At 38.7% G+C, this 133,288-nt stretch overlaps 6 protein-coding genes across 9 annotated transcripts; 1 reads left to right on the forward strand and 5 right to left on the reverse strand.

The window, feature by feature from the left end:
- Positions 1–1,651: 1,651 nt before the first annotated feature.
- Positions 1,652–12,777, forward strand: LOC129266377 (histone-lysine N-methyltransferase PRDM9-like). 2 transcript variants are annotated; one of them, XM_064103488.1, is made up of 5 exons: positions 1,652–1,897; positions 4,677–4,999; positions 5,281–5,927; positions 7,283–7,535; positions 8,586–12,777. In XM_064103488.1, exons 2-5 carry the CDS (start codon positions 4,705–4,707, stop codon positions 10,091–10,093), a joined length of 2,703 nt encoding a protein of 900 aa, XP_063959558.1. In that variant the 5' UTR covers positions 1,652–1,897; positions 4,677–4,704; the 3' UTR covers positions 10,094–12,777. The 2 variants fall into 2 exon arrangements, with proteins under 2 accessions (XP_063959558.1, XP_063959557.1); XM_064103487.1 differs by lacking the exon at positions 1,652–1,897 and adding an exon at positions 2,692–2,792.
- A 5,690-nt stretch (positions 12,778–18,467) lies between these two features.
- On the reverse strand, positions 18,468–31,892 carry LOC129266376 (histone-lysine N-methyltransferase PRDM9-like). Its single transcript, XM_054904222.2, has 5 exons — positions 31,811–31,892; positions 27,487–27,804; positions 25,972–26,672; positions 25,076–25,328; positions 18,468–24,457 (listed from the first exon to the last, which is right to left on the reverse strand). Exons 2-5 carry the CDS (start codon positions 27,788–27,790, stop codon positions 23,001–23,003), a joined length of 2,715 nt encoding a protein of 904 aa, XP_054760197.2. The 5' UTR covers positions 27,791–27,804; positions 31,811–31,892; the 3' UTR covers positions 18,468–23,000.
- Positions 31,893–33,978: 2,086 nt separating this feature from the next.
- LOC129266375 (zinc finger protein 431-like) lies at positions 33,979–59,910 on the reverse strand. 2 transcript variants are annotated; one of them, XR_010294384.1, is made up of 7 exons: positions 59,502–59,846; positions 49,700–49,955; positions 48,870–49,037; positions 48,129–48,463; positions 39,218–39,458; positions 35,434–37,977; positions 33,979–34,600 (listed from the first exon to the last, which is right to left on the reverse strand). XR_010294384.1 is itself a non-coding variant. In XM_064103489.1 (6 exons), the coding sequence occupies exons 2-6, from the start codon at positions 49,938–49,940 to the stop codon at positions 36,614–36,616; spliced, it is 2,349 nt and encodes a 782-aa protein (XP_063959559.1). In that variant the 5' UTR covers positions 49,941–49,955; positions 59,502–59,910; the 3' UTR covers positions 33,979–36,613. The 2 variants fall into 2 exon arrangements, 1 of the variants encoding a protein (XP_063959559.1); XM_064103489.1 differs by having other exon boundaries at positions 33,979–37,977; positions 59,502–59,910.
- Positions 59,911–85,269: 25,359 nt separating this feature from the next.
- Positions 85,270–101,330, reverse strand: LOC129266374 (histone-lysine N-methyltransferase MECOM-like). Of its 2 annotated transcripts, XR_010294385.1 has the most exons (7): positions 101,204–101,330; positions 96,709–96,980; positions 95,370–95,780; positions 94,700–95,025; positions 93,701–93,941; positions 88,882–93,358; positions 85,270–85,565 (listed from the first exon to the last, which is right to left on the reverse strand). XR_010294385.1 is itself a non-coding variant. In XM_064103490.1 (6 exons), the coding sequence occupies exons 2-6, from the start codon at positions 96,947–96,949 to the stop codon at positions 92,052–92,054; spliced, it is 2,526 nt and encodes an 841-aa protein (XP_063959560.1). In that variant the 5' UTR covers positions 96,950–96,980; positions 101,204–101,317; the 3' UTR covers positions 86,640–92,051. The 2 variants fall into 2 exon arrangements, 1 of the variants encoding a protein (XP_063959560.1); XM_064103490.1 differs by lacking the exon at positions 85,270–85,565 and having other exon boundaries at positions 86,640–93,358; positions 101,204–101,317.
- A 788-nt stretch (positions 101,331–102,118) lies between these two features.
- Positions 102,119–116,788, reverse strand: LOC129266373 (histone-lysine N-methyltransferase PRDM9-like). The gene is made up of 6 exons (XM_064103491.1): positions 116,615–116,788; positions 111,001–111,263; positions 109,941–110,195; positions 108,944–109,386; positions 108,212–108,455; positions 102,119–107,732 (listed from the first exon to the last, which is right to left on the reverse strand). The coding sequence occupies exons 2-6, from the start codon at positions 111,248–111,250 to the stop codon at positions 106,429–106,431; spliced, it is 2,496 nt and encodes an 831-aa protein (XP_063959561.1). The 5' UTR covers positions 111,251–111,263; positions 116,615–116,788; the 3' UTR covers positions 102,119–106,428.
- A 2,577-nt stretch (positions 116,789–119,365) lies between these two features.
- Positions 119,366–132,994, reverse strand: LOC129266370 (zinc finger protein 658B-like). The gene is made up of 7 exons (XM_054904216.2): positions 132,881–132,994; positions 129,269–129,558; positions 128,061–128,366; positions 127,224–127,382; positions 126,153–126,451; positions 125,393–125,633; positions 119,366–123,739 (listed from the first exon to the last, which is right to left on the reverse strand). Exons 2-7 carry the CDS (start codon positions 129,522–129,524, stop codon positions 122,424–122,426), a joined length of 2,577 nt encoding a protein of 858 aa, XP_054760191.2. The 5' UTR covers positions 129,525–129,558; positions 132,881–132,994; the 3' UTR covers positions 119,366–122,423.
- Positions 132,995–133,288: the final 294 nt, after the last annotated feature.

A 133,288-nucleotide genomic window follows, 5' to 3' on the forward strand; every position in this document is an offset into this window, starting at 1 on the left:
CAGGTACCAATTATTTTCGTGTAATCCATAAAGTTTTCAAAATATCCCTTTTCAGGTCTGCTGATTGTCAAACGTCAAAACGTTTCAGCTATTCAGTGTATAAAAAAATTATAAGGCTCGCAATTTGCGCTCGCATTAATAGTTAAAAACATATTAACTGATGCACCTTATTTATAATTACAAAATTGCTTGAAATGTTCAGTTTTCAGGCCATTATATTATCAGATTTCGCGCCCTCATTAAGCATTAATGAATAAGATATCAATTTAATAATTGAATTGTCCCCTTTGTTTCATCTCGCGCTTAATAAGAGGAATAGGAAGACAGTCATCATTTTCATATGATGACATGTCCTAAGGATGTCCTATGTCAAAACTGAAAGTAATTATAATGAAAAATATCAGCTCTTTATTAAGTGCGATCCATATCCACCTCACAATTTTGAGTGCTTGAAATATAGAGCTGTAATTGACTCTTTTTTTCATATCGAAATATCAAATAGTTTAAGCTCGCGCTTCGCGCTCGCTTTGATTTTCATGATAAAGATCATTTATAATGCCTATATAGATTCTAGGTCTAAATATGAAACACGAAACAAAGCGCGCATGTTTATTCAGATACTTAATTAAGTTAACTTGTTCTCTATTTCAATCATTAATATCCAGTTTCAGATCACAATATCAAAAAATTTCTGCTCGCGCTTTGCGCTCGCATTATAAATGTAAGGAAGATCCCCAGAGTTCTTTTCATGCATTTACAAAACATGAATAGAGTGTCTAGCTCGTTCAGTAGGTCGAAATTTTCCATTGTTTAGTTATATACCTATTCTGTTTAAGTCACAAAACATGCTTAGAATTTCCATTCTTTAGGTAAAAATGCCAAAAATTTTTAGCTCGCGCTTGACACTCGCATTATTTGATTTTTTTAGATATGGAACGTCTTCATGGCTAACTGCATGAAATCTTTAACAGGTACATATCCATCAGTTCATTTCTGCTCGCGCTTCGCGTTCGTAGTAATTATTTAGTTGCATACACACTTTTTTAGGATAACAAACATTGCCCGGAATGTTCAAATTTTAGGAAAATATACATAAGATTTTCAAAAAAAATTAGATCGCGCTTCGCGCTCGCATTATATAAATAAGGATTACATTATATATTTATGTTGATTTGTAAGAATAAAACTAAAAGTGACTATTAGGACTACCCCTTCAAAGAAACCCAAAATCATCTTCGAGCGGCCGATCTGGGGAAAAAAATGGCTAAAAAAAATTTCGGCCCCCCCTATTGGCGAAGGCTGGATCCGCCCCTGCCCTCCCCCAAAATTTCCCCGGGATTTCAATTACCTTGTAAAATTTCTAAACATATTTGCCAAAAAACTGCTACCAGATCACCCCCCCCCCCCCCCCCCCACAACCCTTATCAACATTCAACATCGTAATGTTACCCCCCAATAATAATACACCAACCTGGTGGACTGTACTTTAACGGATGATGATGATGATGAATAAAGCCATGGTCACATTTGTTCTACGGCGGCCGTACGGCGAGTCGAAAACAGCCGTTTTAACATTTTTTGTCAAACTACATATAGGTGGTTTGAATCAAAACTGATAAAACGGCTGTTTTCGACTCGCCGTACGGCCGCCGTAGAACAAATGTGACCATGGCATAAAGCTTCTTTTTTTTGGCGCAGCTCGCGCCCCTGATATACGTGTGTGTGTTCACTCACTTCACAAGTTTAACGACCTTGTGCTATCGGAGCTCAAACGATATAATACAAAGACGACATAGAATTTGATCGACAGCTATCGTTTCACAAGTCTCCATTTTGGAAAGTGAACAAGGGTGTGGGCGACTTCTTCTCCGGCGCAGCCTCAACTTGACTAAATACGGTAAGGACTAAAAGTTAAGGCTACGGATTTATCAAAATTCCAAGCAGTGTGTATTTCGATTTTCTCGGTTTTTATTTCTTAATATGTATATTAGAGGTCTAGTGTTGATTTTGTGTTTTTGTGTCTCACGATTCCACGAATGTATGCATATCTCTTGCGAAGTTGTACCTGAATGGCGACACTTTGCTGTGTTCCCACCTGTATGTTTTTGTGTGTGTGAATATGTCAATGTGGATGAGTGATCATGGCAATGGCAATGCCATTAAAAGGCATGGGATTTTTTTTTAACAGACGTAGACTGTCTTCATAGTCTAAATATTGTTTACTTAAATTTAAGGGGTAGGCCTGCTCCAAGCTAAAAATAATTTGATTGGAACAGATAAACAAAACAAACACAACAGTCGACACTCGCTGAAAATTTGATCAAAATCGAACAAAATAACAACTATGTTGGCATTGATAATGAATTAAACCAACAAAAATAAAGAGATGGTCCAGACTGGATATATTTTTATTTCAATAAATAGAGTAAAATTCACAAAGCAAAATGCTGAAAATTTGATCAAATTCGGATAAATACTAGCGCTAGCAAAGTTATTGATTGAATTAAATTAAAGATTTGCATTATTTCGGTGAAACAGTTCTGAGTATAGGCATGTCTTTATGAATATTTATTAGGTGGGCTGATGATGCCACATCCCCACATGTTCTTTTTAATTTTATTATATGTAATTAGGTTTTTTCAATTTTATTATATGTAATTAGGTTTTTTCAATTTTTTCTACCAAGAACTAAAACAATTGGACTGACAAGTGACAACTGATTAAAAGCATTGCCATTAGTTATTTATTGCTGCAACTTATTTCATCATAATGGATACACATCATTTATACAGGTATGAAAAAATGAAGCATTTGTGATTTCATGTAATAACATAAGAAAAGGGAAAGTGGGGATGTGACATCATCAGCCTACCTAATCATGATGATGCACATGTAACTGTTTTCACATAATATTGTTTAACTTTAAAATTCTTCATTATTTGTTATCCAATTTTGATGAAATTTTCAGCTTTTTGCTCTGTAAATTTTACTCTATTTATTTAGATATAAATATTTTCAGCCCGGACCATCCCTTTAAGTCTAGATCTATATAGACTTGCATCATGATCATATGGTCATTTTGGACTGTCTTGGTGAAAAAGTTGTGTCATTCAATTCTGTGCATAACTTTATGAATATTCAATGGGCAAATTGATGATGTCATACTTGTATTTTATTACATGAAATTATGTTAAGACTCTATTCGAGTTTTGTTTTCCCCAAAATTGTATTGAAAACTGATAATGAATGATAAATTCTCGCCAGCATTTATTCCCCATTCTTCAAATCATGTTCTTGCTCTCACAAGAAAACACATGTACCGTAATATATTAAAAATTACATGTATCAACCAAAACTAATAAATTGGTAAAATTTACTATAGTACCAAGCTAATGCTTTGTCTTGCCTGCATATCAGAGCGAGACTATAGGCGCTGCTTATCCGACAGCAACGGCGGCTGCGTCATCAACATTGATTTAAAACTTTAATCAAGGTCAAGTTTTTGAAATGTCATCATGACTTGGAAAATAATATGTGGACCTATGTCATGAAACTTGGACATAAACGTAATCAAGTATCATTGATAATTTTGCATGAGTTTGAGGTCAAAAGTCAATTAATTAGGGTCAATGAATTTTGACCCTGTTGGGAGTATCAATCAACATTGAAATCTTAACCAAGGTTAAGTTTTTGAATGTTCTCATAATTTTGAAAGTATATGAACCTATTTCATTAAACTTAGACACAAGGGTAATCAAGTATTAACAATTGTCTTGGAGGGGGTTCAGGTCACATGATTAAAGGGGTACTCCAGGCTGATAATAATATGATTTGGACAGATAAAGAAAAATCAGACAAACAAAACACTGAAAATTTGATCAAAACCAGACAAGGAATAACATAAAAAGTATGGCATTTAAAGATTTGCATTATTCCTGTGAAATAATTCTAGGCACATCATCATGAATATTCAATGAGCAAATTGATGATGTCTATCCCCACTTGTTCATTGAATTTTGTTATATGAAATCGTATTTATTTCTTTTTTCCTTTAAGAACTACAAAAATGTGTTAACGAATGATTTAGTGCATTACATATTCATTGCTGCAACTTCTTTCATTGTAAGGATGACCTATCCTTCCAACATGTATGAAACAATTACGATTTCATGTAAAAACATATTAAAGAAAAAGGAAAGTGGGAATGTGACGTTATCAGCCAACCTAATGAAAATTCATGACAGCAAAATATTGCTAAACTTTAAGATTTGATAACTTCGTTATTTGATATCAGATTTTGATGAAACTTTCAGAAATTTGCTCTCTGAACTTAAATATTTTCAGCCAGGAGTACCCCTTTGAGGTCAAATGTCATTTAGGGTCAATGAACATTGACTATGTTGGGATATTCTTTGAAATGTCCTCTGAACTTTGAATATTTATGGATCTAGTTTATGAAACCAAGTATCACTGATCATCTTGCATGAGTTTCAGGTCACATGATTAAGGTCGAAGGCAATTTATAGTCAATGAACTTAATAGTAGGTTGACATATAAAAAAAAATTGTGAATCATCTTAGTTGATTTCAAAGCCGACACTGTTGCTATATCAAATTGCGTAATGCAGGCGAGACTGCCAGAGGTGTTTCATTTGTTATGTTTATCCCTTGCTGCAGATTTTGCAAATGGTCCTCGACTGAAGTCATGGATCCAGGATACAGAGAGAGACAGGGCTACTATGGGAGGGATCAGGACCCACAACAGGATATCCGGCACCACCAACAGCATCAGTTGCAACAGCAACAGCCACAACTCCTACCGCATTATGCCCACCAGTTGCCCCACCACCAGTCCCTGTTGCAGCCACACCTGCCACCGCAGCATCAGTTGCATCACACACAGCCAGCCTTCGTTCTTGACCAGGGTGATCAGGTCAGAGGTCGTGAAGACTTTGCGGGCAGGCTGACAGGATCGGCTGTCTTACAACAAATGTTGCCCAGTGAGTATAGATTTGGTGTAATTCATAATTTGTCCATCCTCTATGATATTTACTGATTGTAGAATCATATCATTTGAACATTTGTAATGTAGACTGGCTCGATAAATTACACACTAACATTAGACTCATATGCTAGCCTTGGGTCAGGAGCTGTCCAATGGGCTGACCGTACCAAAAAAACCTTGTTACATCACCCCAGATTTATAACAAATACATGTCGTTGGTGACCCTGACTAGATAGGAAATTGCCCTTCTGTTCATGGTGTATTTCTTTCTTGCAGGTAGTGGACAGGTGCTTGCAAGTAGTATGCATCGCGGTCATCCCCACTTCTCCGAACACAGTCATGCTCAGCTATCCCATCTAACCAGCCAGGCAAGCTATGTCCCACCAACCACATCAACTCAGTTGATTGTAGATGCTTCGGCCAGTGGCAGCCAGGCTTTCATGTCCCCTCAATCCCCCACACAGCAGGATTCGTCAGACGAACATGATGTGGAAGAAGAAGTGGTGGAGGAACCAGTTGGTAGCATGGTCATTAACGAGAATGTCCGCGTTGTCACCGTCTCTGAACCACAGAATGCCCGCGTTGTCACACTCCCAGAACCCCAGTGTGAGCCAGTCTTGACTTCGGCAAGCAGTGCAGACATGGACACTCCCAAGAAACGGGCAGTGCGCCTAGCCCTCGCAGAGACGCAACAGAACGTTCTGACTGCTCCACAGAACTTGTTAAGGCGGGATCTGCAAGTTGTGGACCAGGATATATGGAAACCTGATATCCCGATTGGTCTGTCTCTGCAGTTCTCTCTGGATGGGAAGATTAGTGGGCTACGTTCAGAGCGGTCTTTGGAGAAGGGTGCCAGATTTGGACCTTTCAATGGCAAGCTGGTCGATGAGGCAGTCGGTTTCCAAAAGGACTCCTCTTGGGAGGTTTGTAACTCGATACTTTTTTGGGATTGTGGCAGAATCACAATTTGTCAGAACCTTACCCACCATATCAGCCGTTTTATTTTCAGAGATTACATTACAAATAATCAACAATTTTCAGTGGATGACATATATATACACAGTCAGTCGGCAAGCCCTGAAAAAGTAGCTCTTTTATCCAAGTGATATTTATGACTAGAGGGTTTTTGCATAGTTAATGAGCATGGTGCGAACCAAAACACCTCTTTTTATTCGGCCATTGCTGCTCTAAATATTGACCAAATTTCATGTTTTTGGTATCTTTGTAAAGAAGAAGAATAATTCTTTTAGGTCATGTGTTTGGATTTTTAAAAGGATGTTGTAATATAGGGAAAACTTTCGATCTAAAACATGAAACAAAATAATTTTTTCATGCAAGAAAAGTTGTTGTTTTCACACTTAATTTCTGTTTGAGCACAAATGATTTTTAGATCATGATACAGCTGAATATTTAAGCTTTGATATGATATAATTTTTATAAGAAGCTGTATTTTAGATGGGTCAGCAGCCAGCTTTTCATAGGCCAAGTACATTTAGCAGCTCAAAAAATAGAATACTGTGCTCTGATTGGTCATAGAGACCACACACCCACGCAAATTCCAATGTTCCCCTCACTGGGCATCTGCGAGGTCACACTCACCATGTGGTAATCTCTTCAAATTACCCGCGCCTGTTGTGTTGAAAACATTATTCAGCCAATCAGAACTCTGGATTTTATGTTACTCAGAAATTTCAGAAATCTCGTCTTGCATCGTGATGGAAAAAGCTGGCTGCTGACCCATCTAAAAGATGCCACATATCAAGAGTGACATTGTAAGAAAGTATAGAGTTTGAGCTTTCTGATGATATAAATAATGTTGGTGCCTAAAACACAAAATGTTGCACAATTTGCAAGTGAAAACAGAGGAAGAAAATTCTTTTTGATGCATCTTTTCAGGTAAAAAATTCACTTATTTATCAAAATATTTCATTCAAAAGAAATGACCAATATAAAAGAGTAACATTTACTCTTGCCCATGGTACAAAAATAATCAATATTACTCAAGGAGAAAGTGGTTAAATTCTTTGAGAAAGAAAGTCTCACAATTCACGAGATTTTGCAGGGACATGAATTCAGCCACGAGAGGACTTGGATAAATCTTGCTTATTTGCTCATTAACACAGGGGCTTGCCGACTGACTGTACATGTTTAAAGTGAATGAAAAACTGCAAAGAATCAAGAAACTTGAGACATACTGGTTGAAGATGAATTGGATGAGATCATTGTAGTATAGATGCTTGTAATATAATCTATAATTTTAAGCCCATTGTCATTTCAGCTTTGTATGCGGGGGAAGGTATTCTTCTACGTCGATGGTCAGAACAAAAGTCACAACAACTGGATGGCTTTCGTTGAGAGTGCCAACTCCGAAGAAGAACAGAACCTGGAAGCATTCCAGTCCTACGGGGATATTTACTTCAGAACCACAAAGGTCGTTGAACCAGGAAGTGAACTGAAGGTGTTCTACAGTGACGAGTATGCTAATCATGTCGGCTTCAAGAAGAAACTGAGTGATCTGCAGTTAAAAAGTGGTAGGATTCTTAAGAGTTTGTGGTGTTTAGTGTTTCACATTGCTGGTTGTTGCTATCTATTTCTACTGTATTTTTAAAAGGGAGCTTTTAATAATATGATAGAATGAACGATGACAGGGATGTTTGCCTCATGTAGAAGTTCATCGCTCATGTCACCATCAGGACTATTAAAGGGCAGTAAGCATGTGATTCTTATATGTTGATCTGTTTTTACAATTTTGCCATACTCGGTATTCAGCCTAGATTTCAGGCATGTAAACTACAAGTATTCCAGAGTTAAAGGTCAAGTCCACCCCAGAAAATTGTTCATTTGAATAAATAGAGAAAAATCAAACTAGCATAACGCTGAAAATTTCATCAAAATCGGATGTAAAATAAGAAAGTTATGGCACTTTAAAGTTTCTCTTATTTTGCACAAAACAGTGATATTCACAAGTCAGTGCCATGTAAATGATCAGTCGATGATGTCCATCACTCACTATTGCTTTTGTTTTTTATTGATTGATTTATACATGATTTTATTTTTTACAGATTTGACAATAAGAACCAAGTTGACTGAACCATATAGTATTAAACAATGCTAATTCCACATGTTCAAGAGGAATTAATCATTGTTTCACTTGACAATGAGAAGAAAAATATAATATTTCATATAATAGAATACAAAAGAAACAGTGAGTGGATGACGTCATCAGTTTCCTCATTCGCATACCAATCACGATGTGCATATAACTGTTTTGTGACATGAAGTGAAACTTTATTAACTTTCTTTATATTTTACATCTGATTTTGATAAAAATTTTAGTGTTATGCTTGTTGGATTTTTCTCTTTTTATTCAAATCAACTTTTTGTTGGGGTGGACTTGTCCTTTAACAAGATCATGTTCTGTGATGTTTTGGTAACAGTTGACATCGATTTCATAGAAATTCTCTCATTTGTCACAGCGACTACTTTGAGTTAAGCGTTGAATTTCAAAACCTTGCCGCAAAAAAATAAATGTAGGTACTATTTAAGATTTAAAAATGGAGATTTCTTTACACTTTCCACAGATTCTCAGGTCTTTCCCTGCGGTTCCTGCGACCAATCTTACCCTTCAGCTAAACGACTTCTGAGGCACTTGAAGATCAGTCATGACCCTGACAGGGCCAATGATTTACGTCCTGTTTTGACGTGGCAGCCACGTACCAATTCAGAGAATGCTGAGAATGAGAAACCTGTCATTGCTAAACCGGTCAAGTCTTCTTCCCCAACCAGCAAGAAGACCCAGGTGTTGACCACAAACAGTTCCAGCATGGTCGAAGAGAGGTTTATCTGCACGACTTGTGGCAAGAACTTCCTGACCCGTGGGAGGCTTGCTGCCCATGAAACCTTCCATGATTACAGCGAGGAACACATTTGCAATATATGCGGCGAAAGCTTTACCAACTCCAACACTCTTGCCAAGCACATGGTGACCCACAAGGCCAAACCTTACAAGTGCCAATCCTGCGGGAATGCCTTCACGACAAGAAACATGCTGAGTCGCCATGAGAGGCTCTCGCACACGTTCAACCACAAGTGCCGGGTGTGCGGGATGCAGTTTGTGAAGAAGCGTGAGTGTAATAGGCACGAAAAGATTCACCCAGATTGGAGGAATTTCAGGTCTGTGCAAATTAAACCTGAAAAACGGTCAAGATTGAAAAAAGTGGTTCAAAGCGATGAAGATGATGATGTTGAAGAAGGGGAGTTTGATTTTCTGAACACTAATGAAGCAAAGGAGGTAGTTGAGGCTCAAGAGGAGGAGGAAGAAGAAGAGAACAATTCAAACCTTCCGAAAGACATGCTTGGGAAAAGAGTTAATTATTATGATCGACCAAGACCTTATAAATGCCAATTTTGTCCAAAGCGGTATCTCTCAAAGAAGGCTAAACTTGATCACGAAGCTGAGAGACACACCAAGAAGTGCCGCTTCAAGTGCACGCACTGCCCATCAGTATTCGCAACTGAGATTCGATATGTAGAGCACGTGAAGCGGCACATCGAGAACCGTCCATTCCACTGTGCCCTCTGTCCCATGACCTTCGCATCGGAGAGTGCCCTCAAGAACCATCAAGGAGAGCACACTGGTCTCAAACCCGTCAAGTGCGACATCTGTGGGAAAGGTTTCCGGACGCGTCACTTCATGACCGCCCATAAACGCAGAATGCACAAGGTCCAACAGATGCGATTCGCCTGCTCCTACTGCAACAAACCCTTCTCCGACAAAGGAAACCTCATCAAGCACGAACGGCGCCACAAGGGCATCCGACCTTACGTCTGTCTCATCTGCGGTCAAGGTTTCACCAGCAACTACTGCTTAATCTCCCATAACTACACACACACCAAAGAGAGGCCCTTCCAGTGCCCGCATTGTGACCAGAAATTCACTCTTAACCAGCATCTTACAAACCATATGTACAAGGAACATACTTCGCATGGGAAACCACAGAAAACCCAAGCTCCTGCAACTCAGAATGCAGCCACCATTCCTGCCACTCGACTTGTCAATGTTCCAATGCAGCCACAAATGCAGCTCTAGCTTCTTTATGATGAGCACTGAGAAGTACCGTTTGTTATGGTGGAGATGATTGTCTCTATATTCATTTACCTCATTGTTGCTCTGTCAAGATTTGTGAAATCAATATCAAGAATGAATGAATCCATTAGCTAATTGAGCCAGACCCACTAACACAAATGTTAACAATCAATTCCAAACTATTGCAATTTTATAAATTATGAAAATTAAGGTCCATTTTATTTATATGGGTTACTGAAAATCTTCATTAAAAGAAAAAAAAAGTTGGATGGTTTCATTAGGGTTGTTCGTGTTGCGTCAAACAATCCTTTTTTTAACCATCCCACTAGTTGTAGGAAACAGTGCCCTATCTTGCCATTCTTTAGCTTCCTCATATAATCATTTCCAAGAAAGTGCACCCAGATCAGTCATTTGTTTGCTTTCCCCCAAAGATATTTGTTTATACATGTATGATTATTATTATCTATTGCTTAGTAGTTTTGTCTCGCCCACCAGAGGTGAAGGCGAGACTAAGGGATCGAAATGTTGTCCGTCCGTCACAAACCTTATGACACATAACTCCACAACCGTAAGTCACTTTTCAACCAAACTTGGATGGTAGAAGTACTTAGGCGACCTGTATGTTATGCTGCAGTCGGAGGTCTTATGGTATGGTCAAAGTTCATTTTAAGGTCAACATTAAAGTTTATGTGCAAGACTCTTATGACAAGTGTTATTCCATCCCAGTCATTTCACAATGAAGTTTTGATACAATTCTGTTGCGTGCCCTCTGGTTATTTTCATAAGTGGGCGAGACACAAAATCGCTTTTGCCTTGTTTGGTATTTCTTTCATAATTCATTCTCATATGACCAGGGGAGCCTTCCATGAAAGAAACTCAACAGTGATTTTTCACTGGCTATTGTTAAAAGCTACTGAAATCCTTGCATCTGATTGGCTCAGAGCAAATAATTCATTGAAAATCACTGACAAGATGCTTTATGAACCCCTTCCTCCCTAGAATTAAAGTTGATCTTTATAGGGACTAATCTAACTTGAGGAAAATATTTCACCAGTATTCTGTACAATTCCTTCTGTGAAAGCTGCTACATAAGGAACCACTTTCCGAGCTGCTAGGTTTACTACAGGAAAGATAAAGGCTCTGACTTTTGACAAGATACCTAAAAGACATATTGGCCCATATTCTGAAGTCTGGTTTTAAGTTGTTGTTTAACTATGGAAAGCCAGTTGGTACATAAATCTCTTAACAGTAGAGGTTCAATGTATCAGCTCATTTGACTCCCAAAGCATTGTAAACTGCCTGGGAAGGATAAGTATGACAATTGCCTTCACCATTAAAGAATTAGTAAAGAGCACAGTAAATATGACAAGCATTCACTGTAAACAAAATTTTGAAACTTTTGGCTTCCCATAATTTTAGCACAGAGTTAGACCATGGTCTAAGTTAAACTCGACTTCAGAATACGGGCCATTGAGTAGTATTCGTACAAAATACACTAACTTGCCGCAAGCCCAGCGCCCACTATGCGACGGGATTGCACTAAGCCAGTCCACATATTGCAACAGCTCTGCAATGTGCTGTGTAACAATGACAGTTAATTGTCTCCATGGCGCCTCTTCTTTTACGTGTGTGTTGTCTGCGCTTCGGCATCGCCGCGAATTGGCCATGAAGTCATTGTCTAGGGCAAATCGGATTGGATGAGATTAGCAAAATCGCAGAAAGATTTGACATGTCAAATGTCTGAGATTTGGTCTGCGATCCTACTGCAACAAAGCAAGTCGCAGTTGCAGCATGTTGTAGGTTGGTGCACACTCTGTGATTTTGTTGCAATGGGATCTCGGTGCAATAGCATCGCATAGTGTGCGCTGGGCTTTATATATTCTTGATTTTTGGTAAATGATCTTTCTTTGATGAATTTTTGCAGTATTTTGAACGAAATCAATCTGATGTGGCGGTAATTTTGGTATAAAAGGAAGGTGGTCAGGTGGATGCTGCCCACTTCCTCAAATAATGAACCACAAAGTCAATAAAAACTCACTTCTTTATAATTTATATGTCATAACATTGTGTACATGGGACAATATATGTATAGCATGTGAGGGTACATAGCAAATTGCCATGGTAAACGAGGAAAATGATATCCTACTTTACAATCACGTTATGTCAGTAATGACTACATAATTTATATTATGTGTACTGTAATTTGATTGCAAAACTCAACAATTGATTGTATTCTAACCTGAGATGATTCAGTTACAGTTGTGCGCCAAAGTTAGTGAACCCCACCACAAAATGCACTCCTTCATGTTGAGTGTTGAATGGAGACAACAACACTACAATGTTCGGCGAGCCCAGAGAAACAAAGTTTATTGAATGAAATTTTTTATCCCCTCACTTTACAATTAGACATATACATGCATGTAAAACATGGCAGAACTTGAACACTTTAAATATGTCCATTTTCTGCAGGGGCTCACTAAGTTTTGAGCACCACTGTATCTATTTTTGTTTTTTTATAACATGTCCTGTTGATATGTTCTGTACAAAGATTCTAGTGTCATTTGCCATCTTTATCCTACTCTAACTTGTACAATTGTATGTATTTTATGATTGTAATGTTCATGCTGTCAATGTCTGTGTAACAAAGGCCAAGATAAAAGACTAAATTGTTTTTATTCACGCAACAATGTACATTGTATAGATCTCTGTATTTATTTCATTTCAAATCTGGTGACAGACCAGGGGTCCGTAACACAAAGGTTAGCGATTGATCGCTAATTTCAAAGGACAATTCTGATTGGTTCATAGTCAGTCTACTTAGCAAAATGCACATGCAACGATGATCTTAATTGGTCATTTTATTTAGCGATTAGTCGCAAACCTTTGTGTTAAGGCGCCCTGGTGGGTATTTCATAAAGCTGTTCGTAAGTTACATTTTAGAACAACTGGTGATCCTTTCTTGTGGAAAATTGGACATTCATTGGCGATGGTTAAGCGCGTAAGAAAGGTTCACCGGTCGTTCTTAAAGTCGCTTTTAACTTACGAACAGCTTTATGAAACAGCCCCCTGGGTTTTAGAGTCGCGAAATGTAGATTGATGCTATGGGAAAATGCGTTTGTGTCCTGAGCGTTGAACCTTCAACTCTTGAATGCAAGGTCAGGAGTCCCCACTTCTTCTTTGCTCCATTTGGGTGGGGAGGGTTTACTGTCATTACAAGTTGGAAATCATCCTTCCACCTTAAACAACTTGAAATATATCTCATTTTCATGATAGTGTGAAAATATGAATACCCTTCTACATGTATTAGGCTGTTGAAAGCAGTGGCAGATCCAGGGGGGGGGGGCACATCCTACTTGTGCCCCTCCCCCTTTTGTAAAGAAAAATTGAAATTTGTAATGTAAAAATGCCATTAAAACAGAAGTGTGCCCCCCCCCCTTTTTGAAAGTGCTGCCCATTTTTTTTTTTTGCCTGTCAAAGTATTCCTCAGAAAAATGTGCCCCCCCCCCTTTGGAAAATTCTGGATCCGTCCCTGGTTGGAAGGTATTCCATTTTCTCATGATTTTGACAAATTGATATCCTTTTCACTGTATACGATACTTTGCTTTGCCTTGAAAGAGCCCTTTTTTATGTACTTCTTACAGCATGATATCAGACCAGTAATGATAGCTCTCCCTCAGGATATAAACGTGGCTCTCCTTAAATTACAGTATTTTAAAGTTAATCCAGATAATCTATATGCGCATGGTTATTGACCAACTAAATGTAAATAGATGAGATTTAAATCGTGAAAATGATATAGGTCAATTTGCAGTTTAACAATTAAACTTCAGGATTTAAATCTAAACTTGCAGAGAGGATGTGAAACGGAAAAGAAGGGGAATCTTGCCATCCATTGGAAAACGTTACATATCCATTGGGTACTCTTTGCATACATGTTTCATACGCTATATATCCATCGAGCATCCGTCCACTGTGATTTCATTGTTCGCCCATTTTGTCCATTCTCTGGAGTGGATGAAAACGGATGGAGCCACCCTGAAATTTTGCTTGTCCGCTGTATCCGTTATGAATACATGTGGACCAGGCCTTAACATTTCATAATGTATGAACAAGCATTCTTATTTTGATATTGATAAGGATTATTTGATTTGGTTTGGATTGATCTAGGACATTTAGAAGGATAGGAACATGATGAATTCAGCAGAGCAATGAAATATTGGAGAGAATGGGGTTGGAGAGGGAGTAAAGGTATGTGTGAGTAAGAAAGAAAGAGAGAGAGAGATTGGAGATGGAGAAAGAAAGAGAGAGGAAAAAGTGGGAAATAGAGAAGGGTGAGAGAGAGAGAGAAGGTGTGTCATCGTCAACATCATCATCATCATCTCCACCATCAGCATCACCACCACTACCATCAACATCACCACCACCATCAGCATCACCACCACTACCATCATCATTATCAACATCACCACCACCACTACCATTATCATTGTCAAAATCATCACGACCACCACTACCATTATCAACATCACCGCCACCATCATCACCACCACTACCATCATTATCAACATCACCGCCACCATCATCACCACCACTACCATCATTATCAACATCACCACCACCATCATCTTTTTATTTTCATTGTTTTACATAACCCTATGTACATTCCATTTACAATTTGCTTATCTTTATTTTTATCACAACTTTGGGTATTTCGCTCAATATGAAAGGTTTAACATGGTGTTTCAACGGGTATTAAAAGGTTCTCAAGACCAATTGTCACTCACTTTCCTTGATCAGCCTAAAGATATTGATTTACCTTCATGTGAGATATGAAAGAACAGCTGAGGTCTAATCATCTTTCATCTTGATGCAGGGTCATCTTCTGGACATTTTGACAGGAGTGTTAGATCAAATTTTAAGTATAATTTTTTCATTTGCTACATTTATTTTGATTTTTTTCTTTTTCTTCTTTTTCTTCTTCCTCTCCTCATTCTTCTCCTTCTTCTCCTCTTTTTTTGTTTCTTCCTCTCTTCCTCCTCTTCTCCGTCTTCTTCCCCTTCTCATCAATAATATATTATTATCACTATTATGATTATTATTAAATTCTTCTTCTTCTTCTCCTTCTTGTCTTCCCCTTCTTCTCCTTCTTCCCCCTTCTCATTCTTCTTATTATCAGTAATATATTATTATCATTTTTATTATTCTTATCATAATTATTTATATTTGGAGGGTTGGGCAGATAGTGAAAAGGACCTTAAGTTAACGTGGTAGTACGTTAATTTAATCTTTGGATATTTGCAATGTGATTTTGGGGAAAAGGTGAAAGAAAAAAGAAAAAAAACTACAAAAACAAAGAATATGAAAGAGATGGTGGATGAAAGTTTAATAGAAGACAGAAAGCAAACTTTTAAATATTTTGTTATTTCCTCTCCTTTTTTGCCTTTCTCTTTTTCCCATATACATGTACAGTGCGTCCCAGAAAAAACGAAACCGAGATTTAGCGATGATTTATCATAACTTAATCACAAATACAATAGACAAATGACCTACCAATGTAAAGCTTAGAATCTCCTCTTTCATCTGATATTACTTAGATTCATTCTCATTCACGCATGAGTGAGCAAAAACAATTTGAAGAAAGGATACCAAAAACTAATTTGGCGGGGGTATCTGAATTTTAAATAGAAAACCACATGCCTAAAAAGTTCAATATCTGCTCTTTAATTTGATACCTTAATCACAAAAAAATGGTCAAGAAGTAAAAAAGTTACGTTCCATCGAAACAATGCTTGTATTTCCATAATTTCATTAAATAAACGTGTTTTCACCGGTTTCCCACAGAAGCTATCGCATGGTTAACAAAAGACTTCATGCATGGCTGATCGTCAACAAAACGGAGTGTCGAGTGAGTTTGAACGATAGCCTATAAAACCTCTTCATTTTATGAAATTATTGAAATTCAAGCCTTATTTCAAATAACCAGAACTTTCTTATTTCTTGACCATTTTCTGTAATTGAGGTATCAAATTAAAGAGCAGATATTGAACTTTTTAGAAATGTGGTTTTCTTTTTGAAACCCAGATACAGCCCGCCAAATGACTTTTTGGTATCCCCTCTTCAAATTGTTTTTGCTCACTCATGCTTGAATGAGAAATAATCTAAGTAATTTCAGATGAAAGAGGAGATTCTAAGCTTTACAATGGTAGGTCATTTGTCTATTGTATTTGTGATTAAGTTATGATAAATTATCGCTAAATCTCGGTTTCGTTTTTTCTGGGACGCACTGTATATACATTCCCCTTTCCTCTATCTTCACTTATTGCCCCCTTAGATCCCATCGAAGGAAAAGTGTTATTAGCAGAATCAATTTTGTATTCCTTCCTTGTTTTACATACCCTGTGTACAATCCATTTACAATTTGCTTATCTTTATTCCATCACAACTTTGGGTATTTTGCTCAATATATGAAAGCTTTAACATGTTTCTCAAGAACAATTGTCGCTCATACTCTCCTTGATCAGCCTAAAGATAGTGATTTACCTTCATGTGAGATATGAAAGAACAGCTTTTGGACATTTTGACAGGAGAGTTAGATCAAATTTTAAGTATAATTTTTTTTATTAGATTTTTTTTCATTTGCTACATTTAATTTGATTTTCATTATTTATTCTCCTTCTTCGTCTTCTCCCTCTCCTTCCTCTTCTTCTCTTTCTTCTTCTTTTTCTTCTTCTCCTCCTTCCTCTTCTCCTTGTTCTTCCTCTTGTTCTTCCTCTTCTTTTTCCTCTTCTTTTCATTCTTCTTCCTCTACTTCTTCCTCTTTTTCTTCTTCTTCTCCTCCTTCCTCTTCTCCTTGTTCTTCTTTTTCTTCCTCTTTTTCTCATTCTTCCTCTTCTCCTTTTTTTCTTCCTCTTCCTCTTCTCCTTCTCCCCCTTCTTCTTCTCATTATTAATATATTATTATTATTAATTCAGTTTGGGGGTTGGGAGGTTAGTGAAAAGGACCTTAAGTTAACATTTGTAGGATTTTCATTCAATCTTTAGTAATTTGAAATGCAGTTTTGGGGAAAAGGTAAAAGAAAAAACTATAAAAAAAAAAAAAAAAAAAGAATGTGAAAGAGATGGGAGAGATGATGGATGAAAGTTTAATAGAAGACAGAAAGCAAAAAAATGTTGTTTTGTTATTTCCTCTTTTTTTTGCCTTTCTCTTTTTCCTATATATTTACATTCCCCTTTCCTTCATCTTCACTCATTGCCCGCTTAGATACCATCTGAGGAAAAAATACAAATACATGCTGATTAAGTGTTATTGGCAGAATCATTTTTTTAAATTCTTTCCTTTCTAAAACAAAAAGGGAGAAAGGAAGAATACACCAATCAGGTCTACTGATGAGCATGAATATAGAAGAGCAGCTGGGCCTACCTATCTTGATTTCATTTCTGATTATTTTATTTCATTTATAATCTTTGCCATCTCGACCAAGTCATAAAGTATGATGTAAACTACGATTACTCTCCATGCAACTCTCATGAAAGAAAATAAATGAAGTGAACATACAGGTTAAAATATCGCATATGGGTCATTTTTATTCACAGTAAATGTTTTTTGTTCCTATTCCTACTCCATTTTCATGAATTTTGGTACTATCGTATGAAAAGGTGAATAAATGTTCTAAGTATTAATTTGTGTTCATTAGTTTGCAGGGTTACATTAAGCTAACCCTGGAAATAACAAAAACAAAAACCCAGAATAGGTCTGTTACGTATTTTTATGAATTGTGAAAAAAAAGTTTAAAGATGATGACTCGTAGAAAAACAAAAACAATACAAGGAACTGCTATAAGATCTACCATGTAATATGTACAACTGTAGATCTTTGCAAGTTTGTAAAACATATATCCAATTTTTTTTTGTTCTTGCACATATTTGCAAGAGAGCAATTTTTTCTTCTTTTGTTTTACCCCCGCCCCCTATTGTGATTGGTAAGGTTATTTGTTTGTTTTTTGTGTTTAATACTGATATCTTCTTTTATAGATGTAAATTTGATTTATACTACTGTATTAAATCAATTGTTTGAATTGTTCATGTGGATGCAAGGCTCCCAGAGAGCAGGCGGGTCTTTCATAAAGCTGTTCGTAAAGCTAAGAATGAATTTACAAACAAATGGAAAATATTTTCTGAGATGCTATCCAGCTGAATTGGGATATATTATTTAGCACAAGAAGGGGTCACCCGTCGTGCATAAAGTCTCATGATTTACAAACAGCTTCATAAAAATCCCAACAGTTCAACTTGACTTGCATGGAGATTATGCCACAATAAAACTGAAAAAATATAAACATTTTTAATATCCCACTAAACAAAAAGCAAAGAATCAATACTAGAGTCTGCATTTGTTTATTTAACAATGCCAAGACAATTTACATCAATATTCAGAAATGATTGCTTTAAGCACACAAGGTTTAAATTTGTAACATGCTATAATGTATATTGTACAACGCCTACTTAGCTTGTTGGATACAATCACACAAGCAAATGAATTTCGTACCGTCCAAAATGTACCATTGCATGGCTTTAGGAGGTGACGTCACAATACGATTCACTTCATTGAGCTCATTAAAAAATGAAGGTGCAATATGCGTATATGGCCTGCAGGATACATGCGAAATGCTGCCCTAGACAATTGGCCTTAGATGTCATGCGCGCTTGTGGGAGTTCGCTTTCAATACTTTTGCTCCTTTTTCATAGATTAAAGCATGGAAAACTCTTTTTTTTCCATATTTTCGCTAAATTCATAGGCGTTGTACAACACAAATGGCGAATATTCATGTTGGTGTAATGGTGCGACACTTCGCATTCGGTGAAAGGAAGAGACACTCTATTCAACTCGGCTAATCCGTGGTTTATGTAGATTTCCTGTACAAATTACGCTTGATTTACCACATATATTGAAAAATTTCCACTGCTAAAGCGCGCATTTGTCACAGTGCGCCAAATTGATGGCTGTTGCCATGGTTAAAGGTCAAGTCCACCCCAGAAAAATGTTGATTTGAATAAATAGAGAAAATAAAACAAGCCCAACATTGAAGATTTCAACAAAATTTGATGTAAAATAAGAAAATTATGGCATTTTAAACTCTTGCTTATTTTTCACAAAACAGTTATATGCACAACTCAATGATATGGAAATGAGAGTCAATGATGTCCCTCACTCACAATTTTTTTTTTTTGAATTATACAATATTTTAATTTTTCCCAATGTGACAATAAGGACCAACTTAGCTGAACCATAAAATGTTGAAAAATGGCAATTCTACATGTTCAGGGACAAACAAAACTTTGTTTCACAGGATAATGATGAGAAAATTTGAATATTTCACATTTTATATAATAAAATACAAAAGAAATAGTGAGTGGATGACATCATCAGTCTCCTCTTTTCCATACCGACCATAATGTTAATATAACTGTTTTGTGAAATTAAGTAAAACTTAAAAATGTCACAACTTTCTTATTTTACATCCGAATTTCATGAAATTTTCAGCGTTATGCTTGTTGGATTTTTCTCTTTTTATTTAAATAAACTTTTTGTTGGGGTAAACTTGTCCTCGAAGCATGCTATTTTATTCATGAGTCCACAGTTCATAACAGTTGACTCAAGAATAAAATCCTATTTAGTGTCACTTTCTCCTTAAAAATCCTACTAAATAGGCCCGGTAAATAGGATGAAATCCTAATGGACAGCCCTGTATTATGTTCGATTTTGGGATTCAAGCTTGATTTGCAATTGAAATGCAAATTCCCTGTACGAACCCTTTGGTGAGGTATATCTGCTACTAGATAGCTTCCATGATGGTACCAATTTGCTTATGAACTCCGATGCTACACAATCTTTAGAATTTGGCACTTTGAAAGTTTCTAAGAACTATGTCTATATTCGCATGAACATGACACTATAAATACTGGCAAACACCTTTAAATGTATCACATTAAAAAACAAAACAACACATTTCACATTATTTGCAGCTTTTGAAATCTACATCCCTGTCAAATAAATAATGTAATTATATCAAGGAATTGAATTGACAAAATATTTCTAGTTTCCTACATATAACATGTACACCTATACAAGAATTACAAGTTCATATACCCAGTCCATTGTAGTCAAACAAAGATTATCATTGTTATTGAGAATTTTTAACAGACAAAATCAAAATTGTAACTGAATTGTAGTTTATATTGCAGTAATCTAACTAGTATTCGTTGATGGAAAATCTAGGATAATAACACCTTTAATTCTGGAACCTAGGCTCATAGTCACTATGTAAATGTAATCTACACATGTATGTATATATCACTACATTCATCTGAATACACTCAATGTACATACAGCTGACATGCAAATTTCACCAATACCATCATAAAGGTTCGTACACTATTCAGACATCAATTGTTATGTACATCATATAAATACATGCACTGTAAATACAGGGGAACTCAAATAGGGGAGCCCGATTGGCTGTAGCCACACCAACGAAACTAACACCAAAACAACCAATGGTACACCATTTAAAATATATAAAAGCTAGGGTTGGCTTCACTAGGTAGTTTTCGCTTTTACTATGGGGAAACTCTCTACAACGCACAAATTCCTTTCAAGATGCAAGTCAAATCACAATGGAGAGCTGTGAGGCTTTAGTCGAAAGTTGTGGACCGGGACAGCATTGGAATCTCTTGACTCTGGACAACGACATATTTGCAATTGTTCGTCCGGTGCAAATATTCGGATGATCAGCTGTCCCAGTCTACCAATTTTCAACAAAATCCTACCAGCTCTCCATGGTGATTTTAATTGCATTTTCATAGGAATCGATACATTGTAGAGTTTCCTCGTAGTAAATACGAAAAGTCCTTTTTGTGTAACTGTACACTTTGCCGTCAACACATCAATGTTCGGTCATTTACTTTCACCAAGGAACCAGTTTCCCCTGTATTTACAGTACACTTCTACAAGAATACATCATATATAACATGATTAAATCTTTTTCAATGGCTAGTTAGTCTTTTCATCCATGCATGTCCATGAAATCTAGGCAGTGTTATACATACCATAATATATTTCACAGAGGAGTTACTTCCACAAGTTTTGAGACTTTTCATTTTCTTACAAGTGACATGAAAGTTCTAAATAAACTTAGATGTGGGTATTACTTGAAATAAAATATCAATGGATAAATATCACGAGAGGGCAAGACTGTTGGCTGTCCTTATCTATTGTTACTAGTTTAACCATACATGTAAATAATAATAATAATAGCCAATTTTTATAAAGCGCTTTTCCCTGAATGGCTCAAAGCGCGTTACAGCATATTATTACCCCGGTCATTGGATTCATTTCAATCCCGCACGAAAAGTGCACAATTTCCACTCCCTGGGGAGCATTCCTTGCATTCATCGCAGCCTCATTATGGCGCTGGCAAAATCAAACATACAATATCTTTCGCATCCTACCGGGTACCCATTTAGCACCTGGGTCGAGAGTGGCAAAGTGTGGATTAATGCCTTGCCAAAGGACGCTAGACCGCGGTGGGATTCGAACACACGACCCTCTGTTTACAAGGCGAGAGTCAGAACCACTACACCACGGCTCTTCCACAAATATAAGTAACCTAGTTATTTGACTCATCTCTCATCCAGGGAGTGTGGGTAGACACAGCTGGACCCTGTCTTACAAAAAGTTACGTTTGATCCAATCAATCATAACTGTATGGAAATCCATCCATACCATAATTTTTACTCCACAAAATTTGCACAATCTCCTTAGTAAACAAAGAGAATCGCACTGACTTTTCAACAGAATGATGAATGTATGAATATTACACCGTATCTAAAAAAAATATTTTGAACAAACATGCGTTTTAGATGTTGACGTTGCTGGCTGTCAATAGTTGTGGTTGATTGGATCAATCGCAACTCTTTGTAAGAGTTTAATAGGCTTACAATCATAAGCTTATGCTGAAAACTGGGGCATGCATCGCCTGTGACATAACCTATGTCCATATTGCAAGTGCATTTTCTTGGGGGAAATGGCGGCCAGGATGAGATCATACTTTAAATTTGTTCCTTTGCTTTTTGACAATAGAATGAATTTAATTTCTAAACCTTGATCCTTATTTTTCTCCCTTGAAATGGAGTGCAAGAGGCACAAGTCACCATTTCCTACATCCCCCCCAAAAAAAAAATATATAAAAAACAACACCTTCATTTTTTTTAATACACACTTGGTCAACCAATATTTGTTGTCTTCATGAATAAATGGAGCGGGAATAAACTAAATGGAGTTAACTATGTCTTGACACTTAGTCCATTCAATCAAAACGTCAACAAAAAGACAATGTCCAGTAGCCCAGGTGAGTATAAAACCAAGTGACAACGGACCGAATAGTGAAGATGATGTTCATATGGGACAAATGCAAAAAAAAACACATTAAATATCATTAATTCCAATTAACACGTTGACTACTGAATTCTGTGATTCCCATAGACTCCATACAGGGATCACCTGGTTCCGGTAGGCTATGAGTTGAATGCTAGTATTCGTTGCTGGTCTGCTTTTTGTGCTGAATTGATTTGTAAATGAGCAACCAATTGCAGATGAAGTCTCCAGCAATGCCCCATTTAGCCCATCTTAGAATTAGACTCGCTCATTCCTGCATCAAAGAACACAAATGTCCTGCAGTGTGTTCAGTGTGGAACACAATGTGAAATCATCTATACACTTAAAATTTCCAGTGTGAATGAAATCTTCACAGACTCTGTGACACTCAGTTCTTTCTAGTGGGAATATTAGACCAAATGGCTAGATGCATTACAAAATGGCCACTAGGACAGGTTTGGCAATTTTGAATGCACTATTACTGTGGATGTGGCATCTGGTAGTGTTGAGTTGTAGATGGTAGAGTTGGATGTTGATTTGGATGTTGATTTGGCTGTGGAGGCATAGGATTCTGTTGACCAATCGTCAAGGAATGAATACTCGGCGGCTGTTCTTTCTGATGTACAGTATGCACCTTATAGATGTGGTTCGTCAAATGTTCATTGAGGGTGAAACGCTTGTCACACTGCGGACAACCAAATTTCTTCTCTTTGGTGTGTGTGTAGGAGTGTTGCGTTAAGCTGTAGTTGGTGGCAAAGCCCCTCCCGCAGGTCAGGCAGACGTACGGTCGGATGCCTTTATGGCGGCGCTCGTGTTTGACAAGGTTGCCCTTGTCGGCGAACGGTTTGTTGCAGTAGGAGCAGGAGAAGCGCATCTGCCTGACCTTGTGCATGCGTCGCTTGTGAGCGTTCATGATGTGCCGCGTCCGAAAGCCCTTCCCGCATACCTCACACTTGACAGGCTTCAGGCCTGTGTGTTCACCCATGTGGTTCTTCAGTGCATTCTCCGAGGCAAAGGAATTTGGACAGAACTGGCATTGGAACGGCCGATTCTGTATGTGGCGCTTGGAGTGTTCCACGTACCTGAACTCGGTGGCGAATACAGCGGGGCAGTGCTTACATTTAAACTCGCATTCCTTCGTATGTGCTTCAGCTTCATGAGCAAGTTTCTTGTTCCTTGAGAGGTATCTTTTTGGGCAAAAGCGGCATTTATATGGTCTTGGTTTGTCGTAGTAATTGATTCGCTTCCCAAGCATATCCTTTGGCAAGTTTGGATTTGGCTCTTCGATCTCTTCCTCGGGTTCCGGTTCCTCCTCCTCAGCTGGAACTTCTTCCTCAATCTCATTAATTTGCACTTTCTTAGTCCTCCTCGTTTTTCTCGCCTTCTTGCGGAGAGGTTTAAAAGCGGTCCATTCCGGATGTGTCTTCTCGTGTTTGTTGCACTCCCGTTTCTTGATGAACTGTATGCCACACACCCTGCAGCTATGGTTGTAGGTGTGCGACAGTTTCTTATGACGGGTCAGATGGTTCTGCGATGCAAACGAGCTCCCGCAAGACTGGCATTCAAAGGGCTTTGGCTTATGCGTCCTCATATGCTTGGAAAGACTTCTTGAACTGGTATGCGTCTCACCGCAAATCGTACAAGTCTTGTTGGCGCTGCCAGCATGTGTGGATTCGTGGGCTGCGAGCCTCCGACTCGTAGGGAAGTTCTTGCCACAGATTGTACATATGAAGCGTTCATTGACTGTCTTTGCAGTTGAAGCCATCTCTGGATCCTCGTTCTCCGCATTCTCTGTTGAGGTACAAGGTTCCCAGGTAATGACTGGACGCATCGCACCAATCCTATCAGGGTCATGGTTGATTCTCATGTGACGCAACATCCGCTTGGCGGAAGCATTAGTTCGGTAACAGGAACTGCATGGGAAGCTCTTTGTATCTGAAATATTATCGAGAAAAGAAAATCAGATCATTCTTGTGTAGCATATAATCTACATCTCCAATCGCAATCACACAAAAAAATTCGAAGGGCGGGGGGTGTCAATTGTTTTAGAACACATGTAAGCAGGAGAGAGAAGAAACCAAACTAGTTCAAAGAGAATATTTAGCATTAATTAATTAATTTTGAAACTGAAGGATCTCAATTGCGTGGATTTTTGTGAAATTTTTTGAATAAAATGTTTTTACTGATTTTACGAAAAGTGGGGTAATGAGGATCGTTCATCATCCGCTTTTTGTGATGGTCGATGTGGGGACAAGTGAGATAAGGTTTTAGTAGAAAAGGCAACAAAATGTTCCTACCAGGACTGCTTTTTTTCCATTTGGAGAGCATGCATGAATATTTATTGACCATCAGAGTGCATTTGCAAGGCGCAAAGCAGTATGTTGAGTGGCCTGATAAATAACCTTATGATTTTAAGACTTCAGGGATACCTCACATGACTGGAAATCAATCTGAATTTATTTTGAATCACTGTAAAAATCATGCCAGATTATGGTGAAATACTGGGTGATGCACAAAACATTAATAAGTTTTAGAAATTACGGTATCTCATACCTTTGTTATACACCAGATCGCAGAGTTTCTTCTTGAAGCCGACATGATTGGCATACTCGTCACTGTAGAAAACCTTCAGTTCACTTCCTGGTTCAACGACCTTTGTGGTTCTGAAGTAGATATCCCCGTAGGATTGGAATGCTTCAAGGTTCTGTTCTTCTTCGGAGTTGGCACTCTCAACGAAAGCCATCCAGTTGTTGAAAGTCTTGTTCTGACCATCGACGTACACGAAAACCTTCCCTCGCAGACACAACTGTAATGACACATGAAGAAAAATATTTCTTTCTGGAAACTTCTTTAACAATAAATCTTCCTCATATTAAAAAGTCCTTGAAGTTCTGAATTTAGATATCAAACATATTTTAATCGTCTCCTGAACTTACAATATTTGACAGTTTTGCAGTACTATCCTCATTCTTCTAAGGCCGGTCTGAGTTTTTGGCCAAAATATGTTGTCACCTGATGCAGAAGCATTGCTGATGCAATTTTGCCTATTTCAGAACCGCGTAGCCTGGGATTGCAATTTTGGTCGCGAAAATTGGGCAAGACTTGAAAGTAAAAAGTCACTAAGCACAGCATTTTGCACTGTGGGTTTATGGCAAAAAATGTTGAGGGGGCGGGGGGGGGGCCTGAATCAGCTCCCCCTGTCTTATTAGGGTTAAGTTTTCTAATTTTTATTGTGGTAATAAAATGGCCTGAATGTAAAATATACTAATTATAGGATACCCCTAAGAAACATTCAATATTGAAAATCCATAATTTATTGTTCGAAATAGACATGAAATTAAATATTATCAATGGTTTTTCATTCCTGGAGATGGAGTGGGTCAAATGGTCAAAAATGACAAACTAATCTCATGACTGTGACAGGAGAACTACCATCTGATAATACATACCTCCCAGGCAGAGTCCTTGAGACTACCAACAGGTTCAGCAATCAGCTTTCCATTGTATGGACCAAAGGTAGCACCTTTCTCCAGAGGCTTCTCAGATCTTACACCCGCTATCTTCTTGCCACCTTGCATGTACTTGAGAGATAGTCCAAGGGGCAAGTCTGGCTTCCAGATCTTACTGGACCTGGTGGTTGGGCCAGTTGGTTCAGGTTTATTTGGGTCCTCCTTGGCTTTGGTGGTACTGGTACTGGGAGCATCAGAGGGAGTATCTTCCTCTGGTATAACAACAAGAGCTTGTGGCGCATCTTCTGCTTCAGGTTGAGCTTCTGTTGCAGCTTCAGCAGAATCTGCAGCTGTCGGTGGCACCTCTGTGATCGCAACAGGAACTGCACTCCGAGATTCAGCCATGGCTTCTGCCTCCATGGGTGGCTCTGGCAGTGGTTCTGGCATGGGAGGTTCCGCCGAGGGTTGTTCAACCAGGGGCGCCTCAGAAACCATGGGTTCATCCCTGGTGTCCTGAGGCTGTGGTGGTGACGGGGAGTCCGGTGATAGGAATGGTTGGTTGTTTGGGGTGGTGTCGACCATGGACTGGGTGTTGGTGGTGGTCTGTGGTGGGTACCCGGACTGACAGGTCAGACCAAGCTGAGCAAGAAGAGGATGGGTGTGATCTGAATACTGCGGCTGATGGTTATGAGTGCCATGACCTAAAAATTGACAAAAGTAATTTCAATCATCCAATTGATCATTCAATCAAAATTTAGTTCTCACTGTTAGCCAAGCTTTACCAGTGCCACTTATTTTCAAAGAAGAATCTGGTGATAATAAGGAATACAATGAACTTGTTTTATTCTTTGCCTTTCACAGCACATTTCATTTTTGCATCTTTTTGCAGCAGGATTACAATAATTTGTTCTTGGCAAATTAAATGAGAACCAGCCCTTAATGAAAGTGTGGTGTAACACTAAGTTAATTCATTGTAAACTAAATCATGGTTATGGAAATACAACCCTTATGCTCATTTCTCACAATGTTTTCTTGAATCCAGACAATCTTTAACCCAATATTATCCTCCACCCTGTACTTTAGTTTATCCTTTTGTCACAGGACAATTTTTCACACAAAAAAATCAGGAATCCCGGACTATATGAAAGCCATTCATGAGCAATTATCTCTGATTGGACATCGGCACTGACTCTCTTGCCACTACATCAAGCACTGTCCTTGGCTTGGCCGGGTTTCTTTTCTCACAGCCACTCTTAACCCTGGACTCTCACTCTCAACACTGCAATTACTCGGCTTACCCTGCTATTTTGCTGGGCCACATAATCCTGTACGATAGGTGGGGTTTGCCAACTTTTGCAAAAACTCTGTGAGAAAAGAAAGTGGGCTAATCTTAACCCAGGACTACAGGTGAGGCTAACTTGCCACTTAGTCCCACCTATAGTACAGGGTAAAGGAAAATTCTGCCTGTGAGAGAAGGATATTAAAATCATTAAACAAATTGCAAGCAGAACTGACCTGAAATCAGCTGCTGCATACTGGGTGGCCCAGCCAACCTAGAACTAGAGCACTCCTCTCTGGCCCTCCGCTGGTCTGACTGATCCAGCACAAAGGCCGGCTGAGAGTGGTGGAGCTGATGCTGCGACAGGTGTGGCTGCAACAGAGACTGGTGGTGAGAGAGTTGCTGAGCATAGTGTGGTAGGAGTTGTGGCTGCTGCGGCTGTAACTGGTGTTGCGGCTGGTGGTGGTGGTGCCGTATGTTTTGCTGGGGATCCTGCTCATTGTAGTAACCCTGGCGATCTCTGTAGCTAAGATCCATCATGGATGAAGGGGTCCCTTTTAAAAAAACAAAATAATGGGAAAACAATTTAGCACAATATTAGATATAAATTAGATATATTGGATTAAATATAAACCACTGCCTCTAATTTTTCGTTATCTACATGAACAAGAATAAACGTCAAAGTAGACGAGTGAGGTGACATGATAGACCTACTGGAGTGCAGCCAGTAAACTAAAAATAGCATGCTTGCTTTGTAATAAATGAATTTCAAATAGATAGTTTAATAACAACATCAACAATCTTGCAATTTTCATTGTACTACGACCCTCGAATTTGTGAATTCTTGTTCCAGTGCCCGCTCAGTCAGCTCAGACTCAGCACAGCATAATGGCAAATTGGCATTGACTACGTGAATTCAACGGACAGCTCCGCACAGCGATTCGGAGACCACTGATTGGTTCATTGTGCAGAAAATTCATGATCAATTTCATGAATATTCACGCGACGCTCCGAAACACGTTTGATTTGTGATATTCCAGGATTTCCAGCACATTGTAATTTTAGCAATCATTGATCCTAGTCTTAGAGCAGTTCATTTTGCACATTATGCTCCATCATGTTACTGGATACATGTATTTAGGGACAGTGATTTTCTGTTTCAAAAAATTGCCTTTTCCGTTTCAGAAAATCTCAAATTCCGTTTCAGCATGTCAGAAAACGGAAATTCCGTTTCCCCATAGACTTTGTACACACGGAAAACTGACAATTCCGTTTACACATTGAATAGCAAAATCACAACACGCACACTCGCACTGGTCAAAATTAGTATCTGCTACTGTACCAACAACACAATAAAATCCGTTCTAATCGGATCTATGCGGGTGCATAAAATATTTTTACACACCCATTTTGCATGTATACATCCTCACCTTTCATATTATTAGCATTATTTCACGGTGAAATGATATTTCATCGATAATTTGGGGGGTTTTAGGACATCGTTATCATCAGTCAACGGCTTTTGCCAATCCGCCATCTTGGATTTTAAGACCACGATATCGTGCTGTTACATCTTCAAACGTAGAGGGCAGCAACACACGACCGTGTACATGTAGTTGAACGATATGTGTGCATGTGAAGCCCAACCCGGCCGGCCGGGTACGGCTACGGTGCGGGGTACAATCGAGTGTGCTGATGTCGAGTGCAGTCACGATGTGTGACTTGTCATGATAGTAGCGAAGTGAGATCGTGTTTTCTGGGGGTTTTTGGCCATTTAATATTCTCATTTTGTTGTGATTTTGGAGTAATTTCTGTTGCTATTCTGTGTATTTTGAGGGAAAATACGTTTTCCGTGATTTTCCCTTTGAAATGCCACTTTCCGTTTCAAAAGGCCCTTTCCGTGAATTCCGTCCGTTTTCCGCGATCACGGAAAATCACTGTCCCTATGTATTATAATGTGTTTATGTACAGTTTGATGAATATTTTATACCCTGGGCAATTTAAAGAATGAAGAATAGTTTAATACAAATGGAAAGTACAGTCAGACCTCTCTTATCTGGACACGCTGGGACCAGCACCAATCCGGATAAGGGATTTATCCGGATCTGGGAGACCCAATATTAAATACACGCAGCTGCTGCCTCCCCAACGGCGGTAGCTACACGTTATCTATTGTAGTGGGCGTACAGACAGTATTCACTGCAGTGTCAGTGCAAATTAAGGCGGTATTTTTACGGAAATGAAATCGATCAATGGCCAAATCTGTTGGATAATTTACCTGCTAAAATGATTGAGGTATACATCGAGCACACCTCGAAAGAAAGAGAATGAATCGATGAAACTAAGTTTTACAATTAGATCATCGCGCCTATCGCGTTGGGTATCGCAGCTTCGCAATGTCAGCCATTGTTATACTGACTGTATGCTCAAACATGATAGATGGTGCTGTCCGTATTGAGGCCTAGCATTAGCTAGCGAGACATGTGTTGTTTTTCCTCGGGAAACAAAAAGAGAACGTGATGAAATGTTTTCGCTGCGCCCTGATTTACTGGAAAATTATCCTTCCTAAGTTCTGTCGGTGATTTGGGTGATATATTTTTATGAAAAATAATGTTGTTGTTGGTAGACTATATTGGAAAAATATATGTAATCAAACTGAGTTTGCCTATAGGATTGAGTTAAGAATGAAATCTCATTTCCTCTCGTACTAGATTGAATTGAAAAAAAAAATCTCTGCAAGTGTACGTACGGATAATAGAGAGATCCGGATAAGGGGAGGCCGGATAAGAGAGGCCAGACTGTATAATATTTGAGGATGTCAATTTATAATTTTGTATTTAAAAACACAATCATTTTTTGTGAAAAAATGAAAATTCCCCAAATTCCAGAAACTTTCAATGGAAATTTTTCAAAATTTCCAGAAAGTTACCAGCCCTTTGCAACCCTACTTATGGTTGCTTGATAAAATATTATAGACACTAATAAAAGCAATAACTTAAAAAACACTTTCAGATAATTATTGCTGATGATAACACTTGTTGGAAAAGAAACAAAAATAGAAAATTCTACATGCCTTGAACGAAGCCAGCAGTGGGAGCCTTTTTTGTGTGTCAACAAACGTTTTATCAAAGTCAATAATAAGATTGGACGATTTGCCGACTTCGTCTTACGCATTGCATCGATTTACATGTAAAATAATTTTAGTGCCTAGTATTTAACTTGTAGTGTCTTTGATTACCGGTATGAACATAAATCGCACGCCCTCTTCAGGCTAAAAATTACTGGCACAGGGGTGCTAGTCACCGACATCATGATCAAGATAAAAAGATATTTTATTTCTAACAGAATGCTCAGAAGCTCACGGAAGGAACTATTATAGCACAATTTGAACAGTTTTTTTCTTTTGCCCAATCCGAAAATCGCGCAAAATCCCATGGCGTTGTGCCTCCCACCTTCCTCGCACGACGACACGTAATTCACCCATGCCATGGCCATGGTAATGATGGCCATCCCCATGCCATGCCCATGGGTGTATTTCGACATGCCCATGCCCATGGCAGAGACAGTCAGTACTTTCAACTCCCATTCACTTTTGTGTTCACACACAGACACACACATGAATATAGGTGACAAATTTTGTCTTATCGTGAAATAAGTCAACTCTCTTCTCGTGTGTCGGTGTCTGTAAGACTGTATGTGCACTCGTTGTGTACAAAGTCAATGGGAGTTGAAAGAAGTTACCAGCACTGACAAAATAAATGGCATTTAACAGACTGGTGACTTAACCCAGGATAATGCAACGAATTTCAGGTTCTAAAAGGCCAATATTCTTAGTCAGAAGATCAATTATCTCCCACCCAACCCAAGGGCAAGGCCAAGCTTAGACAGCTGGCAGCCGTCTGTTTCGAGGAGTTTTTTAACATTTTTTATTTTTTATTTCTCCTCATACACAGACGGCTCGCTATCGTGCAGCCACCATTAGGGGACTTACAATGCAAAATCCCCCCGTCGGGGCTCTTCAATTTTTGTCTTTAATGAATCAAACTTTTGAAAATTACCGCGACCGAAATGCAAATTAATATTCCCTCTTGGCATTAATTGCAAAAAAACGGGGAAAAGCAAGTTAAAAGGAACAAAAACAGTGACTTCCCTCGGCTGTCGCTCAACTTCACTGCCCTGTATTATCCGAACTTAATACACATAAACATATGGCCATTGAGTCCCCTGTACAGATCGCGCTAGAACTTCGGTCTCTGTATTTGGTGAGTGAAGCCAACGGAGTTCAGCTGAACAACCAACATAACAGAGACCGAAGCTTTTGGTCTAGGCCAAGCTAGGCTAATGACTTCGCTTACAAGAAAATCTATTTGTGGGACCAGTGGCGAACAAAAGCAAAATTACAACAAATATGGGGTACATAACTCATTCGTTTTCAGAATTTACACAACTTTTATCAAACATTCGAACGATAGGGCATAATGCAAATTTACTAAAACACATGTTTAACATCATATTTATACAAAACAGAGTAGAGCAAGTGGGTAAAATCAATCTACTCACCGACCGATCCCCTTTCGACTTTTCCAAGATGGATGCGGTAGAAACTAGCGACTCATAAAGTGCGACGAAGATCAACCAAAACAAGATCACGCACGAAACGGAATCAGTGTGGGTAGCGACCAATAAGAAAATTCATAAACAAAAAATAATGTCTCCGAATAATTCGAAAGAGACGGAGAAAATATTAATGGCAGGGGGTGGGGGGATACTTGTAGGAAAATATAAATATTGGGTAGACCAGGTTTATTTCCACAAATATTTCCTCCAAAAGTTTCCTAATGTAAATTATAAGTTTTCTGTCGATCCCACCTTCCTCATCTGAGCATCCCACTCATTTCCACATCGAAATTTGGAATCAATCTGATATATAATAAGCGCCCCTTCTCCCGACCTGCCTTAATATCTGTCTCTGTTTACCTCACTTTTATCACAAACATTTCATGTTTCCCCTCCCCTATGATCTCTCTGTATAAATTCATTTCTATGTATTTATTTTGGGGGAGAAGAACGGAGGGAGGGGGGGGGGGGCGGAGGGACTTCCTTCTTCGATCCTGAATATTAACAAATTTTTAAGTTTTTTTTTTCGATTTCATTGTATCTTCAACTTTCTTTGACATGTTTCTTCGTCCTGCTTTACGTACGTACCAATGTACCTTCCCTTTCTCCTGCCTTTTTTCAATCTGCTTCAGTCGAGTCATATCTCAAATTGATTATTATATATATATCAGTACGGTCACTTATCCCTCTCACATACGCCACTCTCCTTATCACTCCCCCCCCCCCTCCACCTTGTCTCCCACTTATATTCAATTAGTCATTTACTTTTGTGTGTATATATATATATATATATATATATATATATATATATATATATATAGTTTTTTTTTTTTTTTGGGGGGGGGGGGGAATCCCATCCTTCTGGCAATTTACAAATTTCAGTCTGTTTTCTCTTTACATTGTTGTATACATTATATCTTCACCCTCTCTTTCTCCTTTTTCTTCCACTTTCCTGTATATATTCTCTCTCTCCTTCTTTCCTACAAGATTCCCCATCCACACTCCCCGGGGGGGCCACTTACATTGACGAGTGGATACCATGCGCGACCAAAAAAACACGTAAAAAGGATGTCTTTTTCAAGATAAGGCACGTTACGTACATAACGTGTTAAGGGTGTCAAAAACACAAAAATAATAAAAAAGGGTATCTATTTCGCTAGGAAAGCTACGTCTTTAGGGTCAAATTTGCGGGGATGATTAAAAAAAATTAAAATGTTTTATAAAGGATATCCTTTTTGCCCCAACACTACGTGTTTAGAGTCCAATTTGCGCGAGGTGTGGAAGGTGGGGCCGTACTAAACCAAATGGTGTGTAAATGTAAAACCTACGACCGACGATGTCGGACCCGTTACATAAAAATAAAATATCGCTGTACTTGTTTTTAGGGTCTCATTTCAGGGAATAGATTAGAGTATCGTTTTGTTTCCAATACTTGTTAAGGGTAGGGTTTCAGACGCCAATACTTGTTAAGGGGTGCATTTTCAGAATATGGAAAATACGTGTTTAGGGTGCTTTTCGAGACCCCATGGTCGCGCATGGTATCCACTCGTCAATGGAAGTGGCCCCCCCGGGCCACACTCCCTCATCCCCTTACGGACACAATTCATTACTTCTCAAATTCTTTCTCCACTTTCCTGTCACTACCATCCCCCCCCCCACTCTCTTATACTTACCCTCACTATCCCCTACCACTGTCTGTCTCTCTCTCCCTCCCTCTCCCCCACCCCACCCCCCTCCCCCTCTCTATCATTTAATCCTGGGCCCCATCTTACAAAGAGTTGCGATTGATTCGATCAATCGCAACTATGGACGACCAGCAACGTCAACATGTATTATTCATGTTTGTTCAAAATATTTTTTAACTATGATGTATATTCATGAATTAATTGTTTTCTTGAAAATTTACTGTGCTTCTCTTTGTTTACAAAGGACATTGTGCTAATTTCCTATAGAAAAAATTATGACACAGATGGATTTCCATAGAGTTACGATTGATTGGATCGATCGTAACTCTTTGTAAGACGGGGCCCTGGACTAACCCTCCTATTTTGGCATCATTATCATCAATACCTTGGTTTCTAACAACAAACCGACACCATAATACCAGTACAGTACATCTGAAATATTGCATATTTTAAATATTTTGTACATCTCTTCACGATTTGCTACATAATCATTCCTCTTATTACTCAATGAGGAATACATGAATGGAAAACATAAAAACTAGATGTATACTTCATTAGTGATGACTTTCAAATATGGGGCCATGCCTCAAAATAGCTGGAGAAAAAATACTGAATTATAAATACTTCTATATACAACATAATTATGGGGAATATTATCTGACATGATTACAAATAATCGAGTTGTTGACGATGTTGGCTTCACTCGGAGTCAAATGAACAGAGACCAATCATGGGAAAGAATTGGACTTACTAGTCTTCTGTTAAGAGATAACAGCGATTGGATGATTTCATTTATTTCATACTCTTCATTCTATTGACTATCTAATCTAATCAAAACTAACAGTAGGCCAATACATCTCTATCCCTATGTTGAATTTGTTAAATTGCACTACATTTATGTTTTTTTTCCCTCAATTTTCACTAAGTGTCCCAACAGACCCAAGAGTCCAAAATCTATACAATAAAAAAATACATATTTGAACTACCATATGAATAAAAATAAGCTCATTTGGCCCTTCGGGCCGGATGAGCTAACAAAACTTGACACCTCACAAATCCCCATTTTAAAGGGAAAATATGTCATGAATGCATATCATTATATATAGCTAGAAAGAGTATCTACTCCCAAATAATTTTATATCATATTTATATGGTATGTCTCCAGGCTTGAATAATCAGTAGGTATTCTTTGCAGTGATGTAAATTTTGATTTGTGCCAAAGTAAGGCATGAATGCAATAAATGAACCCAGATGCCATTGATGTCATGATCCTACATGAGTTACTAAACATATTTGCAAATCACATTTCAATGACATCTAGAATTAATACTAAAGTGTTTACTAAACAATTGTAATGTAAATTATCTAAAAGGTGTTTTGGAATGGAATTTAATGCAGCAGCAGCAGCGTACAAAAGGGAGGGGTTACAGGGGTTCAAAATCCCCCTTAAATTTTTTTGATACCAAACCCCCCCCCCTAAAAATTTGTTGAAGACCTTTTTTTTTTGCTTGTCAATTTATTTGGGGGTAGGAAACAACCTAAAAGTTTTGGTGAAGACCTTATCTTTTTTTTTTGGTTGTCAAAATTTCATTCAGCTTGAACCCCCTACCTTTAAAAATCCTGCGTATGCTAGTGCGTTGTAGGATCATGACATCACTGACATCTGAATTCATTCATTGGAGTCATTGGCGCATATCAAAATTTACACCACTGAAAAGAATACCTCCTGATCATCCAAGCATTAACACATACCACATAAATATGGTATCAAATTATTTGGGAGAACATACTCTTTCAGGTCATATATAATAATTATGTGTTCATGATATAATTTTCCTTAAATTGGTGATTTGAGAGGTGTCAAGTTTTTTTTACTCACACAGTAGATTGATTGTACAAAAGTCTCTAACGGTGTCACTCAATTTCTAATACATTGTACCATCATAGTTTGAAAATTCAATACTTCTAGCCTTCCAAAAGAGCCAGAAAACAGCTAAGCTTTAATTATGTTCATCTCAAAATTTCTTACTAACCCTCTTGGGGAGGTCAATAAAAATGCTGATAAAGAACATAGAGCGCAATCGTTTCTGGAGTTTTTATGAGTTGAAAAACCTATGAGTTGATCAAAGAAAATGAGCTTGATAATGATCTTTATAATAATGATAATCTGCTTTTATATAGCGCTTAATACAACAGAACGTCTCTATGCGCTTTACAGATATATTATTACCCTGGTCATTGGATCATGGCATGCCCGCATACAATGTATGCACTTTCTCCATTCCCTGGGGAGCGTTCCAACAAGCGTTCCAAAATCAATTGCTAAATGTCAGTCGAGTTGTACATGATTGCTAAAAACATTCAACATTGTGAAAAGATCATTTAACAATTGATTACTGATTCGTTGCTTACCTACAGCATTTAGATTTACAGTCCAACTAAATTTTGAATTTTGCAAAAAAATAAATAAATACTTCAGGGCTATTACCCTTAGCACTTCATTATTTTTTTCCTCCATGACAAGTATAGCATTGTAATTCGTAATTAGATTTGTAAGGAAAAGTGGCAAGATAATGCAATTTATTCTGAGTTACACTTTGAAAACAAGATCTTAAAACAGACAAAAACGTCACCCTGAGCATTTACAAGTCAAAGGAGTAGAATCATGAATACGTGCCTTTCACTCGGAAAAAGTAATGCATATACAATAAAAATCATTTTGTAAATATAAGGGTGACATCGACTCAATATTCTTTCAGTGTCCAGAAAGAAGGGAATATTCTTCACTTTCTTGATAGTTTCCAACTATATCAAAACAATTTCAAGGAAACATTGAAAATAGATAGCCATTCCATGGATGTAAAGATATGAAATGCAAACTTTCAGCAACTTTTTCACCCCTGCCGGTTAACCCTAACCACCTGTTTATAGCGTTTAAAAGTTTTTCAAAATAAGCAAAGAGTCTGGAATAGTTCATATGGGCTGGGCCATAATCCCTGGTGTTCTGGAAATAGACATGCTGGAAATTCCATCAACAGTTACTAGAGTTGCAATTTTAAACCTACTTCATATTGCTAGTGTTACTACATAGACTACTATCTTCTTTAACTCTATGCTTGAACATATGATAAGTGTAATGCTGGTTCAAAGAGAATGTTTTATTACAAATCTCACAAGAGAAGGCCTTCTTTTCTGTATGCAACGCCTTCTTGTGAGCTGTGAGAGCGGCATTTCCTGTGAATGCTTTCCCACATTCTAGGCAAACATAGGGTCTAATGCCCTTGTGTCGTCTCTCGTGTTTGATGAGATTGGCTTTATCACAGAACCCTTTGTCACAGACGGAACAGAAGAACCGCTTCGGCCGTTCCTGATGCATGCGTCTCCTATGCGCAGCAACGGCCTTCTTGACTCGGAACCCTTTGCCGCAGATTTCACACTTGATCGGTTTCAGTCCGGTGTGTTCATCTTGATGGTTGTTCAGCGCGCTCTCCGACGCGAAGGTCCGAGGGCACAGCTTGCAGCGATAGATGCGGTTCTGCTCGTGGCTATTAATATGGACCAGCATCTTAGCCTCACTGATGAACAGCTTAGGGCAGTAACTGCATTTGTAGGCTGCATCTCCTGTGTGGTGTTCCCGCTCATGTTCACTGACCTTCTTACGTAAGACGTACCTCTTGGGGCAAAAGCGGCACTTGAAGGGTCGCTGCTGAAGATAGTAGTGAGTGCCTTTACCAAGCATGTCCTTTGGTTCATCTGGAGATGGTTCTGATGGATGGTGAATCTTGGGAGGTGATTCCTTCGCCTTCGCAGGCGGCGCCTGCTTCTTCGCCGAAGTCTTGGATGGCTTGAAGCCTTGGTGGGTTTGCTCATGCTTCAGACAATGACCTTTCTTCAGGAACCGTTCAGAGCAGAACCTGCATTGATAGCTATGGGCGTCCATCTCATGTTTCGCAAGGGCCGCCCTTGTCCTGTACTTCTGGTTGCATTTCTTACACACTTGGAACTTTGGATCGTGTATGATCATGTGATTCGCGAGAGTCTTTGCATTGGCCTGCCCTTTACCACATACAGGACAGGCATGCTCTTGACAGTCATCGTGGAACACCTCATGGGCTTTCAATCTCCCGCATGAAGGAAATACCTTCCCACAGGTTCCGCATTTAAACTCTATCACTTTTGCATCCTTAGCTACCTCTTTCGTGTCACTGACTACCTCTTTCTTGTCACTATCCACTATCTCTTTTCGGACAGGCTGTTTGGTGTTGACATCCGTTTCTATTGATTTCTTCTTTTTCTTCTTCCATGTGAGTACAGCGATCATCTCATCTGGTTTCCCAATGGTGTGTTCACATCTTATGTGTCTCAGGATTAGTTTGGTTGATGTGAACAGCTCCTCACACTGGCTGCATTGGAACTTCTGTGAATCTGAAAATGAGGAGATAATATGACCTTATAAACTTTAAGGATTCTTGTTATTGCCATTACAAACCTGAACAGGCAAGTGCATTGAGAGTTCTCCAAGAATGTGATATAGGTATACTTTATTTCTAGGACAGAGTTATCTGAGGTTGTCGGTCACAAAAGCATTGTCCTGCCCACCAGTGAATCAATGAAATTAAGATATAAGAAATTATGTGTCAAAGACTATGAAAAAAATATAATTTTTAGAAGAAAAACAATCAAAGTGATGATTATATCCATTGTAATTGCAATGCTTTAGGTCAGAAAGGAATTACCAGAGATTTGTTAGAAAAGAAACCAGTTACCTATCAAAATATCTATGATTGAGCGGGAAGGGTACCACCATACTGTTAAAGAATTCTTCCAACAGGCATAGTCTCCTGGCCTGGGGCCTGTTTCATAATAGATTTCCAATAACACTTTTTAAGCTACTGACATAATTTGATTGGTTAATAGTGGACTTGTTATGGGAATTGTGCATTTGTTATTGCAACAATTCTTTATAATAATAATAATATGCATTTGTACAGCGCCATCTATCTAGAAACAATCTATTCCGAGGCGCATTGTTGTTATTATTATTACCCCGGCCTTAGCTCGAGCTGCCTTTCAGTGCTCGTGCATTCAAGGAATTAATCCCACCGAGTACCCATTCACCTCACCTGGGTAGAGTGCAGCACAGTGTGGATAAATTTCTTGCTGAAGGAAAACACGCTAAGGCTAGGATTCGAACCTACGACCCTGTTTCAAAGGCGAGAGTCAGAACCACTAGACCACGACGCACCCACAATGACATTGGACCCTGAATTTAAAGTCTATCTTGGGGATGACTAGACCAGGAATAGAACCCATGACCTTCCATTTTTAGAGGTGGGCTCAACCAATTGAGCCAACATGCCAGTTGTGGGATATCATATAACGTTACTGTGCTGATAAAACCTTGTATCTCAAAATAAAAAAAATTTGAAGGCAGCTTAGAAAAGGCTGTATTCTAAAAATATACCAATGGTGGCAGTCTCCTGATACCTGTGAAGAACTCTTTCGAGGAAAAAAGAAGGTTGCTTCCCATGTTAAAACTCTAAAATCTAGCTTATTCTGAGCTGTCAACAAAATATTTAAATTTTGAGATAGGCGGTTTTATCAGACCAGCCAAGACAAATTCTTGTTTTATATTTTAAATCCATTTTTATCTTGTCATACATACCTTGATCAAATTTGAGATCCTGAAACCTCGTCTGAATCCCGACACACTTCTTGTACTCCTCATCATAGAAAACCTTCAGTTCACTTCCTGGTTGAATTACCTTTGTGCTTCTGAAGTAGATATTGCCATAATGCTGATACGCCTCCATGTTCTGCTCCTCTTCGCTCCTTGCGCATCTGATGTGTGACATCCAGTTTTTGCGTCCGTCGATGTACAAGAAGACTCCACCTGGATTGCATATCTGTAATCATAGAAAACAAACATATGCCTGATCATCAAACCAGTTTTAACAATGGTTTTATTTGATTGCCACCAATGATCAAAATCCATCCTGTGATCAATTATTTACAGAGTCGAGATGCTTGGTGTTAATCACGGATGGGAACTGTTGACAAAGTAAAGCATGACTATCAGAATTGCTGGAATATATTAAGGACTGGGCTTGAGGAAGATACTACAAATAATAATAATAATAATGGATATTTAGAGGTGATAAAAACAAAAAGTACCATAGCGCATACAATGTATGAATAATAATTTAACATTTGCAATAATTACTACAATATTCAAGATAAAAAGGGAAATTAATTATTGAGGAAAAAGGTATGTCTTAAGGGAAGATTTGAAGCCAAGAACACTGGAAGCATTTCTATTTGAAAGAGGGATAGCATTCCAAGTCTTGGCAGCTGCTACAGCAAAACGTTTTTCGGCAGAGGAGAGTTTTGACAAGGGAATGCAAAGTCTGCATGTGTCAGTGATTGAACGAAGATTACGAGAGGGTGTGTATAATTTAATGGTATTATTAAGATATTCAAGTGCTAATTGATTTAGAGTTTTGTATACATATAAACAGACTTTAAACTGAATACGTTGGAATAGAGGTAGCCAGGGGAGTTCCTTAAGTAGGGGTGTAGTATGAGTTCGGGATCCAAAGCCAAAAATTAATCGAGCGGCACGATTCTGAATAACCTCAAGTTTTCTTCTATCCCTAGCTGACAAAACAGTGTATAAGCTATTGCAGTAATGTAATCGAGAAAGAATAAGTATTCTCATATCTAAGTATTCTCATATCATCCAGTCATGACAAGAGCAAAGCGTCTTGTGATGAAATATATAAGTGTACAGTATCTTCCCAAAACCAACTCAAGTCAATGTCATTAATAATTGCAGCTGTAAAATGTGCCACTATTATTAGTAGCGATTAATATATGCATGTTTGCCTGTCGATACCTCAGATTTAAGGTTATTCATGAATAACAATTTAATCCTGGCTAAGTACATGTAGTTGTGATCTCAACTATCTAAGGTGTATGTACATTCGCAATCTTGTGCTGGGCTTTGATATTAAATTGAATAAAGAAGCACAATAGGAAAATGACAGAATTCATGGAGGGGTGTATGGCTAATATGATTCTCAGAAATACAGCTGAGCCCTGGCTGGACCAGTCAGACATATTTTACATTTGGTCATTTTCAAACGTGAGTGACACGACAATCGGAGAGGGTTAAGGGCTCATATCTTAAAACTTAAAGGTTATGAATCAATCATGACTACTATATTATATACAATGTAGGACTGGCATGGGCCACTAACAGTTTGATTTGAATTCTATAATTTGTTTAGTAGATATGATTGAAAAATGATGCGTGAGTGACACGACAAATTTTGGACATGGGTTTCGGACCATTATCACTTATGATTGGATTTGTGCCCAAGTAGCTGTCCAGGAGTACTGCGAGTACCCATACATGTACGTAAATAGTGTACCTATCTAGCACATATAGTCAGAATCAATCAAACCTTATCTATGGAAAATGGTGCCCTCCTATATACCGTGAGTGACACGACATCCAAAACGTGAGTGACACGACAAGTGCAAAAATACAACATTTATCTCAACAACGAAAGTATTTTTGGCACGATGTACAAGAGTGAAATCCCATCAACCAAAAAACAAGCTTAATTACATAACAACTGCCTTCTTCAAGTTGATAATGTGTTATCCTAATGATTTATTCTTGGTTTATGGTCATATTTGCCCATCAACTCACATTCCCTATACCATACCGCATAATGGTCACACTCGGGCTTCTACCACACTCCTCTTTGGAGGAGGAGGCACTTGAAGGAGGTGTTATGTGGTCTTGGCATTGACATCAACATCAACATTCTTTTTGTGGCCTGTTTTCATTCAAAACTTTAAATCTTTCTCCCTATCTATAAATGACAGTTTACGGGTTTACAATTCAGCATCCACAACTGATGGAATAATTTTTCCTTGTAAGAAACGTATTCTCAATAGTAACTCGCATCATCTGGCATGGTCTGGTAGCCAATGATGTCATGTATGACTCCTTTTTCTTTAAATATTGGATTACAATATTATCCTCCTTAAATATTTTAGGCATTGTCCTAATAGGACATGGCAGCTTCAATGTCCTTTTTTGTACACTGTACCAAACCACAGTTACTTGGCTGCACACTTCAGATGGACTATTAGCAAATCCTTGAGAAACTTTATTAGGGATCAAGTTCAACTCATCAAGCATTGGTTTTCTCCTGAACACTGCTTGTATGTGGACCCCTCCAAAGGCACTGGACCAAAATTCAGAGCTATGATTTTCAGCAGGAATCTTGCAAGCTGCTTTTCATTGCTACATGTAATTATCATTATATTTGATAATAAACCAAACCACGGGTAATACATGGAAAGCCACGAGGTGAAAGACGCCCAGTCAGTACCTGATTCTTGCAAAAAGCCACAGCACAGTCTGTTGGTATTACCTACAACTACAAGTCATTAGCCTTTCCTTTGATGAGCCCTTGGATGTTACACTGAAATTCAATTCAGCATCCTAAACCATCAAATACCTCCATATGGCATAGCTTTTTCCCCCACAAGGTCCAGCTCAATTCTATTAAACCAGGGTACCCCCCAAGAAAAATTGATCTACATGAAAACATGGCAACTCACCAAAGTTGCTAAAATGCAAATTCGGTCTTGGTTGGGACTTGTTGGGACCTACATATACAGTACATAATTTACTCTATCAACTTGTTATGTGTAATGCAAATCTGCTCTGAACCCACATCGGCCGGCTCACGGTAGTTTGCTGTGCAGACCCTAGTTCATCACTAGTATGAATGGTGGCCGAACAAAGAATGATTTTGAACCAGGCATGTAGTTACTTCAAGAAATATCCAAAATGCTCTTTTAAATCTCAGTATATTCTCACCTGAGATGTTCTTACAAAAAATTTGTTTATTTCATGTCCTCAAATACAAGCTTTGTGGCAAAAAAGGTTAAATTTAATTGATAAGAAGGGAAAGAGTTTTTTCTGATTTTGAAAGAATGTTTGGTGTTCACGGAGATCTCTTCATACACTTTTCTACCATTAGAATATTTTATCTATTTCTGCAAATTTCAAAATAAGATCCCTGACCTTGCTAGCTTTAAACCTTTCTTAATTAGTAAGACAAAGAAATAACATTCCTAAAAAGATAGGTGAACGTTCTGCTCATTTCTGTAAATGGAGACAGAGAATGTTCAAGTCATACCTAACTAACTTGAACCATCACCAAATCTTTATGCACTGTAAATATGTTCATTACTATGTATAGTGGTTTTTCTCTTGATATATTCATAATTTTGTGTTGATTATGTTAGTATATTCATTTATCTCAGTACATTATTAAAATATGAATTAGGATCTGAGTCTTCACACGAATGGAAAGTTGTCAGGATTTTTGAAACTGAGGAAACCATGGAGAGGAAAGAAAATAGATGAACTAAATGTCAAATTCAATATTTCCAATGATAGGGGTGAAGTTGGGAAAATGGAAAAAAAATATTAGCCTTACATAGGCCTAAATGATGTCAGGAACAACATTTTGACTCCATCCCTGAATTTATCTCATAAAATGCTTTAAAAATTATTTGATGTCCTTTTTATACACAATATGAGACCGTGAGTGACACAACATTTCGTGAGTGACACGACATTGTGAGTGACACGACACAACTTTAACAGTTAATTTCAGCTTAACCTTAACACATTGGACCAAGTTACTTTATATAGAATAAGGTATGGGAAAACTGTATTTGCTCCTGTACTGGGATAAATTAATTTTCAGAATACACAGCTCTAGAAAACTTTTTGTCTTTAAAACGTGAGTGACACGACAACCAGTTTTGAAAACTTTAAAGATCTACTTTTTTCAAAAAAACACTTCAGATAACATTTTTTTGTTATTAAGGAGTTAGATACAATACAGAGCTTGTATCTTGCCAACAATTATGCTTCTAATACAAATGTTATATTGTGATAGGCAATATGTGAATTTTAATGCAAAAAATCAGCATTTTGTAACATTAAATTTCCCTTGCACTAAATTCACTGTATTTCAAGACACAATGAATAATTTTATGTAACTGAAATGGAAAAACATACTTTGAGATGTCTAGTTTCAAAAACCATTTAAGCCTACTGATTTCTAGCAAGTTTTAATTTTCACCCCCATGTCCACTTATGTTTGAAAATGACCATTTGGAAAAAAAACTGCTGAAAACTGCTTATCTAATAAAAGAGAGCCAATGGAGTAAATTAGAAAGTCAAAAAGGGGCCTAAGCTTTCGATCCTAGCAAAATCTTTGTCGGAGGCAAAATGACAAACATATAAAGTGGAACAACCATAATATAGACCACAAACAAGCTACAGCAACACTAGAAACAAGGAGACAAAAGGGGCATTAGTGAGTAGAGAAGACCAATCAGGTTAGTGAAGGGGATGAAAGAAAAGGAGTAGGCAGACACAAAGGGAAGTTAGTGTAAGTAAAAGGCCAATAAAAGACCTCAAGCCAAGAGGGATTAAGATAATGAGGCAGGCAACATCAAACAGGATCTGGAACAAAACAGTGATAATGGGATGAATAACAAGAGAATTAGTGAGAGGTGAGTCAAACAGGTTACAAAGAAAGGCATAATAAACTGGTGCATAAGAGTGGGGGGGAAAAGGAAAAGAATGGGGAACAACTGATAATGTGCAAAAGACATAAGTATATATGATAAAGCATTAAACAAACTAAGAGAAGGTAAGTGTAAATATGTATCTATAAGTGATATGTATATAAATATATCCAAAAAAGAAATGTATATGAAAAAATATAAATACACATATGGTGTAACTGATATTGTAATCCGCTAGGTGTGACAGGAAAAAAACATAAGACTATATAGTAGGAAAAAAAAAAAAAAACCTGTATACATGTATGTGAAAAAGAGGAAGTTAATTGCCTAAAAAGGTAAAAGCAAATATAGAAGAGAGGGGGTGTATTATGAAGAAACCATAGTATACATGTAAATAAGCAAATGTGGTAAATCTAAAAGAGGTGAGTGGAGAAAAAAAAAAATATATATATATGTAGTATAGTAATAGGGTGGAGCGAGTTGCTTAGATTTTAGTTGTACAGACTGTTTCCCCCTGAGGGTTCATCAGCAACTAAATCAAATTTAATGTTGAACTAAAGTACAGTTAAAGAGAACAATAACTCTAGTGCAGTCAAGCAAACAAACAAAGGACACAATGTAAGGGGGATAAATGACTACAGTGAACAGGTAATAGCTATTCTTTAAACTGAGTAAGGAGAATTGGGGTAATGTTGGGGTGGAGTGGGTTTGACACATAAGGGGGGGGGGTGTGTTCTATGGTTAACCATAACCTGAAAGTAAAAATTTCTTCTTGTGTTTACAAGTTGAAATGAGTTCTGTTCTTGAGTTTATCATTGCTGCTTTCTTGGCCGTGATTATGTGGTACTTCTCCCACAGACACAGGTTGCATCTCTTTGTTTTGGGTGAGTAGGGCTGCGCATGTCTCACGATTCTCCATTTGACTGAGTAGGGCGTTCCTTCATCCTTCAGTCTCCATATGTACTCGCTGAGCTTAGTTTGGTGCCGTTTCCCCCGATTGGTGATGCTTGCTTTGTGGTTAGCGTACCTTGTCTTGAATGGAGTTGATGTGAGCCCGATGTACACTTTCCTGTCCCTAGATGTCACTACCTCGGCTTCATAGATGACATTGGTGGCCATGCATTTTCCAGGGATCGGACAGTCTTCTTTCTTTCTGCAGTTGCAGGAGTCCTTGGCTTTGTCTTTGCTAGTGTCTGTAATCTTGTTGTTGTGAGCTTTTATTGCTGTGGCCATGTTGTCCATGCAGCTATAGCTGACTTTCAGCGTGTTTCTGTTGCAGACCTTGTTGAGCTGATGTTCTTTTGGGAAGTGCTGTTCCACAAGGGCTAGGAACTTTCTGCCGATGTTCGTCCTAACATGCTTGCTGTAGGGTGGGTTGAACCATGTTATGTTTCGTTTTCTTTGACGTTGGGTTTCTTTACTGCCACTTGTTGAATGTCTCGGTGAGTATACCAGCTTGGGCTTGTGTCCAGCATCTTGAAGTGCTTTCTCGTAGTCTGGTTTGGCACTGTTGAAGATGTTTTCGCTACTGGAAATGTTGGACAGGCGGGTTTGGATGGACTGCGGTATTCTCTTGGTGACATCCGGCGAATGATTCGATTCGGCATGTACATATAGGTGGGAGTCTCCTGGTTTTGAATAAGGTCTGAACTCTTTCTTGGAGAGGTCGAATGTCACATCAAGAAAGTCGACAGTGGTTGCATTAGCATTGGCTGTGATCTGAAGTCCGAACTCTTTGAATTTCTTGCAGAGGTCCTTTTTTATGTTCTCGGCTGCTCTAGGGGATGCATGGACAATCGCCAGGCCATCGTCTCGATATAGGCCAATGTTTGTTTTGGGGATTATGTTGCTGACTTCCGCCAGTATGTATGCGCCTACTAGTTCGCATGTCTCGGCACCGTCATACGAGCCCATGGTGACGTCGAAGAGGCCCTCAGCGTTCGCCTTCTGCCATGTCTCATTGTTGTGGAAGAGGAGGGTGTTCTTGGCATGGAAGATGATCTCTTCCTCTGTTGGTGTTATCACGGTGAATGTTTTGGCATATCTTATGGCCTTAGTCAGTAACTTCCGGCTGATTGAGGGGTAGAAATTGACGACGTCAAATGACAGGAATGTTGACCTGGGTCTTGTTGGTGTTCCCTTGAACCATTCTATCACTGCTGTGGTGCTTTTCCATTGATGGACATTCGTTGCTTCACGCACCTTGTCATTGATTCTCTGTAACACCTTCTTGGAGATTATACCAACTTCACTCTTGCTTGGGTTGATGAGCCTGCACGTTGGGTGGTTCCGGAAATTCTCTTTGTGGTCTTTGAGGGTGACGTATGCTGATTTCGGGGCGAGCACCTGGATCCTGTCGGATAGCTTGAGGTTGTCTGCAATCACTTTGGCCTCTATGTTCGTGTTGTGCTCAGCTTGTTGGTCTGACCTCTTGTATGCTGCGGTGACGTTGTCCTTCATCAACTTGTCGTATTCCTGAGGAGCGACCGAGTAGTAGTTGTTTGTTTTGTCTGCAGGTACCAGGATATTTCTTTCGTTGCGTATCCTTTTCAGGTCTTCCTTGAGTCTACTCTGGAGTGGTGAGCTGACTTTACGGAATCTGGTATCTTCAATTAATTTGAGCAGGTCATCCTCGAAGGGCTTCAACTGAGGTATGAATGGTGGGGACTTAGGGCTTCTGAATCCGTAAGTTTCTTTGCGGTTTGGCTCCGATTGGGGGTTTAAAAAGAAGAACGCCCGCCATCGTAGTCTTTTCGCAAATTCCTCAACTTTCTGTATAAGTCTCTTGATGTATTCGCTGTTAGACGACACTGGTATGTTCTTCGTGCTGTATTTGTGCTGTGGTTATATATGTATATAATAATTATTATATCGCCTGAATAAGGAAGGAAAAAATTGAGCTGAGCTTGTATGAGATATGGGAGGAAAGTAGAGGAAGAAACTATAATGTAACTATTCAAAAGAGCTGAGGGGAAAAATTATATGTATATATAAATTGAAAGTGGATAGGAAAGAATAATCAGTCGTTCCCCTCTTGGATGTTCAGGCCATGAGGTTGGGTGGTGCGAAGTCGTCTCATCCAGAGCTTCTCCCTGCTAGTACGGACTGAGTCAGGACGGGTACCTAAAGATTCGATGCCCTGTAGCATCATGTCAGTGATGGAGTGGTTGGGGAGGTTAAAATGGCGGCCAACTGGAGTGTCCAGCTTTGCTGTGTTGACGGTGGATCTGTGCCCATAGAATCGTTTCTTGAGTGTGGTCTTGGTTTCCCCTATGTATTGTACCCTACAAACTCTGCAAGTGATGAGATATACAACATTAGTGGTAGTGCATGTGATGTTGCCCTTGATTTGGTGAGACAGGCTGGTAGAGTTGCTGGTGAAAGTATTGCCCTCGTGAAGGTGTATTTCGCATATGATGCACCTGTTGCTGGTGCATTTGAAGGTGCCATGCTGTATGGGAGAAGAATGGTTAGTGAGGGAGGGCACTTCAGCACGAACAATGAGGTCCCTGAGATTCGGTGGGCGTCGGTATGCTAGAAGGGGAGTATCGGGAACGGCCTGTTGGAGACGATCAGAAGTGTGTAAAATGTGGTGGTTATCATACAGGATTTTGCGGAGAGGGGGTAGATTGGGATGGAAGGTGGTCACAAGCGGTATTCTGTCGGTGGTCTCCTTGTCACTTTTTGGTTTGAGAACTTCAGATCTGGGGAGAGAACGAACTTTGTTAATTGCCAGTTTTACATTTTACATTTAATAAATTTAGACAGACAAAATTCATGCTTACATCACGGGGGGAAAATGGCTCATTCAAGTAAGAATATATGATATGCTCAATGTTTTTTAATGTTTTTCAATGACAATTAGCTCAAATTGATAGACCGAATGGTTTATTCCATGTGGTATTAGACTTAAAAGTAGACCAAGCAAAATAAACCAGACATACCTCCCATGATGTCTCCTTCATCCAGCCCTGCTCCTCATCCAATAATGTCCCGGTATAGGGTCCAAACTCCACCCCTTTCTCCATCGTATCCCTAGCAACCACCCCCTCCACCTTGTCCTCCGAGGCCACCTTGAATATGAGTCCCTTTGGAAGCTCCTGACTGGACGATATGATGGCATTCTTTTTTAGATTGAGGGCCGAGAGAAGCTGAGGATCGGCGGCCGAGGCGTTCTGGTCCTGGGGACTTGTGCTTGGTTTATGAGAGGATGCAGGAGCCTGCTTGCGTTGCTCTTTAGCTTGGGTTTTCTTGGAAGGTGCTGGAGCAGGTACCTCGCCTGATTGAAGAGTGATGGAAAAATGTATTGTAATTAATCAAATTAATCATCATAATCAGGCCAGGCTATATTGGTAGAATATGGTGGAAGGGTGGGGGATCTTGGCCATCAACATAATGATCTTTTAAAAAAATGGCAAGGAGCTTGATTATGGCAAAATCTACACAATTTCTTTTTCTATTCCTGTTTTTTTTTTTTTGTGGTTGCCCAAGATCGGTCCCCCCAAATTTCATGTATTTTGTATTTCGTTAAAGGTTTTCAAAGAGATTGGGAGAGCATTTTGAAAATACTGTTTTTCATTATTACAGAATCTTCTCCTTCTTTGTTGTTCTTCCCCCTGTAATCGAGGATCAGCGGCTATCCGCAGGTTATTATTCACCTAATCACTCATAGGTGAATCTCTTACCATGATGTTGAGTTGTATTGTTTGTCATCACCGGTTCTGGAGTTGTGATAGGTGGGGCAAACTCTCCGGTCAGTGCCGTAGATTTGACCCCATGACCTCTGGCACTGTACGGTGACTGCTGTCGAGTCTGCTGCATGAGATTGGGGCTTGGAAGCATTGGAGTCGACTCTGTTTTAAAAAGAAATAACAGTTTCAGAAATTTCACTTAGAAACAGCTTACATGTAAATTAGTCCAGGGCTGTCAAGGCACAAAGCCAATGGCCTTGAATGCCCCATTGGAAAGTCTTGATGCTCCTCTCATGACCTCTTGTAAATTTTTGGTGCCTTTTTTTTTCCATATTTGCTGACATAAAGTACCCTATTAAACAGTTGCACTGCCCTTTAAGATCTGTAGAAATATACAACAATATGCAATGATAGCACGGACATCACTTTTTCCCCTGTCCCTCATTCTTGTCTTTTACGAGTTGATATAACATCTTTCTGCATATATTATATACCGTTTATATGAAATCCAATCCTCAAAATAGTGGAAATGTAATGAAGCGTTTTTGCATACAAGTTTTAGTATTATCACTGTTACAAGTAAATCACACTATGGTTTGTATTTACAATGAAATAGGCCCGAGATTAAATAAGTTTACATTCAAAGAAGAATCATACCATTGCTAGCATGTGCTTGCCGAAAAAACAAATTACATCTTTTATGCAACATCGATTCCAGATCACAAAAATTGCCCTACTTTAATTGTATACTTAGTCAACAAAAGTCCCGCAAAAACTAAGAAACAAAGAACAGCAAATTTTTGAATTTGATCAGAAGTGATTACCAGGAAACATTGATCGCAATATAGATGTATGATGCGGAGCAGGGAACGCTCTAATAGGCTGGTCCATGACAAAATCAGGTTGTTGTGAATGCGAGGTTGTGTGGTAAGGCAAGTCCATAGGGTAAGGTGCAACATGTTGCTGATGTGGTGGTGGTGGTTGCTGTTGAGGTTGCTGATGTTGTCGACTGTCTTGTTGATCTCTTTCGGGGCAGTAGAAACCAGGAGGGTAGTTGCCTTCCATGGCTCAACAAAATAGCTGAAGATAAAATTATAAAAAGAATATTCAGAACATAACTATGATATCAATTATGAAATAATTTACCATAGACTGAGCTGACTAGGCTAGATCTAGACCTTTAGGCCCGTATTCTGAAGTCAGGTTTAAACGGTTTAACATCGACCACTGTACAACTCTGTGCTAAAATTATGGAGAGCCAAAATTTCAAAAATTCTGTCTATATTGTATACTTCTTATGTTTACTATTTTTGTTTCCTTTTGCTTTCATAATGAAGAAAAATACTTCAAAAACTTCAGTTATCATTCCAAGACAATTATGAACAATTTGGTGTCCAAGAAGTTAATATATTGGATGTGTACTGTTAGTGATTTGTGCCCCATTTGGCTCTCCATACTGAAACCACAACTTTAAACCAGGGTTTAATTTTAGTTAACAAATATTAGAATTCAATACATGATTCTAAATAATTATTAGTATTATAATAATCATTCATAATCACATTTTAAATTTTATTATATATTTTTAATCTAAAAATTGTTAAAGATAGCATTTTGTAGTAACATCGCTTATCGAAGGTACGTCATAACGAAGCGGTTTAAGGGTCAAGCCTATTGTGCCTTGTTTACAAATGGATCGAGGGATCTACACGAGATCGATCTGGTAAGAAACCTCTATATTTCATAATTTTACTAAAATAATTTTTTTCCCCTTCATACGCATTAGGTGTATGAAGGGTCATAGATTGAAGAAAAACAAACCGATTTCACCCTCTAAATATGGATTTCCTAGACAAATCCATCCGGGTGTGTAGCTGGTCTCGCTTATTGTTATGGCATGTATGGCAATTCAAGGCTCTGTGTACCTCGAGCGAAGTTCGTGCAGGCTCCACTCCACTTCACTACCGCTACACTACGCTTCACCTACCCGAACTTCGAGACCATGAACTCGATCGGATATTCCGAGTGACAAAAGGTGGGATTTTATGGGGAGAAAATACAAAATTCATGCAACATCACGATCTTTAAAAACAAGTGCAACTAATATTCTTACTTTACACAAAGTTTCACTTCTTTTCCATGCTTCTATCAGTCTCAAAATTGATGATTTAGAGCCAACATGAAGTTCCTCACACGTATAAATTATATTAATGCGCTGCCGACTTCAAAACATCGCATGCGGGATCAGGTACCGGGTCTGAATCGGCAGCGAATTATTACGTGTGAGGAACTTCATGTTGGCTCTAAATCATCAATTTTGAGACTGATAGAAGCATGGAAAAGAATAGACAGGAATAACCGTCGTTTCTGGGGATTTATTCAACAATTTCTGACATTTTACTGTAATCCCCATTTAAAATGGTCAAAATGGCAGCCAAACTATAAAATATTTACAAACGAACGTCAACAATCACGAATGTGATATCGATATTGCTTTCGATATTATACGATCTGCTCCATATGCGAACGAAACCGAAGATAAACGATACTAGTTATACTAGTACTAGTACTAGTTATAATCGCGATATATCGATTCGAGACATTAAGTTAATAACGATAATGACGTCATTCAAGATGGCAACTTGCAAGAAAAACCGTCAGGTCAGGTGAAAATGTCTTAGATGACAGATTTCTCAATCATCCAGAGGATTTTTTTCAATAACTCCGGCCCAAGGTATGCAATTACTTAAGTTATTTATATTTCCCTGATAATGGAAACCATGAAACTTTCAATTTTGCTTAAAAAACAGTTTTAAATCGCGATCTATAAAACGCTAGTTCACTATACGTTGGCTGTAGGTACGGGGCCCCATCCCCTTCAGTCTATGTATGGTGAGTGGAGCCAACGTAGTTCAGCGGAACAACCAAAATACAGAGACTGAAGCTTTTGCCTTTTTTGGTCTAGGAAAAGAAGTGAAACTTTGTGTAAAGTAAGAATATTAGTTGCACTTGTTTTTAAAGATCATGATGTTGCATGAATTTTGTATTTTCTCCCCATAAAATCCCACCTTTTGTCACTCGGAATATCCGATTGAGTTCATGGTCTCGAAGTTCGGGTAGGTGGAGCGTAGTGTAGCGGTAGTGAAGTGGAGTGGAGCCTGCACGAACTTCGCTCGAGGTAGGCTCTGTGATGAAAAAGTACATGTCAAAATAAATTTATTAAAAAATAGGCCATATTAGCTAATATGCCCAGCCGCCATTAATACCGCTCATCTAAGTAAAAAATCCGGGACGGGCGCAAAACGCACACATATGAACACACGGGTACAGTGCTTCGCGAAGCGAAGCACTGTACCCGTGTGTTCATATGTGTGCGTTTTGCGCCCGTCCCGGATTTTTTTTTGTTGGTAAAGCTTTACGCGGTATATATGAATCTTAATTTCACTATGACTAGTGAATAGGTGAGTGTGGCGCAGTGCATAATACGTAGGCATCTAAGCGTTTGTGGTTCGAACCTCAACATGGTTCTTTTTTTTTTAGGGGATCGGGGATGTGAAGTATTTCGGTGCTATTTCTAAAGGTCGACATTCGATCGTTTTTATTGCGTATTTCATGAACTTCAACAACTTTTCTATATTGCTTAAATCCGTATTTTCAGGAAATTTGTCACTCTATACTAGCACCTTAATATGCCCAACAATTTTTATATATTGCTTTATTCCGTATTTTCATGAAATTTGTCACTCTATACTAGCACCTTAATATGCCCAAAAGAATTTTGAATAAAATTTGCTTTTCCTACTTTTCTCTTTCGCTCTATCCCCCCTCAGACATTTCAATCCCCCTGTCCGCTGCTTATATACCCCCAAAAGAAAACCCCTTTTCTCGCCCTCTGGGCCAACACGAATTATTAGAATCTTGGCTTGTTCATCACTCTATACTAGCACCTTAATATGCCCAACAACTTTTCAATATTGCTTTATTCCGTATTTTCATGAAGCTTGTTACTCTATACTAGCACCTTAATATGCCCAACAACTTTTATATATTGCTTTATTCCGTATTTTCATGAAATTTGTCACTCTATACTAGCACCTTAATATGCCCAAAAGAATTTTGATTAAAATATGCTTTCCTACTTTTCTATTTTCGCTCTATCCCCCCTCAGACATTTCAATCCCCCTGTCCGCTGCTTATATACCCCCAAAAGAAAACCCCTTTTCTCGCCCTCCGGGCCAACACGAATTATTAGAATCTTGGCTTGTTCATCACTCTATACTAGCACCTTAATATGCCCAACAACTCTTCAATATTGCTTTATTCCGTATTTTCATGAAGCTTGTCACTCTATACTATCACCTTAATATGGCCAACAACTTTTCTATATTGCTTTATTCCGTGTATTTATGAAGTTTGTCACTCTATACTAGCACCTTAATATACCCACAGAATATTAAATTGTGTTCAAAATTTTATATATCGCTTTATTCTGTATTTTGATAAGTTTGTCACTTTATACCAGCACCTTAATATGCCAACATTTCTGTATAGCTTTATTCTGTATATTTTGTATGCAGTCACTCTATACTGCATCAAATTAATACGGACTAAAGCAATAGAGAATTAAGAATCTTGGCTCGATCATCACTTAGTACTTTATGCCCACAAACTTTTCTTTATTCCGTATTTTGGTAAAGCTTGTCACTCTTTATTAGCACCTTAATAATTATGCCCCCCCCAAAAAAAAAAAATATATATTATTGCGTTTCAACTTTACTATATCGGTTTTTACGTATTTTGTTGAAGTTTTTTTACTAACACCCTAATATGCCTCCCATTTTTGTTGCCTTACTTTTCCTTCGCTCTACCCCCCGCCCAGCCAGACATTTCAAACCCAGAACACTGACTTTTCCCGCCCTCCGGTCAATAGTAATTATTAGAATCTCGGTTGATTCGTCCTTATGCTCACCAAGTTTTCTCTATAAGCTTTATCCCGTATTTAGTGAAGTTTGTCACTATACTAGCACCTTAATCAATTTGCCCATCAAAAAATTCAAATTGCGTTTTAACATATGTTTTTCCTTTATTCCGTATTTGTAGCTAATCACCTTTGGAATATACATCTGTACCATTAAAAGTTCGTCTTGCTCTTTCTTGAGGAAAAAAAAAAAAAAGCTAACATTGACAAAATCCATTTATGATAGGGTGACGATGGAAGAGTAGAAAAGATACGCAAAAATGTTGGACATAATAAGATGCCCTATATAGAGTTTAACAATTACGGAATAAAGCAATATTGCGAAGGAGGAAAATTAAGAAACAACATAAAAATACAGCATAAAGTGAAAGTTCATGAATAAATAAAATCATGAACAGATGAAAAAAAGAAAAAAAAAGACACAGAGACACGTAATAAAGCAATATACACCATGAAGAATGAAGACTATAAACAAACGTAACAAATTTATTTATTTATTTAAATATCTTTATACAGGATAACAAGCTCAGATTCACTGTTTTTAAACATGGTCCTGTTAAAATGGAATAACAATATATACAAAAAGATAAAAGTGTAACTTAGGTTCTATACAAATAGTGAATGAATTCGATATCAATAACATTAAAATCAGAATCATCACTAGTAAAACAATTGTATAAAAATAACATATTCAATTTTTGAGGAATCAATGAAATGAGAACATTTCTCTCTTGCTTTATTCCATATTTCAAGAAATTTGGGCCTGCATGTATACTAGCAACTTAATATGCCCAACTTTTCTATATTGCTTTATTCCGTGTATTTTAATATACCCACAGAATATTAAATTGTTTTCAAAATTTTCTATATCGCTTTATTCCGTATTTTGATAAGTTTGTCACTGTCTTTTTACCAGCACCTTAATATGCCAACATTTCTGTATTGCTTTATTTTATTTTTTTTATGCAGTCACTCTATACTGCATCAAATTGATACGGACTAAAGCAATAGAGAATTAAGAATCTTGGCTCGATCATCACTTAGTACTTTATGCCCACAAACTTTTCTTTATTACTTTATTCCGTATTTTGGTGAAGCTTAATTGTCACTCTTTATTAGCACCTAAATAATTATGCCCCCCCCCCCCAAAAAAAAATATATATATATTATTGCGTTTCAACTTTACTATATCGGTTTTTACGTATTTTGTTGAAGTTTTTATACTAACACCCGAATATGCCTCCCATTTTTGTTGCCTTATATACTTTTCCTTCGCTCTACCCCCCCCCCCCCCCCCCCCGCCCAGCCAGACATTTCAAACCCAGAACACCACTTTTCCCGCCCTCCGGTCAATAGTAATTATTAGAATCTCGGTTGATTCGTCGCTATGCTCACCAAGTTTCTCTATAAGCTTTATCCCGTATTTAGTGAAGTTTGTCACTATACTAGCACCTTAATCAATTTGCCCATCAAAAAAATCAAATTGCGTTTTAACATGTGTTTTTCCTTTATTCCGTATATTTGCAGCTAATCACCTTTGAAATATACATCTGTACCATTAAAAGTTCGTCTTGCTCTTTCTTGAGGAAAATAAAAATAAGCTAACATTGACAAAATCCATTTATGATAGGGTGACGATGGAAGAGTAGAAAAGATACGCAAAAATGTTGGACATAATAAAGTGCCCTATATAGAGTTTAACAATTACGGAATAAAGCAATATTGCGAAGGAGGAAAATTGAGAAACAACATAAAAATACAGCATAAAGTGAAAGTTCATGAATAAATAAAATCATGAACAGATGAAAAAAAGAAAAAAAAAGACACAGAGACACGTAATAAAGCAATATACACCATAAAGAATGAAGACTATAAACAAATATAACAAATTTATTTATTTATTTAAATATCTTTATACAGGATAACAAGCTCAGATTCACTGTTTTTAAACATGGTCCTGTTAAAATGAAATAACAATATATACAAAAAGATAAAAGTGTAACTTAGGTTCTATATACAAATAGTGAATAAATCCGATATCAATAACATTAAAATCAGAATCATCACTAGTAAAACAATTGTATAAAAATAACATATTCAATTTTTGAGGAATCAATTAAATGAGAACATTTCTCTCTTGCTTTATTCCATATTTCAAGAGATTTGGGCCTGTATACTAGCAACTTAATATGCCCACCAACTTTTCTATATTGCTTTATTCCGTATATTTATGAAGTTTGTCACTCTATACTAGCACCTTAATATACCCACAGAAAATTAAATTGTGTTCAAAATTTTCTATATCGCTTTATTCCGTATTTTGATAAGTTTGTCACTTTATACCAGCACCTTAATATGCCAACATTTCTGTATTGCTTTATTCTGTATATTTGTTATGCAGTCACTCTATACTGCATCAAATTGATACGGACTAAAGCAATAGAGAATTAAGAATCTTGGCTCGATCATTCATTAGTACTTTATGCCCACAAACTTTTCTTTATTACTTTATTCCGTGTTTTGGTGAAGCTTAATTGTCACTCTTTATTAGCACCTAAATAATTATGCCCCCCCCCCAAAAAAAAAAAAATAATCTATTATTGCGTTTCAACTTTACTATATCGGTTTTTACGTATTTTGTTGAAGATTTTATACTCTCACCCGAATATGCCTCCCATTTTTGTTGCCTTATATACTTTTCCTTCGCTCTACCCCCCGCCCAGACAGACATTTCAAACCCAGAACACCACTTTTCCCGCCCTCCGGTCAATAGTAATTATTAGAATCTCGGTTGATTCGTCGCTATGCTCACCAAGTTTTCTCTATAAGCTTTATCCCGTATTTAGTGAAGTTTGTCACTATACTAACACCTTAATCAATTTGCCCATCAAAAAAATCAAATTGCGTTTTAACATATGTTTTTCCTTTATTCCGTATTTGTAGCTAATCACCTTTGGAATATACATCTGTATCATTAATAGTCCGTCTTGCTCTTTCTTGCGGAAAATAAAAATAAGCTAACATTGACAAAATCCATTTATGATAGGGTGACGATGGAAGAGTAGAAAAGATACGCAAAAATGTTGGACATAATAAAATGCCCTATATAGAATTTAACAATTACGGAATAAAGCAATAACGCGAAGGAGGAAAATTGAGAAACAACATAAAAATACAGCATAAAGTGAAAGTTCATGAATATATAAAATCATGCATAAAAGTTTATGCATTATGTGCGAGATGCGGCAAGACACATCTTGATGTCAGTGGGGCACGATTGACTTTTTGAGGGCGCAACTTTTCGCAGAGGATTAGAGTGAGGATTGTTTGAGAGGATTAGAGTGAAGAAAGAAAGGATAAATGAGAGAGAGATGATTGATGAGCTTGCCGGGCGAAAAAAAAATGAGGAAATTTGTTGACTTGGAATATTTTGGCGGAAGGAGTGAAGGAGGTTAAAATTCAATATAACGGGGCATTTATATATAACCAAGAAGGATAACGCAAAAGTGAGTATATGAAATTATTTACAATTTCTTGTGCATACTTTTTTTTTCAATTTTGCCGTGCCTACCAAAATGCCACATTTATTTGAAAATATCCGAGAAGATCGTATATTGGCGGACCGATAGCGACATGATGTTTGCTGTAGAGGGGATAACTTGGGAGTTTAGAATGAAAAAAAGGAAGCTATATATATGTTAAAATAAAGTTTTAGGCCTACACGCCCACTACGAACATCAAGTGCAAACTAGTTGCGTGAGTTTTTTGTTCCATGTTTAGGCCCCCTGTTGCCTAAACAGAGAAAAGTTCCGGGTGTTATTTCAGGTGACTCAATATACTCAATAGTAAACGCACATCGTTTTAAAATACATAGCGATAATATAAACGAAGTGAAAAAAATAACAAAATCCTGTTTGGAATTATTGGTACCATTATCTATAGCCCCTGGATCCTTAAATATATATATTTTCTAATTAATTAAATCACGGATCGTTGATTCCCTGGCCTGCTAACTGCCGCCGGGGAAACCTCCGTACGACTTGAGCGCTAAACCAGTTTCGGCTGTCAGCTCATCTCATGTGGCGTGCTGACTACGATGCTGGACTGCAGATCAAAAGGTTCGAGTTCGATTCCCATCAAGGACAGAAAAAATAAGGTTAGTAAAACAGTGTTATGTAATATGATATGAAATGAAATGTACAGTATGATGAATAAATTGGATGGAATGAATGAATGAGGAATAAATCCACCCACCATGTATCACACAAAAAGAAAACGAAAATACGATGCACATAGTATGATAGTATTTTATTGAAAACCCGCCGATTTCATATATTTTAGTGCCCCTTCACCCCCCCCCCATCACTAATCCCCGCCCCTCTCTCGCACAGCTGAAATACCCATTAACACGCCACTTCACTGAACGCCGATATCCCGCTGACTGAGCTTTGTTATTGTGCGGTCATGTGTGACACCGGTCGCACATGCTCTTACGCACGTCTAGCGATAAGAATTTTCACTGGGCTGAGCAGTTTTAATGGCGCTTGGGCACAATAGCGAATTTGGCCAAAAAATATCGGTTTATCACAGAGTCCTCTCAATCAATTCAAGGGCAAGGCTAACCCAGAGAGCTCCCGCCCGCTGCGCGGGCGGGAGCCCAGAAGCTCACAGTGTATTCTACCATTGCCACCGAACAAGGGTGATTTATGGTCTAAATATTTCTCCAAATGAATTGTGAAAACAAAAAGTGTACAATTACCACGATTATATGGATGAAGGTCTAGCGAGTGGCAGATTCCTGACATCTGAGCACAGTCTGGAACCTCAAAAAAACCAAAAGTTCTCTCCTTCTACCCAGTCTCGATCGGCCGTTTTGTTACGATTTTTAACAAAAATGGCCGATCGAGACGGGGTAGAAGCAGAGAACTTTTCGTTTTTTTGAGGTTCCAGACTGTGCTCAGATGTCAGGAATCTGCCACTCGCTAGACCTTCATCCATATAATCGTGGTAATTGTACACTTTTTGTTTTCACAATTCATTTGGAGAAATATTTAGACCATAAATCACCCTTGTCCGGTGGCAATGGTAGAATACACTGTGAGCTTCTGGGCTCCCGCCCGCTGCGCGGACGGGAGCTCTCTGGGTTAGGGCAAGGCTAATGAATGTTAGTTTGATATGATTTTTTGCGATGAAACCATTTAATGAGTGTGCGTGAGGCGGGATCTCATTCTCAATGAGTCTCCCCTCGAGACGAACGAAATAAAGTAAGCCAATGTCACTGAAAGATATTTTAAAGGACTGTTACAACCGCTTAACCGCGAGTTTTCCGTCTTCACAGCTCTCTGTGTCTGTGACCGAGTCTGTGTCCATCGAGCTCGGGTCTAGATCTACATCATGTACATCGCATCGACCTCTGTTGAGCTCCGCCGCGCCGCCGAGGCTGGTGGAGCAGCTTGCAGAGCTCCTTGACCAGCCGCAACAGCAAGAGCGCACTGCATAAAAATAACTAAAGCTCAATCTGTGTGGTGATGGCATTTTGCCGACGTATTTTATGACATACAAATATTATTAAAAGGTCAAAAGTAAATTATAATAAAAGATTAAAATTTGTTTTCATATACCACGTCAAAATATTCACAATAACTCACCCCTTACACCCTTATTTGATGTTGAAAAGTGACAATTTTATTGTCTTCAATCACAAAGAAACTCTTCACTCTTCAGCAGCAGCAATCGTAAGGTATCTTGCATGATACAAAATAAAGCAAGGATTTTCTCCAATTTTGCTGCAGATTTTGTCGTTGATTATAAACTCTTCCAATCAATTTCACTCTCTGACAATTAATCGAGAATTTCTGTTGTTGCTTCCATTCTTCTCCCCCTCTCTCTCATGACTTCCTATTTCTCCACTTTCATCAATCATTTCTCTCACACAATTTGGGCTGCCATCTCTCGCTGCTCCCAATCTCTATCTTCAAGTTCCTTTCATTTCCAAAACTAATTGACCCCCTATCATTATCCCTCTTTCATTCAGCCTTCCCCATCGACCTCTCTTCACTTCTTCCTTTATGTGGATGGGTGCACTAGCGTACCTACGGGGAGGGGGGGGGGGCAGACTGCCCACCCCCCTGACACGAGTCTTAAAGACCTTCTTTTTTTTTCTGCTTGTCAATTTTTTTTCTGGTACAAACTCCTTGATTTGTGGTTGAAGACCTTTTTTTTTTGCTTGTCAAATTTGTTGGCGGACAAATTTGCCCCCCCCCCCCTGTAGAAAATCCTAGGTACGCCACTGGATGGGTGTGTCTCTCTCCCTCTTTTTCTTTCTCTCCCTCTCATTCATTCATTCACCTCCTCCCCCCATTCCCAGCTTTGAAATCTCCCATTTCTTCTTAAATCTACTTTTTAAAATCTCTCTACAACTCTTCTACAATTATACACAAAATGTATTCAAATTTCATTATCTTATCACAGGGTCATGGGTCCATAGCTATAGAGCGGGTCCATAAGGCTGAGGGCTCATGAGGCCAATTAATTTTGTCATATTTTCTTTTATTGGCAAGGTGTTTTAACAAATTGAAGACTTCCCGTCGACCCAATATTCTTTAATGTAATCTAAAATATTCCCTGGGCTATTTGACTAAGTTGCAGTTAATTACAATTAATGAGAACAAAAAAAATAGGGTTATAGAACCTCAGCATCACCGGAAGACCCTATTAATGGAGGGACACTATTAGAATTTCCATTTAGAAAGATTTAAGATTCATCTGAAAATTAGTAGATTCTCTATTCCTTCAAAATTTCAAGATCTGCTTGCCTTTTTCATATGAAACTTTTTCACTTTTTAGTAGAAATTCTATGAAGAGCCCCTCTCTTAATATATTCATTTAAATTGGAGATTGTTTTGGGAGTGTAGCTAACAGCAAGGCTACAACACAATTACTCATTCTCTCACTCAACTTTCCTGCTAGCTTCCCCTCTCTTCATTAATGCCCAGATATCCTTACAATCTCCTCAATTTCAAAGAGATACCTAAAGACAGGCAGCGTAACTTTATAGAACTTCTTCTAGAAAATGAAAAATTGTTTATCAAAAAGACAAAACTGACAAGTCTTCACATTCAAGTGAATAAAATTAATTTTGACACGAATCTTCCATTTTCTAAATAGAAATTCTATTCAGTGTCTCTCCATTAATTCCCCTATATTAATCTAGCTGGTAATGAAACTTGAATAGATTGAGTGCTATAATATAGAGTAGGAGCATGGACCCTACTACGAGGTTGTCGTAGGGTCCATGGTAGGAGCACTGTAGATAAATAGAGATGGATATTTAAGAGCTTTGAATAATTGAAGTCATTTAAATAGATAGAACTGGTTTATTGGACAAAATCTGTTTTTAAATGAAATTTTTATTAACATGCTCCTCTGATATAAGGTACATTGTTTTATTGTTGCAGGTTCATAGTCTCTCACACTCACTCATTGTTTTTTCATCCTCTGTCAATTTTTTGTGACAAGTGACCCCATCCACAGAATCAATCACAGGTAAAGTACAAGTAAAATATTTATTATAATACTGAACACTATAATCAGTTTACAACATATAAATAAAAATTTGGCACAATGTTATAATAATTTTTCACATAAATATTGCACAGAAAATGTGAAATATATATAGTATTAGTAATTAAACCTCTGAAAAAATTGGCAAGTTTTAGAGACATCTTTTTGGGTGCTCACTGCTTAACAAGGAAAAGTAAACTCAAGCTAGTAAACATAATTTTCTTATTCAATGAGGTGCTATCTTATATTTTATGTGATTATGTACATTAACCATGGAGCTATAGCTCCATGTATTAACCATGGAATTTGCAGTTAAAGCCTTACAACAGACAACAAAACCATAATCTCAACATCTGTTCTTAAAATTTTGTTTAAATGCCAAGGTTGAATATTATTCCATGCATCTTCAATCCATGATGTAATGAGACTATATCGAGTTTGGAATTTCATGACTTAGAACACCAAATAAACCGTCTGCCCTAAAATTCATTTAGTTTACATTGTAGCATATTGTAAAGCACAACTACATGATTAAATATTAAAGCATAACAAATAATTTATTGTAAAGAAATTATAAAAAAGAATACATTCTCATGATACCATATTTACATACGATGGAGCAATGCCCAACTTATGACAGGGGACCTGTCAACACAGAGCTTAGTAATTGATCACCGGCTGATTTTTATGATTGATCACACACAATAATAATCAATGCAATCAATCGTAGAAAACAATTGTTAAGCTTTATTATGGGGCCTACATGTAGTTGTACAAAACACTGCCCACCCTGTGTGGTAAATCCTGGGGAAATTACCCCATGTTTTATTACATTGCTTGCAAGCATGATAGTTTTCACCCAATATCATTAGAGTGTTGATTTCCACTTTATCCTGCTCAAAGATATTTTACTACAATTTTTTTCAGCCCATGAAAAACCACGTAGCACAAAGGTCTGTTAGGCAATTACACTTGAAGCAGATATGAATATGATGTTTTGGCCCTTCTTTCTTGACTGCTCGTGAGTTTGATTACCTACAAGATCGTAGTCAATGCATGACTCTGGGAGATGCAATGTCACAGCCAAGAAATATCCGATTAGGAATACAACAGGGATCAATCCTTGGGCCCCAATTGTTCTCACTCTATGTGAATACCTTATACCAAGTTCGATAAAGAATGGGAAAGTAATGATGTATGCTGATGATACAATGATTCTTTTCAGTGGTTCATCAGCAATAACGGAAATCCAAGCATGCCTAAATGAAGACTTGTATCACGTAAATTTCTGGTTGAAAGAGAATAGACCTGTTTTGAACACAACTAAAACTTAATATATGATAATGGGAACACCTTAGAAGTTGGGTAATATTCACAAATCTTTTGAACTTAGTGTAGAAAACACTATACTGGAAAGAGTAACCTCCTGTAAATATCTTGGTGTATTAATAATAATAATATTCCGCATTTATATAGCACTTAACACATCGGAACGACGTCTCTAAGCGCTTTACAGATATATTATTACCCCGGTCATTGGATCCTTGCATGCCCGCATACAGTGTATTCCTAGATCAATCCCTAGTAGTATGGAATAATCATTTAGATTACACTAACAAGATAGGATCTAAGATATCACTTCTCAGTAGGCTTCGGACTTTCCTTACTCAAACATGCTCTAAAATACTTACCAATGCACTTATTATGCCACATTTTGACTACTGTAGTCTGACTTGGTCCAATTGTAATTTGAATGTAAAAGACGCAATTGTCAAACAACAAAAAAGAATGGCTCGAATTATCTTACAAGTTGATACTAGGACCCCAACTGTTAGGATGGGTTTCAATAGAGATGGAAATTCCAAATAATCAAACTTGTTTACAATGCCCTAAATGGCAGCTGCCCACAATATATTTCAGATTTGTTCATCCAATTATCAAACACCCACTCATACCGTACTAGAAATGCTGATAGTTATGGGATCAATACAAAAGTGTAAAACAGAGAAGGGAAAGAAAAGGATTTCAGTACACAGTTCAATTCTGTGGAATATTCCATCTGCAGTAAGGGCGGGAACCTTGCAATCATTTATTTCATCCTAGTGGAGAAACCCTAGATCTCAACCCAGGTTATAAGACACAACTCGCTAAACTTTATTCTGTTTGTATCGTTTTATTTTGCTGTCCTATTTTTTTCTTTTGTATGTTTAAATGTAGCAGGGCCCTCTGGGAGAAAGTGTATGTCACTGATGAGGCTACCCTGGATAAATAAGACTTTATGATAATAATAATATATAATAATACCTTTGGCCATGGACAGCCAATTCCATCTAGACTTTCTGGAGGGTCGTCTTGGGAAGAAGGGCTGGGGATGAGTCGAGTCGACATGGGGCAGGGAGCCTCGGGTCCCAGTCCGTCTAACTGGGGTTGTAGCGAATTTCTGCGATCCCCGGTGGTACAAGAACATCGTGTTTCCCGAGGGGCGCAACTGGAAAGTTTCGGTGGGGGGTACTCCCCCGCTTCACCTCTAAGTTTGAAGAATTGGACTTAGACGCCCTGGGCCGACTGGCCTGTGACTCTAAGATGAGCGCTCTCTGGGAAATCGACTTGGATCACTCCCTTCCGCCTAAGACCTGGTCCAAGCAGCTGCTGGTCTTTACAACCATCCTGGGGCAGGTCGGGGCTACTGGTAAGGTCCTCGTATTACACCTACGGGGACAAGATGGACATACTTCCGATGCCCCTTCCCGGATTTCCCGTGAGGCGACTGGGATGAGGGTTAACAGGCATCAGAGGATACATATCCACTGCTGCACCCTCGGACCTCGGGAGGTGGAGGTTTGGGGAAGCATTTCACTGGGGAGCAGATAAGCACCTTGAGGAAGGTCCCTCTGGATAGGCTGCTGTTGGTGACGGATTCTCCGTATCTCCCTATCAAGGATGTCAAAGTCATGACCCCAGCGTACATTGGGGAGGTGGGCCAGTGTGTCACCTCAGCACGGCGGATGAAGTTCCTTACCCTCATGGAGTAAGCTAGGGTTAACCATCTGGCGCTTAGCGAGGAATAAATGGAGATTTGTATATTATGTGTTTTGTATCTTTCTGTATGGCAGGAGACCAGTTGAGTCGCCTCCTTTCTGTGTCTGTTTTTTCTTGTTTTGTTTTTGTCTCTTTTTGTACATAAGCCATATTGCGTCAGGGTTCCCTTTTGGAGGGGAGTATTTTTAAATGGCCATTTAATTTAATGGCAGCGCTGACGCCCCCTTCCTGCAACTGGGGGACCTAGGTTGGACACTGGTGAGCCAGTCCCCCAACCGAACGGGGATGCAATGTACCGCACAGCCCTGGTAAGAGGGTGCCTTGACAGGGGAGGCCCAGCAGGCAGCCGACTGCTATGGGAAAGTGGAGCTTTTGTGAAGGGGGGGACCCTCCTGGGATATGGGTTTTTAATATGGTTATATACCTTTGTATTTTTATGTTTTGGTTGGGTTTTTATAGTAGCTAAGTTGTTAGGTGTTGGTTTTATGTTCAAAGTTTGAACATTGTTGCACAAGTCTTAGCGCAGTTGTGCTGAACGTTTTTGACAGTTTTGAAGTTGTTTCAAAAGTTGTGTGACAGGTTTGATGAATGGTACCATGGTAATTGCATAACTGACTGAAGCAGATAGCCTGCACATAGACATATAATTTTGCCTCTTCTGTAGGAAGAAATAACCGATTCAGTCAAGAGAAGAGGGCAAAATCTGTTTTTTTTTCTCATCCACAGGATCACCATGGCACAATCCTGTGAAGAGATGGAGGGCAAGGAGGAAATTGTTTCATTCCCCTAGCTCTGGGGAGGAGGTGTATTAAAGGAGAGGAAGCCCCCAACAAGCCCCCCCCCCCCCCCCCCCCACTGAGGCTGACAATTCTTTAAACTCTGCCTCAAAAAAAAAAAAGAACATCGGTGAGGCGCCAGAGGAGGAAGAGGAAGGCTGCAAAGATGAGGGCCATCTCACATGTGCCCCAATCTTTTACCTCTCCTCCCTCATGTAAAAGCAGGGAGGACCAACATTATTGTGCCTCCTACACCATTTACAGGATTATGCACAGGTAACACCCTCCAGAATCTCATTGCCTTTTAGTGGTGGCACACCGACTGTTGGTAGCGTTGCTGACACTATGTCAATTACCTTTCACCACTCTGTAGTCAATACACATTTCCACCATGATAGATTATGCAAAAAAGGAGAGAAATAATGGAGAAATCCATCAGCCTAAGCAACCTGTCGACTTGGTTGGAGGAGTATTGAATTATTGCGTCCCAGAGCATGTATTTCCTTTATGTGCATGATTGTAGGAAGCGGAAGTGTTAGACGTTGTCAGACCAGGCAGACCATCCTGTACATCCCCAGAATTTGTTGACGAGTTGGTCAGGCTGCAGGCTGGACACAATAAATAAAAGTTAGCGATGGGTATGAAGAAAGTTACAAGTTCAACTGTGAGATTTATAAAAGAGAGTATTAAATAATGGCAGTTTTTTTTCTCTCATTACTGATGAGCAATTGGTTGATGACTTTCTCATTACCTTGCCTCTAAAGTTACCAGTTCAACAGTGAAAGGTAAGGGGAGAACGAAAAACAATTTGGAAGCTCTTACCCCAAAAATCAAAGGAATAAAAAAATAGAAACATTTTGGAAAATAAATTCTCAAAAAAGTGTTTTTTTTACATGGTTTGGACAATATGGAAGCTTCCCCTCCCCCCAAAAAAGGATCGATACGTAATGCAGATATCCAGAAGATGGCAGAAGAGGACCATCAAGACCCAAGACAGTATGACATCATGGTGGCCCTCACCCTTCTTGCCCATCAAGAAATGGCAATTTAAAAAAATCTAATTACGGATGAGCAACTTGCTGATGACATTCTCATTACCTTGCCCCTGAAGAAAGTTTCCAGTTCAATGGTGAGGTAAGGGAAGAACAAGAATAGGTGGTGAAAAACTGAAATAGTGATATGTGATGATAAGACATATCTCACATATTCAATATTATATCAATACTTCTACAGGAAGTATACCAACTCCAACTTTCTTAGGAAAGTATTACTCATTCTTCTTCCAGCTAAACTTTTGACGCACACACATTTTATGGGTTTCTTATTCACTACATTTCATGTTCTCCCTAAAAGGTCAACTCCCCCAATTCAGAGTATAAAGTTATGACGTACAGATTGTTTTGGTCAAGCGTCCAAGGTTGACCAACACCTGTTTGGTTGTAAAGAGTCTTGAACAGACCAATGTAAAAGGGGTCCACTTCTGAACCCAAATCGGATTACTTTAGAGATTGTTCCAGCATACAGATAGATTAGAGATTGGAGTTTAGAGCTACAGAAAAGTATACTACATCAGTTTGCAGCATTTATATTATCTTCATCTGCAGAGTATAGTCACCATCAGACTTACTCATGTATTTGTCATTATCATCAAGTAATCATCTTTAATTAATAAATGTATATATGAACTTTACATCCTGCATCGACTCGTCTCATTTCAAGTCTGGTTGAAAATAAAAGAGCATTAGATCCAACGACAACACAACATAGCATGCCTTTAGAGAAACAACCATCCAACTATAGGGAAAAACTTTTTTTCAATAAAAAGCCTGTAATAAAATATTCACATACTTGTTACCTTCTTCAAAGGAATCGCATAATTGTAAATGAGTTCTCAATTTCATTATTATTTTTAACCAGTATGGTGGTTAGGAGATTCAAAATTAGGGGTGATTGTCCAAAGTGATGTGGAGGTACCAATAGGGTTGTACTACCTAAACATTTTAACGTCCACACCCGGAGAGAGATGTTTCCACATTCGAAGAAACTTGAGGAGTACTCCTGCCGCCAAAAGATGATCCCAATGATTATAGTCATTCAGGCTGGCACCAACCATGTTTCTTCCAGAATGGAAAAAATAGACTCAAGTGAATTCAGAGATCTTATAACAAGTGCAAAGAGCATAACACCATGGGAACATTTAAAAAAAAATGCAAAAGCAGGGGTTTCTATGACAAGGTGGGTGGCTCAATTGGCTGCATTTGACAGCCAAGGAAGTCCCTTGACTCCCCCCTCATCTTCATCTTGAAGATCAAGCAAAAACCAAATGGCCCTTTTCAGGACCCCCATTTCTACTCCGCCTTCCATGTTGGTGATGCAACATTTCATAGCCGACTATGAATTCCAAACATGAAGTACTGCTTGTATGTCTTTTTCGAAGAGGGAACCAGTGAGATTGGGGCAACAAACCTCATAGATCTGGAATACCTGGAGTATAATCATGCTGATAACTTAAACAACGATGATTGGGATTTCAATTGTCAGTTCCTTGTGAATTGGATCACCAAACATGGAAAATCAAGTCAACAACCATCCAAAGAAAGAGACAAAAAAGAGTATGGGGAAAGGTTTTTGTAAAAACCAAGAAAACATGCCATCCGGGCATCAATTGTCAAAATGTTCAAAGGGTGAATATCTCAGAGGACTTTTGACTAACATCTAAGTCCCATAATTCCCATAATTCTTGGCCTATCGTCTTTGACTAGATCAAAGTTAGCAATGCAAACCTGGTCACTGAATAAGCTACAGTGAAAGTAAAGGCCTTGAAACAGAATTTGCATATACTGTTGAGGATAAGGATATGACTAGATCAAAGTTAGCAATGCCTACCTGGTCAATGAATAAGCTACAGTGAAAGTAAAGGCCTTGAAACAGAATTTGCATATACTGTTGAGGATAAGGATCGTGAGACTCCAGATAGGATTGAACTGGCTCATAATTTAGGGATGGCCTGTGTTTGGGACAAATATGATGCCAATGTAGAAACACTCGATGGACAGCACACACTTGATGCCACAGTAGATCATAAATACCAGAACAATGCCCAGGACCAACAACTCGAAAGCATGTATCAAAACTCACCTGCATATAAACGGGAAGGAAAAAAACCGAAGCTTTGTTGGAGCAAGAAGAAACATAAAACCATTCAGAAAGTCTCCGAAGAGAGCTCAATTTGATGGTCCTTCCGAGAAAGATATTCCATGTACACCTTCACGGTCATTTGCACCTCACGATTGTGTTGCCCCATGTTTATCTGATGGGGCAGATGCATCTGAATTTCCATCAGTGCCACATCACACTACCTCTGAGAAAAATATGGAAGTTCAAAATCTGAGTGCATTAGATTTCATCTGGTGTTGGAGAATACAGATTGAGAGCATTCCACTTCATACTGGGTTCATGAAGTTTATCAAGGACCATCTTCCTCTGCATCAGATTACCTACATGGAACTAATGGCAAAGTCTTTAAGAAATAATATAGTAAGGGAGATAATGGTATGTTCTTTTAATGTTGCTAAGGTCGAGATCATGCAGTGGTGGCACATTATTTAAGCTCTTGAATCTCCAGTGTGTTCGTAATTCCTAAATTGGTGAACCCATTGTGATCACTAAGAGCAGAAAAATAACTGACAAACGGCAGGTTTGTGATTAATGAACCAATCAATTCAAAGATGGGAGTGACATGCGACCAATGCAAGTGAAGGTTCTTAACTACTATCATTTGCCGAAAAGCAAACAAGTGAGTAATGATGATAAAGTGCACCCTGTGCAAACTTGAAGCAAAGGATCGAACTAGGATACCAAGCACACCATACCCATGATGTTGAGGAAGTCGAGTATCTGGGATTTACCGTCTGTAGGTGGGACTTTGAGGAAGGAACAAGAAGGAAAAGGGAAAGGCCACAAACCCTGCACTAATTTCTGTGCATCAAGTGGCACATCGATTAGCTTTGGGTATGGCTCACGCTGCAGCAACCACCCCGTATGTCGTGAAGTGCAAGCAGTCGCTCCAACAGCTTTACAGATTCTACCATTCAGGTACTGTGTGGGCGGCTAGTCTTTCCAAAATTCAGGTTCAAAGAGAGTACAAAATTTATTGAAGAATGCCCAAGTTGCACCCAAACCTCTAATTTATCTGTATTTGTTGTTAAGAAAAGTAAAACAAATCTAAAATGCTCGAACTTGATCAACAACTTCTGGAAACTTCACCCACGGTATCTGGTAAGTCATCCCAGGATTCATCCAAAAATATGCTAACACCAGACATCATACTGCTCAAATCCTCTCTCCCGAAAGCGCCAACAACCCGCCGTCGACTGCAAAGGCAACACGCTATCATAAAAGGAGTGACAACACTTAAAACAAGACGAAACTCCTCCAACCCAACCAACCCAATTGGTTCAGATGGAGGCAGATGTATCAGAAGTTCTCCAAGAGCTACAAAGTCTTCACAAGAAGCTTTTCTTCGACTAGGTGATGGAGCAAGAAACAGAAAACCAGGGCATGGATCTTGATAAGCATAAGGGGAAGATAGAGAAGGATGCAGGCAGTCATCTATCAGTGTGACCCATCCTCAAGACTGTTAAGGCCATTCCTGGTCTAATCAATGAGAGTGTACATGGGTCATGCGAAGGATGCCAGAATAAAAAACCAAGTCAAAAGGATCACGAGGACTGCTTCTGGCTGCCATCTCGATAAGCATAAGGGGAAGATAGAGAAGGATGCAGGCAGTCATCTATCAGTGTGACCCGTCCTTAAGACTGTTAATGCCATTCCTGGTCTAATCAATGAGAGTGTATATGGGTCATGCGAAGGATGCCAGAATAAATCTCCAAGTCAGAATGATCACGAGGACTGCATCTGACTGCCATCTTGATAAGCATAAGGGGGAAGATAGAGAAAGATGCAGGCAGTCATCTATCAGTGTGACCCGTCCTCAAGACTGTTAAGGCCATTCCTGGTCTAATCAATGAGAGTGTACATGGGTCATGCGAAGGATGCCAGAATAAATCTCCAAGTCAGAATGATCACGAGGATTGCATCTGGCTGCCATCTTGATAAGCATATGGGGGAAGATAGAGAAGGATGCAGGCAGTCATCTATCAGTGTGACCCGTCCTCAAGACTGTTAAGGCCATTCCTGGTCTAATCAATGAGTGTACATGGGTCATGCGAAGGATGCCAGAATAAAAAACCAAGTCAGAAGGATCACGAGGACTGCATCTGGCTGCCATCTCGATAAGCATAAGGGGAAGATAGAGAAGGATGCAGGCAGTCATCTATCAGTGTGACCCGTCCTCAAGAATGTTAAGGCCATTCCTGGTCTAATCAATGAGAGTGTACATGTGTCATGCGAAGGATGCCAGAATAAAAAACCAAGTCAGAAGGATCACGAGGACTGCATCTGGCTGCCATCTTGATAAGCATAAGGGGGAAGATAGAGAAGGATGCAGGCAGTCGTCTATCAGTGTGACCCCTTCTCAAGACTGTTAAGGCCATTCCTGGTCTAATCAATGAGAGTGTACATGGGTCATGCGAAGGATGCCAGAATAAAAATCCAAGTCAGAATGATCACGAGGATTGCATCTGGCTGCCATCTTGATAAGCATAAGGGGAAGATAGAGAAGGATGCAGGCAGTCATCTATCAGTGTGACCCGTCCTCAAGACTGTTAAGGCCATTCCTGGTCTAATCAATGAGAGTGTACATGGGTCATGCGAAGGATGCAAGAATAAATCTCCAAGTCAGAATGATCAAGAGGATTGCATCTGGCTGCCATCTTGATAAGCATAAGGGGAAGATAGAGAAGGATGCAGGCAGTCATCTATCAGTGTGACCCGTCCTCAAGACTGTTAAGGCCATTCCTGGTCTAATCAATGAGTGTACATGGGTCATGCGAAGGATGCCAGAATAAAAAACCAAGTCAGAAGGATCACGAGGACTGCATCTGGCTGCCATCTTGATAAGCATAAGGGGAAGATAGAGAAGGATGCAGGCAGTCGTCTATCAGTGTGACCCGTCCTCAAGAATGTTAAGGCCATTCCTGGTCTAATCAATGAGAGTGTACATGGGTCATGCGAAGGATGCAAGAATAAAAAACCAAGTCAGAATGATCACGAGGATTGCATCTGGCTGCCATCTTGATAAGCATAAGGGGGAAGATAGAGAAGGATGCAGGCAGTCATCTATCAGTGTGACCCGTCCTCAAGACTGTTAAGGCCATTCCTGGTCTAATCAATGAGTGTACATGGGTCATGCGAAGGATGCCAGAATAAAAAAACCAAGTCAGAAGGATCACGAGGACTGCATCTGGCTGCCATCTTGATAAGCATAAGGGGAAGATAGAGAAGGATGCAGGCAGTCATCTATCAGTGTGACCCGTCCTCAAGAATGTTAAGGCCATTCCTGGTCTAATCAATGAGAGTGTACATGGGTCATGCGAAGGATGCCAGAATAAAAAACCAAGTCAGAAGGATCACGAGGACTGCATCTGGCTGCCATCTTGATAAGCATAAGGGGGAAGATAGAGAAGGATGCAGGCAGTCATCTATCAGTGTGACCCCTCCTCAAGACTGTTAAGGCCATTCCTGGTCTAATCAATGAGAGTGTACATGGGTCATGCGAAGGATGCAAGAATAAAAAACCAAGTCAGAATGATCACGAGGATTGCATCTGGCTGCCATCTTGATAAGCATAAGGGGGAAGATAGAGAAGGATGCAGGCAGTCATCTATCAGTGTGACCCGTCCTCAAGACTGTTAAGGCCATTCCTGGTCTAATCAATGAGTGTACATGGGTCATGCGAAGGATGCCAGAATAAAAATCCAAGTCAGAATGATCAAGAGCCATCTTCATAAGCATAAGGGGAAGATAGAGAAGGATGCAGGCAGTCATCTATCAGTGTGACCTGTCCTCAAGAATGTTAAGGCCATTCCTGGTCTAATCAATGAGAGTGTACATGGGTCATGCAAAGGATGCCAGAATAAAAAACCAAGTCAGAATGATCACGAGGATTGCATCTGGCTGCCATCTTGATAAGCATAAGGGGGAAGATAGAGAAGGATGCAGGCAGTCATCTATCAGTGTGACCCGTCCTCAAGACTGTTAAGGCCATTCCTGGTCTAATCAATGAGTGTACATGGGTCATGCGAAGGATGCCAGAATAAAAAACCAAGTCAGAAGGATCACGAGGACTGCATCTGGCTGCCATCTTGATAAGCATAAGGGGAAGATAGAGACGGATGCAGGCAGTCATCTATCAGTGTGACCCGTACTCAAGACTGTTAAGGCCATTCCTGGTCTAATCAATGAGAGTGTACATGGGTCATGCGAAGGATGCCAGAATAAAAAACCAAGTCAGAAGGATCACGAGGATTGCATCTGGCTGCCATCTTGATAAGCATAAGGGGAAGATAGAGACGGATGCAGGCAGTCATCTATCAGTGTGACCCGTCCTTAAGACTGTTAATGCCATTCCTGGTCTAATCAATGAGAGTGTATATGGGTCATGCGAAGGATGCCAGAATAAATCTCCAAGTCAGAATGATCACGAGGACTGCATCTGACTGCCATCTTGATAAGCATAAGGGGGAAGATAGAGAAAGATGCAGGCAGTCATCTATCAGTGTGACCCGTCCTCAAGAATGTTAAGGCCATTCCTGGTCTAATCAATGAGAGTGTACATGGGTCATGCGAAGGATGCCAGAATAAAAAACCAAGTCAGAATGATCACGAGGATTGCATCTGGCTGCCATCTTGATAAGCATAAGGGGAAGATAGAGAAGGATGCAGGCAGTCATCTATCAGTGTGACCCGTCCTCAAGATTGTTAAGGCCATTCCTGGTCTAATCAATGAGTGTACATGGGTCATGCGAAGGATGCCAGAATAAAAAACCAAGTCAGAAGGATCACGAGGACTGCATCTGGCTGCCATCTCGATAAGCATAAGGGGAAGATAGAGAAGGATGCAGGCAGTCATCTATCAGTGTGACCCGTCCTCAAGAATGTTAAGGCCATTCCTGGTCTAATCAATGAGAGTGTACATGGGTCATGCGAAGGATGCCAGAATAAATCTCCAAGTCAGAATGATCAAGAGGATTGCATCTGGCTGCCATCTTGATAAGCATAAGGGGAAGATAGAGAAGGATGCAGGCAGTCATCTATCAGTGTGACCCGTCCTCAAGACTGTTAAGGCCATTCCTGGTCTAATCAATGAGTGTACATGGGTCATGCGAAGGATGCCAGAATAAAAAACCAAGTCAGAAGGATCACGAGGACTGCATCTGGCTGCCATCTTGATAAGCATAAGGGGAAGATAGAGAAGGATGCAGGCAGTCATCTATCAGTGTGACCCGTCCTCAAGAATGTTAAGGCCATTCCTGGTCTAATCAATGAGAGTGTACATGGGTCATGCGAAGGATGCAAGAATAAAAAACCAAGTCAGAATGATCACGAGGATTGCATCTGGCTGCCATCTTGATAAGCATAAGGGGGAAGATAGAGAAGGATGCAGGCAGTCATCTATCAGTGTGACCCGTCCTCAAGACTGTTAAGGCCATTCCTGGTCTAATCAATGAGTGTACATGGGTCATGCGAAGGATGCCAGAATAAAAAAACCAAGTCAGAAGGATCACGAGGACTGCATCTGGCTGCCATCTTGATAAGCATAAGGGGAAGATAGAGAAGGATGCAGGCAGTCATCTATCAGTGTGACCCGTCCTCAAGAATGTTAAGGCCATTCCTGGTCTAATCAATGAGAGTGTACATGGGTCATGCGAAGGATGCCAGAATAAAAAACCAAGTCAGAAGGATCACGAGGACTGCATCTGGCTGCCATCTTGATAAGCATAAGGGGGAAGATAGAGAAGGATGCAGGCAGTCATCTATCAGTGTGACCCTTCCTCAAGACTGTTAAGGCCATTCCTGGTCTAATCAATGAGAGTGTACATGGGTCATGCGAAGGATGCAAGAATAAAAAACCAAGTCAGAATGATCACGAGGATTGCATCTGGCTGCCATCTTGATAAGCATAAGGGGGAAGATAGAGAAGGATGCAGGCAGTCATCTATCAGTGTGACCCGTCCTCAAGACTGTTAAGGCCATTCCTGGTCTAATCAATGAGTGTACATGGGTCATGCGAAGGATGCCAGAATAAAAATCCAAGTCAGAATGATCAAGAGCCATCTTCATAAGCATAAGGGGAAGATAGAGAAGGATGCAGGCAGTCATCTATCAGTGTGACCTGTCCTCAAGAATGTTAAGGCCATTCCTGGTCTAATCAATGAGAGTGTACATGGGTCATGCAAAGGATGCCAGAATAAAAAACCAAGTCAGAATGATCACGAGGATTGCATCTGGCTGCCATCTTGATAAGCATAAGGGGGAAGATAGAGAAGGATGCAGGCAGTCATCTATCAGTGTGACCCGTCCTCAAGACTGTTAAGGCCATTCCTGGTCTAATCAATGAGTGTACATGGGTCATGCGAAGGATGCCAGAATAAAAAACCAAGTCAGAAGGATCATGAGGACTGCATCTGGCTGCCATCTTGATAAGCATAAGGGGAAGATAGAGACGGATGCAGGCAGTCATCTATCAGTGTGACCCGTACTCAAGACTGTTAAGGCCATTCCTGGTCTAATCAATGAGAGTGTACATGGGTCATGCGAAGGATGCCAGAATAAAAAACCAAGTCAGAAGGATCACGAGGATTGCATCTGGCTGCCATCTTGATAAGCATAAGGGGAAGATAGAGACGGATGCAGGCAGTCATCTATCAGTGTGACCCATACTCAAGACTGTTAAGGCCATTCCTGGTCTAATCAATGAGAGTGTACATGGGTCAAGCGAAGGATGCCAGAATAAAAAACCAAGTCAGAATGATCACAAGGACTGCATCTGGCTACCATCTTGATAAGCATAAAGGGAAGATAGAGAAGGATGCAGGCAGTCATCTATCAGTGTGACCCGTACTCAAGACTGTTAAGGCCATTCCTGGTCTAATCAATGAGAGTGTACATGGGTCATGTGAAGGATGGCAGAATAAATCTCCAAGTCAGAATGACCATGAGGATTGCATCCCGCTGCCATGGGAAGAATTAGTTAACAAGTATTTTTATAAAGCCTTGGATATGCTCACCGAAAAACGCTTCTTTTGGTTTTCCAATCAAGTTTACAAAGTTGTCGAGGTGTTTGAAGATGAATATGATAACTGCAAAGCCAAAGCACCAATTCTTTAAAGTCCAGTTTTAAAAAGAAAGGCACACAGTCTCATGTCAAGAGAAAAGTAACTAAAAGAGGGACTGCTTTTGATATACACATAAATGTCCAGCTCTATTGTTAACTCAGTTTCTTAAAGGCGCGTAATCGGCAAGATAAATGGAGCAAAATGTGTGTTCGCTAGCTTCTCAAAGATACTTATCCAACGTATTAAATTTTCAAAGACGGGATCAGCGAAATGCTTTTTATCTCGGCAATATTCGCTGGTGTGTTAAATACTCGGAATATTGAGCGGTCACTCGATGTACATGTATATGCGCTTTGTATCCCAAAATGCGTGCGCAGTTTTCAAAGATCCTGCGTTGGCGATGAATTGTTTGCTAGTTTGGAGGCGCTGAATTTAGATTATTACAAGTGTTTTCAAGATCACGTACCGGTAATGGATGACATTTTCAACATTTCGATTTTATCGTCCGACGTTTCATACATAAACATCGAGGAAGAGCCGCCTCTAGAGCCGACTACTTGAAAATGTACGGGGTCATGTTGGTACAAAACGGGCAAGAGGATGTGCCCTTGCAGGAGTGCCGGTCACCCCTGTACTCAGAGGTGTTCGTGCGGCAAGCGCCGGCTGGGCGCCAACCGAGAACCCGAAGGCAATGAATCGAGTGTGAGTAGATTTTGTCTGCCAACACATACAGTTACATTCTCAACTCTCAAGACAAGTTAGCGGTAGATCTAAAGCAGGGGCCGCGGAACGGTTTTCAATGTGGGGGGCTGACCATGCAAAAAATCACAATCCTGCTATGTCATTTTTAAGTTTTTGTTATTGTACACGGTCACGGTTTTGGAAAAAAGTGTGGGGGGCTGAAGCCCAGATGTTTACTTAGATGCAGTTGCTGCTGTCGAGCCCTCCCAGACTCTTGAGAGACCTGGACCGAGTAATCAGCCACCCTCGTGGTGTAGATGTACAAGGTGTGTGCCAATGCCAACAGAGATAGAGAGTGTGTGCTGTCGCCTGCGTACTTGTGTGACCACAGCTCAATTCTTTACTGATGCAGTAATAAATGGCAATGTCTTGGCTGCATGCATGGCAGCCAGTAATGATGCATTCCCACGAGACATTCCGCGTTCTAACAAATCGTATAGGCACTACGCATACAAACAGTATACGTACATTACTCATGGGCACCTTGGAGCAGGAGTGAGGAGAGTGGTTCCATCGTGTGCAACATTGAGAATCAGAAATGCCTATCCTTCAACAACCAGGGCTTACCGGGGCTATGTGGATGGAGTACAGGATTAAATGCCATCTAACCTCACAACTTGTCAAGATATTTCTTACCCAGTCCTGATAGCTTTATAGTTTTTCTTATCGTTAACATTGATCTATTGTTGCACTTTACTTCTTACATTTCTTTTTTCATCAGAATATGGAAGTCTTTCTTTACCCTTTTAGGTATAGTCAATCTATTTCTTCATGGTGAAGCTGAATTAACTCAACCCCCCTCCCGCCCCCCCCCCCAAAAAAAAAAATGATTTATTCTCTTTTATTTTATTAGGTGGTCTGTCAACGACAGATCACCTATTAGTTTTGTCAGAATTTTCTTTCTTCTTTATTATTATTATTATTATTATTATTTATTTTTATTTATTTCCTCCAATTTTTTGTTCCAAGGATAACTCCAGATCGGTTTTGTCAATTTCTTTCAATTTTGGCACAGTCAAAGGTCATTGTCATAAGACATGAAAATAACATTTTCAAGGTCATCAGGTCATCGTGACGTCATCCAGGCGCCATTTTGTGAAATCACATTATCAATCATATCTTCATGATGTGCAATCAAAGGTCATTCATATTTATATCACATATACTTCAAATCAAGGGTCAACAGGTCATGTCATCAAAGGTCACATAAAAGGTCATGACGTATGCGCGCGTCAAAATTTTAAGCTGTTCAAAATCACTTTTTATTCAAATGAGAGTACGTTTCAGGCCATTTTAAGGATTTTGCAACATAGAATCGCCACATTTTCTCTGTCATCATATTTGGCATATTTTTCCAAACATTTTGATACCTTGTTCACCTTTTTATGACCAGTAATAACGGAATGAGCGTCCGTTCAAGACTTGTCCGTGCGCGCGATCTCTTGTAATACATAGCATATAAGGGCAAAAACATGCCTATACAAAATTCATTGTTACTCTTCAGAATGGATGGGAACTCCGATTTTTTTTTCATATTTGGATAGATTATGAGTCGGAGATATGATTTCATGTCTCATTTGACCCTCAATTAACTCATGAGGTCATCATAATGGCCTCCGGACTCAAAATTTCAATTTGCATATTATGACGTCAGCACATTTTTGGAAAATTAATAGTTTCTCTGTAAATATTGATTGATTTTCTTCCAAATTTTGATATGTTCTAGCTGAGACAATTCTCCACAAATGCACTTGCCACGATTTTTCATTTTGACAAAGGCATCATGGCGTATTTTTGCGATTAAAGGAGGCATGTCAATTTTTCACATTTTGCGTGTATTCTCTATGGGACATGACTTTTTCTCAAAACTGGATTCTACATTACCGTCTTTCGCGAGCAATATCTCCGTCGTTTTAGTTTTGTTTTCGCCGAGGATGCCGGGATCATGCTCATATTTCACTTGCAAAGTGGGATTTGAGAATTCCATTTTCCGTTTACGTGTAATGTCTATGTGGATTATTTTGTTATAGTGGTCATAGCACTTGCCTCCCATTCCGGCGACCCACGTTCGATTCGTGGTGGGTGAATTTTTTTTTTTTTGCCGTCGTTTTAAATTTGACTTTATGATCTTCTTCGACTATTATAACATATTATCATATAAAATTACAAACAATGAATTAAAATGCTTAATTTTGCGTGTTATAGCTATGGGAGAGAAATGTCAATCGTTTGATTACAACCCTATGGGAAATTTGGTTCCTTGTCGTGTATTAAACCTAATATAGGGTTTATCCCCCAACTCTGCTACAATATCAAATCACCTTGCTAGTCTCCTTCCCAGACGTTTTTACTTTTTCCAGTTATTCAGCCCAGGTATATATGCATGTTTACGTCTCTCCCGTGGACATAGAATTGTTTATATATGCTTCTCTCTTTTTCTATATTAAATTCTATTTATGCTGGATATATTGAATGCATCGTTCTCTATTGCATCTCTCTCTTTTTCCTCTCTCTTGCTCTGCATGAATGAAAAAACAAAAAGAGTAGGGAATTGGTCTATGCCAGTACATAAACTACCCTGGCCTTAATAATGGTATTTAATGTGCAAGAAAATGCCAATTTCATACACATATTTTGAAAAATCTCCCTACCGTGGGAGGGGGAAACCCCCCGCCCACACCCTCCCCCGCTCAGTCGCTTCGCTCCATCGCTTTGCTCCCGTTGACAAATCTTGGCTGCACCACTGTTGACTGGAATAGCTAAGATGCACAAGGCCCCCTCCCCATTGATCGGCGAGTAAAACAAAAGAAGAAAGCCAAAAGGAAAAAGGAAAATGTTTCCCTCAAACAAATTCATTAGGAAAATAATGAAAAAAGAACAAGAGTAGGGAATTGGTCTATGCCACTACAAAAAAAACTACCCCTAATAAATTAAGGTAATGTTCAAGAAAATGCCGTTTTCATACACAAATTTTCAAAAAATCTCCCTATACCGTCCGAGGGGGGGGGGGACACCCCTCCCACACCCTCCCCCCCTCGCATATTACCGCCCCCCCCCCAAGATTAAATCTTGGCTACGCCACTGATAGCGCCCCCATTGGAATTTTGACTAATAGTCGAGCTGGGCAGCACGTAACGAACTTTAAGTGTGTTAAAAGTTTAGTGGCCGCACATGGCACCAGCGCAGCACAAGTAAACAAGTATACGGTAGTAGTACTATTTGATCACGATGGCTTCCAAGACCAACGTTTGTTCGTCAGTCGAAGTAATGCTGGTTGAGAAATTTGAGAGGAGAAAAGTTATCAGTACTGGAAGGGAATTCGTAGTTGGGATGATCATTGAAGGTGGAGAAAATGAAAGAAGTATCAAACCGTGTTATATTAATGACATCAATTGTGAAGCCTGTGGAGATTTGTTGAAAATAAATCCCAAGGAAAAAATGATCATCAACGAAGTGACGGGAAAGGGAGGGACAAGCCTCAACGTGAAAAGCACTGCAGATGTGTTTGTAAGTGGAATTTTGTTTGTGTGTTTGTTATTTAGGCTATTAAGTTAAAGGAGAATGAAACTCTTGGAGCAAGTTAGCTTTTGTGAAAGCAGAAAAATCAAAGAATGAGATCAACAAAAGTTTGAGTAAAATAGGACTAGCAATAGAAGAGTTATGAGCATTTGAATGTCGAGATCACTAATGCTATGGAGATCCTCCCATTGGCAATGCGACCAAGATCTATGATGTCACAGATGAACAACTCTCCCCTTTTGGACACTGAAAATATACCCCAAAACATCTCTTTTTGCTCATTCTAATCATATGACAAACGATTCATCAATGATATAATGTTGTGAAACCTCTGTACTTGTCCTCTCATAAAGAGAACACCTCACCTTGTTATAGACTCTCTAAAAGTGAGAATATAAGTGAAATAAGTACTAAAGTAATGAGGGAGTTGTACGTGTGTGACATCACAGATCTTGGTCGCATTGCCAATGGGAGGATCTACATGGCATTAGTGATCTCGACATTCAAATGCTCATAACTTTCTCATTATTCATTCAATCTTCCTCAAACTTTCAACAATATGTTTCTTTGATTTTTCTCTTTGATATGGATTCAGCTGGTTTCATTCTCCTTTAAGAATTAGTGTAGGCTAAGACCGTATTGTTTTGCAGGGGTTTGTTAATCTTATTTACATTAGGATTTTTTGAGTCAGTCCTGGGTCTAGTCTATTCCTGGAACGCTCTAGCTTGGTGAGCGGGCTGGTCGCAGTAACCCCGGCTGATAAACCAGACTCATAGTCATATGAGCCAGGGCTGACTGAAAAAATCTGAATGTAATTTTTAAGAAGCCCCACGAAGCTATAGACAGATCCCATTGCCATTGGTCTAGTATATTTGATGTTATTAGTTGTGTCAATATTCTCCATTGCACTGTTTGCAGTCTGCAGAGTGCAGAGCATGCTATAGTTAGAGTTATAGAAATGAACAGTTTACAGTTTAGAGACTAGACTCAGTCTCAGTCTAGAATATGGTCCAGACGCAGTCTCTCATTTTAACAATTGGAATATTTTTAAAATAAAAGGAGTAAAAATTTAATTCTTAAGACTCAATAGTAGATAGATTCATAAAAAGATCTACATGTTAAACTTTAAAACTTAAGTTAAGATTTAGTCTAAGAGTTTTATTCAATATTAATTTGATCTAGTGTATTATATATGGGAGACTGGTCTAGCCTCTGGGGTTACTTGGGTCCTGGGGTTAGTTGCGCCCCTTAAAGGTAAAGACCAGTTTTGGAAACGCCCTTCTCTCCAAAAAATAAAATGGAAGCTCTCATTACCAATCATGCATGTGAAAGAATATGTTTTGACTAATACGTGATGATACAAAGGTTGCCGGAAAAGTCCGGAAAACGCCTACTTATTGATATATTTGATAGCCATGCTGTCAGTGTGAAGGTAAAGTGTCACAATTTGAAATCCATTGAGTTATTTAGGGTTCCATAACCGAGAACTAATAAACATGCACTTTTCAATATTGAATTGAGTGTTTTGCCCCTGACAGTGACATCTAAAAATTACTGTTTTAAGGATTAAAGATGTTTTAAGGATTAAAGTGGTCATGACTTTAGCTAAATAGCCTTTCCACACAAAATACACATTTTCCAGAAGAAAAGGCCTAAGGATTGAAAAAATGACATGGAAATTGAAAGTGAGGTATGGATACAAGTATTGATATTATTCTGATTGAAAATATGTGCTTTGTTGCTGCCAATATCATAATTTAATTGAAATTTTTCAATTTTCCCATCTATTTTGCAAGACTGACTTGTGTCCTCTGTGATTTTAATGCACAAAACTTCATCCTGGCATTACATGTACGATTTCATTCAAATTCCACTTAAAGGTAAATGCCACTTATGTTAAGAACAATTTTGACATTGAGTTTGTACAGAATTGAATCAAATTGAATTCATAAGCATCCGCAATGCTAAAATAATTGTATTTGTTGCATTAAGATCATATGCATGTTATTGTTATTATTTTGATTTATAGAAATTTGTGATGGATCTACAGAGAGCCTATCTTGAGCGTGTAACGGTCCAATTACTGTGCAGGTTCCCAGATGTTTACTTAGATGCAGTTGCTGCTGTCGAGCCCTCCCAGACTCTTGAGAGACCTGGACCGAGTAATCAGCCTCCCTCATGGTGTAGATGTACAAGGTGTGTGCCAATGCCAACAGAGATAGAGAGTGTGTGCTGTCGCCTGCGTACTTGTGTGACCACAGCTCAATTCTTTACTGATGCAGTAATTAATGGCAATGTCTTGGCTGCGTGCATGGCAGCCAGTAATGATGCATTCCCACGAGACGTTCCGCGTTCTAACGAATCGTATAGGCACTACGCATACAAACAGTTTACGTACATTACTCATGGGCACCTTGGAGCAGGAGTGAGGAGAGTGGTTCCATCGTGTGCAACATTGAGAATCAGAAATGCCTATCCTTCAACAACCAGGGCTTACCGGGGCTATGTGGATGGAGTACAGGATTAAATGCCATCTAACCTCACAACTTGTCAAGATATTTCTTACCCAGTCCTGATAGCTTTATAGTTTTTCTTATCGTTAACATTGATCTATTGTTGCATTTTACTTCTTACATTTCTTTTTTCATCAGAATATGGAAGTCTTTCTTTACCCTTTTAGGTATAGTCAGTCAATTTCTTTATGGTTAAGCTGAATTAACTCAACCCCCCTCCCGCCCCCCCCCCAAAAAAAAAAAAAAAAAAAAAAAAAAAAAAGAATGATTTATTCTCTTTTATTTTATTTTATTTTATTTTATTTTTTGAAATTTTTCACGGTGTTTGATTTTATTCTGTAACAAAAGAATCTTGTTAAATTTGACTAGTGTTACAAATTTAAAATTTGAATATGAAAATTGTTTTATTCCATCATGTTAAAGTTTTAATTTTGTGAAATGTAAATCTTAAAACTAAATTTGATTCTTTTTTTTTAATGTGTAAATGTTAATGTTGATTTTAAATGTATTGTTTGGCTAGTCTTTGCAAAATTCAGGTTCATAGAAAGTACATAATTATTGATGAATGCCCAAATTGCACACAAACCTCTAGTATATCTGTATTTGTTGTTGGAAAGATAAAGCAGCTCTATAATGCTCAATTTCAATTTCACTGTGTGAAAGTATTTTAATCTTTTGTATTGTAACCCGAGATGTGAAAATAATCAATAATAGACATGTGTTGTTAATAAAAGCTGAAAAATCTTCATTTAAAAGACCAACTTTTGAAGCATATGGAGGAGAAATATGCCTTCATCAAAATTCCAGCAGCAGACGTAATGGATCTGAAAAGCTTCTTTAATCTTAGCTCCACAAAACTCTGAAAGCCAAAACAGTACATGCATAGACTTGATTTTTTTTTAATCAGGTCGGGATGGAGGCCACTAACAAGTGCTTAAAATGTCACCAGAAGTTTGGGATAAAATCCAACTTGACGTGGCATATGAACACCCACAAGGAGAAGGAATTTGTCTGCCTCTCTTGCCACAATTCTTTTCATCAGAAGCAGAATCTCCATACCCATGAGAAAACCCATCTCAATCCCCAGATAAGACTGTACAAGGGCAAGGAGGCACTTCTCATATCAAAGGCAGAGGCAAAGGAGTACAATGAGCTTGGGAAATCTTCCAAAGAAGTTGACACTGTCTGGTTAACACTGTAGTAGCGACTGTCCTGGGGGCCTGTCTTCCGGAATCTTTGGGATGACTTGGCGGGGTTTCATGACCTGCGACCCGGGGTCATGTGCAGCATGTTCGCCCTCCACACTCGCCGTGCCGAATAGGTGCTGGACCTACGTCTACATAGGTTCCTGATACTTGCAGGGGGATTAATGGAGAATAATTTTGAATCTCCTCTGCAGGTTTTGGCTCAAGATGTCGGGTGTATACCTGCACCACCTGTTGGCCTGATGGGCATGTGAATGGGTCCAGTCGCGTCGACTTCTTCATCCTAACTTCCTGGTGAAAGCCGGGAAACTTCGTTCATTGGGGTTTTGTTTCGCGCTTGCGAGCTAAACAACAGCTTGGTGCCCTCAAATTTCTTGCGAGGGAGCTCATCAAGAGTGAGCAGTTGTCTACCCTCGTTGAGTGGGTAAATAAGAAAACTGCTACCGGAAAGCGGTATGAGTGGAATCTCCCCGACCGTGTTCAGGAAGAGATGTCCAGTTTTGCACGCCACCTAGGGTGGAGTATCCGGGAGGGGATCCAGGTAGGCCATCTGAACCACCCAGTGGGACTCCTCCATTGGAGGAGTCTATCGTTGATGTGCAATGAGCTCACAGCCGAGGCCTGGAAGCGGTTCCTGGAGCTTGGCGATCCCGGTAAACGAGAGATGGAGAGGCGTTTGAAGGAGCGTCCCTCTTTCCAGGGAGCCACGGGTGGCCATGCCTCCTGTTCCCGGAGAACGCAAGGATCCGTAAAACGCACCCGTAGCGCCACTCCCGCGAACCGTGAGCGGGCACCTTTTCCCCCTGCCAAGGAAATGCACCAGTCGTATGCCAGGGGGTCCCGCTCCAGAGGGCGGGGCAGTTATCCCGCCTTTGACAGCCACCTCCATTTGGATCGACTGGAGGATTAGACCGGGGTAAGCGGTTCTGCTGCTATGTGGGTCAAATATGACAAGGCCCTCCGCAGGTACCAGTGTCCGTCAGAGAGGCGGTATTCAATTATGCCGACCCTCATAGTTGGAACCGTATCGTCACACCGGAATCATGCAGTCTCAATCGGGTTTCACCCGAAACATGCGCAGTTCGGGGACGAGACTTCTCTCGCGGAGTTCCAGAGGAAACTCTGAGAGGAGCGACCCGACGCTATCGGCGAGGTCGGGCTCGATTATACCTATTCCCATCTCGAGAACCAGAGGGGTCTCCTAAACCGAATCCTGCTCATGGGTGTGTCTGGTAGGGTTCTCATCCTTCATATATGCGGGGATAGGGAGACTGATCCAATGGGGACCGTACCTTCAGAGGAGTTTCGCCGTATGCTTGTCACTGCATATAAGTCGTCATCAGCGCATTCCTTTGCATTGTTGCGGGCTCCATCCTCAGGAGATCGCGCAATGGACAAGTTCATTCCCTGAATGTCATTTTGGGGTGACTGGGACCGTATTTAGTTTCAGTGCGACCCAGCGGGATGGGGTTCTCCGGATACCGGATGACCGCCTCCTGCTGGAGACGGACTCACCCTATTTGGCGACCACGGCCTCAAGAAGCCGAACTCCCCAATGTATATCGGGGCGATCAGGAAAGAAGTAGCTCGCATTTGGCGCGATACGACAGAGTACATTCTTCGTCGGACCCAGGAAAATGCCTTCAGGCTATACATCTCGGGAGCCCGGTGTTAGGCTGGTCGATGTCCAGGGTGCTCGGCCAGTGATGGGTTTTTCTTTCAGGTGTTGCCTTCTGGAAGGTTTATATTTTATCTTAGCAAGGTTTTACTTGCTCGACCCCATTTTGGGGGAGTTTGTGGGTTTTTGCCCATGTTTTTTTTTAAGTTTAGGCCACTTTTGGAGTATTGGGAAAGTTGTTTTCGGCCTCCAGATTTAATGTTTTAGTGGCCGGGTTATATTTGTTTTTGTGTTTGGTTACCCCATGTTTTAGGGGGTGGGTTAAAAAAATATATATTTTTTGAGCTCTCGGTGAAAATTTCCGGGAACCACTACTAGCGGGACAGCCGGTCGCTCCTTGTTTTTAGATTGGGTGGAGGAATTTTGTCCCCATTTTTATTAATTTTTCGGAAATGTGGCCAAATTTTTTTTAAACGGGGGGGGGGGGGGGGGGGGGGGGCCTGTAGTAGCGACTGTCCTGGGGGCCTGTCTTCGGGATGACTCAGCGGGGTTTCATGACCTGCGACCAGGGGTCATGTGCAGCGTGTTCGCCCTCCACACGCTGTATGAATTTTGAATGGTAAACCTTTTTTGTTACCGAGAGTCCTTTATAGTCAGTTTTGACAATCAACCAAGCCGGAGCAGGCCTAAAGATAGGTAGGTCATTATTTACTTATTTTTCTTAGGGCTCGCATGGCTTCAACACCGTCTCATGCAGAAGCCGCAGCAAGACCAGGGGCCCGTTGCAGCATGCAAGCTAACATGCACACTGCTCTTGCAGATGAAAAAAAAACATTGAAACATGTGTATATCTTCACCCTGGTTTTAACAAAATGATTGAAAAAAAAACCAAGTTACCTGAAATTACACTGATCTAAAACCATATTTGTGTACGTTTTATGAAATACAGACATATAGAGATGATTTTTCTCATTAAATTACGATTTTGTATTTTTTAAATACAAAAAAAATATTTTTAAAAGAAAAAACGTACTGCCGTATTTTGGTTGCAAAAACGTACTGGTTGGCAGGTCTGGTTACATAAACAGCAATTCAGGCAAGGGGAAGCAGAAATTTGTTTCAACTGTATTTAAGATAGGACTTGTTTCATCGTTCCACAAGTCTGATCAGGAAGCTCAGGTCAATCACCCTTCCTTCACCTGTCCCGACATTGAATTCCCAAGCTCCACCTTCCCCTGTTCGTCAGTTCCCCTAAGCCCCACTGTACCAAAGATCCCTACTCCAGATCCCCTAAAACTCATCCAACAAACCCCAGCTAGGATTTTGCAGGATGATGAGGATGTTCAAGAGGTACTGGTTCGAGTATCAAGGAAAAAACCAAGGCTGATACCCTGAAGTTGAGGTAGGTGACTGTTATCACAAAAACACTTTACCACATCAGTGGCATCGAGAAGAGTGGAAGCATCCAGACCCATACCTCTCACTTTGATTATGAGGATTAATGAACTTATTTACTTGTACATGCTAGTATTCTTGTGTATATATTCTTGAATGTTTTGTTTTTGTTTATATTTAAATGTTGTTTTTCAGCAATTTAGAAAAGGGGGCAATGTGACGGACTCACCAAATAATAGCAAGCAGAATTTACATCATTGGTATCGATTGTGACGTCATAATGGTCCATTTTGCATCGCTGATAAGTAAAGAAATTGCCATTGTGATGCAGCGCTGGTCATGGCTACTTCTGGTTAGAACCATTTAGCAATTTGCATAAATTGTGTATTGGATAAAATGTGCCCTCCACATTTTGGCCCATGAAAATTAATTACCTCAATGACTATTGTTATTAATCTAGATATATGTCATGTACATGTAGATTGTGTTGGTCTGTGTGCTAAATCTCGTTGACATCTCTTTGACATCCTGCTTTTCCCCAACATCTTTGCAAAGTCTTTGAAGGTAATTGTTATCTTTATTCCTTTACTAAGATTTGCCGAGTATTATATGAAAAGAATATTTACAATAATATCTGCTGATTTAAGACTACAAGTTTATTATCTCAACTCTCTATTTTGGAAGCTTTAGTGAAAAATTGGGTAAGATAAGGTTTGTTTGAAGCATTTCATGTGCACCTCACACACAAATGACTTTCTTCCAACTACTACATGTATGCCTAACAAAGAAACAGTTATCACAGGCTTTTATTCTAAACTCACTTTTACTTTTTTTTTAAGATTTGCTTAGAAAGAGCCAGAATTGAACTACCAAATACATCCATTGAGCATCCAAATTAGGAGGTCCCCTTGTGAAAGAATTCTGCATTCTCTATTCTGTTCTATTCTGGACTCTCTATTATGGAAGCTTTAGTGAGAAATTGGGTAAGATAGAGTTTGATGTGCACCTCACACACAAATTACTTTCTACCAACTGCTTTAAGTCTAACAAAGTAACAGCTACCACAGGCTTTTATATAATTATTCTAAACTCTAGACTTTTACCTTTTCAACATATGTGCTTTGAAAGAGCCAAAAGTTTTCTGCCAAAAAACATCCAGAGTGTCTGAATTAGGAGGTCCCCTTGGGAAAGAACTCTGTAACACTGCAGCAGGGGCACAAAGAAGCAACAGAGATGGCAAGACAGGCAAGTCATCTACCATCAACAGGGAGCTCCTTGTAAACTTTACAGAGCTATACCACCGAAAATCATTCTTAACCATCAAACCAAAGAGACATCATCAGTCCTTCAAAGGTTTCCAGAGTGTTCCTACTGTAACAGAAGAAATAAAAGGGACCCTTAAGAGCGTCCTACTTGATTACAATGCAAAGTAGGACTGGGAAAGGCCTCTGATCAATCGGACAGGACGGTCATCGACCCACCCAGCGCATTTGGATTTCAAAGTACTGGAGTTCTAGAGTATCACGATATTACATGTAGTTATGACACCTTCCCGTTTCGTCAGTCCCCCCCAGCCACACTGTACCTTAAGATCCCTTCTCCAGCTCCCCTAGAATTCACAAAGGTTTTACAAGTGTTCCTACTGTATTAGAAGAAAAGGGACCCTTAAGAACGTCCTTCACCATTCCAGTGCAAAGTTAGACTAGGAGAGGACTCTGTTCAATCAATGAGTGAGACGGTCATGGACGTACCCAGTGCATCTGGTTTTCACAAAGTACTCGAGATCAACAGTATCACGATATTACATTATAATATGAAACTAGCAGCAGTAACGAGCTTCCGACACCAGATTCCAATTGAGACAAACAAATGCAAAAGCTCTAGCCATGATTAATAGACAAGAGAACAAAGAGTTAAATCCACCATCAAAAGACGCTGGGTTGGGTCATACCAGCAATTCAGGCAAGGGGAAGCAGAAATTTGTTACCTTACTGTATTCATCGAGCTAGAAACTGTATCATTGTTCGAGTTTGATCAGGAAGCTCAGGCAGATCACCCTTCACCTGTCCCTACATTGAATTCCCAAGCTCCACCTTTCCGTTTCGTCAGTCCCACCCCCCCCCCCCCCCACAAAAAAATGTACCAAAGATCCCTACTCCAGATCCCCTAAAACTCACCAAACAAACCCCAGCTAGGGAGGGTTGATATTCAAGAGGATGTTTCGAGTATCAAAGTCAAATACCAAGGCTATTTTATCACATCAATGGCATCGAGAAGAGGGGAAGCATCCAGACCCATACCTCTCACTTTGATTATGAAGATTAATGAACTCATTTACATCATTCTTGTATGTATATTCTTGAATGTATTGTTTTTGTTTATATTTAAATGTTATTTTTCAGCAATTTAGAAAAGGGGGGCAATGTGACGGAATCACCAAACAAATATCAAGCAGAATTTACGCCATTGCCATCGATTGTGACATCATAATTGTCCATTTTGCAGTGCCGATAAGTAAAAGAAATTGCCACTGTGACGTAGTGCTGGTCATGGCTACTTCTTGTCAGAAACCATTGGCAACACACATAAATTGCGCATTTGATAAAATGCACGCTCCATATAAATTAATTACCACAATGACAATTGACATTAATCTAGATATAGATTCCATCAATTTGGTCAGTGTTCTAATCTCGTTGACATCTCTTTTTGGCTGTTTTTCCCCCGACATCTTTCCAAAGTCTTTGAAGGTAATTCTAATATTGATTTCTTCACTAAGATTTGCTGAGAATTATAAGAAAAGTTTACAATAATAACTGCTGAATTTGAGACTACAAGTTTATTATCTCGACTCTCTATTTTGGAAACTCTAGTGAGAAATTGAGTAAGATAAAGTTTGTTTGAAGCATTTGATGTGCACCTCACACACAAATTTCTTTCTGCCAATTGCTTAGTCTAACAAAGTAACAGTTACCACAGGCTTTCATATAATTATTCTAAACTAGACTTTTATCTTTTCAACAGATGTGCTTAGAAAGAGCCAAAACTTAACTGCCAAAAACACCCACAGAGCATCCGAATTAGGTTTCCTTGGGAAAGAACTCTGTAATGCTGCAGCAGGGGCACAAAGACTCTTTGTTCTGGACTCTTTTTTATTTTGGAAGCTTTAGTGAGAAATTGGGTCAGATAAAGTTTGATGTGCACCTCACACACAAATTACTTTCTACCAACTGCTTTAAGTCTAACAAAGTAACAGCTACCACAGGCTTTTATATAATTATTCTAAACTCTAGACTTTTACCTTTTCTACATATGTGCTTTGAAAGAGCCAAAAGTTTTCTGCCAAAAAACATCCAGAGCGTCTGAATTAGGAGGTCCCCTTGGGAAAGAACTCTGTAACACTGCAGCAGGGGCACAAAGAAGCAACAGAGATGGCAAGACAGGCAAGTCATCTACCATCAACAGGGAGCTCCTTGTAAACTTTACAGAGCTATGCCACCCCAAATCCTTCTTTAACATCAAACCAAAGAGACATCATCAGTCCTTCAAAGATTTGCAAGTGATCCTACTGTAACAGAAGAAAGAAAAGGGACCTTTAAGAGCACCTTATTGAACTATAGCACAAAATTAGACTGGGAAAGGCCTCTGATCAATCAATTTGATCAATCGGACAAGACGGTCATTGACAAGAACATCTGGATTTCAAATTACTGGAGCTGAAGTAGAGTATCATGACTGCCGCCTTTGCTTGCCCACACTGCAATAGACTTTTTTCGGCTGATAATTGGTCTATTTAGCCATCTTCGAACCCAAAGAAATTTTTTAAGGTTGTGGTCATCTTTGCTACAAAGGACGGACATCATCATCGTCAGCAGCAGTAGTAACACGCTTCCGACTTCGGTGTGTTAAGTGGAAAAGACGAGGCAGAGGTTTGAGAACCACCAGGCTTCAGTCTGTCACAACGTGGCAATTGGGTCCACCCCAAAGGCTCAACCAACAGTTCATACTACGATTGACTCGAGCCTTCGAAAGTAACATGCAATCGCCAGAAATGCCAAAAGGTGTTCAAGTGCCTATATGACATCCTGCGTCAGGATCTTACTTTCAGAAGTCACACAACTGAGGAAGGAAATTTCCTGCAAACATAGAAAATAACAAAATAATTTTCAAACCCATCAACATCTAGCAGAGAATGCTCCAAGTCGACACAACCGGGTAGAACCATGTTCATTGAAAGTATGTGAGAGAGAATATCTATGAACCATCCATCTGATCAGCTAAAAGATGAGCTAAAACATCTCCATTCAAAAGGACCAAGCATATGGAGGAGGAATATGGACCTTCATCAAAATTCCGTCAGCAGAGGTGATGAAACTGAAAAGCTTGTTCAATCTTACCTGACTAAACTACTCAGCAAGACAATGAAATCAAACATGTACGGTACATGCCAAGGACGAACTAACGCATCTGATGGAGGAATATATCTTCATCAAAATTCCAACAGCAGATGTCATTGAAAAGTTTCTTTCATCTTAAGCTGCACTAAACTATGAAAGCTAAAACAGTAAGAATACAACGGCAATATTATTCAATTCAACAGTAAACAGTAGGTTTGCAAGCTAAAAACACATTTTCTCTGTGACATACACTATATCTATTGTAAGCACCTTGAGAGTAAAATAATTCATTGTTATGTTATATCGTAAAGCGCTTTGAGCATGTTTATATGAAGAAGTGCTATTTAAATGTTAAAATGTATATTATACTTTCGCTTGATTTGTTTTTTTCTCAATCTTCCAATGTTTTTAATGTTTTATCACATTATGTGTTTTACTTATGTATTTTTTAAAAAAACTGGAGAAGTTAATTGTATTAAACATTCCCATTGCTAGGTCTTTTGGTGCCTTTGAAGCAGTGCCGATATTGGGAATTAAATCTTGATGACGAAAGCTCAAAGCTGTGCACTTTCAATACGCCATTCAACATAAATTAGGTGCCAGATATTACTGAAAGACAATCAAATTAATTCTACAAGGCTTGGAATATAGAAAGAGATAATGACAATATTCTTGTCCGAGGCAAGAATGGCGCCAAGTAGAACATTGCCTGCACAAGGTCTCCAGTGTGCATAAGTAAGAAACAGGAAATTAAACTTAGTGCAGATCTAAAGTCAAAGAGGTTAATACATGTATTGTATGTAGGTTATGGCAATAAATCCCCCTTTTTTTGTTAAAAAAACTTTTACTGCTTCTGTTTCCTCCAAATTGGCAGGAGTACATGGAAACAAAAACTTTCAGGATAGCATGTTTGTCAATTTCTTTCTGATATTCAGTCACCAAGTTTGTGAAATAAGTGATCAAAATCTCTCCTTTTTTTAAGGAAAAAAAACATTGCTGAGAAAAGGTGCTAGATACAGAATGCAGATATTAAACCCTCTGAATTTTCACAAAGAATTGGCATTTGAACAAAAGATTCAACAGCTACTACGCTTCTGTGAAATTCTCATGCAAGATGATACTTGGAACATAATTGATATTACCGACCCTTTAATAACAAAGCTTTAGTCAGGCTTCATCTGGCGGGAGACTCTATTAAGAACTAACAATTTCTGGTGCTGTAGTACTAGTACTGCATTCTGAGATACTACTCCCATTGACCTGTAAATTGTGTTTGACCATATGTAATGTATACTTGTAATTCAAGGCAAAAGATATCCCACATATTGCACATGAAAATGGTTTTTCCTTACTATGCAGAGCTTGGACATGAGCAGTGAGGGAAGTGTTGGAGGTGAAAGTCTTTTCACACTCCGGGCAACTATACCGTCGAATTCCCCGGTGGCGCTCCTCGTGTCTCCTCAAGTCGCTCCTCTCGGCAAACCCAAAACTGCAAAACGAGCAGAAGTAGCGCTTCGGACGGTTCGAGTGGACACGTCGTTTATGTGCAAGGAACTGCCTCCTGCTCTTGAATCCTTTCCCGCAGACGTCGCACTTCACTGGCTTCAGTCCGTTGTGCTCTCCTTGGTGACTGTTGAGGGCGCTTTCCGATGCAAAGCTCCTTGGACAAAACGTGCAGCGGTATATGTAAGTCTGCTCATGGATCAAGAGGTGGGCTTTGAGACGACTTGCACAGCTGAAGACCTTCGTGCACTGGCTACATTTGAACGTTCCTTCTCTTGTGTGAACCTCCCTTTCATGGATTTTGGCTGTTCTGTGGTCACTGTATCTATTTGGACAGTACCTGCACTGGTACCGTAGCTGGTGATAATTGGCACTTTTACCAAGCATGTCCAAAGGCTTATCAGGAGCGGCTTCTGCAACAAGATATTCCACAGCAGCAGGTGGTGGTATGAAGGCTTGGTGGGTAAGTTCATGCTTCCTGCAGTCACCCCTTCGTGCAAACCGTTCCGAACACAGCCGGCAAGGGTACCCATGGATCTGGTGCGCATGCTTCCGGAGTGCAGCTTTCGATTTGTACCTTCCGTTGCATTCGCTGCACTTGTGGGTTCTGGCTTCGTTTACTGGTTTGTGCAGCATCATGTGCTTTGCCCATGCTTGGGCGTTCTTCTGTCTCTTTCCACACACGGGACAAGTATGGTCCTGATCATAATCATGAAATTGTTCGTGAGCCTTCAATCTGCCCGAGGAAGCAAAGACTTTCTTACAGGTTTCACACTTGAACTCACTATCTTTCTTCTTCCTAGTTCTCTTCCTTGCCTTGAAGAGATGTTTAGAGCCGATTGTCACCTTGATGTGTTTCTTCACTCCTATCTTCCTTGATTTTAAGGACAGTTTGTCTTTCTCTTTGCCATCGGTGTGTTCACATGTAATATGTCTCAAGATCATTTTGGATGAGCTGAACAGGTGCTTGCAGAGACTACAACAGAACTTTTGTGCATCTGAAACAATAAGAGAACAAAATTTATTTCAAATGACTTCTCAATAATTTTTATGTGGGGTCAACCAAGGTGAAGTCATAGGTCCTCTTTTATTCATTTTGTGAATTGACACATACTTTGCATATTTCTTGATGCATGCAACACAGAATATAACATACATTGGTGTCAATCACTAAACCTTTGTATGGTATCTGAACATTCTGGACAGTCAGAACCAGCTTCTTTTACCCCGAAAGCGAACCAAAGTTCATATTGATAATTTGCTATGTACGTAATCGGCCTAAATTTCTACCGTAGTGATACACAGATCATATGATATAAAAAAAATATGGTTAAACAAACCTTGGTCAAAATCAAGTTCATTCAATTCTGTCTTGATTCCAATATGCTTCATGTACTCCTTGCCATAGAAGACCTTGAGTTCGCTTCCTGGTTCAATGACCTTTGTGTTTCTAAAGTAGATTTCACCATAGAATTGATAGGCTTCCATGTTCTGTTCTTCTTCACTCTGTGCACATCTTACGTGAGACATCCATGTTTTACGCCCATCGATGTAGTGATACACTCTACCCGAGACACAGATCTGAAGGCAAAGGAAACGGAATACAATCAAGAACCTTGTCATTTGGCAAATGAATGCTCACTGCACATTTTGTACAATATGAATATGGCTAAAGGCATTCTTATACCGACACTATGCATCCTCATGTTTTGCCCTTCAATAATTTGCTCTCCTCGGCCTAGATAAGGTTAAGAATTTGTCAATTTCTTTCTAATGGTGAATTTGTGCCAGTTTGATAGTACTTGGTGGCTTATGATATAAGAGGAACAAGTTATACACCAAATGGAGCTTCAATTATTACATGAGCAAAAATTAAAGAATTCCATCATTTGTAAAATGATGCAAAGGAGTGGAAATTAGAGAGAGCCAATCTCAGGAGAAAGACAATAGGAGGGAATGTAAAAAAAATCCTTTTCAATCAAACCTGTGTCCAAAAATCAAATGTCAGCCTTGGTGCTTTGACCAGATATAAATTTGTGACTGTTTTGCATTCAATTACAACTCAACTTTACCCAATTTACACTAGATGTCAAACTTACATTTTAATTTGCAATTGTAGCTTCTGCAATATGCCGTAAAGTGATGACATTTTCAACATACTCAGCTTGTTTTCATAATTTAATACTACTACTAATAGATAGCATTTATGAAGTGCCAACTATCCTTTTGCGTGTTCAATTTCGCACATCATATTACAAGATATAAGAATTCACCTTGCTTTCAAAATCCCAATCTTGAAATTGTAGCTCAAATCGATTCATTTTGCTTGACATAATTACCTCCCATGATGTTTCCTTAGACCATCCCTCCTCTACATCTAGTAGTGATCCTTTAATGGGTCCAAACTCCGCCCCCTTTTCCATCATCTCCTTGGCAACCACCCTAATGACATCATTCTCCTTCGATACATGTAATGCGCAAGACGATGGAAGATCTAAGGGGACTGTCTTTTTGAGATGGACGGTGGCAAGGAGAGGCGCATCGGAGACTGGGTCATCTGGGAATGGAGGACTAGCATGAACTTGTTGGGATAATGACGGTTGTGATTCGGTAAAGCTACTCCTACTGCACGGCGATGAAGGAGTAGATACAAGAGCTGGTTGGTCTAATCAGATAATCAGAAAAAGAAATGAAAGATCACCATCAAACAACCGTTACCATGGTCTGGGCTTGAAATTAACCAAAAGAGTAAAAATTTTAGTTTTCAGCACTATGTAAATCACAAGAAATTCAGAGGGAAACCTGATTTGGGCAAACAATAGTCAATTACCAAGAAAAAAAAAAAAATCAAATTACAAAAACCAAATTATGTTTAGTACTGGTATGCACATTGTATTACAGCACATTTTAGTAAATATAGCATAAACTTCCTTTTATGAGGCCCACTATTTTCAGCAAGTGTAAAAATATTCAATCTTTTTTGGGAGGGTTTTTCACTCACATTCCTACCTTGTTGCTGTGTGTCGCTACTTTGTGCAGATTTGTTGAGAGTGATGGGGAGACTTCTGCTTTCTACAACAGATTTAAGAACTGAAGTCGGCTGAATATTCCTCTCTGGAACCGAGCTCTGAGAAGTAGTCAGTGGCATGGCCCTTGCTACAATAGATTCACAAGTTGGAGTTGCGATTGCTCCATCACAGCTCAGAACAACCGATAGAGGGAGTGCAACTGGCAAAGTGTTTCTCCCTGAAACATCTTCATGAGGTGTGATGGGTGGAATGTTTCTCTCTTCAAATGCTTTATGTGTCTGGTTGATGGCAAGAGGATAGTTGGCTAAAACGGAGGACGGTTTGACCCTTTGACCTCTGACAGGAAGCGATGGCTGTGGGAGGATTTGGGTTGGAGCAACATGGCCAGAATCTATTTAAGAAATAAATATACACTTCTAGATGAGCATGTGACTGAATAGAAAGATGCAAGCAAATACCAGAAGTTATGAAAATAAGTGATTTTCAATCTTATTTCATGAAAGTCCAGTCCAACCATGTAAAAGTATAAAAATATTAATTATTTTAAAATGGCACAAGAAAAAAATTTCCTGCATCTAAGCAATACATTGTACATGGGCAGGATGGATATTACCATGGAACGGGGCTTAGGATGTTTGTTTGACCAAAACCAACTGTGTATTCTTGGCCGATATTACATAAAATACAGTGATTAATCAGGAATTGATTTTAATGACAGATTGCACAATTATATCAACACAATCAAATGTGAATCAGCCTTATATTCATTCATGTCTGTTATGGAAGCTTCCAAATGCCATCGACTTGTCTTGATGAGATTTTGATTTAATATCACAGATAAATAAGTGTGTATTTTTTAAATTTGTTTTTTTTATAACAAATTAAAGTCAATTATAAAAATTTACAAAGAATTATTAATTGAATGATTGCAAATCACCACACACAAGATGGTTACACAAAAAAGAAAATAACAGCAAAAATAATTAACCTTAATTCACATCCTCCTCCCCTAGGTAAAAAAGGTGGCAAAGTGATAAAAAGCAAGTGATGACTTAAATTTTGTAGTATCAGTTTTACTGAAACAAAATTAAGAGATTTGGCATGTGTAAATTATTCACCAAATCATTTGGAGATTTTTTTTTTCTTGCCATGTCAACTTTTTTAAAGTTACATTTCGCCATGTCGATGTTTATATACAAAATAATGTTATTAAATTTACATGGCAAGAAAATATCCTACCATTTCCTTAAGTAAATGAAACTTTCAAGCTTCTGTAGTTTGGTAAAATGGCAAAAGATCTGACAATCAAATCATCATACCATGTTTGACCATGCTCAACATAGGAGCCGCTGGATGACTTTGAGAAAATGCTCTGAAAGGTTGATCCAACGGGAACTCGGACTGATGCTGTGAATGAGCATGGTATGGTAGGTCAATGGAGTAAGATGCAAAATGTTGCTGATGTGGTGGTGGTGGTTGCTGCAGAGGTTGCTGGTGTTGCCGACATTCTTCTTCCTCTCTCTCAGGGCAGAAGAGACCACGCGGATAGTGACTTTCCATGGTTCACAATGGCCAAATTGTTGATTTCATTCTGAAAACAAATTCATTGAATTTAAAGCAAAAATATTCTCAGATTTTATGCATTATCATGGAACAATACTATCTATTCACCAGCTGGGAAATAATTATAATACATGTGAAAAACATAGGCCTACATGTCAAGCTTCTTCTCAGATATACACCATATCAACACAAATAGTAAGATGGGGGTCCGATTTTCGGACACTTAAATCATTTTTATTTTAATCTGGGTTCTCAATATACACACATAGAAAAATAGAAGAAATAATTGTGAAAGTTTTTGCCCTGGACATCAATTGTCTCAGATTACAAAAACAATTTATGAAAATATTGATTGCAAAGTTCTGAAAATTGATGTCTTGTCTGGACAAAGAACCCATGCAGACAAGCAATAACTTGGTATATCGCCATTGTCACGATCATTATCATAGATAGGCTCATAATATAAGCTTTATACAGTGTAGTCATTCACACTAGCTACATGGTTGAAAATATTGCACAGACGCGGAACAAGAGTTGGACTTTAACAGGGTGCGAATGTGCCTGAAAAATTTGACAAGCAAAAAAAAAAAAAAAAACGGGTTTGGTGGACATTTCGTTCCTGGATTGACAAGCCAACAAAAAGTCGCGGGGTACGCAATGCATTTTATATGTTTATGGGGTGCACCCGCAACTTCCAGATCCACATCTGCCAATGACATGCCTGCCGAGCTCCCCAAGGCCGAGCTGCACGAGTTGAAGGGTGTTACTGGGCCAATATCTACTAGCGCCAGTGTTTGGATTGTTGATGGCTATCTGCCCATTTACAGTGTGCAAAGTCTGCATCATTATATCCATGCATAAAAAAAGCCAGGCTAAGAATGGTAGCGTAGATCTACGCGTAAACATGATTGATCAGCGATTGTGGTTCCTTATTTGGATTAGACTTTTTACTTAGAGCCTAGAACCTAAGCTTGGTCTGGCATTTCAATGACGGAGTCAGATTTCAATTTTTTAAGGACGGAGTCAGATTTCAATTTTTTAAGTCAGATAATCACATCATTATTTGCCAAACTCAAACATGCATCATGTGCATACCTAAATCTATTAAATATTTTTTTTTAATTATAAACTTTACTTTACAGTGTAAGGTTGTAAAAACTATAAGTTTGGAGTAGAAAATAATGCAAGTTCTAAGTTGTAGCTCAAATTAATCAATCATCAAACCAAAGGGAAAATAGGTGAAACTAGAAGATGCAAAATAAATCAAACAGAAACTGAAGAAGTCTGGTGGTGCACTGCTATAATCTCTGGGCTACTTTGCCTCAGTAAAACTTGGGATCACATAATAATTTACATATATTCAAATCAAGTAAAGTCAACCAATCAAAATAAAAGGAATGGAAGGATCGAACTAAAATGTAAGAACCCAATTCATAAGATTAACCAATAAGGAATAAGGAGATGAAGATGACAGAGATGTCTGGTGATTATGTAATAATGAACACAGAAACTAAGGAGTCAGGACTTTGTTTCCACAAAACCAGATTTTGATCATTTTAAATACCTAACATTATTGACATGAAAAATATTTAAACAGAAGTCACATAACCATGAAATAATTCAATATTTACAATATTTTGTTTTAATAACCAGGAGGATTAAGAACTTGGAAAAACTAAAAGAACTTCCTGACTTTTGTTTGAAAAAAATAAATTGATACAACTGATTATTCAAATCTTGAATTAACATATGCATGAAATGTAATTACTGTATCAATTCAATAAACCAAGAATTCAATGATTGGGGGTTTTTGATAGAAAAGCTAAAATTTTATAATCTGTGAATGCTTTTTTTTCATGACATCAATTTGAGGATCATTTTTCTTTCTAAAAAAAAAATCTATGAAGTTCTCATGATTCATAAAATATGCAAGCACTTCAAGGCAAATGAAATAAGGCAATTGTTGCAGCTTAAATGAATAGTGAAAAACAATTAAAAGTACAAGATAAAATATTACTGAACTTTAACAAATTAGAAAATAAACTTTGACCAAACAGCATAAAATTTGGGGATGCTAAAAAGCAATTCATGAGAGTCATATATTTTTTATGGCAAACCGAGTATACATGTATCTAATAAGTTTGATTTTTTAAATTTTTGCCTATCTCACAGTATATAGCCATACAAATGTGATGGTTAGAGGAAAATTGAAGAAAAAAAAAATAATTGATATAACGAATTTAGATATATCATATAAAATTTGCAAAATATTGAAAACCATGTTTTGTTTTTTTGAAGCCGCGTACATACGTAGCCATGCGCACGTAGCCACAGCACTTGCTATATCAATATATCCTCGCATATCCACGTCTGTACTGACTCGCTGTAGACTCTGTTATCCATTCATTGTATTTTCCCCTTTTCAAACCCGAAGACTTTTGTAATTGATTCATGGCATTGGAAAGAAAGGTCGGTCTTAGCCATCTCTACTCTAATAGTCTAGTCTAGACTAGGCCTAGATCTAGACTAATGTTAGAATCTAGATTTTTCTATCTCATCAACCACTTCATTAAACTGTCCGATTTTTTTCAGATCTTGATGAAAATAGTGCAAAATAGAAATCTAACAAATTTCATAGTAATCCATGAACCGGTTTTTTAATAAAATGCTCCCAATAGGCTCTGTACACACAGCTGAAACACACGACCACACACAGTCAGAGTGCAGATATTTTGTGTGCTGTTTTGCATTGGGCTTTCTGGAGTAGTGGGGGAAGGGTATTTTTATATCAATTCTGACACTTGATCCTTAAGGAAAGGTGAAAAATGAGTATTTCCATTGGATTTGCCATTATAAATATTACAAAAACCAACTAGTTAAAAAAAATATGGCACTTTTTCACAAGATACGAGACTTTGAACTTCCCTTTTTAATGCCACAAAAATTATGGTAGGACAAGTTCCCCCAGGTCTGCGCAGTCCCCTTGTCTGCGCACAAGCGTATCTGCGCGATTATAGTAAAAGAAGATATACCGTACTCAACACAGACTTTAGACATGCAATAAATAGACAGATATTCATTAAAAAATCTGCTAGGATCGAAAGCTTAAGCCCCTTTTTGACTTTCAAATGTAAACTAAACAGGATCATATTCATATGTCAGAAATGCGTTAAACTTCGATTTTAATCTTTGAGTTTGAACATGTCGAAGTTCGAGGTCCAAGAGCAGAGGGTTTTTTGTTCAGAGGAGCCGGACATGCCGGAGCCCGTGAAGGCATGGAAGGGGACATTTGGGGAACCTAGCCTCCAAGTCCAACTCTAATGAACTTATGATATGAAGCCAACTTGTGACTTCACGATCCATCCAACTTCCTAATCCTACTCCAAGGGCAAGGCCAAGCAATCCTTCCAAGTTCCAGCAGCAGCACCACCATGTCCATGTCTACGCGGTTTTCCGCTGCCGCTGGAGCGACTGGGCGCGAAGGGGGTATGGTAAGGCCTAACCCAGGGAGCCCAGGGGCTTACCGTGTATTTGACCATACTCACGGGACTAACGTGATTTATGGTCTAAATATTTCTCCAAATGAATTGTGAATACAGAAATTATGCACTTACCACGATTAATGGATGAAGGTCTAACGAGTGGCAGTTTCCTGACATCGAGGCACAGACTGAAACTTGAAACCTCAAAAAACGAAAATTTCTCTCCTTCTACACCAGTCTCGATCGGCCATTTTGTTATGAATACATAACAAAAATGGCCGATCGAGACTGGGATAGGAGAGAACTTTTCGTTTTTTGAGGTTTCACTCAGTCTGTGCCTCGTGACATTAGCCCTCGATGTAAGGAAACTGCCACTCGTTAGACCTTCATCCATATAATCGTGGTAAGTGCATAATTTCTGTTTTCACAATTCATTTGGAGAAATATTTAGACCATAAATCACGCTAGTCCCGTGAGTATGGTCAAATACACGGTAAGCCCCTGGGCTCCCGCCCGCTGCGCGGGAGCTCCCTGGGTTAGGTAAGGCCATGGCCAGGGGTACGGTAGGCACGGGGGCAGGCCGCGCCGCAGGACGAACGGGACTCGGCTTGCCTTAGGCTTAACCCAGGGAGCTCCCTGCCCTTGGGTTACGCTTGCCTGAGACTTTTTAGTGAAATCCAACGCCCAATGTCTAGTTTTCAACAGTGCAGCCAATTCGAAAAATCGATTTGAATTGATCAAATGGTTTAAAATATTGGTGCATAATTACGTCGATAGAACTCCTAAGTTGCTCTGTTGTAGGGAAATCTGAAAATACCAAGACAAAAATCATCAAATCGATGCTTCATCTTGATGACCTCGGAACAATGGTGTCTTCGACTGCACAAAACAAAAATGAATTAAACACTACTACTATACTAGTACTGCATGCATGACAGTACGACGAGGCCATATTTAAGGATCCAGGAGGGACAAAGCAGTATCAAGAAACTTATTGCAGAACTTCTGCTATTTTTCTTACCTTTCCTTTTTCAACAACTTTTCCTCGGCTAGATAAATCAGCTAGAGCTTGTCATTGTCAGTTGTCACACCGGGGTTTATAAGGGTTGCTAATTGGCGATCTTGAAGACAAAAAATATGTCATTCACAGACTACACTTTTTTTAGTGCTGTAGAAACCCAATTTCTCACACTATTTCTGATTTATGCTGTTCATGTCAATACAGATGTCAAGAAAGACATACCGGTGGCTTATTATGTGATTATATCATTTTATATACATATTATATATATATATATAAATGTGATAATTTTTACATGTACAACAGCTTTGGCAACTCTTGTATTTATATATTTTGTGAAAGAAATTAATGAGAACAATGATAGGCGTAGCTTAATTCAAGGTTCCTCAGAGAGATATATATAATATATAAATAAACATACACACCCCCGCGCTCAAAACGTTCTCATCTTGTATGTATATATCATTTTAGCTTGCCAGCCAAAATTTGTAAATTGTGACCTTTTATTCTAGTTTACATTGGACCGTTTTCTGCATTTCAGTGGCTCGTTTTGTTATTTCCAGGGGTTTTGGTACCATGGCAAATTAATGAAAGCCCTGTATAAATTCTCCCTCTCTCTCCCTCAACCCGTTTCTGTTTTTAAATTAATACAATTCAACAAAATTTATGAATTGAGAAACTTTTCTAAGAAATTTTATTGATAATCTATAACTTCTACCACCATGTAACATACATCAAGCTAAAACTGCTTTTAGCTTCACTAAGAAAACATAAGTAAAATAAGATCAATGTATGAAGTTTCAAAAATTCATCATAATCTTAATTCTTCAAGAAAGTTCACCTAACTAATAAAAAATATTACTCTTACATTTTTTAGGTCAATTGGCATACTATTATCCCAGGTAAAAAAACCAGTTGAAACCAGTTGAAATTTTTACTGGTTTCTACTGGATTCAACTGGTACCACTTGAAACCAGTTTGGACAACTGGTAAACCCTCATTATACCAGTATGTTCCAGTTGAAACCCATTGACCCAACTGGCACGTGCTGGAAACATGCAAGTTGATTCCAGTTGGAACCAATAAACCATACTGGTATAAACCAGTACACCAGTTGATACCAGTTGGAACCCATAGAACTTTAATGGGTGCATCTACCACTTGATTCCACTTAAAACCCATTAAACATACTGGTATATTCTTAAACCAGTTGATACCAGTAAGAACCACTAGGCCTTACTGGAATAACTACCAGTTGATTAATACAATTCAACAAAATTTATGAATTGAGAAACTTTTCTAAGAAATTTTATTGATAATCTATAACTTCTACCACCATGTAACATACATCAAGCTAAAACTGCTTTTAGCTTCACTAAGAAAACATAAGTAAAATAAGATCAATGTATGAAGTTTCAAAAATTCATCATAATCTTAATTCTTCAAGAAAGTTCACCTAACTAATAAAAAATATTACTCTTACATTTTTTAGGTCAATTGGCATACATACACATTGATATACAAAACAATTTATCATTAAAAATTGACAAATAACTTTCAATGTAGCATAATATAACATATGGAAGTTGACAATGAATGCAAAATGCTGAGATTTTGTTTTAGCACACAGGAAAATGGTCAAATATATAAGTTATATGACTGGCATTCACTACACAACGATATTCACAAATGAGTTGATAAAAGGCAGCACCAGTCTTTTGGCAAATACATACAAAACTCACTCACAGGACAATATTACTTGTCTTCCTTAAAATGATATCTGTTTACGGAAATCTGTGCATTTGACCGCTTTTAAATGAAACTAGGTTTACACTGTAAGAGCATGGTACCATTTAATGCAAATAATTATTGGTTTATATCATTTTCACTTGGTTTATAATTAGTTAATCTCCATGTACTTCTCTGTTGTTTCTAGCTAATCTCATTTAATAATAATAGCTGGATTTATAAAGCGCTTTTTGCCTGATACAAAGCACTGCTATTATTACTCCGGCTTTAGCTGTGCTGCCATGTAGGCGCTGAGGCATTCAAGGGAGTTTCTTCCTACCGTGTGTTCATTCACCTCACCTGGGTTGGGTGCAACACAATATGGGTAAAATTCTTGCTGAAGGAAAACATACCATGACTGGGAATCGAACCTACGTCCCTCATAATGAAAGGCGAGAGTCATAACCACCAGACCACGACATCCCCACATTTGGTCTTCACAGCACTTGGTCAATTAAAGTAATGCCCAGACGGTGTTGCACCTTGTCAAATGAAAAATTTGATCCATAATTAGATCATCTAACCATGGGCCAGTAACACAAAACTTGGCAATGATCTTAGAACATTTTTCTACGATTGATTCCATTGACTACAATGTACGATCAATCGTCAAAATCAAGCGTACAATCAATCGCTAACCTTTGTGTTACGGGACCCATATAAAGTAAAGTAATGTTAGACCAAGTGGATATTAAAGATCAAGTTCACCTCAGAAGAATGATGATTTGAATCAATAGAGAAAAAATCAGACCAGCATAATACTGAAATTTTCATCGAAATCAGATATAAAATAGGAAAGTTATGACATTTTAAATTTTTGCTTCTTTACAAAATAGTTATATACACAATTTAGTCACATGCAAATGAGAGAATCAATGATGTCCCTCCCTCACTATTTCTTTTGTTTATTATTGTTTGAATAATACAATATTTCAATTTTTACAGATTTGACAATAACGACCAACTTCACTGAACCAAAAAATGTTAAACAATGGTAATTCCACATGTTCAGGGAAAACTAAAACTTTGTTTTACAGGACAATGGGGAGAAAATTAGAATATTTCATATTTCATATAATAAAATACCAAAGAAATAGTGAGTGATGTCATCAATTTGCATACCGTCCGGGATTTGCATAACTATTTTTGTAAAATTAAGCAAAACTTTCAAATGTCATAACTTCCTTACCGGTATTTTACATCCGATTTTGATGAAATTTTCAGTGTTATGCTTGTTGGATTTTTCTCTGTTTATTCGAATCAACTTTTTGTTAGGGTGGACTTGTGTCCTTTAAGAAAATTGGTATAGCTTCATAGTGCAATTAATATCCCCTTGTTCTTATATAAATAAATTCAAATTTAATTCAAATAATATACTATAAATTGGATTAACAAAATTCCATTGATTTTTCTCTCTATATAAAAACAAATATTCTAAATACAGGCAAGATATTGTTACGTGGAAACTATCACACAGCCAATCTGAGTCACTATGAATGATATGTATGAGGTGCGCGGGGGTTAAGTTTCATGTAGATGAAAATTGTACATATATATGTATAGACGTAGAAAATTCATTATTCAAAATGATTATCCAACATTTACTTATTTACATATCATTTTATGTACAATTAATCCCTCTTACTTCCTCAACGGCTTAAGTTATCAAATAAATTACATTTAGCATTTCAACATGAAATAGAATACACCTTTTGTCATTTTTCCTCATGCAGCGGACAGCCCAAATATACCAACCATATTGCTTTATGAGTTGAATTTCCTTTTCAATAACTTGTTTATACAATATAGAAGTACACATGAATGTCAAAATTAGACGAAATATATGAATATGAGTTGATTTATTCTGATATCTTCTCACCAAACTCAAGGAATCTAGAATAAAGAGTTTCTAGATCTCATAATAACAAGACTTAAAAGCATAATTGTTGCCATGTTTCATGGGAATTGTTACCTTTTAAGGTTGTTACCTTTTAAGGTTCTTATCTATCCAAGGAAGAAAGAGTTAAATACAGACGTTATGTAATAATGCACTGTTTACTCCACACGATGGCTAATATGTTAATTTCGTTATCAATCTCTCTGTGACGAAAAATACATTCATATGCAGGGTGCTACATAACTATTTAGGAGCACTTGCCCCATCGGGCAAGTAAATTTTTAAATAGTTGGAATATACTTGCCCGAAAAAATACTTCAAAAAAAAGTTTTACCTCTTCAAAAGAAAATATTGCGGTTTTATAAACCATTGACCTTTTTCTCTCTTTTGACATGAACTGATGTACCTTGTTCTTGCATTTCTTTTTCCAAAGTGATTTCATCTTCTCCACCATGACCAAATTTAGGATCGATATAACATATCGACCCTAATTTTGGTCATTCTACTGTGAGAATTTTTGCTTGCTCTATTCGGGCAGTAGTTTTGGTCTTTACTTCAAAACACTTGCCCGACTTTAACTTTTACTTGCCCTGGGCAAGTGCTTATGTAGCACCCTGGATATTTGGGATTATTTTCATCAAATTTAACGTGGTGGTGCTGGAGGTGGTGTTTGTGCACACCAATGACGAGGGTCGGGGGTGAAAATAAAAAATCTCAAGAAATGGAAGAAGTTGACCCTTCCTACTACCTGCTCATTAGGTCAAACGTCTGCGTTCTATGACTTTCAACAATTTGAGGCAGACTTGTTTCAGAAATATATTTCTCTATTTTATCAGAGGTGATAAGAAGTACATAAGTCATAGAAATACACAACTCAATCATTATTCACTGATGCTTCATGTAACCCTAAAAATTACACTTGATGTCTAATAATAATTGGCTTTTATATAGCGCGATATCAATGTAGGACTGCTAACAGCACTTCACAATTATTTTTACCCAGTCACTGGATTCACAGCTTTTTGAGCAGCCTGTTAGGCGCACACTTGCGAAACCAACCACAATGACGGTTGTTTCGTACTGGTACCCAATTAACACCTGGGTGAGAGTAGCAAAGTGTGGATAGACGCCTTGCCAAAAGGACGCTGGGCCATGGTGGGATTCAAACAAGCGACCCTCTGATTGCAAGGCGAGAGTCAGAACTAACCTCATATTTCTTTAAAACTTCAGCATTCATTTAGTGAAGCAACCTGCCCACCTTTTCCAGAATACTCACTGCTCTTTGTTATTAAGTATGTATTTCTTCTGGTATGCTATCATCCCCCTGCAGCCTGTGTTTGGCCATATGATGATTGTAATGATGATTTAAAGCAAAGGATTTCCCACAGACCTCACAAGTAAACGGTCTTTCCTTGATATGCATTGCTTGCATATGAGCCGTCAGTGAAAACCTTGCTGTGAAGCCTTTACCACATTCCAGGCATACAAACTGCCTGATCCCTTTGTGTCGTCGCTCATGAACCTTCAGATTGCATTTCTCGGCGAACCCCTTGTTGCAGATGGAGCACATGAAGCGCTTCGGCCGTTCCTGGTGCATGCGCTGCTTGTGCTTCAAAGTCAACTTTCGAGTTCTGAACCCTCGGCCACAGATTTCACACTTGAACGGCTTCAGTCCTGTATGCTCTCCTTGATGATTTTTCAGGGCACTTTCGGAAGCAAAGCTTCGCGGACAGAGCGTGCAGCGGTGCATGTGCATGTAGTTATGGACAACAAGGTGTTCTTTCAGACGGCTCTCACTGGCGCAAATCTTTGGACAATGGCTGCACTTAAAGGTGCCTTCCCCCGTGTGGACTTCTTTCTCGTGCTGTTCAACCGTTGTCCAAGAAGTGTATCTCTTTGGACAGAAGCGACACTTGTAAGGTCGCTGGTAGTAATCGGACGGTCTACCAAGCATATCCTGTGGCTCGTCGGTTGCGGGTTCAGGTTCCCGGAACTGTTGTCTGGAGCCGTGGATCTTCCGCTCATGGTTAGCGAGGGCGCCGCGTGATTTGTATCCTTGGCCACAGTATTGGCAGTGGAGTGGTTTCTTTGGTCCTTTTTTAGGTTTTGATTTCTTTTGTCGATTCCTGGGTTTGTAATCGTTTAGAAAGCCATGGGCTTCCCTTTCGTGCCTGTTAAGGGAGCTCTGTGCAGTGTACCTTTGGCTACATTCACTGCACTCATAAGGCTTATCCCCATTCATCATCTCATGAAACAACTCATGTTCTTTCAACCTTCCTAAAGATGGGAAAGCCTTGCCACATGTATCGCACTTAAACTTTGACTCTTCCTCCTCTTCGTTAACCTCCCTTTTCTTTGGCACTTTGTGGTTGAAGTTCATTTTAGCAGCCATATTAGTTTTAACTGCCACATTTGCTTTAACGGCCATGGGAATTTTCTCTTTTCCTTTCTTCTTTCCTTTCCGTTTCCATGAAAGCACAGGGATCATCTCACATGGTTCACTGTTGCTGTGTTCACACCTGATATGCCTCAGGATTAGTTTGGGAGATGTGAACATACCCTCACAGTGACTGCACTGGAACTTCTGAGCATCTGAAACAATACAAAAATAAAACCAATAATATTGATTAGCCATCCTCTGGCAACATCTGCATAAAAGCAATTCCATGTGAGCTTCACATATATGTAATTCCCTACCAAATATGCACTTGCATGATTAACGATGTTATTGTAGTAATCATGGTGTTGGCCAGAAAATGCAGTCATTTTCAGAGAATAAAAATGTTAAAGCTTACCAACACTCAATATGAATTTGCAAGTTCTCAGGTCTGACAACTTTCCTTAAATATGAGTGGCTGAGAGGCACTGTTACCATAATAACTGAAAGATAAAATAGAACTTGTCAGATAAAACGTCTGACAAATCTTAACATTTTATGTTTCCCATCATTGAAGCACAGTTAGACCATGGTCTAACATTGAACAGGACTGAAGGATACAGGATAAGGATTAGACTTTCATAAAATTACAAACTGAAAGCATTAAAGAACCAAACCCAAATGTACAGCTTACCTTTATTGAATTTCAGGTCCTTCAGTCTTGTCTCTATCCCGACATGTTTTGCATATTCTTCGCTGTAGAATACTCGCAGTTCACATCCTGGTTCAATGACCTTTGTGCTCCTGAAGAAGATTTTACCGTAGCACTGGAAGGCCTCCATGTTTTGTTCCTCCTCGTTACGGGCGCATTTTACTTTAGGCATCCACGTTTTCTGGCCATCGATATACAGGAATGAATTGAAATCTGAGAGACATACCTGAAGAGCAAATAGAATAGTCAGGGCATTATACTACAAGAAATATTGGGGCATTCCTCTCTTGAATGAGTAAAGATTACCCCTCAAAAATTGCAAATTTCTAAGAAAATTTGTCATGAACACAATCTTCTTATATGTGTAGAGGATTTTTTTCCCCTACTGATTTGATACCATCTTTCAGTGTTATATGTTTGAGCTTAGTTAATCAGGAAGAATTCTTTGCCTTGATGTAAAATTAGATTTGTGCAAAAGGTACGACTGCAATTAATAAATCAACCGAACAAGAACCCATTATCCTAAAAAAGTTGCAGTTTAATTCATTGCAAAATGCAAAATCCCTTTTCAATAAGATTATCAGTATTGATACAAAAATGGTTTTAAAAAACACATGCTAATGTAATTAGAATGTTGTTTTGCCATTTCCATAAGAAAGCAAAAACTCATATTCTTTCAATTCTTTGAAATTTAATCATGACTCTCTCTCTTACCTCCCAGGTGGTATCCCATGACCATCCCTCCTCCTCATTCAAGAGCGTTCCTGCGTACGGTCCAAACTCCACCCCCTTCATGATCACCTCCTTGGCAAGGACGCCCTCAACCTTACATTCCGCAGAGGTTTTAAAGGCAAGATTCTGCGGAAGCTCCAACACGGGCTTGGTCTTCTTGAGGTTGAGGGCGGCAAACAGCTGCGACCCCACTCTCGAGGCATTTGGAGTCGGATTAGTGGTGCCCGCTGATGAAGGGTTAGGAGTTGTTTGATGGGAGGAGGAAGGGGTACAAGTGGCTTGATGGATAGATGGGGTAGAGCTTGATTGATGCATGGATGAGGAAGTAACACTGGTAAGATGGGAAGAGGGTGGAGGAAGGCATGGTTCTCGCTGCTTGATCGCTTGTATCTGCTTTGCTGAAGTTGTTATGGTAGATGGTTGACCTAATCATAAAGAGGAAAATGTTTTAAAAATTAACAATGAGGACACATGTTAGGATCTTGTAAGTGCAAAACATGAATGGAACACTTCCTATCAAATCAATGTATCTGGTTTAAGTGAAAAGAATCTCCCAAAATGATTAAAATTTGAACCCTACAAAACTTCCATTGGATGCTTTCAAAAGATCTTGCAGAGTTTGGTGTATTACATGTATCTATTTAAAACCATATTTACACTACTATTCTCATATTTAAAAGTTAGTTCATTTCTATGAATGATTCTTTATAGAAAAAATACCATAAAACATCATCATCATAATCAACATCATCATCGTCATCATCATCACCACCATCATCATCACGGCTGTCATCACCATCATCACCACCACCATCATCATCACCACCACCATCATCATCATAATCATCAACGACAACATCAACATTATCACCACCCATCATTACTACCTCCATTATCATCATCATTAGTATCATAATAATCATCATCATCACTATCGCCACTTCAATTCCTCATAGGCTATATCGCATCTTTGGAGTACCTTGCGGATGAGATGGATTGTTCTTCGTACTCTGATCAGGAGTTGTTAGAGTTTGAATATTCCTTTCAACAGATTCAGGAGTTGTGATTGGCAAGTTGTTTCTCTCTCTTACTATGTCATGAGTTGTGATAGGTGGGCCTGGTGGGGCATAGTTTGCGGCCAGAGTCGATTTGACCCCATGACCTCGTAAGTGGACCGGGAGCTGCTGACGAGCTTGATGAATAATTCCTGCATTAGAAATCCCAGGTGCTGAATCTGAAAGAAATCAGGTTTTGAATTTTTGAAAAACATGTTAGTCCTCAAAAGTTATTAAGGAACTATGCAAAAAGCGTGTAAAAATATCACTATGTTAGAAACAGCTTATCACAGAGAATAGCCGTTTTGGGAATTTATAGTATGCAGAACACCTAAAACTTTTACGTCCACTGATGCATTTAGTAGCTGCTTGATTAAAAAGAAATCAATTTAAAGGTAATTTCTTTCAAACTGTCAACATTAGTTCTTTTTTTCTTAATCATTTTCAAGGTTGAATTCCCCTAGACCCTGGTCTATGACACCATTCTCACTACCCTCCTAAAACTAGTTTTACTGGAAACTAGTTTAGTGGAAACTAGTGTAACATGTAATGAGAACGGTCAAAGTGGTCTTGGAAGCAATCTTCCAAACCCTTCCAAACCAGTTTAGAAAACCACCTCGCGATGTAGTTTTGAAGATTGCTTTGCCTTGTTAAACTGGTTTTAGCGTAAGTGAGCACACAACCGTTCTTTGGAAAGTGATCTTTGCACATTTTGAGCACGCTACTCCACACACTGTGTGTGGAATGCTTATAAATGCTGTGGTTACAAATTTCCCGCGAAACATGTCATCCCACTGAGAGTGTTCCCATAGCAACAAGACCGCTTTATGTGAAGTGGTTTTCAAAACCACTTCACATAAAGCGGTCTTGTGATCAAATGGGAACGCTAGCAAATCAATCTTCCAAACTGGTTTCCTGAACCGGTTTCCAGTAAACCAGTTTTAGAAAGTATAATGATAATGGTACCCTAGATGCCTAGCTTACCATGATAAATTGAGCTGAGCATCGGAGCAGCGGGATGCGGTATAGTGAATGCTCTGAGAGGCTGATGATCGACAAATTCAGGCTGATGCTGCGAAGAGGTGTGGTATGGTATCGGGATGTCCATGGGAAAGTGGGCAACATGTTGCTGCTGTGGTGGAGGTGGTGGTTGCTGTTGTTGCGAAGCATGATGTCTGTTTTCTTGTTGGTCTCTGTCCGGAAGGTAAAAACCGGGCGGGTAGTTGCCCTCCATTGTTTGACGTGATCTGTGATACATGACGTATGGTGTAGCATACAACATAAGAGAACAAAAAAAGAAAATGACATGTTTTGTTACAAAAGTCAATTTGCTGAAATACATGTACTGAGACACTAAATGAGGCATGTCTAGCAGTACCCCATGGCTAAGAAAAAACTCTCCTCATCGCAGTGCCAGCAGGGACCAAACAACTGTTTGGATTACATATTTTTTCGCCCTGGGCACTCATTCTTGATTAAAGAAAATTAAATTCCCTACTCATTCTTGGTCACAAATCAGAAATCTGACTTTAATAGGAAAGTCATTATTTCTGAAAATTTCAACAATGAGTAAATGATTTCATGTTGACATTCTTATTCTCGAGTCTTGACTCTCGAGATCTAGATAAAGACATTATTTTTGTGAATTTGACGCCAGATGACATACATGTAGACATAGTGAGCACCAGAATCAAAGTTTGATTGTATGATTATTATTATTGATGGGGTGGAAACAAAGAGGAGTGAGAAATTAAAGTTCAGAATTAAAAGCTAATGTTGCAAATCTTATGAAAGAAAAATAAGAAAAATACATTATTTTTTAAAATAAAGTGAACATGAAAAAGGAGGGAAAATTTGAAAATCAAAATAGTATATTGGTAAGATAAAATGTACAATATATATCATCATGTTAGCTCCAATTACCATTTTTTAAAACATTTTTGTTGTTGTTCACAACTTCACATGTGTAGTGTTTCAAAACAATGTAGGCTATAGTGAGATTCGGTAGGAAATCAAATTCAATCCAATTTGTAATCTTGAGTGAAAGATTTCAAGAATGACATGACATAGAGAAGGAAAATAAAGATAAAAACAACGATTGAAAATGAAGGATGTGAACAGGGATGAATCTAAATAGAGAAGGACTCAATAGTGGGGAAACATAGAGAAGACTGCATATAAAGGTGGTTCCTGAACCACAAGTCTCACCTGATTTTATAGCAATCAATAAAATATGCAATATGATCTTTTGTCCCCTAGAAGACCTTTGATTCCATCATCCTCATGAACACACATGTGGTATTACCAAAGGATCATTTGTACCAAGTGTTAACAGAATTGATGCAGAAATAAAGAAATGAGAGCAAGTTTAACAAAAACTTGACCTTTTGACCCCTAGGCCTAGATGACCTTTGACCCCATCATCCTCAACAACACACATGTACATGTAGTATAACCCAAGGATCATATGAACCAAGTATGAAGATAATTCATGCAGAAATATAGAAATGAGAGCAAAGTGAACAAAAATAAAATGTTTGTAAATGTCCAGACCAACAGACTAACAAAACAGCCTAAACAGACAGACTAACGAGAAAAGTGATCACTCGGGCCCATATTCTGAACTCGTGTTTAAAGTTGTAGTTTAACTACGTAAAGAGCCTATTGGGGGCACAAATCCCTAACAGTACATATATATATATTAACTCACATGACACCCAAATTGTTCATAATTGTCTGGGAATGATAATTGAAGTATTTTTCTTCATTATGAAAGCAACAGGAAACAAAATAGTAAACGTAAGAGAAAAACAATATAAACAGAATCTTTACATTTTTGGCTCCCCATAATTTTAGCATAGAGTTTAATAGACCGTGGTCTAAGTTAAACCTGACTTCAGAATACGGGCCTAGGTCTCTGCCGAACTCCGTTCAGGCGAGAGAAAAAAGAGAGAAAATAGAGATACATGTAGACACATTTACAAGCTGATCATAAATTTGTAGTAGAATGAATGCACTGTAACTATGCACCAAATGAACAGAAAGGGAACAGCTTAAATGTAGAATATAAAAGGTTACACCAAAGTGTATAACAGAGGAATAACAAAGATATGGGGGGAAAGAGAGATGGGTAAACTGTGACACTAACACAATATAAATTGTTAAAGTATGGTATAAATTTATTTTAAAAATCTGATGTGCAAGAAACAATACATGTGTAAGAATCAATGGAGAGAAAAAAATAGTTGAAGGCACAAGGAGATTTCCTAATGACATCCAGATTCTACTTCTACTTTTTTCTCTTCACTTTGGCTTTTTTCCCGTTTTCCAAATTCCATTTTTTTCTTGACTTGATCCAGTTGGTTGCAGCTCAGCTTGGTACATTACTTCCCTTCAAGTTGAATTTCATCAACAAGACAATCATAGCCATACACAAAAAGGGGAAGAGGTGGCTGCCCCCCCCCCCAAAAAAAAAAAATGTAAACACACTTTTTTAACTGGAAATTTTCATAAAATTCACCAAAAGTGTGGATGAAATGCTCTCTTGAAGTTCAATTTTACTTTAGAAAATGCAAAATAGTCCAATCCAATGACAGACTCGGATCAGTCACTTCACTAGTACAATGCCCGATTTCGAGTTTCTTCAAAAAGTATCTTTATTATACCCAAGTTAGATCTCCATGTACATCTAGAATTTCGGAAAGACTTCCATAGTCCCCTCCACAAATAAAAAAAAAATTCTCCCAAACCCCCTTCTTTCAATCTCTTTTTCTTCTTACTTCCAGTTGGAACTTGGATTCGAACCTCTCACTGCAGAACGAGGCATCTCCAGTCTGTCGCCTTACTCACTGAGCTAGCAGGAATTGTTGAAAGCCATGAGTTTCATAATGGTTATCTTCTTCTGTCTTGTGTTGAGTTGGCAACCAGTCAGAAAATGACTATTTTTGCCACTGCTTTGATTTGGAGCCTTCTTTGTGAGGATGGAAACTTCCTTCCCTTCATCCTTTTTTTTCTGTTTTACTTTCTTTTTTTTTCCTTCTCAATTTTTTTTCATTTTTTTTCCACCTCTTTTCTTTTTTCTATTTTTTCTGTTTTCTTTTCTCTCAACCGATATTACAACTAGTCTACTCTCCAAGAGTATTGGGTATATATTTTCCCACTGGCGTAAATCCGTGTTGATGGGTGGGGGGGATGACTGAAATATTTTGGCATTTTTTTGCAATCCTGTTTTTAGATATGCAAGGAATTGTCATTGATATGTCCACAGTCCACAGTGGCGTACCGTGGGTCACGGCATTGGGGAGGGGGGCACCAGCGAAATGTTTGAATCACTGAGTGATCGAGCGCGCTCAGTTGCCAGTTATACTGACCTACTAGGGACATTTTCTGGACAATGTCATTAAACGGATATGCATCTCACTGATCAAATAATGCGAGCGCAAAGCGCGAGCCGAATTTTTGTTATATTCACACCTAAAAAGATACATTATAATCAAATTTGTGTAATCATGACAGGTACCTGTCTCGCTAAACAATACGAGCGCGAAGCGCGAGCTGAAGTTTTCGTATATTTTGACCCCAAACAGCGAGATTTTGAGGAATATATTTTAGGAATCCATTAAGAGTATGCATATCTCACCATAGTCATCTAATGCGAGTGCCAAGCGCTTGCTGGTTTATAAGAATTACATCTGAACACATGAAACAATTTTTGTAGTCATTGCAATCATGATTTTCATACGCATCTCACTAATCAAATATTGCGAGCGCGAAGCGCGAGCTGAAAACTTAGATAATTCAGACCTGAAGTGGGGCATTCTAAGGTTTCTTTGTAAGAATTAACTAGGACCATACGTATTTCAATATCCAAATGATGCGAGCGCGAAGTGCGAGCTGAAAATTTTTGATATTCAAATCAGAAGAAGGGACATTTTAAGGACTGATTTTAGGAATTCATGAAGAGCAGACATATCTCACCAATCCACTAATGCGAACGTAATCACGGACAGGAAATGTTTCATATATACGAAGACCTTAACATGGGGCAATCACTTTTTGAGTCATGAAAAAGAAGCATATGTCACTACATAAAACAATGATAACTCAAGTGCTAGGAAATATATTTGGTTTATATTGACTTGAAAACGGGATGTTTCAGTACAACAGGATTATATATCTCGTTAACAGACAATGCAAGCACCAGGAACAATGAATACGTAGGCCCTGGGCAAATTATGTTTCATGAAGTTATGATAAAAATGTTTCTTATGTAATGCAACATAACATAATTACAATATAACATTATAATGAATAATATTTTCTTCTTTCCCACTATACGCTTTTCTTCCTTTCTCCCTCTTTTCTCCTTTCCCCCCTTTTTTTTTTGGTCAGCCGATGGGGGGGGGGGGGGGGGCCCGTAGTTACGCCACTGTATGTCCATATGGCAAATATATACCCCTCTAATATTATTATCTTTTTTACCCCATGATGGTTTAATGGTTTAATTAGAGATTACATTAAAAAAGAATTGACATTCCAACTTAATCCCTTCCCAAAGACCCCAACATTGATGAATTAGAAGAAACGGGAGTTTCTCTTCAATGTTATAATAAGGACATAAGTATTTCGTTTGGAAATGGTGAACTGGCTCTTTATTTGCATTTTATGATTCAATTATATTGTTTTATTTGTTAAGCGGTATTTCAGGAAGAATCTTTACCAATAAAACAATTATCTCTTGTGATTTTTTTTCATTTCTTTCGTAAAAAGTGGGGGGGGGGATGTTTGTACAGGCCATCCCCCCCTCCTCGAAAAGTGGGGGGGATATATCCCCCCCATCCCCCCCGGGATTTACGCCAGTGTATTTTCCTGATTAAATAAACCGATGCCATTTGGAGTTACACATACTCGAGATTTTGACAGAATAAAGCCATGTTTTGGTATGTAGGCCTATTCAACTTTTCCTTCCTAAATCTCTTAATTCTTGATAAACATTCATTTTAGTTCATTATTTTTCTACAAAATTGAACACAAACTTTTTTAGTTAACAATAAAACACTTGTCACTTTCACTTTCAGTTTCACTTTTGCTCAGACTGTCTCAATTTTAATCTCATTTACGTCTTGTCTATTTTCCAACCGCTGACCCGGCCTACCCTAGGGCCTAGGCCTAGCCTGGCTAGGCCCCAGCCCCCCCCCCCCCCCCCCCTTTCCCGGAAAAATTCTTGAGTTTCGGCAATTTGCATGATTCAGGGATGACCCCACACATATTTACTGCCCACCATCTGATCATGCAGGCTCGGCTTACCACTCCCAATTCCAAAACGAGGCCGTGGCCTATCAGTGAATCACTGCATTGTGTGTGCCAAGACAGTGCAGTAGATGACGGTGCCAGTGCTGCTAGCCCATTCACACTACACACAACGAACTGTGTTGTAGCAGGATTGCGCATGTACCCGTGTATTGTGTACGTGTGTGAAGGGCGAATTACGTGCAATCGCAATGCATTTAGCAGGGATGCCTGGATAGTAAAAATGAAAATTTTAGCAATAACAACATCAGAAAATGCATTAAAACTCAAATGAAATATAAATGCATACCAGTAGTAAAGTCTTCGTTCTTATGCAAAGTTATTTTGTGACAAATCCCACTGAAAATCCTCTCGAAAGAAAGAGATATTTGACGTTCGTTTTTGTGACAAATTTCCTCAAAAATACTTTTCGTCGAATTGGCCCCGACATAATCGCTTGCGTTTGGTGGTGTCTTTCATGTGTAAAATGGAAATGAATAACGCTTGCTGAGAGCGGGGACATGAGAGGGGCCTAGCCTGCTGGGAGTATTATTCTAGTGAAAACGTTCTTATCGCCGTTCTTCATGTCTTATCTTTTCTCATTGAGATTGGAAGAGTTAAATCATTGCAAATTGGTATTCTAAAAATCTTCTGTAAGACTACCCCTTTCTCGTCTTTAACACGTCCCGAAACACGTCCGTTTTTCATTTTTAGACTGCTATTACCAATCAAAATACGTTTTATTTTCCAGGATATGAAGAGAGAGAAAAGTTTAATATATATCCGCTTTTCATATTCATGTTTACAGATATTAGTCAATGGAATCATATATCACGTTTTGGTTTCTTCTTATTTTTTATTATCATTCACTTTTTTTAAGTCTTGCTGTTTACCATACACCAAGTTTTTATGTAAAATGTATAATCAGCCCTGTGCATGGGAATCGGAATTGTCGGATGCACGTCCGAGCGGTCCGACAACTTGTTTCATCCGAGTACAGGGCCATATGGGTTAACAGCATAGGCGGCGGAAGCGGGGGGGGGGGGACGTGTCTTAGGTGGGGGACGGTCCCCCCTAAATCTTTTGTTGATAACCTTTTTTTTTTTTTTTTTGCTTGTCAATTTTTTTTCCTGCGTCCCCCCTAAAATTTTAGGTTGATAACCTTTTTTTTTTTTTTGCTTGTCAACAAAATTTTGTGGTCCCCCCTAAAAATTTTCGCTTCCGCCGCCAATGGTTAACAGTGCTTCTCAGCCAATCAGAATCAAGGAAAGTTATCATATCTGACAACATATCGGACAATTAAATTTAATGTTGATGCATGAAACCGTCACGCTCCCGTGGTAATTGGCCTCGCCAGACGTTCCCGCTCTAAAAAAGGCATACTGGGGCTGGGGATCAAGAATGGGGAGATATGGCACTTTTTAATCATCGGGAAAGAATCCTTGTAACTTTTAATTTTTGTCAAACTAGGTTAAAATCACGAAAATCTAGATACTTATTTGGTGATACCCTAGCTATATCATTATGCTTTGTCGTGTAGATCATTTTTGAAAAGGTTCATGGCCTACACCCCAGAGTTAATGGTATTACTTAAAGAACAAGTCCACCGGCCCAACAAAAAGTTGATTTTAATAAAAAGAGAAAAATCCAACAAGCATAACACAAAAAATTTCATCAAAATCGGATCTAAATAAGAAAGTTATGACATTTTAAAGTTCCGCTTTAATTTAATTTACAAAACAGTTATATGCACATGCTGGTCGGTATGCAAATGAGGAGAATGATAACGTCATCCACTCACTATTTCTTATGATATATGAAATATTCTAATTTTCTCCACATTGTCAAGTAAAAAAAACATTAATTCCTTCCTGAAAATATGGAATTAGCATTGTTTAATATACTATATGGTTCAGTCAAGTTGGCCCTAATTCTTGTCAAATCTGAAAAAAATGAAATATTGTATAATTCAAACAATAAAAAAAACAAAAGAAAGTGAGGGACATCATCGATTGTCTCATTTGCATGTCACTGCTATGCACATATCACTGTTTTGTGAAAAATTAGCGAAACTTTAAAATGTCATAACTTTCTTATTTTACATCAGAGTTTGATGAAATTTTCAGCGTTATGCTATAGTTTGGTTTATTTATTCAAATCATTTTTTTCTGGGGTGGACTTGACCTTTAAACGTACTGTGAAGACATGGGACAGCATGGGAAGAAATGTGTCACATCTCCCCTATTTATTTGTATCTCCTAAAAAAGAAGAAGTAGAGGTGTGTAATAAGGCCCTACCCCTGGATGGTTGGATACCCTATCCTGTTGTTCTTTCCTACCTCTCTCTCTCAGTCCCGGTCTCAGTCCATTCACCTCCATCTCCTATACCGGCACCCTATATCTCCTTCTCGATCTCCTACCCCCTCGTGTCATTTTCATCCCCTTTCTCTAGTCTCTTTAGGACTGACTTTAATACTTTACATTTTCATCGGGGGCGGGAGTTTATAGGGGCGAGACGCATGAAGTCTTTTTTATCCATTGAATGATAGTTTACACCACTCAGAGCTATTTTTATACTCTTAATAATTTCTTCTCTTTTTCTCATAGGGAGGCAAAGGCAGATGTTGCCTCGGGGTTCCGTTTCATAAAGACTTGTTATATTAACATACAAATGTACCATTTCTATATTAACAAGTTTACTACTAGTATGAGCGAATCAAACTGATAAATTTCAGTAAACTGTTATTGGAAATTTTTAACTGCAAAAAGCGCTTTCTCCCACCCCTACCACTCCCCTCTCTTTGCTTCCCTTTTTATTTATACCCCAATGCCCCTCCCCCCTCTTTCTTTATTCGTCATATCTCCTGTGGTCCATTTTTATATATATCTTGGTCCTTTTCTCTTATGTCTCTCTCTCTCTCTCTCTCTCCCCCAACCCTCTGTCTGTCTTCCACCCCCCTCTCTCTCTCTCTCTATAACCTCCCAAGTTCTTCTTTTCTCTCTCATCACTGCTCTGTTTCCCCTTTAAGCCCATACTATCATTAAATGCACTTTCTGAAACATAATTTATCATTGCTTTATTTCATGTTTATACAAACCATGATGTGCACAAATATCTTAAACCACATACCAGTACAATGACTATCAGTTTGCACAATAATTAAATTAAAAATCTAATAATTTTTACATCTAATAATGAATATGACAAAACTAATACATGTGTACTACATAGACATTGAATTCATTTGTGACAGCTGTAGGTTTTACGTCAATACAAATGCACATGTACATTTTTTTTCAAATATATATTTCATATTTCAAAATACATAGAAACTCAATTTTAATGTCAAACACATAGTTTAAAACCTCTATCAGTGTTATGTGATGTAGACTATCTTCATAAATTCCTATCAATATCAATATTTGAAAATCATGATGCTTAGCATGAATTACAATTTCTCCCTTTTTTAATGAGGCTGGCATCAATCAGTGATCATTTTGTTCCTTAGCAACATATTCCTGGTATGAAGCCTACTTTTACAAATTTTTCTTGTCCTATCTATTGGGTATATTTTGAGACTATATTATCAACAAGTTGTAAAGTGCATCCCAGAAAAAAGGAAACCAGGATTCCCATCTTTTTTTTATTCAGAGGCATAATTATGAAATATGATATCTAATTTACATAATCATATCATTCAATTATTTCTCTTTATTTTGATACCTAAGATGTGATGAACACCTCACGCATTAATGAGCAAATAAACGAGGTGGAAATGTTAATGTCAAAACCAGGATGCGCAAAAAAATTTGACAAGATTGGTTTGTGAAACGACGATTGGCTCATTAGCATTTCTTTTGTATTCTTTAAGATTCTCTCACTGATCCCTGAAATGAGAACAGATTCAGATTCACGAGTTAGTTTCTGCGCAAATCGTTTCTGATATGCCTCACTATTTATTATTTGTAATCTGCCATGCGTGAACGATTTGCTAAGCTGTTGGTTTCAAATTAGAGATGAGATTCCACTCTTGCCACGAGTATCAAACTTAAAGTAAAAAACATATTCAATAATATATTTCTGAACATGGTTTCCTTTTTTGTGGGACGTACTGTAATATTAGTCAGTACTGTATGTGGATGTTTTCACAGTAGTCAAATTGGCAATTTACCCCTACATGTAATATCCATACTTGTTTTAACACAATATATTCAGAATTTAGAAATAAGTTGTGCTATATAAATTCTATATATATCATAATTCAAAACCATTTTATATAACTCTTCTCTTAACCTATTGGAGACAGAGTCTCCATATATAGACTTCAACAAATTTGATTTGATTGTATGTTACCAGATTTCGTTTGATATCAGAGCAAGTTAATAATCATTAGATAATCCCAAGATTTAAATAATTGAATTCCACTCATTACATGAAATATAATACAGTGAGATATAAATATTAAATATATCAGCATTATACAAACAAGAAAATACATACATGTAGATGCAAAATGCTCAATAAATGGAAATGGAAAATACAAAAAAAATACACAGATGTAAAAAAAAAGTAAATAAATAAGAAATCTATCTTTTGTATTTGTTGTTCATTTATCTATCATGATTATCATTCTATCATGACTATCATTCTATCATGATTATCATTCTAAAGTATTCTAATCAACACTAATTTTACTGTTGTCATGATCATCAGTTGTCTCTACTAGAATTGACACTATTATCATGCTATCAGCAAGAGCAGTATCCTTCATCATCATCGTCATAGGTCGACATATATTGTTACCATTGTCGTTGACATCATCAATCAATAACATCATTACAGACGATGGAATCTATCAATTATGTCATAATTATTTTCATGATTATCATTTAATATATCAATCACCATGAACTTCATCATCATCATCAACATAATAAGTAGTAAATAAGCTTTACAGATCAGACCAGAATCACTTCCACAAGCATGCACATAAACATAAATCTAGTACAGTAGACTGAATACGTCAATATTCCGTAAGTCGAATAATCGCCTAACTTATTATTTCAGATCTGGGCCCCGTCTGACAAGAGTTGCGATTGATCTAATCAACCATAACTACGGAAAGCCAGCAATACCGACAGCAGTCCATGTTTGCTTGAAATATTTTCTAGATATGGGGTAAATTCATACATTAATTGATTTCTTGAAAATTCAGTGTTTCTCTTTGCTGAAAAAGGACATTGTGCCAATTTTTTTTTTTATAGAAAAAATAATGACATCAATGGATTTCCATATACCGGTACTAAGGTTGATCAAATCAATCGTTACTCTTGCAGAGTTAGCTGTACTCATCCTTCAATCTTACATGTTAACAGTATGGAAGAGAACCCAAGTAAAAAGGACTAATTTTTTTCCTCCCGATTTTCACACTAGTGACAATATCCAGTCACACGAAATGGGTATTACATACGGATAAAAGAAAAAAAAAGAAAACATGCTAAAGCAGCTTTTTGTACGCAATTGAGCTTTCTTGCAATATGAATTGCTAACATTGCATTTTGGAAATTTTGCAAATTATTGTGCTCTACGACAAAAAATACCAGATGCTTAGTTTCAGATAAACTACAAATTTGAATTCATTACCGTATAAAATAAAAATTATCACATAAATGATACATGTTGTGTAAAATTGAAAGCTATGATTTAAATAACGAGGATGAAGGCGACAGATCAAATACCTTGATATAAAGTAGCCATTTTCCTCCTGTTTTAGTATGACCGTAGGAAACCCATCAAAAGTATGAAATGGGAAGAAAATTTAGAATACAATTTTTTTCAGTATTTATATTTTTCTGCCATATTCATTAATTCAAACAGATATTTCAAAGGGCCTTTTCTAAAAAATAAAAAAAAAAGAGTATCAAATATCAACTACCACTGGTAAAGTCATTTTTATTACAAAATCATCCACATATACATACAGACACTACACATTTGGGAGATTTAAATATCAGAAGAAAATATTACAAAAATTACAGACTTGCCAAGAAAGGGCTCTCTATGCGACTTAATTAAAGAATTCAATTCAATTAATTCTCATGATTGAATCATTACAAGAACTACATGCACGGCTGTTGCTGCATATGTACTGGTATCTGGGGTTGGTCCTCCCCTTCTAAGCGATGCTTAGCCATGTGATGATTGTATTGATGATTCAAGGCAAAGCTTTTACCACAGATTCCACAGGAGAAGGGTTTGACCTTAATATGCATGGCTTGCTTGTGCGCAGCAAGCGAAGTGCTTGACGTGAAACCCTTCCCACAATCCAGGCAAACATACTGCCTGATACCCTTGTGGCGCCTTTCATGGACCTTCCAGTCACACTTGTCGGCAAAGCCTTTGTCACAGAAGGTGCAGATGAAGCGCTTCGGGCGCTCACTGTGTATGCGTCTCTTGTGCTTAAGAGCCAACTTCCTAGTTCTGAATCCCCGGTCGCAGACGTCACATTTGAACGGTTTGAGCCCTGTGTGTTCTCCTCGATGGTTGTTGAGGGCGCTCTCTGAAGCAAAACTTTTCGGACATTCTGAGCATGGATACATGTTCACATATTTATGCAGCACAAGGTGGTCTTTGAGACGACTGACGGTGCTAAATACCTTAGTACAATAGCTACATTTGAAATCTCCCTCCCCTTTGTGGACTTCCCTTTCATGGCGCTCAGCTACCGATTTCGAAGTGTATCTGTTTGAGCAGAAGCGACATTTATAAGGACGTTGGTAATAATCAGTAGGTCTACCAAGCATATCCTTAGGCTCATCAGCTGTTGGTTCCGAGGGTTGAATGCCAGGGGGTTTCCGGCTCTTTCTTGAACGGGCATCAGTCGTTCCAGCTGGATTGGGCTCTGCTGCACCTGATGATTTAAATGCTTGGTGTGTTTGCTCATGTTTAACACAATCTTTCTTGCTTGGGAACCTTTCCCAGCAGTATTCACAGCGATGCCCATGAGCCCTCCTCTCGTGGCGATTAAGCGAACGCACGCATTTGTAAACTTTATTACATTCACTGCATCCAAACATTTTATTTGCATGCTCTTTGAAAGGGTCTGTAGGATCTTTCTCAATTTCTGTAGATGCCTCCTTTTTCTCGTGGAATAACTCATGAGCCTTTAGTCTTCCGAAAGAAGGGAAGGTCTTCTGACAAGTTTCACACTTGAATTCTGAATCGTCCTGATCATTGACTTTCAGCTGACTTCCTAGTTGCTGTTTGGAACCGACTTCAATCGCCACAAATTTCCTTTTCTTCTTTTTCTTCCAAGTAACCACTGGGACCATCTCTTCCGGTTTGCCATGGTTGTGTTCACATCTGATATGTCTCAGGGTTAATTTGGGGGATGTGAACATGTCCTCACACAGGCTACATTGGAACTTTTGCGAATCTGAAAATTGAAAAACATACATTTTAACATTCTCTAGAGAATTCTTATTTGTCATTATTTTGGTGTCCAGCAAGGCTCGGTACTAGGTACACACATGTTCCATGAAATACCACATTACTACATGTGGACCAGTTCAAGAAACTTTCGGATAAACTTTGACTTAGTGGCCAACAATGACATCTCGGGAACCAGGTTAGGAAATAATTTTCATTTTTAGGGGCTATCTTTCTCTTCCACATAGGGGCACTTGTAGAATTTCAGGGGGCTATTTTTTTTTTCATTTGAAGGGCTTCTTTTTAGGAGTAAAAAGCAATTGTGCAGTAAAAGTTATTATCATTATTCTGCCATGATTAAAATATTGATTTTCGAAATGATCTTGATTTTTTTTTCTGTAACAGATCTTGGGGCGACTCTAGAAAGAATGGTCGCCCCAAAGCATGCATTTTGGGGGAATTTTAGGGGGTGATTTAGGCTGTCATGAGGGGGATATTGCCCAACGCCCTCATGTATTTTCTGTCGGGAAGAAAATTTTGCTGCACATTGTAACTGTAAGGAAAAGGCGCGATATCAAATACTCATTGCATTGGATTGGATCACTAATTCCCTATATTCATTACCATACAAGTCAAATGAACCTTCAGTGGTGCTAGAAAGTTAGTGAACCTCACCACAAAATACACTCCGTCATGCTGAGTGGTGAATCAAACAACACCAATGCAATGTCCAGCGATCCCAAAGAAACAATCCTTATTGAATGTAATATTTTATTACCTGACTTCACAACCAAATATCTATAACATGACAGAAATTTAAGTCTTTAAAATAAGTTCATTTTCAGGTGGGGTTCACTAGCTTTTTAGTGCCACTGTATGTATAAAATTCAAGCATAGTAAGCGTAGTAAGTGTCCAATTCTCGGTACCCCAAATAGCGATTTCGCCGAGATCCGGGAAAATCCCTGTAACGTGCATTGCATTATGGGATAGCTTTTTCGGTATTACAACTTCCTGTTCGGAAGTCCAACGCACTGTTTTGCCATTTAGATCAACAGTGCCGTCATGCACAACAACACAACGTAGCTTTCGCTCGGAAAGTTCGTGATCACAACCCTCTCTTTCACTAACAGTTTTACAGCCTTTTCTGCTAAAGTCACTAATTCTGCCTGACGCTTTCCATTGCACGGTATTCATCTGTCAGTTAAGATTTTTTTAAGTTCCGAAACTGATTTTTATCCATTTTGTGGTCGACGAAAAATTGAACGAAATGAATGCTGAATATATTTAGTGTCTAGTTGAATACGATCGTGATGTCAGGCCGGTCGCTAAATGCAAAATTTTAAGATATTCATTATTTGTTTGATTTTTTTATAACCAAATAAAAACATGAATAAAAATTATTCTCACGTGAAATATATTTTTAATTTTTATTTATAATTCAAATGGAATCAAAACTGACCAAATGTAAAACAAAGTATTATACTCTGTACATATTACGCTGATTGGCATCGATTTCAGCGTGGTGGAAAACTCAGTATCGCGAACCTCGCGCGAGCATGACTCTAAACCGGAAGTGGTGATGACGACCCGACGGAGTGAAAATTATCTCGTCTCGCGCATTATGAGATTTTTGTTCCTATTCGGGGTAGCGAGAATTACCTTCATGAAACTTCAGATCTTCCAGTGCCATCTCGATACCAACACACTTCCCATAATCCTTGCTATAGTACACTCTCAGTTCACTTCCTGGGTCGATGACCTTTGTGGTTCTGAAGTAGATATCGCCGCAGTACTGATACGCCTCTATGTTTTGCTCCTCATCGCTGTGTGCAAACCTCAGATGAGACATCCAAGTCTTCCGCCCATCGATGTAGAAGAAAACTTTCCCTGTAATACAAAGCTATAATTGAAACAAAAATTATGAGGGTGTTGCAATAAAGTTATTTGTCATTGATTACAAATAATAGTTACAATTACAATTTTACAAGTAATAGATAATTGTCATTTTCTGATTCAAGAAGCAGTTTAGCATAAAATCACAAGATTTACTTGTGTGATTTACTCGGGACATAAAATTGACATACTATCCTTATCTTTAATAGATTGCAATGCACCTCCTTTAAGAGTTTTGTTACCGAATAGATCAAAATTGATAGATTGTCTTTCAAGAAAATTACCCGGATACAACATGATTCAAACTACTTCTTGTATACCCAGGTTATTAAAGTATTTCTTCACTGACGCCCATATTTGAAGCGATAGCACTGTCAACAGAAGAGATCGTGGTGGGGGGGTTGGGGGGTCTGGGAGCTCCGCATTACCCCTGTCTGTCAAAACTACCATAATAGTCCATCCTAGTGAGGGATAAGGTTACTGTATGCATCCAGTCCGCTGAGTATGCACAAAAACAAATGCTTACCTCCCACGTTGTTTCTCTGGCAAAACCCTGTTCCTCGTTCATCAAGATTCCTACGTAGGGTCCAAACTCTGTACCCTTCTCTATCATTTCCTTGGCGACCACTCCATCCACTTTGTCCTGTAATGGCGCCCTTAGCTCGAGGGATGGCAGTAGATCTGTTACGGAGCTGATCTTTTTCAGATTGAGAGCTGCAAGCAGCTGTGGTTCCTCGGTAGAACTACTTGGAGATTGTGGTGATGGCCTGGCCTCCTCCTCTTTATCTCCTCTGGACTGCACTTGTTTAGAGCTAGATGCAGTATCTGGTTCGGATATATGAAAGTAATGGAAAACATGGAAATATTCATTGTGGGCTTTATCAGATTGATTTTTATGTTTTGGAAGAATAACATGGAATGTTGGTCAAACGCATGATTGTTCAACTGCTCTCAAACTAAAAAAATACAGCAAATAAGAGGCAGCACACAGATATTGCTGGGTTGACAATTTGGGTCCAGTCCCATGCATGAAAATCTGTGTGCAATGAATGTGATCTTTGGAAGAATCAAATGAATTTGTTATAATTTTAGGAAAAGTGGCGGCAAAATTTTGTAGATTACATTCTTTATAACATAAAAAAACATGGAGGCAATTTCCATTGGGAATGTCCGTTCAGAGTCCACCCCCCCCCCCACCACAGTCAGAGAGATGCTGGAAATAGTCTAGTACAGTAACGGTTAATCCAATCGAGACTGAGCTCGCATAAAAGCAAGCTGGAGTCGAAAACATGTGTTACAGTGAAATCATTTAGTCTCCAACGGGTTAAGACAAGTGTTGGGTATCACCATTACACTCACACAGATAAACACCAGGGGAGCGTTTCATGAAAGGACTTGTCAGACGTTTTATCCGACAAGTCCCATTTTATCCGACAGTTACCATAGTAACAGCCAATCAAAATCCAGAAAAGTTGTCAGATCTGACATTTTGTCGGACAAAAATGTTGATGAAACGCCCCCCTGGTATCTATCAAAACCTGACCAAAAATCAGATTGCCTGATATAGCAAGCCTATCTCTCTATCAACACAACTCACCATGGTCCTGAGATGTAGCGCCCTCTAGTGGCTGTTTACGTGTAGGCACAAGTCGAATATGCTTCTCTTCAGCCGTTCCGCGAATCTTGGTGATCATAGTCACGTCCGAACTACTGCTGGTAACTGACCCACTAGTTGTAGTAGCTGGAATGCTGTTTGCTGGAGATAATAAGGTTCAAGAATTTTGTGGATGATGTATGGAAATGAGAATCAAGGATGCAACCTAAAATTGAAAATTATACGCAAATCCACACACAAGAATTGTGTTTTCTATGGCTGAAAATAAGTCAGAACTCTTAATTCAGTCTAAAATGTGGTATAACTGCAAAAAGTGAAAACAAAAAGTTCCTCACCGAGTCCCCATTGTCCCTTTCTGAAATCAGGGACAAATTCATTATTATGACAGGTTTAAATAACAAGAGGGTTGTAAACCTCTTATCTGATGTGGTGGAGAGCTCATCTGTAATCAGCATCAAATCAAACTTGTTGAAATTTGGGAACTCATGAAAAGAGACATTTGACCTAGATGAAAGTTTCACTTGTCCATGTTCAAATGCTGTACAATGCCATTAAAACAGGGTTTCAGAACCCTTCATGAGAAGTCAACAAGAGGCTAATAAGATTGTAACTATAATAATAATAATAATAATAATAATCATAATGATAATGATAATCATAATGATAATGATAATAATCATAACATGCATCATTCTTAGTGCTTAACACAATGTGTCTAATTACTGCATACTATTACTTTACTAATAATATTGCATACTATTACTTTAAATGCCTACATCTAAGGTATTATCCAAGGTATGAATTTATCTTAACCTTTACCTGTAGTAGGTGGAATGTTGCTCTCTAATGACTCGTGAGTTGCAGTCAGTGGAATGGCGGTATCCGGAGAAATGTCACGATTAGTGGAGGCTGATCCGAGCGTGGTGGTTGGTAAGTTGGTCGTTTCCGCAACTGGTTCTCGAGTTGTGACTGCCATACTACTTCTCTCTACGACCGGTTCTTGGGCTGTGAGAGGTGGCGTAAAATTCCCTTGAAGACCGGGATACTTGACCCCATGTCCTCCGTATGCGATTGGTCGTTGAGGAAGGGTGTGATGCAAATGGTTTGCCGATGAGTGCCCAGAATCTATTATAGAGGAAATCAAACAAAAATACTCAAGTGAAGTTAAAGAAAAAAAAAAGAATTTTACTTTTTTGGGAAGACTAGAATATTTTTTATTTAAAAAAAATGTTCTTTTAATATTTTAATGAGAATCCTAAACAGAGTTGATGGACCAAACTCAAGCAGTTTGGGGTTTTAGTTTAAGATGATCCAAATCAAATGCATAAATTAGAATACAAAGTCAAGAAAATTACTCCTTGATATAACTTTGAGAGTATCTTAATATGCTATGTAGATTTTGTTTATTCAAATTATTTCTAGTTTTATCACAAACACATTGTCTTTTAACTTCATTATTATGCATAAATGGACAGACCAAGAATTTCACAGAAGGGAAATCAAAATCCTCTTAAAAGTTTCAACCTCAACCAGGAAGTACTAAAAAGCAATCAAGCATAAAAACAATAATTAGTTTAAAAGTGCAAATAATAATTACTTCTTGTAAAGCACTTTTTCAAGTTCCACATGGGGGGGGGGGGTGATTGTTTTTAAATAGAAAACAGTGGCCTAATAGATATTTTAGGATATAAGGGTAGAGGGAGAGGGTACATGTACACGCCCACAGCACTCCACCCCATCCCCATTTAAAAAATATATATATTCATAAAACCTTGTATCTCAAAATCTAAATATTTTTATGACAGCTCAGAATAAGCTAGCTTTTAGAGTTATGACATGGGTAACAACCTTCTTTTACCTTGAAAGAGTTCTTCACATGTAGGGATCAGGAGACTGTTTTCAGACAATATGAGACTGCCACCATTGCTTTATTTTCAAAATACAGCGTTTTCTATAAAGCTGCCCTCAAAATTTTCAAATTTTGAGATACAAGGTTTCATCAGCCCAGTGATGATATGAGATCTTACCATGATAGACTGGTGTGAACATCTGTGTGACTGTCCCTGGGTGCGGCAAGGGGAATACCCTGGTTGGCTGGTCCTCCATATAATCAGCCTGGTGTTGTGACGGTGTGTGGTATGGTATTGGCAAATCAAAAGGATAGTGGGCAACATGTTGCTGTTGCGACGGCTGTTGTGGTTGCTGTTGCGGTGGCTGCTGTTGCCTGTTTTCTTGTTGCTCCCTCTCAGGAAGGTAAAAACCGGGTGGGTAGTTGCCTTCCATGGCTATTACTAAGTGTACATGTAGAGCGCAAGACCTGAAAATGCAAAATAATGGGGGGAAAATTAGAGCCTACATAATCATAGTGGAAAATACTTTGGGTACTTACTACATGTACATGTACCTATTACCAGGTGGGTGTTTCATAAAGCTCTTCGTAACTTAAGAGCGACTTTAAGAACGACTGGTGATCCTTTCTTGTGGTAAACGGTAGATTCATTGGCAATGGTTTAGCGCGTAAGAAAGGATCACCAATCGTTCTTAAAGTCGCTCTTAACTTACGAACAGCTTTATGAAACGGCCCCCAGATCTTCTGAAAAATGCAATTAATTATGCAGTCTAGCTTCCAGGTCTATCAGAGCACTGCTATCTCCATCTACATATAACTAAAACAATTTGTGCCAGTTTGTTGTGCCAGAATTAATGTTCCCAAGGGTGAGTACTGTACATTACTCTTGGCTGAAAATTATGTGATTTGAACAAATAAGAGTAAATCAAGCAAAACGCTGAAACTTGTCATGAAAATTGGACAAGGAATAACAAATATAGCACTTCAAAACTTTTTGCATTATTTATAGTATTATCAGTTCAAGGCATGTCTTCAGGAATATATGCAATGAGCAAGCTGATGGTGCCATCTCTCAACTTACTCTCTGGTATTTTATTGTCATGAAATTATCTATTAATGTTATTTAGTTTGTTTTCCACGGTCTGATACAGGGGTTAGCGATATTAAATTGGAACAACTTTTACTTGAATATCTCAAACATAGACAATTTTAGACATTTATCTACACGGTCCATCCTGGTCCCTATAGGCTACATGTATATGCCTACCACCAAAATGAGATTCCATGGAAAAGTCTCTTCAATGACATTGCGAAAGTAAATTCACAATAGAGAATATTAACTGATGTATGTGATAATTGACTGATGACGTCATGCACTCACATACAAACAGCTGTGTTTTAGAGCCAGTATCAGGTTACCTCAAATGATGTTCGTGTAGGCTCCACTTCACTACCGCTACACCTACCTGAACATCAAGGTGGTGAACTCGCTCTGATACTCTGAGTGACAAAGGAGGGATTTTATGGGGGGAAAATATAAAACTCATGCACCAACACGACCTTTAAAAGAATAATCAACTTATCTTCCTACTTTTCATTCTAATTTCACTCCATATCCATCCTCCGGTTAGTCTCAAAATTGGTGATTTAGAGCCAGTATCGGGTTCCTCACACGTATTAATTCACTGCCGATTCCAAAACATCGCAAACACAAATTGTGCATGCGCGGAAATCGCAACTCAATTTATGAATATTCATGACAGGACTATAAATCGGGATCATTTCGTATTTGCACGCACAGATATCTCAATATGCGTCATGTAGCCTTGCTTGGTGAAGAACAAAGAGAAATAAGATGGCGACTAAACATCGCGCCAGGTTTTCCCCGTCTTTTCATAATATTTTTCTTGTTTTCTTAATGAATTCTTGGTAAAAAATTTAATCAATGTCGTATAAATGTCGGAAATGATGTTGTATCCCATTTACATGATTTAGGGCGAGATCTTTAAGAAGGAAAGTAACTTAGACATGTTAGATCTAGTCTAAGTTAGAAATCTCGAGAGTCGGGGGCGAAAATTTCAGTTTTTTTTGTGGTACACGCACATGAATATGAATGCAGGGGGACCAGACATCCGTATTTCCTGGGATCATCCCGTATTTTGCTCCTATGTCCCGGCGTCCCTACACACCCTTCCCGGGACGCCTATTTGTCCCGTATTTCAGAATATTGAACAAAATGTAGTTAATACATTTAATAGTGACAAATTTTCATCAAATAACCAACAGATGACGAAGCAGAGACAACAATAAAATCGATAACTAAACTTTTTAAAGTTCTGCAGTGATTTTCTTGCTAACCCAATCAATACATTGCAAATGAACTGGCCTCCTGCCTGTGTGTGGCAGGCTACTATACTATAGCAAGGCATGTAGGATCGGAGCAGATTCTCAAAGGTGCAAACAATGACATGATAAAACAGTTTTTCCATCAAAATAATCACAAAATCAGAGAGAAAATTATATAATTATATTATGGAAAAATAGATCGTTATTTCAGCTTTCATTTTGAGTCTTGTTGTATATGATGCCGCGACGTTTCATCTAAATTTTAAGTTGACAAGGTTTCACTTTGAAATTTTATTCATTTCTAAAACATTTAATTTTTCTAATTTCAAAAATATATTTAAAAAACACCAAATATTATTTTTGTTTGCTTGAAGTTTGAACTTTTTCCCACTTTTCTATCCTTTCTCCATCCTTCTATCCTTCCTGTTTGCCCTTTTTTTGTTCCATAGCTATCTTTATTTCCTATCTTTCTTTCCTGATCCTTTCTCTCTCTCTGTATTCATTTTTCTTTTTTTCCTTCTTTCTCTTACCTGCCTTCTTTATTAAATTTCCTTCATTCTTTTTCTCCTTTCTTTGCTTCATTCTCCCTTCCTCTCCTTCCATTATTTACTTTTTTTTTCATTCTCTCTTCATTCTTTATTTCATTTTCCTTCTACAATGTAATTCTTTTCCCTTATTCTTTCTTTCCTTCCCTCCCTTCCTGTTTTTCTTATTTCTTTCTTTCAAAGAATGAGACATTTCCTCCTCCTTTTTTCTTTCCCTCCTTTATTTTGTCTTTCACACATTTATTCATCTTCCCTTCCTTTCTTTTTATATTCAATTCGACGGAAACCTTTTTTCTCTTTTATTCTTTCATCCTTCTTTTATTTTATTCTAATTTATTTTTTCCTTCATTTTCCCCTTCATTATTTCTTTCTCTTCTTCATTCTTTTGTTCACCCTCCCTTCCAATTCTTTATATTTTTTCACAAGTCTAACACTGACACGCCTTCTTGTTGATTGTCCCGTAATCTGCATTTCATTTTGTGAAAACTGAAATCTGGTCACCCTGCACGACTCCATGACCATGACCATGAGCCATAAATGGGACGCAATCCCTGGCTCCGTGGGCGTGGATAGTAAGCACACATTAGTAAATGATTTTTACTCTCTAGGACTAGAGCCTCCTGGCTAAGAGTAAGACAATCTTCATTACGCCCAGGCCCCGCCCAGTCCCTCCCACCAGCGCATCAACGACTGCACCACTGCCCAGACCAGTCGGTCAAGCCAGCGCCAGACGTCTGTCTGTGACTGTGGCTGAGGCGGCGTCACGCGAAAGCGAACAGCAGCAAAAACGCGCAGAACATTTTTGATACTCATTTCCTAGGACGTTTTGACTCAATTAAGTAGCAAATACAGATGTCTCACAATACAATAAAATATATGATACATATCATGGGACATACCTTGTTCAAAATCGTTGATTCACGCAAAAAATACGGGTTTGTAATGCCGGATCTTCACAGAAAATGACCGTGACATGACATGACCTTGATTCAGTGTGGTATCCTCGAAAACGCAAAAAAAATAATAAATACCGGATCGCCGGAGCTTTCCTGCCGCAAATAACATTCAAAACAGTATAACAAATAAAGATGTTTTGGACGGGGTTTTGGAAAGATTATTCCCTAAATTAACCATGCATAAAAGAAAGTAATAAATATGATATAAGAGTCACACATTTACCAGATGTGAGGGCCAGTTCTTGTCCCCTTCTTGTCTAAAGTAATGTAAAATCAAATTTAACAGTTTGAATAATTTTTCATATTTTGTCAAGTCTTTTTACTTGCGATGTTGTATTGACATTTCATAGA

Source organism: Lytechinus pictus, chromosome 8, assembly GCF_037042905.1.
Source record: "Lytechinus pictus isolate F3 Inbred chromosome 8, Lp3.0, whole genome shotgun sequence".
In the NCBI taxonomy this organism is placed as follows: Eukaryota; Metazoa; Echinodermata; class Echinoidea; order Temnopleuroida; family Toxopneustidae; genus Lytechinus; species Lytechinus pictus.

Bases quoted from the DNA above. Each gene is read 5' to 3' on its own strand.
- LOC129266370 (XM_054904216.2), bottom strand. From the start codon at position 129,524: ATGGAAGGCAACTACCCACCCGGTTTTTACCTTCCTGAGAGGGAGCAA. The intron at 128,367-129,268 runs GTAAGATCTCAT...CCTCTATAATAG, and splicing joins GTTCACACCAGTCTATCATG to ATTCTGGGCACTCATCGGCA. The intron at 123,740-125,392 runs GTAATTCTCGCT...TTCAATTTTCAG, and splicing joins AGATCTGAAGTTTCATGAAG to ATTCGCAAAAGTTCCAATGT.
- LOC129266376 (XM_054904222.2), bottom strand. From the start codon at position 27,790: ATGATGGATCTTAGCTACAGAGATCGCCAGGGTTACTACAATGAGCAG. The intron at 26,673-27,486 runs GTCAGTTCTGCT...GTCAATTTTTAG, and splicing joins TATGCAGCAGCTGATTTCAG to GTCATGGCACTCATAACCAT. The intron at 25,329-25,971 runs GTATGTATTATC...GTGTCATTACAG, and splicing joins TCAAGGACTCTGCCTGGGAG to TTGTGTCTGCGAGGGAAGGT.
- LOC129266374 (XM_064103490.1), bottom strand. From the start codon at position 96,949: ATGGAAAGTCACTATCCGCGTGGTCTCTTCTGCCCTGAGAGAGAGGAA. The intron at 95,781-96,708 runs GTATGATGATTT...TTTCTTAAATAG, and splicing joins GTTGAGCATGGTCAAACATG to ATTCTGGCCATGTTGCTCCA. The intron at 93,942-94,699 runs GTAATTATGTCA...CTTTGCCTTCAG, and splicing joins CTAAGGAAACATCATGGGAG to ATCTGTGTCTCGGGTAGAGT.
- LOC129266377 (XM_064103487.1), top strand. From the start codon at position 2,770: ATGGATACACATCATTTATACAG. The intron at 5,928-7,282 runs GTTTGTAACTCG...TTGTCATTTCAG, and splicing joins AAAAGGACTCCTCTTGGGAG to CTTTGTATGCGGGGGAAGGT. The intron at 7,536-8,585 runs GTAGGATTCTTA...CACTTTCCACAG, and splicing joins TGATCTGCAGTTAAAAAGTG to ATTCTCAGGTCTTTCCCTGC.
- LOC129266373 (XM_064103491.1), bottom strand. From the start codon at position 111,250: ATGGAGGGCAACTACCCGCCCGGTTTTTACCTTCCGGACAGAGACCAA. The intron at 110,196-111,000 runs GTAAGCTAGGCA...GATTTCTTTCAG, and splicing joins GCTCAGCTCAATTTATCATG to ATTCAGCACCTGGGATTTCT. The intron at 109,387-109,940 runs GTACTCCAAAGA...CTTTATGATTAG, and splicing joins CAATCCATCTCATCCGCAAG to GTCAACCATCTACCATAACA.
- LOC129266375 (XM_064103489.1), bottom strand. From the start codon at position 49,940: ATGGAAGGCAACTACCCTCCTGGTTTCTACTGCCCCGAAAGAGATCAA. The intron at 49,038-49,699 runs GTAATCACTTCT...TTTTTAAAACAG, and splicing joins ATTGCGATCAATGTTTCCTG to AGTCGACTCCAATGCTTCCA. The intron at 39,459-48,128 runs GTATGTCTGGTT...CTATGATTACAG, and splicing joins TGAAGGAGACATCATGGGAG to ATATGCAATCCAGGTGGAGT.